Source organism: Xiphophorus couchianus, chromosome 24 (genome assembly GCF_001444195.1).
Source record: "Xiphophorus couchianus chromosome 24, X_couchianus-1.0, whole genome shotgun sequence".
In the NCBI taxonomy this organism is placed as follows: Eukaryota; Metazoa; Chordata; class Actinopteri; order Cyprinodontiformes; family Poeciliidae; genus Xiphophorus; species Xiphophorus couchianus.
The window spans coordinates 7,961,430-8,105,608 of NC_040251.1; the positions used below are offsets into that span (position 1 = coordinate 7,961,430).

A 144,179-nucleotide genomic window follows, 5' to 3' on the forward strand; every position below is an offset into this window, starting at 1 on the left:
ATAGACGAGCCTTTTTTGTATTTATCTGTACAGAAGAATGTATAGTCATAGTATTATATAATTATAAAAATCCTAATGAAATATTCTGCTTAAAGTGGCGTCACATGAATGAGAACTTATCTGAGTTTGCAGTCATGAATCATTATTTAATGCACACTATAAGAAGAATCACAGTGCATCATTTGAAATGTTTTTGTTGGAGCTGTCTTTAGTTCCTAAACACTTAAGAAATATAACTTTATTTTCCCAGTTGCAATCATGTATTTTTGGATTTTGAATCATGTATTTTTTGGAATCATCAGAACTGCGCAGAAAGATTTGATTTTTATAGTTCCAGTGTACAATAAAACAACATGCATAACACGTTGCTCATGAGAGTGGTTATTGTTCTGATGAGGATGAAGGAGTTTGGGTGATGTCACAGCGACCAGGTCGGAGGTCGCTGCGTTGTATCACTGGAGGGTCACTAAGTCTGTTGCCACGGCAGCTTGTGGTGTCCAGGATGTACTGCTGGCGATAAATCCTCCCAGGAAATAAATCACCACCAGGTTTACCAGAAAGTACATGATGGATTAAGACACACTTCTGTTTTTGTTTTTGTTTGTTAGTCTTAATAACTGCGGTTCATCACCTCTAGAAACTTTAAAGAGATTAAAGTAGAAGCAGCAACTGAAATATGAGACCCTTAATGGTCTCATATTGCATTAAGGGTGTTTTTCACACCCTTTATGGTGTAAAAATAATCTTTTATTTGATTAGAATAATCTTTTTTATATTTCAGTAAAATCCAACCTTTAATTTAAGTGCATTTACTCAGAATGGGGAATGTGAATCACTGCATTTCCACTATGTAAAACTTAGTTGATATTCCGTGAATGTCAAAAACCCCAACAATTTTCCGATTGTGATGTGTACATTAAATAAGAAACACAATTAAAATTACAGCAGTATGTTGCTAATAAACATTAGACCTTCATCTTCCTACCACTTCCTGTCATCTTCTTTGTAGTTTCCACCAGTAGTAACATCCAGTTGTTGATCATGTGACTCGTGATGCAAAAAAAAATGATTCCATTGCAATTGTGGAAAATACGCTAATTTGGATGCAGCCATAAAACCACTTCATCCTGGTGATTCGATTTGGCAGGAAGTACTAGAGAAATTCACATAATCATGTTGTTTCAGTTCACCTTTTCACTGAACTTTCAAAAGCAGTTACAATGAAACACTACAGAAAGTATAACATTTTCTTTTCCATAGTAAGCAAACATCACCAGAGTTTAGCTGCAAGTGAAGCAAAAATCCTGTTTTCAGGAAGTCCTGGTCCATTCAGATCATCTCTTTTCATTTCTATAAGGTCTGACAGAGATGAGATGAGAGTAGAAGAAGAAAATGCTAAAGAATTTCTGTCTTTATCTGGACATTCATTTTGGATCATTTTGCTACTGAAAGACCCACTTATGACACCAGTTCAGTTTTCAGCTGACGACCTCCAGATGTTTATTAAAAATGTCCTCCTGGTTCACAGAGTTCATGATGCCATGGACTCTGACTGGATTCCCAGGGTTGCCCACAGCATCACAGAACATCCATCACACCGAACTGTGACCTTGTAATGCATTTCTATATCCAGCCTTCATTTCACGTTAATTCCACCTAGACCGTTCCCCTGGCAACTGCCAAACCCAGATTCTTCCATTGAACCGTAAGATAAGAGAGTGATTCATCACTCCAAAAGGTGCCACTGCTGTTGTGTCTGCAGTCAGCATGCCGCATCACAGAGCAGCTGCTCTGTCATAGAGACCAGTGAAGCATTTTAAGTGCTGAGCTGACCTGAAGGCTGCAAGAAGTTTGGAGATTCGACACGATGCAGGAGTTTACTGAGATCCAGTGAGGGAGCCAATCTTTCTGAAAGGGTTTGAAGAGACACTCAGCCTCCGTTTGTGGTGGATTTCACTCACCTGTGGTCATGGTTATTATAGGAACCCGGGAATTCAACGCCTTGGTTACAGGACATCAGACAACACTTTGCTTGGTGGTTTTTACTAATACACTGTTATGTAAAATTAACTTTTTGTGTAGCTTCACATCATGTTATAATATTATTACCTAATAAAAACCTACCTAGAGTGTTGCCTTGACTCTTTCATGCATGTTTGAAAATCCTTTAATCTCCGTGGCAACCATTCAACTGTTCAAAGTGCTTTGGTGGACGTAGCTCTGCCTTCGAGGATGAAGCTCCTCCTTCAAGCTGTAGTTTCAGAGCTTCCACCTCACAGAGCAGCTCTGCCCTACAACTCTCCCACTCAGCTCCTTCAGACTAGTCAGCAGCAATTAGCAAACACCTGGTGGATCTGCACATCTGCTGAGCTCATTATAGGAGATATTCCTCATTTAAACGGTCATAAAAACATTGTCAATGGGTTAATAGAGGAGCCATGTTGTGATTACTTCCTGCTCAGAAAGAGCAGGAGTTTGTTTTTTTTAAAGAGACAGAGGCCCAATTTCAAGGCGTTAAATCATGAAGTCAAATTTCTTTTAAGTCATATTTGATATATACAAAAAAATATAAACTTTATATTTCAAGTACATCACTTAATAGAGATAAAGAAAGATTCTACAACAGAATGTACTCCCACATGGAACAAGAAAAAAATGTTTGTTTTCATAAATTAGCTTTTTTATCTCTTGTTCTCCTAAACGTCTGTGCTGTCTTCCTCCCTTTTACTCCATTTCTTACATTTGAAATTTATACATATGATGTTTTAAATTTAGTTCCATATATTGGATAACATGACCAGCGTCATGATCCATTTCCTTTTCACCTGTTCATACCAATTCCTGCACTTCTTATTCCAGGCATGCAGCACGTTTTCCCGGCTTACACACGCATGAGCTCATTCAGGCTTCTGCAGGCTGTAGCATCTTCACCCAAGAACATCATCATCCACGGTCAGTGCAGGAGACTGAAGCACGATGCTTTCCTCTAATGGATGACTGCTCTGACAGCTAAGCTCTTGGTGGCCCAAGAAATCCACCTTTAATCTGCCTCACAGGGGAAACCAGCACCAGTCAGGAATGTAGCTCATTTTTCTTGATTCAAATCAATTTAACCTCTAAATCATTCAGCATTTTTATCTAAGTTCTCTCTGCAGATATATGAGTCTTTACCTTCTGTTTTAGTTATTGATAGATTTTTCTTTCTGCAAATTCAATGAACGCATCAGTATTTTTATTCAAAAATAAATAAATACAACAATGGTATTTTATACAGCAGGAGTTATAAAGTAAATGAAATCAGGATAGATGCTCTGTGAATTTTGTGTTGAAAGCCGAATTGTTCCTTTTTTCTTGTTTTATGTTTCTCTATTAATGCAGTCGAACAGTTCCCAATGTGACATGGATTAGAGTAGCCACAAAATGGAGCCTCTACTTCTGTAATTATAACTCTTTACCGCTAGAGGGTAGCGTTGATCTTAGTAAAGCCACTTCGCAGGGATTACATGACTGTAACCTTCAGTAGGTTACTAATACTTTTACATGTTTAACTGGAGACAAACACAGCATATGGGGACAATATAATGTCTCTGCGCAATTATATTTATATGTGTGTATGTGTGTGTGTGTGTGTGTGTGGGGGGGGTAGTTTGCTAGAAGATATTTCCCATGAGGGCTGTTTGCATGTTCAGGTGCACCATGGGAAAGATCTCAGCTATGTGTGGCAAGACAAGATGACACGACTCTTCCCTTCACGTTCAGTGAATGTAACAAACAACAACAGCATTAGCTTAGCATTCTATTTCAATGTGAAGTTAGTTGCCATGTTTGTCAGGTAAACAGCAAATTGATTCAGAGTCAATAACTTGAAATAACTTATATATTCACTGACTACTGTAACACTCGTTAAATTGCTTGTAAACACAAATAGGGAAACAACCAATCACATTGCAGCAGGTCAATTCAGCATTTGTTGAGGTTCAAAATGAGAATCAAATATGGTAGAAAGTGACATTGATCACAAAGCCAAAGTGGCTAATGTGAACATTTCAGAGACTGCTGATCTAATTGGATTTTTATTTAACTCGGTCTGCGATTATTTCTATGGCAAAATAGAAATATTTTGTATAACAACAGTGTTATAACAACAGTGCTGTTATACCTCAGTATAACAACACTGAAATCACATAATGTAATGGTGTGAGGGATGTTTCCTTCTTTCTACAAACTGGGCATCATTTAAATGTCCAGTTTGAGTGTTGTTGTTAACAATGTCCTTCAGGTTGTGGAATGAGATATTTCAATCATCATCAATCTGCAGCAACTGGAAGATGGTTTTATGGAAATAAGGAGCCTAAATGTTCTATTAAAGTTACATCTAACAGCCACAGATTTAAAAATGAGAAAATCCTCTCTTAGGGTCATTGGGGGAAATTAACAAACCTGACATTAGCTCGTATTTAATCTCTCCCTCCCTTTTCTCGCTAACATTCTCCTACCTGATTGCTGTGAAGAAAGCTAGTGTCACAAAACAATGCAGCTGAATGGTGTATTGTTTTTGATGTATAGATGAACCATCTGCAAATCAAACCACATACCTTATCATTAAGATGCCAAAATGCCCCTTCTTATTTTCAATGATAAAGAAACAAACATTTTCTCGACAGGTTAGCAAACTATTTTCATTCGCTCACCAGGAACAGTGAGACTTGTTTGCAGTGTATCTACAGGGAGGAACAGGCTGCCGCGTTACTACTGGAACCAGTCTGGCACAGACAGCACTTTCTTCACAGAAAGTTAGAAATTAGAGTCTAAGGGTCTTTTGGTCTCATCCTGCTCTGCTAGTGGAAATCTGGCATTTTAACTGCTATGTGAATAATATACCAGGAGGTGGCAGTGTTGCACTGTGTGCTTACAGGGGTAAGGCAGCACTGTCCTTAAACTGGCAGTCATACCATACTTCTAAATGTATTCTGTTCTATTTATAGCAGGTAATTTATAAAATTGTGGCACTAATTACCTTCTATATAGTTATCTGTCAGGCATCCAACTAATGCCTACCAGAAAACTCGTCTTTCATGCTCTGTGATGGTCATAAAAACACGTGTTTAACCCGCTGGCTGTTCCAGAAGGTCAGTTCTGGTTCCTGAAACATTTCTACAGTCTTTCCTACATTAGAGACCAAATCGCACATCTCCTGTAACCCAAGCAGGTGGGGGAATTGCCTAAGAAGTCAGCGCGACTCTGTGGTCAGAAATCTGTCAACTGCCCTACTTCAGTCTCCATGGTAACCAACCACTGCACTAGCTAATGATTCATTAGCTAGTGCAGTGGTTGTCTCCAGTGGCAGTCACATTTCCACAAACCTGCTAATGGGCAAAAAGTGTACAGTTAACTTTTAGTTTCCTTTAGCGCTTTTGCTAAATTTGAAGATGTTTGGCGCAGTTAGCTTTTTCGAAAAACGCCAGTTTACTGGACTGTTCTGTAAACTTTAAGTTAAATAAACTTTTATATCTGTGTTAAAGTTTAGGTTATCAGCTGTTCATAATTTTTTGAGTAGTTAGACATTTATATTTATATTTTGAAGCAGGTAAAGACTTTATGCAGTGGCTGTGTTTTCCTCTCTCACATTTGCTTCACTCAAACACTTTATTGCATTAGGATGCAGGTTTCACAGCAGACCCAACTGTTTGTTACATGGAGGCATGCCAGGTGCCAGTCACGACATTCCTGTGGAGACCATCAAAAACACAACATGTGGACATCAGTTGTTTCCTGTAAGTCGGCTCTGAGCCAGCCTGCATCTTGAAGCACACCGTCTTCCTAATTCAGTCGTTTGGCGTCTCCTCAGGAGTTAGTCATGCAGCTTCTCCTCCATGAAAAGCACTCCACTGTTTTACCCTCCAACATCGAAGGCTATGCTTATCTCCACTGAAAACTGATAAAACATTCATTGTTAATACATGGAACCAAAAATAAACCAAATTCTCCTTGAACAAGAGAGGCTAAAACTGAAGTGCATAAGGCCAATTCTTGAAAGAGATAAATGAAGGAACAGATGGAGATAAAGTCTGATGCACCTTTACAGGCTGATTAGATGATCATGTGTTTCCTAGTAACAAGTAAGAAAAAATAAGCTATTCATCCAAAAGCAATAAAAAAAGCTTTCGGAAATGGATCCACCAGCTTTTCCAATCCTGAAAAACACCACGAGTTTCGACCTAAACTGTTTTGACAACAGTAAAGAAATTGGTACAATGAAGGCAATAAAAATACTTTCATAATTTGATATTCACTTTCAGATAAAGACTCCAAAGTTAAAACTTTTTTTTCTTTTACAAACACACACGTTTCCACATATGTAATAAAAATCTATGATGGTAAGGTCAAAATGTTGATACAACAACAGCAGATCTGTAATATTAAAAAAAACCATGAGAACGTATGAAATAAATGAATATGAGTGAAATATTTATGAAGTTCTCCTGGTTTAGTTAGATTTGGTTTCCTTGAGTCACACCAGATTTCATTCTTAGATCCAACAGTATCAGATTTAACTTTTGGTTTTGTTGAATTTAAAACTTTACTTGCTTTTGTTGTACTCTTACGTTTAGTGAAATCAAATCTGTTTCTGATTCTATATAAGTTTCCTGAACACTGCTGTCCTGCCAGTGACAAAGCAGGGGAACACTCCCACCTGTCTCCTAATGCATGAACCATTCTGTTTCATAAATTCACAAGAAGTTGTTTTCCTGTTGCAGCGTTATGAAGCCCAAATGTCACAAGTATCAGATAAATGACACAATATGTAAAGGGTGGGAGTCATGTGGGGCTTAGAGTGGCGTGGAGTAAAATCTGCACTGAAATCAAAGCGACGCATCACAGTCACCATGATTCGCTTTGTCCTTGCTCGTTCTTTCACTCTTTCTTTCTCTTTGTGGCTTCCTGCTTCTCTTCCCTGCTTGCTCTTATCATTAGCTGATTACTCATCCATCAACATGAATTACGGAGAAGCTGAAGCCAAAGGATAAACTCCCATTTGATCCACTCATAATTCACCATGGGTGTCTGCATTTCTGCTGTGATCCTCCTCATGCAATATTCATGTTGTTGACATCTCAGGGGGGCCAATAAAACAAGCGCACACATAAAGATACGGAGATTCAACCTCCATATACCTTTGGCTTCATTATGTGATGGAAGATGATGCATGTAAGTTAGCCGTAAAAGCTAAATCTGTAATAAAGCTGTAATAGCTAAAAATAAAAACAAAAAAAATAAAACATATAGCATGCACAGAAATATATTTGGTGTTTATCTCAGTAAAAAGGTTGGAGAAAAACATACATTTCACATTCCTGCTCCTGTCAGAACATTACATGGCAGTACACATGGGTTTCTTTTGCAAAATATTTTACAGTTCATGGCAAAAAAAATATGAGCCACTCTATAGAAAAGTGTTTTAATATCATATTTTTTTATTTTATTTTCCTCTGTCATCCATGTCCCTGTTTGGTACCAATGTTGAAGTCTTTGTTCCTTTTTACTTCCTTTCAGAACTCCATATAAACAAACCACTTATTATCCTTTTAACTGATCCAAACCATGTTCAGTTGGGAGTTTAGGAACTTTAGTAAGTTATAATGAAAAATCTTATGTGTATTTCAAATGTATATTTTTTTTTCTTGAATTGTATTTACCATACTTTGATCTGCATTTTGAGGGACAAGAACTTCAGTCCCACAAATCAAACAATAACACTTCAAAGTCCATATTGTAGCCATACAACTACATATCCATATAGTAGACTATGAGTATATTACAGGGCAGATCAACCTTCACAACCCAAAGAGTCGTTTTATCCTGCAGTCCAGAGAAATGAAGCTCACTTTGTTGCAAATCTTTTCTGTCCTTCTTCCTTTTTAAACCTGATGCAGAATCTTTTCACCGTTTTTATCCTCTGACTCTTGTCAGTTCAGAAAAACACAGCAGAAGATGTAAGGATTGTCATCATGTTACTTCAGCTCGGAGCAAACAAAGTTATTCACCGGGTCGCTGGATTAATCTGTGTGGGGATTATTAGTGCTCCTAATAAACTAACACTAATGAATATGACTTTCACAACTCCCAGTGTTCACACCTAATTAGCTTCTGTTTATTCCTCAGTGTCACAACCTTTAACCTGAACACACACTTAAAAATTTTTATATATATATATTTATATATTCTCACTCAATGACAAGAATATTTGCTGATAAAGAAAGAACAGATGCACAAAGATCTTTTTGAACAGTCAGCTGTGGATCGACTGCACAGCTAAGGTCAGACCTGTTAGTCAGGGAGGATAAATCTTTGTTTCAGAGCCATTCGTCTTTCTTTGTCCTTTACGTCTCTTTCCTGCGGTGCCTCCCTCTCTTCCATTTCCCTAATGCTTTCAGTAACAGACAGCAAAAAGGCTTACTCAGTATGTAAGAAACCCTGTGAGGTAACACACAGGAAGTTACAACCTTAGAAGAATTACAAATAATCCACACCCATGATTATTAATTTATAAGACGCAGGATATGTGAGAAGTTTACTGTGTCCATAACAACAACTTCAATCATTCCTAAAAACATCAAACTGGCTTCAAATTCAAATTGACTTATTATTATAATATACTGACTTTGAACATGCCATATTGAAAATGTTTGAACATTTCTGAACAATTTTGCATTAATTTCTATGTGAGGCTTTGTGTAGACCAGGGGGGCCCGAAGACCTTACACATGCAAATGATATAAAACTGTGAATATGTTTTTTATTGGATTTATTGTTCAGAATCTTCTGTTCTGATTAAGTCCCAGGAGGCTGAAATCTTTGACTTTGTGTCTTTATTAAAACTAATAAAGTCGGAGCTCTTCAGCCTGGCCGTCTCGCCAACGTAAGATGATGCAAAGCATAGAAAATTGTTGGAAGTTATTATGAATATCGCTAAAGTTTCCCTTTGATGTCTGCAACACCTCTTTCAAAATTTCAAAAGACCAGTGTTCAGTTTTCTAAAATTATTTTGTGGCAGCAGGAGGAAGGTAATTGTTACCCCAAGTTCAGTCTTTGCTTTAGAAGACTTTTAATCTAAATTTGTTGTTGACTCTAGTGACTTTTATTTGGTAGTGAAACCACAGGGAAGTCGGTAGTGAGAAGGTTAAGACAATCGGCAAAGTTCAAGGGAATGGAACCCATGACGACCGCGTAGAGGACGGACGCCTCCGTACATGGGCATCTATACCCCGGCACCCAAAGACAACTTTTAAAAGAGCTGTAACAACATGGATAAAAATAAGAACATGTTTCAGAGATAAAACACAGACTTTGAACCTTGATTTCCATAAATCTTGTAAAAAAACTGTAAGGCATTTTGTCAGATAAATATGCAGCACCTGCGAACCAATGTGTGGTTTGGAGATTGGACTTGGCTTCCCTTTGGTTTATGGAGGTTAAACAATATACAGTTTTTATACATTTAGGCAGATAATTGGAATACTTGATTAAATCAATAAAAGGTTATAATGCTTGAGTTTGCTTAAATCTAGACTTAAACCCTAACATGTCCTAACATTCAGATCTTACTTTTATACCTTAAAACAACATTAAATGAGTTAAACCTTGTGTGTTAGTTCAATAGATATGTCAACTATCTCTGAATCCATATTATGAAATAATTGGAGTGTGTTCTAGATAAATATCTCATTAATTGACTGATGATTATTGCTTTTTGTTTGTGAAGAGATGCCTCAAAATAATTTTTCTTTCTGAATTTTGTTAAAGAACAGCATTAGATTACTCACTAGCATTTCTTTAAAATACATATAACAAACTATCCTAAATGTAGGACTTAAAATGAAATCTATTCCATTCTGTGCTTCCAGTTTGTATTTTTCAAGTGTCCTCTGAATCCTTTTCAACCCTAAAACTTCTCTTTGTTCACTCATCTCTCCTGGTACTAACCAATTCCTCTCTGCTCCTGCATGTGATCAGTCTCTAGCTAATCCATTTCCGATGGATTAAGGCCGTTTTCAAGTCGCCTGAGGAGTTCAGCATCACATGGACCGAGTTTCTTAGAAAGAATCTCAGTGTGTGGTGGAGATGATGATCGGTTCAGACAAAGCGAGGTAATATCCATTTGAACCAAAGTTAATGAACATTTTCTTGTTTGTTCCAAGAAAGGAGTAAATCATAACTTTTTTCAATGGAATATATGGCTGGACAAATTGACATTTTCAGAAAGCTGGAAATAATTGAGTTATTTATTTTCTGATGTGAACCTTTTCAGGTTTTTTCCTTTGAAAGGAGAGAGAATATTTCTGCATTTCTAAACCAAAAATACTCCAGATTAACATTACTAAACCCTCATGTTCACATATTTATACAGAAGCAACATTAAGAAGTTGTGAAACAGAATAAAAGGTTTCCTGTTCTTATTTTCAAGTTAATGAAAGAAGTTTAGGTCTAAGCCAGAGACAACCTAAAATACAAAAATTTGCTACTCCTGTAAGGCTAAACACTACAGCCATAATAACACTGGAACAATGTAAGCTAATAATAAATCAAGCTAATGATAAAAGGCATGTTACACACATAGAGTAGCTTAGGAATGATGACGCATTTGGTGTTGACATGTTGGTATGGGGCCCCAAATGAAAATCTCCCCAGGGCCACAAAAATGCTTTGGCCAGCCCTGGTCTGAATGCATCAAAGTCTGAACCCAAAAAACAATCACATTTTCCCCTGAGCCCTGATATTTTTTAAAACATTAATAATAAAGGTTAAGAGTAACAACTACTGCAATCCTACAATTAAGATCCTGAATTAGCGCTTTTGTGCTTTAAACACTTAAACGTCTTAGACTAAAAAGTCTGTTAGGAGGTCCGATAAATTTTACAGAAACTAAATAAAACATTAAATGGAAGATTGGGGTTTTATGAAATTCATTGTGAGAAATAAAATGCCTGGCAATAAAAGCATAGAGATTAAGCTTCAGAGATGAAAAGAACAACAAATTCTTCTATAAATCAACAAAAGTAGCTTTTGCTGTTTTGGGAATAAAAGAGACTTTCTTCGTAGCTCTATGAAATGAAACTCCTGATAAAGCTCAAAGCTTCAGGATCTGAAGGTCTGTGGGGGTGAATAAATAAGTTTTTCCTTCAGAAACCTAAATCTGTGTCAACCTTTTCTATAAATTACATCCATAACCTTTTCATTTGAAGCAATCAACCTGTCATACTTGCTGCAGAGAGCAATCCCAGAGGAAGTCGACCATAAACACGGAAAGTCTTGAATGATTTTTAGATGACGTTGGAAATCACCATGTCAACATAAAACCCCACCATAAGAAATCATGTCCAGTCTGAAACCTTAGACTTTACCAAAAACACGAGCATGTAAATGATATGGATGTTTTAACCTAAATACAGTAGGTAATACTTTCAATTAGTTTTATTTTTTTCCTGATGATGGCTCTGCTCTCAATGTTTCTGTTTAAAATGACATCAGTTTTATCAAAGAACCAACTGGCAGAGACAGGATTAATCATGTGGACCAAATGAAAGATGTTAAATAGCACACATTTTCTTAAAATTCTGTATTTAAACTAAACCTCCTGATCAGCTCCATTCTCATGGTGCATCATCAGAGTGAAGTCAAACTGAGTCCATCAGAGTCACGTAATTCAGTTCACTGCTTGAAACGAGAATCGCTCCAAGGTTTCCAGTGTTCACATGTAGCTAAAATCACTGCAGCTGCAAACATCCTAACCTGAGGAAACGTCGCATCAGGATGTAAAACAAAATCAATTCTGGATCTTTTCGTTTGATCTTCAAATCATTATTCACACGCTTTCTCCTCATGTGACTAAATTGTAAAGTTACTTGGAGCATTTTGCAAACAAAAAAAAAAAGAAAAAAGTATATATATAATTTCTTTCTTTTGTTCACAAACCAGAACTAAATGTAAAAGCTATGATGATATCTGTCTGGTCTTCTAGGTTTTTCTGAACTTTTGAAACAAAATATATCCTCTGTGAAATAAGCTTTGAAATAAAATATTTTCAAAGCGTCAAGCTTCAGTTTTTCTCAAGTCCTTGTCATATAATTTGATCATTTCCAAACTTTATCCCTTTTGCTGCTGCCAAAGTTTAATGCTGTTTATGTTTTACTTTAAATTTGACAGATTTTGTAAACTTTGGATTATGAATTTGAATTATTCATCTCTCAAAATCCTGTTCTACTTGATTATATATATATATATATATATATATATATATATATATATATATATCAACCTGTCATACTTGCTGCTGAGAGCAATCCCAGAGGAAGTCAACCATAAACACGGAAAGTCTTGATATATATATATATATATATATATATATATATATATATATATATATATATATATATATATATATATATACATATATATTCACCAGCCAGCTGCGTTGTAAGTTTGTGAGCCTGCATGCACACGGTGCTTGACTGGATTTTTCTTCAGGTGGTGCCTTTCATCTTGTGCCTCCCTCAGATGTCTTTGTTGCAGTTGCAGCGTTTTTGTTTGTACAGTTTGTTACAGCACTGCTCCTATGAAACCATAAAGATGTTATCAAGACATGTTCACTAAATTCAGATTTTCTCCCTGACTCTCCTACTCCTACTCTCTCTCTCTGTCTCACACACACACACCCCCAGCCCCACACACGTCAAATGTTCTCCAATTAGATTCCAGTGTTTCGCTTAGAGGAAATTAAAAAGAAAATTTCCGTTAAAGAGAAGGCAACTTGTTTAACATGAAATGAAAAAGACATTATTGATCATAACAGTTTAGCTAATTCCATAAAAAAGTTTAAGCCATATTTAGTTTCCTTCCCTGCGGCTCGGTCGTCTCCAAATGTCTTTGAACAACGATGAGACGTTTTTAGAACTAAATGGTCTGAACTTACATTTTCCATGAAGAGCAACAAAATGGATAAAGAAGCAACATTTTCACAGCTTATTGGTGGCTGATGTAAGACAGAGGAAATGGAAAAAAAAACAACTATTACTTAAGTCTGTGTGACTGTATTCAAAGGTTTTAAAAATTATTCTTGTCAGTTCACAAATAACCGAATTCAACAATAGTCGCTGAATGACAGTTTGTTGTAAAGGTTGCTAATAAAAAGAAAGGTGCAATAAAAGCCCGCTGGGCTGTCAGTTAGTCTCTCCTGACTGTTTGCTGAAGTTTTGTCCCATGTCTCCCTGCAGGCTGAGCAGAAACGTCTCCCAGCCGTCTGACAGTTTTATACCAGAGCCTCTAAATTTAGACGTCACTGACAGCAGAGGTGCAGCCGGGTGTTCAGATAGACTGATGACATTCCTCAATGAATAGCACATAATTTCCATCAGCTGTTGGTGTCTTCATCTTTGTTGTGAATTTATAGTGTCCTTAAAAATGTGTCAACATGTGCTGCTCTGTCTCTTTCTAGAAGCGGCTCGGTTTATTTTCAGGCCGTCTTTTTCCCTCCTGAAGATCCAGACAGCAGAAACCCGACAGGGTGTGTGTGTGTGTGTGTGTGGGTGTGTGTGTGTCAGAGAGCAGTTAAATATAGTATGTCTCTTTTCCACTGTATTCTTTGATTGTGACAGAATTGTTGTCCACGTTTATTGGGATGAAACGCTGGTTGTCCGTTAACCTTCTTGTTTATTTGTCTCACTTGAAATTCTCAGGACTTTGTTTCTCTCTGTAGCTCTGTTTCCATTGACCATATACTGTAACTGTGCAGTTTGACATTTCGACAATGAAGGTGCTTGATGAATATAAGGCAAATTAGAAAAAAAAGTCATTTTTTGATAAAAAAGTTTTGGTGCTAGGGTTCACCAAACGTAGAAAAGTGTTTTTTTTTTTTTTGGCCATATCGAATTTGGTTTTTTTCAGAAACCTGCAGTGGAAAAGCTTTTTTCACATCACCTGAGTCACATGATCAACAACCGGATGTTGCTACTGGGCAAAACCACAAAGAAGATGACAGAAAGTAGTTGGAGGATCGAGGAGTGGCATGTTTTTTTAGTGACTTATTACATAAACAAACTTATTAATGTGTGATTTTAATTGCATTTCTTATTTCACTTAGATTCTTAAAAATAAATGCAGCACAATTTTGATTTCATATTGTATGTTTGCTGAATTCAGTTGCCGATGAAATGTTGCTAGCAGTTTGTTCACGGTCTTGAAAAGTTAATGAAACCACAGTGTAACCTTTGTAATTCTCATGGGGTTTCCATGAAATAAAAACAAGTAATATACACTGAAAAATGACAGTCATTATATTTTACTGGCTGACTCATAATTGTGGTGCATGAAGGGATGAAGAAATGAAATGATAAGGGTTGAAGGGATGAATGATCTTGATTTGGTTATCTGGGGAGGTTGATGGAGGGTTTGGGAGGTGAAGACTCTGTGTTCGGGAAGCGGATCTTCTTATTTTCCCGAGCCCACATAGAACCCCAAAATAGTCTGATTTAAATAGAACAGATGAGAGAACAAGGTTGTCATGAATCACTGAGATTATTGTGGATGCATGAACCGTACACTGGGGATAACCAGCATCTTAAACTTGAATCATCTCATCAGAGATGAAGGGATGAAGGGATGAGTGATGATCTGACTGGATGCTGAAGAGGCGGCTCCTATGCAAAAGAGAATGTGTGGAATAAAGTTCTAGAGAGATGCCTGATCTTAACAGGACTATACTGAGATGGCTGGAGATCCAGACTCAAGTGGCTGGATTTCAGGATTCTGAGATCTGGTGTGGACCTTCAGATGAAACGTTGAGGATGGAGTTAGGATGGAAGAGATGAAATGTATGAGATGGGAAACTGATCAGTTGACTTGTCTGAAGGAAAATATCTGAATGTTATTACTGTGAATGATGCAGTCACAATGCACCTTAACCTAAAACCTTGGCACTTATACTTGGTCTTTAAAATCAATAATATAACAAATTTTGACATTTTATCTGGTTTTTCTCTCATTCTCTTAAAAAAACACCTCTTGTAATTCACGCTGCTTTGCAAAACAGCCATTAGAGTTTGAGATGTTCACCTGCTTTATGAGGTCTCTTGGTGCAGCATGTTTCCTGGTGGAGGAGGTGCCTTGACTAAGGCAATAGTTGGAAAATCATTGGGGAGGAAATGGATTTTAGTTATTACACAATAAAACACTAGTGAAAGGGTCAACACAGGTGCAATAGCCAGTAACCATGAACAGGACCTGTGAGATGTCCATGCTGCTGTGTGAACATCGCTGTAAGCACTTTCTGCTAGCGCCACTAATTGTTTAGAGCTGTGTGATTTCATTACGAAGCCACCCACATTTTAAGCACCAAGCGTTCATTAGTTTATGGGATTAGTATTATGGGATTTCAGCTTTATTAGACAGAGCACACACCAGTGGGAGGGGTGGAGGAAGGAGTGAGGCGAATAACGGCATGGCATGCAGTTCATTTAAAGTTCACTGCTGTCATTCTCAACTTGTTGGCAAACAAAGACAAAACAAAAATCATTTAATTTTTTTTTACTAAAATACAAAAAAATTGGAAGATATTCTGGTCTGGGTTTTTTTAAAAGTATTATTGAAATTTAAAAAAAAGTATTTGAATAATTAAAGAAAATAAATGTTGCCTTCTGAAATATAGAATTAATTCACTGCCTGTAACTTGATAAATGCTTTAGTTGGATCAAAAGCTGAAATAAAAACTTCCTGAAGAAAAATCCAGTTTCTGATGCTTATAAGATTTGCTAAATTAGACCATTAAAAGTTTTACTGCCATAATTTTGACACATTTTTTTTTGTTACCCCTCCAGGGGGTCTTTTTGTGGGGGAAGACATGCGGCAAATGTCGTCGGGTCCGGGAGTCGAACCCGCGATGGCCACGTCGAGGACTCAAGGCCTCCAAATATGGGTCGTGCCAACCACTACGTCACCACAGCACGCCAGTTTGACACATTTTATTGTTTCTATTTATTTTGGTTTGGTTAATGACATTTATTTATTATGTATTTAGTCCCATAATAAATGTCAGTAAGGAAATTGTCAGGTAGGAACTATTTTATGCCATGTTGGTTCCTCTGGAGCACCTAAAAGAGATGCACACCATGGTGAAGCAGGAGCATGGCTAGCTGCAGCAGGAAAGGCTGATTTAAGCTAACAAAGTGCTTCAGATTATCTGTAAAGTCTCACTAATACCTCTAAGAGTGTGCTACCCAGCAAGGTATGTTTTGAATGTTTGATATCTTTATCTTACCATTTATCTCTTTAATTAATTTTATGTTGTATTTAAGTTTGATGGTGCAATAGTGTTGTGATTGAAGTGATGCTGTAGCAATACCAACTTCAATACTGTACCTCCCATTTTAAAAATAACATCATGTTATCAGTAAAAACAACTTTTTACTGACCTTAAAGAGTCAGTAAAGACTGACTGTGACCTTGATCGTATTGTCTGCTGGGAACACCTCCCTGTTCTCCATCGGTCCATTTATATACCTCCTGCTGATACATAGCACTAGGTCAACTGCAGAACTCTTGCATTTAATCAGATCTGTTAGACAATTTTATCTTTTGACTTTATGGAAATTGTTTCAGTTTTTCAGACAGTACCTGAGACGAGTACTACAGGAAACTTCACACCTTCTCAGGTCTGGTTCATTTATTTCATGGAAGATTACGTTCTGCAGATTTTTTGTAAAATGTTACCTCTACATGTTTTCATTAATGCACACATGTTCAGAGTCAGAAACCCTGATTGGATCGAGCTACTTTTGATCTCAGGGTTAGTTAACCCTAACTTGCAAAGAAACCCTGGGTTTTATGAATTTATTTTGTTACATTGGTGAGTATGGGTAATGCACAACATGTCATACAAAAAGCTACATTTTTCATGACTGTTTTCTGTTTTATCTTAAGCTTTATGTTTAAATTTCGGTAAGCTTCTTGTGTACTCAGACCACAGATTGCAAATAGTTACACCTGTGAATACCTGAGACCCTTTCTAAACACACTTTCTATTTTAATAGTTGAATTTTAGCAAATATACCTTAATATGAACTAATACACACAGTGCACACCATGTTAGCACTACCACAGAAGCTAACAACCGCAGTCTTTCCAATCAGCACCAGGGAAAATAAATGGTGCTTTTCAAATGCCAGCTAATATTATGTCAAGTAGCATTGTACCTAAGCATTCCAGTTTCACAAGCTGCATTTTCTTTAGTTTATATGTTCAACAAAAAAAATCTGCAAATAGTCAAATCCAAAAATATTGAACGCTGCTTGTACTTTGGATGAACTGTGTGAGAGAGAAATGGTCACTGAATATTTCCAGTAAAGCAAAAGAGCAAATGGCAAGTTTGTATGTCATTAAGTTTGCTTACTTCACTTCAATCTACAAAGAATAGGGAGTTATCTCAGTGTTGATAAGAATTTGTTGTTAATAAAGTCAACCTTGCGAACTACAATGACTAAAACATTCTAATTTCTTAGATAACTAAATGTTGTGGTGTAATACACACTAAAACAAAACTTTGAGAGAAGGCTCCTCATCCTGGGAAGGTGGTCAGTCAAGGTCACAGTCGTATTGCCTGCTGGGAACACCTCCCTGTTATCCATCGCTCCATTTATATACCTCCTGCTGATCGGCATTCATACAACAGTGCCTCCACTCTGACAGCAGAGATCAGCTGGATCCAGCAGCCGAAAAGGTCAAGAGAACGGAATTCATTTTGAAGCGTGATTGGACAGGTGAGTGAAGGATGGAAGGAGAAAATGGGATTATAGAAAGAAAGGAAGCAAGTGAGAAGAAATGCAAAAAAATAAAACAAGAACAACAGTGAAAGGAGAAGACACTTTGATTAGATGTTTAAACATCTTCTGTTGGGTTTTAGGTGAGGAAGGGGAGGAGCGGCTCCCCTTCACTCTGACATACCTGATAGAATGTCATTAAACCACCAAGGAGAAGGCTGGATGTAACCGGCACTCATTGTGTTGAAGCACAGGAGATCAATTCAGAGTAATGGCAAAATAAATAGAGGAACTGTAAAAGCGCCAGAGCTCCTGTCACAGGAGATGTTAATAACAGTGGCACCCAGTTCATTGCTCTCATCCTCTGTCCATTTATGTCTGCTCAATACTGGGCTTTGGTGGCAAGTGCAAATCACCGTTGGCCTCTCTGATTGACCCCAATTACAATCAAGAGGAGCTCAGTGAAAACAAAAGGAAACAACAATAACAGATGCAAATAATGCTTAGTGCTTCGAAGGGAATTAACCTGCTTAACCTATAATTAACAGAAATGATTTATATATGTCTGGGATGATTTCATGTATAAATAATCTAAATAAGCAAATGGTTCAAAGGCAGTATATAATTGGGAGTCTTTTGCTTTGGTCCCTAGATGGTAGGGAACCAATATACTGCTGTTTGCATGGAAAGCTGCCCGTTAGGTTTTGCTTTTCCCATGTCCTCTTGGACATGTTGTGTTGGACTGTCCAGTCACTGTCTCTGCACAGTCGCTCTGCTGATGTGGACTTGTTATTCAATAGTTGGTTCTGCTTGCTTCATTTTTGGATAGTTGGGTTTAGAACTCAGTAGATGTTGAGCGATTTGGAGGTTCTTTCAGGAAGTCCAAATTTAAAATACATCAAGTTTGTTGTACATCAAGGTTTCAGAACATTGGTAATGTTGAAATGAAGAAACTCATGTTGGACCTCAGAAATGTTGGGATTCTTCCAAATGTGAAGCCCCAAATCCAATTTGGCACCATATCTCTGCCAAAATATTTTTTCCTCCACTGGATCAATCATCAAACAAAATGAACTGGATAAGGCTATAAGACTATGTAGAGTGATCAGTATTTACAAGTATTGTCATGATTCCAGCCCTTCAGCTCTGCCTTGGCTGTGCTGATTGCTAATTGCCCTCACCTGCACTGAGCTGGTCCCTACTTAAACAGCTGCTCGTCACCAGCTCAGTGCGAGATCGTCTGTTGCCACTGTCACAGCTTTCAAGCCTTGTCTCATGTTTCAAAGCGTTTTCTGGTTTCTGATCCTGCCTGTTTTTGACCACAGATTTTTGCCTAATCCTTTTGCTGTTGAAAGTCCTGTTGCTGAACCCTGCCTGTTTCTGACCCTGCCTCCTGCCTTCTGGATTCTGGATTTTCACTGCCTGAGACCCTCCCGTGCATGACCCTGGACCCTGGACCCAGCCTCTGGTTGGTGGATTTTGTCCCCGTCGTCTGTTTGTCCCCTGAGACCCCCACAGATCTCCCCTTGTCCATTCACCCTCTCCTCCCCCGGCTGGACTCCTGACCCCTGAGGATTCCTCGTCCCTGACCCACTAGTGTGACCACACCCTTCTACACCATTTACTTTAGTAATAAAACGTTTTGGTTAACCATCCTCTTGTGGCTGCATTTTGGGTTCTGGCTGATTCTGCTTTTACCATTACAAGTATTCAAATAAGATCTTATGATTTCTCAAGTAAAATCTCTCTCTTTGTGTTTCCAAAGAAGAAACTTAATCAACAAAAATTCATAATCTGAGAGCGGTGTGTGCAATAAGCAGTAAATATCTAACAATGTATTGAGTTGACCTTGATGGCAGTTTGGGGACTAAATACGGGAAGTGAATGCAAGCAACCTAAAAGTACAGATGATCAAAGCAACAACAGAGAATCTGTCTTTTTTTTATTAAAACAACAGCTGAGTTCTTATTAAAATGATCCTTCATATGTATCATATGGCTGCTGTCTTCCCATGAATCAGTCTTCATGTGTGGAGGTGATTATTAAAGATGGTTCAGACATTAATGTGCAACACTTCAAGGCTTCCAGAAAAGCTTGAAGCTTAGTACCATTTTACATTTCCTCACCAGATTTACCTGTAAACGTAGCTCAGATAATTTCCTTGTTAAGATGTTGAATAATCATTTCAAACCAGGTTTCTCTTGCAACATCAGTCAAGAGCTGAGATTTGTTCTGCCAGGACTTATAGAATGGTATTGTCACTGCATAAAGTTAGCATATGATTTTATAGCATATGAAGGTATAACACTTTTAAACAATCTTTATCAACTTGATCGCTGATCGAATGATGTTCTGCGTCCGTTACCCAAAGGCCAGTGGAGACAGGCAGCAGCCAAGGACACGATGCTACAGGCAACAGATGATTGGATGGATCTTCGACCAACAGTATTTAGAGCTGATTAAAAGTAATCAAGGTTCCTCAAAAGCAAAGATGTAACCTACATGGAGCAGACTGTAGCTCGTAAATGCAGTCTAAGTAAGTTTTAAGGATGTCATTAGTGGCAAACATTCAGAAACTTTGAACAGGAATTGTAACCAGAGCACACGATCTGCTTGATCTTATTAATATGTTAACGTAATTAGAGGAAGAAATCTCATAGATTTTGTGAAAATGATTTAAAATTAATGTACATATCTGAATGAGTCTGCCATTGAATATCAAATGTCTGAAAAGGTTTAATATCAACACCTCATAACACGACTAGCATCTTATGCTAAAGTGCCCTGTGGGAGACTGGCGACCTGCATACTGCATGCATTAATGTTGTGTCCAGCATAAAACTGTATTTGCAATAAGAACGTGTAATTCAATAGTCACACATTTTCATGTTATCACAATTAAGTATGTTTTTCTGAGAAAATGTTTTGTTGTTTTACTCCTAAAAAATGACATTTCACAAAGCATTAAATGTCTGCAGTTTTTCAGTTCTGTAAGGGTTTGTAATTTCATGTTGCTGTAGTAAACTACAGTAGTAACTACAATCCCCACCTGCAACATTTTAAGGATAAACAGGTTTACAAAATTTATGGATGGATTTGAGATTGACTCTGACCACAGCAAAAATACAAAATCTCACCAAGACATTCTCCCTACGTTATGAATCATAATTATTAGTACCATTAGCTCTTATCGTTTGCTAGAAAGTTTTTTGTAAGTTAGTTTTGTCTTATTTCAAGTGTACTAAGCTATTTGCACTAGAGACCAAAATTACTTGGGAAAACTTTGTGCTTTTGCTGTGAATTAATTGTATTATTCTATCTTTGGGTTTGGAGAAAAAAATGTTATTTCCCTGTAGTTACTTTATATTAGTGAGCTGTCATTGTGTACAGATGTTTCTCAAGAAAAAACATCTTAGAAAAACATAGCAGGCTGTGAATCTTGAGTTTTTAATTTTGTTTAAAGTATGCTTAAAAGTTATAGGCTTATGATTCTTGTCTCGGTAATACTGGTTTAATATGAGAAGAATGAGATTATGTTTTCATGACTTGCTTACCTTCTGGCTCCTTAGAGATTTTCCACAAACACAAGAGCTTTTTGTGTTTGACCTTAATATATGCTGCACAGGAACAATAAGGCACAGTGGGAGCAGCGATTAAAGAATAATATACAGGTCCACAGAGGACACTGTGCTGCAACATTCCCAAATTCTGATGGCAGAACAGGACTCACCATCACTCAGACTTAACTGCTTGAAGGAGAGACAGTCATTTTATTCTGGTTCTTTAAATTTCAGTTCTTAAATATTTTATTTCACCTCAAAACGACAGATTCTTGACACCACTGATAGCATATGAAGAAGCATCGCTCCTTGATATTTTTGCTTCCCAACCTGCATTTAAAAAAAACAAAACATAATTCTAGGTATGATCTACGTGAAAATCTATTAATAACCAAACTTTCTGCAAACAATTTAAAGTTACATCCACAACAAAATGTGGGGCATGTTGTCTCCCTAAATATCTTCATATTTATCTACAATGCAAAAAATAATACTTCCAACTTACTCAATAAAATTCAGGCAATACAACCAATATTATTCATTCTAAGATTGTACTTAATTAATTAATATATTAATTAGTAAGTTTTTACTTACTAATAAATTACATTTAGTAATTTAAGTTAAGTACATTCAAATAGAAAACATAATTTAATCAAACAATAATTTAAGGTGGAAAAAGTCAAATCCTTTAAATTGACATAAATTATTAGAAAACTTTCACCCTAAAATTTGAAGACTCTTTATGAATGCTTGATGATCAAAATCCTCATTAATACAGTATAAACTGAATGTTTAAATTATTTAATATTAACCAGAAACAAGCATCATAAAACTATAAAAACAAACATCAAACAAAACCAATATGACCACTTAGAAATGCGAGTCAAATTTTCAGTCAATAATGTCAAACACAAACTGATGAATGAAAAACTAACAGGCAACCAAAAACAAATCTGAAGTGTTTTATTGAAACTTCTCATTTTTAATAATGTAAAATAATTCATTGAACATGGCACCAGACGCACCATTCAGATGGTCCACTGCTTGCTAATGTCATCCGACTGCAACAGAAAAGGCAGAGAGCTTTTCACGAAAAAAGGCCTAAAGTTAAATTCACTGACAAAAATGATTTAATTTTATTGAAATAAAATAAGTATATTTTACTCCAATCAGTTTTATTTCAGATTTTAACTTCTGCAAAGTTAATTATGTTAGCTCAGGCTCACTCCTGGCATCATTCTGGCATTATTTGTTCTCTGTAAAATTTGAGTCTTGTTTCATAATCACCATTATAATTCCTCAGAACAGTTGCAGCTTTATCAACTGCTCTTACAATTCAACAGTTCTGCTCTTGTCCAAAGTTACTCATTTTTCATCTCATTCCTCTTTGTTTGCTATTCTTAGTAAAATAAGCCAATTATACCCAGCTGGGATATGCATAAATTAACACTGGCATCTGCTTAATAACACAATGTTCTATGCAGAGCCTAATTTATGAAATTCCTGTAATTATGTTGTTAAAAAGAAAATTATCACAAAAAGAAATGGGCACCAAACCAGTTCAGTAAGAAACTGGATGGAAAGAAAGAAAATGTTGTGAAAGTTTTTCTCTCAGAGTGAAACTAAAACGTGCCTTCAAACAGAAAGATGATAAAACCCTGTTCATCCATCCATCCATCCATTGTCTGTTCACCCTTGTCCCTAATGGGGTCGGGAGGGTTGCTGGTGCCTATCTCCAGCTACGCTCCAGGCGGGAGGCGGGGTACACCCTGGACAGGTCGCCAGTCTGTCGCAGGGCAAACCCTGTTCAAGATTCACATTCTTTTTCTGTTTTCATCAGTATTTCTTCTAGATTTAATAAGTTGGTGTTCAATTGAAATCATACCTTTTTGCAGCGCAGCAAGTTTTCTCCTAAATATCGACTCATTTTAGAAAAGCACAAACCTGACCTCGGCTCTGATGTAAGATATTTACCATTTCCTGTTGTGAGTCCAGCCAGAATGTGGATGCTGTTCTGTTTAGAGCCGTTCTGTCTAATTTTTGTCAGTACGAAATGAACAGAAGGATTTAAAGGTTTTATTATGACAGGGGAAACGTGGGAGTTCTTTTCATCAACGCAGTGAAAAACACAACCTGCCTATGCGAGCTTCAATCAAAAGTAAGCGTTCTGTGCTCCTGCCGGTATTCATCCGCGCAATCTTCCCCTGTGGAACTTTATTACCTGCTAAAAGAACACATACGACACTGATCACAATGAAGAGGGCACAGAAACCCCAACATGGGCAGCAACAGACCTGCTGGAGGTTTTAGTGTGACAGTGATATAAAAATGTTTAGCTGAATTGCTCCTTTGAACCTCACTGTGGAGCTACAAGAGAAACAAAGTAAAATGGAAGAGTAAAGAACAAAAGCAGAGAAGCAGCCGTTCTTTCTTTACAGATAATTGCATCATCCAGCCATCCATCCATCCATTTTCTGTTCACCCTTGTCCCTAATGGGGTCGGGAGGGTTGCTGGTGCCCATCTCCAGCTACGTTCCGGGCGAGAGGCGGGGTACACCCTGGACAGGTCGCCAGTCTGTCGCAGGGCAACACAAAGACATACAGGACAAACAACCATGCACACACACACTCACACCTAGGGAGAATTCAGAGAAACCAATTGACCTGACAGTCATGTTTTTGGACTATGGGAGGAAGCCGGAGTACCCGGAGAGAACCCACGCATGCACAGGGAGAACATGCAAACTCCATGCAGAAAGACCCCGGCCGGGAATCGAACCCAGGACCTTCTTGCTGCAAGGCAACAGTGCTACCAACTGCGCCACTGTGCAGCCTAATTGCATCATCCCAAAAAAAAAAAAAAAAGCAGCCGCTTGCTGCAGAGGCTCATTGTGGATGACAGATGCTGGTAAGAATCGCACCATCTTCATTTTGTCTGTACTGTTGTCGTCTGTAATGGGTTCCCTTCAAGAGAAGGATGGTGTTAACCCAGGAGGCGAATTTCAAGAACCAAGTATGAGCTCAAAGCTCCGATCCAGCTGATGCAACAAAACACAAATCTCCCCGGGGAAGTGGAGGAGATAAGAAAGGTATCAATGAAAACACAGAGGTTGTACGACAACAACCAGAACAGTACAGCAGAAAGTACGTCGTCATCTCCCAAGTATTATTCTGATCAGGATTTTTTGTACCTGATGCTGATCGCAGTCTTTTAAGAATAGGTATTTACCAACAGTCAGTTCAATATTTAAAGCGACAATATTTTGTGTTTTCCAGTCATATATTGCCTTTTTTTGCAGTCAACTAACTGTTACCTTCAGTTGTTAAAAAATGCTATTTATATCGAACATGACTTAAAGAAATGTAACTTTGTAATTTAATGGCTCTGTCTTTTTAATTCTCTTTCTAAAACTCCGCCTTCAGGAAGTCATCACAACATGGCTCCTCTAATAACCCTTTAACAAGAGTTTGCCATGGTTACACTGGGAAGCAGCTCCTGTACTGAGCTCAGTTCCACCAGGTGTTTGCTAATTGCTGCTGGCTAGTCTGAAGGAGCTGAATGGAGGAGCTGCAGTGGAGGGCTGCTCTGGGAGGGGGAAACCTGGAATCAAGAGCTGGGAGGAGGAGCTTCATCCTTGAAGGTGGAGTTAGGCCCACCCAGGCTGAATGGTTGCCATGGAGATTGAAGGATTTCTCAAACATGCTTAAAGGAATCAAGGTAGTTTCAACAGATAAGTTACTTCTATATGTTAATGGTCTTACGTTTCCCTCAGTTACCTGCTGCTTGAGATCCGTTTCTCCGTGGCTCAGAAGGGCATGCTGTGTTGTTGCCATAGTAACTACAATTTAGTTCAACTAATAACGTATAATTCATAACAAAATTAAGCTAGATTAATTCCACAACCAGTTAATTAAACTTCAGATGTGTCCTAGTTAAAGCCAATAAAATTTTAGCATGTCCAGTTTCATATTTAGAATACTTCTTAGAAAAAACGTCTTAACTCTGCTTCCATAACCATCATCTGAACATGCCTCTAAAAAACAAGAAAGAGTAGTCGAGATGTGTTTGTAATTTGGTTTTTAGATGTTGAGTGTACGGTGGCCCAGAAGGCGTCTTATGTTGTTGCTTTTGCATTTTGTTGACGACTCTGAGCCACCGTATGAGTATTTTGTCAAAACTAAGGCTCAAATAAATGATTCAAAACAAACAAACAAAAAGAAGAATACATAAATAAAACAGGAGACCTAAACATAAATTCTGATCTTGTTGGATTAGAGTCAGTGGTTTGGTGCAAACATGTCAGCAGTGAAGTCGTGCTTCCTGCGCCGCTAAGTAAACAACCCGGCAGCTCTGATCAATATGTATGACCCACCATATTTATCCAGCTGCAGCTTCACTTGCAGCTCAGCAGCAGCAAAACAAATAATACCGCTAACTTCAGTCTACAAGATTCATTCTTAGAGAATATGTTTGTTTTAGAGTTATGTATCATGTAACGGCATCAGGCCATTAAATCTGATGCTTTTTTCTCCAGACCTACAAATGTTCTGTCATCTCAGGGAGATTAAAGGTTTCTGACTCCCTGAAAGCCGTTTTGGAGCTTCGTGGAGCTCCTGACAGCATCCGAGCCCCGTAATGACTACTTTCACTGTGAAGCTTTGATTATGCTGCGAGTGCAAAAGAACGCTGCAGCCGCAGACCCAGACTCAGAGTTGCTGTAAAATTCCAACACAACGCCATTGATTCTGTTTAAATATCATTTTACTACTGACTCGTGATTTGCTTTTGTTTCAGAGAGAAAACAGAGCGTTATATCAAACAGTCATTTTTCCCTTTCATAAGAAGCTGGAAATGTGAAAAGATTACATGCTTTATTGAAACTGGACTCAAAACTATTGGGTCATTACAGAAAGATGACAGCTGAGTAAAAATTACCACAATGAACCAGACATGTGGCTCTTATCTGAATCAAGAGGAACAAGTAGTTCCAAAGAAAAGCTGGTGAATACACAGAGTACCTCCATGCTCCTGCTGCCTCCTTATTCTCTTCATCCTCTTCTTCTCTTCAGGCTGCGAGCAATAAAGCAAATAGTACACTGTGTGCACAATCATGAGGCAAGTCTTATTTTTGGGGATTATTGTTAATAATCACAGACTACAGTTCTCCTGGTTAATCAAAAATGGTAATGGACTTCAAACATGAATGTTGCAGGAAGTAAAGGGGATGTTTTTGCTTTCTTGTGATCCATTAATGTGCAGAATTATTAGGAAGCTATTATTGCACAGAACTAATCTGGAACTAAATTAAAAACTACAGTGGTGTATTGGTGGCATTGTAAATGGAACAAAAGAAGATGGAGACAAATTTTCAGTTTGTCTCCATAATAAATATGTCAGTTATGCTGCGAGAATATGAAACAGAAGCAAACAGAGAGGAAAGGATTTGTTTGCTGCTATTTAAGCGTCAACTTGTTTCACGAGAGGATTATTTCAGACATCAGTCTGAGCCATATATTATGGTACAAATGGTTTTGCAATGTAAACATTGAAACACTAGCAGGATAAATTAGGGAAATGTGCAGTAAATGAGCCAATAAAAGATCATTTATAAAAGCTGAAACATAAAAACCCATCTGGTCTTAATTTGCTGTGATAAACATAGCAGTGTTGTTCATTATGTTGAGCACCTTGGACGTAATTTACCTGTCTTTTAACAAAAACAGTTTCATCAAAAACATTTTCAAAGATGGCTGAAAGAAAGCACCAGTCACCACCACTTCGAACCCTCCGTGGTGAGCAGTGAGTGGGCTCTCAGTGAGGACACAGCGAGGTCTAAAGAGGCTCCAGGACACAGATTTTATAAAACTGCAGCTTCCTGTCCACTTTCTGAGAAAAAGATGAAAACAGGTTTATGTTCAGACTGGAACAGGTCAGCCTTTTGGACACACAGCTTCACTTTTTGACACCCGTCTTCAGTATTTCATTTACAATTTGGGAACATGCAACCACAAAGGCAACAAAGCGTAGATAAATGGCTTCTTTATTGAGTTTCTGAATTTTAAAAATAAAATATTTGCAAGAGAAAATTAGAAAAAACAAAGACATTTTTAAAATGTGGGTAAAAGAAATTTCAGAGCTTTTGAGATTAATCACAGAAATTTTCTAGAAAAAACTTGGAAACTTTGAGTTTCAAATTTTCAAAAGTCCAAAAATATCAACCTCTTAAACTCAGAAATTTCCCAGTTTTTTTGTAAAATATTTCTGGGCTTAATCTCAATTTCAAATTAAATTTTTTTTTCTAACAAATTTGTGACTTAAAAGTCAAAACTTTTAAACTTTTGGAAATTTTCTGAATTTAAAACTTTGAAAAATGTTTAACTTAAGTTTTTTGGTTTTTTTTTCTTTTTAGTTTTCTCTAGAACATTTTCTGAGCTTACTCTCAGCATTTTTGTTGAGTTCCTGCAGATGCTTCTTGGTTGGCTGCTCTAAATTTGGTTTTAATGAAATGACACACACATCAAAGTGAAGCTGCTGCCTCTGACCTGGTCAGGTCGGCGGACGTATCCACGTCCCTTTGGGGCTCATTAATCTGCCGCAGCAACTCGTCCTTCTGACTGCTGCTCTGTCATCTGGACGTCAGACCAATTAGTTGGCTTTTCTGTTTGCTTAAACCGCAGCAGCTCATTGTTCTGCGTGCCTTTAACAGAGATGCCTACCTGGATTATTGTGCTGCTGAACCATTTTACACCAGAGCTTCCTCATCCTGTTTGAAATGCTCCTCTGTTAGATCACCTGGATGAACTCGGCACGGCTTTTTGTCTAACATCAAAAGAGAGCTCACTAGGCACACAGCAGCATCTATCAGGAAGGTAATCCTGTAATTGGACTTTTATTTTAACTACCATGCTTTTGCATTCAGATATTTTAAAAAAGATCATAGATGTTATTAATTCTGATTGTCAGATCAAAGCTCCCTAATGGCCACTTTAAATACAAAGACTTAATTTAGAAATTCGTATTTAAATCTGAAACCAGAACACATGAAGAATTGGTTTTAATTTGGCAGAACAAAACTGGGAAAAGAAATGAATTAGTTGGCACATCATTTCATCCCCGTTTGACAAACTCTGCTGACTTGAATCTGCAGTTATTAATACCTTAGAACGGATATTAGGAGAGGTTTGATTTGGAAAATGATATCTTTAGATATCTTTAAGTTGAACTTTGTTTCAATAAACATTAAAGAAACACTGCCTTGATTAAACTCCCATCTGTTTTTTATGTAATCAACATCACTGTGATTGGAAACCCCAGATCACAGAAAGAATGACAGTGTAAGCACTACCTGGTAAAACCCCAAACAATAATTTGAGTGACATGATGCTCCAGAAAAGATGAGTCTTTGGTTTGTGAGTGACAAATATGAGCGTTGCTTTATAATTGTACGGCTGTCTGAGCTGTCACAGAGAAGTCGAAGCAGAATGACACACAATGTGGTTTCAGTCCTGCAAAAACTACTCTTTACTTTCATCTTTTTTTATCTCTAGCTCACAAAACATGAAATTCTCTCATGTCTTGATTTTCAGTAGCCACGTTTTATGCTTCTGTGCTTTCTCCCTTTTGTTTTTTCCTAATTATTTTCAACTGGACTTGCTTTTAGGTATAAAAGCCAGGAGCATTTTCAGTGATCCGCCCAGCAGGTGTGCAGGTGAACATGTCATGTTTTTAGCTTGTTTGTCAGAAATCATTAGGCAGGACAAATTCACACAGGTCTCTATCTGTTGAATTTTTGCCATTTTCTTTTCATTCTCTCAACAATAAAAGGAAAATTACAACAGCTCAATCAACAATGATTACCAATAACTTAGATGTCAAAAGTTGGACTTTTAATGCTTTAATGATTTTCTTATTATGCTAATGTATGTCAGGGTTTTTATTTTGTTTTTATTTTTATGCTTCCAGTATAAGGAGGATACTAATTGATTTTCTACTTTTCTATATACTGCTGAGGTTGTAGCAAATATGCTGAAATCTATTTAAAAAGACAACAAAAACGGTCACAGGAAGTAAACACCTGTGTTATAAGTGCCATTATTAAAATATATTGTGTAAAAATGGTAGCTAAAGCAAACCACACCAAGCAACGCAAGAACTGTAATTTACCTGGTTACTTCTATTGAGGTGTGAAACGTTTTACTTCCTGGTGATTTACAGTAAAGCAGGAGTAAATAGAAGGACATGATAGAAGTGAAAGTTGACACTCAGAGAAGTTTATCTCCATTAACATTCAATTTCCCACCATCATTTTCTTTCATAACCTCTTCATTTCTTTCCTCTTTATTCTTTAATTGACTGTATTCCTGTATTCCTCCTTAATCCTCACATTGGCAGAAAAAACAGCAATTAAAATTAACTTCACAGACCAGAACAAGTATGAGTGTGTGTCTGTTCTATATTTGGGCGTATGTGACTGTTTCTATGCAAACTAAATATATTTCCTGTGTGTGTTGGTGTGTTGGTAGGTTTGTGTATTTAATTGCACTTATCTTTTCCTGGTGGTTTGTCTCAGGGGAGTCACGCTACCCCTCCACTGAAACCATCAACACAGCAGCAGCACTTTCCCTCTGTGCTACTTGCTACTTTTAACTGCAGATTTAAAAAGTTCCACTGCAACACAAACAATCTAACACAGACGTCCACTGAGGGATTCCTAAACAGAAAAATAACTGTGTAACATAAATCACGTCTCTCTCATAGGTACACAGAGTATCTTTTCCCAGGCGGATCATTTCCAGTTTGTATTCACAGCAGAATTATTTCTAGGTGAAACCTGTCATTGTTGTCATTTTAGATTTGATTCATAACATGAAGGAGTAAATACTGTACACCCTGGACAGACATGACTTGTTCACTGCTGTTTTTCGTTATTTAAAACATTATTTCAGGTCAATGAGAATTTTAGATATTGATGTTTGCAGAGCTTTGGTTCCTTTTCATTGAAAATTTGCCATTTGAACAGACGTGGACTTTGACTGAGCCTTTGGAACACATTTTTGGTCACTTTGCTGCAGAATGTGTTTGGCCTGTTGGTCCAGACTTTAACTCATGGACAGAAGACTGACTAGAAATGCTCTGGAAAGGAGAAAACTTTAACTCAATATCTCCAATGTGCCAGGGCCCTGAAGCTGCCAAACATATCAAAACCATTCCTCTCTCTGTTGTGTTCAGTGGAAGATATGAGGTTTTTGTGCTGATTTGCTGTGCTTCGTTTTCTGCTCTCTTTTTTTTTTCTTGAACGGATCCAATGAGGAGCTTAAACCATTTCAGGTGTGTGGAAGAAGGGATGATTAAACTTGTGCTTTTCTAATCTAAGTACTGTTTGATTAAAACATCCTTTAGCTTAGTGTCAAACTGGAAGTTTTGAATTGGATACCAAGAGTCATTATCTGGTCATGGTGTCATGTAAATGTTATTACTGAAACTTCAACAGTATTCCTCACCAAATGAGCAATAACTGTTTATTTACAACAATCTTTTATACCACATGTATCTGTAATGAATTCATTTAGAAAAAGGCGAAATCATTGCTGGAAAAAACCATTTAAGATATTGCATTTTCATTGATTTAAAGACTGTTGTTAATGCAGAGACGGTAAGCCTTTCCTGACACTGCATCTCAATTACCGCGCTGGAAAATAAAAGAGCAAAAGAGATTAATGAGCATTCAAAATAAAAAAAAGTATTATCTGCTTTAAATAATAACCCTATTACTGCTGCTTGTGCACTGATCTAATAGAGGCCGTTTATATACCGTGGAGTATTTATGAAGCTGTTTCCAGTGTGCTGGTTAGAGCCGGAAAATGAATAAGTTTTTCTCTCATTACCATCCAGCAAATTATTTCAAACTAAACTAAAGTGCAATTAATTGAAAAAGCTTTTAGATAGCTTAAATGTGACAGTGTGGAGTCAAACAAACTGTTTAAAGGCAACTACATTAAATTCAATTACACAGTTATTTCATTCCTAAGCTGAGTGTAGGCTTCAGCATTTCATGGTAAAAAAGACTGAAAAGGCAAAGTTCATAAAATTAAAACAATTTCCTGGAAAACACTAAAGCTGATTGCCAAATATATTTTATTCCAATACTTTCTCAACAAGGTACATAGCAAACTAAATTGTAAGTCGTGATTTTTCAAGTATCTAAGATAAAACTGTCAATTATACTCCAGGAAAAGCTGGTTCAGCGACTCCTGATGATGCCAGATTACCTGTATTCCAGTGAAACTTTCTGTGGAGAAAAGCAAAGACAGAAATATATGTTTCATAGATCAGAGCTGCTTTTTAATATGTATTAATATGATTTAATACACCACACAGGTGTGTCAAACAGGAACGTTCTTTCTGCAAACTTTGTACACGACAAGTAAAACTTCAAAATAACATTATAAATAGGAGACGTCGTGGAGATCTTGAATGTAATAGCCAATAAGCCTCTGCATACACTTAGAGATAATTATTTAAGCTATTAATGAATTCTGAACAATTTCAGCTCTGGCACAGAGAGGAAATGACATCTGCAATTCAGATTATATCAGTCTTCAAATGAATCATAATCATAGTAATATATTTGCTTTAAAATTAGATTGAATTGTTTTAGTTTAGCACTTTTTGCTTATGAAGATCCTCCAATGAAAACAGTTTAATCAGGAAACCTCTGCAGTTATCTGTTTTCTTTACATAGAAAACTTCATAGTAACTTTATTATTGTATTTACTGCAACTGACTATTGGATGGATTTAGGCAGGAATTTATTGGACTAGTAGGAAGAGTTGGATATAATTTTATTAGCTGGAGATGCACTGGTCTGTTCTTTATAAAGTGTCTTGAGATGACGTGTTAAAAAGAAAACGGCCAGGCTGATCATCTCTGGGTACTTGGGGAAATGATCTCACCAGGAAGGGCCGTGGGAGCCAGGCACATAAAAGGAAAGATGTGAGATGAATGTGATGCTTTTGGCTATTTCTGGATGCACACTGCATCAAAGTACAAAACATTAAAGACTCTGATGTTGCACAGTTCCAATCAAAAAGTCACTAAAAATGAAGAAATTACCATTTTTACAAGACCATCTTCCAGAAAACAGTTATAGCAATCACAAATTATAAACGTGCATTTACCTCTTTGACATCAATTTTTTAATGTAAAAATAATAAAACAGGTTACCAGAGATATATACTATTCCCTGAATTTCATATTTTTTGTTGTTTTTTATCTACTTAATTTAAATTTGTTAAGCTATGTGAGAAAACTTGACAGGTTATGATTTTTTGACGATAAACTGTCAAAAACAGAAACATTGCTAAATAGACAACATCTATATGTTGTCTGTCTATTGTTATGTTTCCAAACAACCACTTGAAATGTTCCTTTGAAAAACTTTTTTGTCAAAAAACAACAAAACCTTTTTCTGTTCACAGCTTCAAGTTACAGACAGGAAGTCTGCATCCATATATGGAAGTGTTTGTGCAGCGTTTTTGTTTTATCCGTTGTTTTATTTTTATCCTAAAATTGCATGTTGAACTGAACAGGTTGATTTTTGAGTTACTTGCAGATTATGTTTTAAAATACAATGTTTTGCCTTTAACATTTAAGGTTGATGGTGAGTTTGTCACTTTTTCTGTTCCCCAAGACTCCAAGTTACTTTGTGTTATATGCTTGTGCCCTATAAATACAGAGTTTCGTGGTTCTCCTAGACTTTCAGTTTTTGTAATAAGCACAGAAGTAGAAACGATCGCAGTACATGTGTCTGATGTACTGCAATTATTTGCATGTTTTGCTGTTAATGCATGTGCATCAAATGCTGCATTTCTCTAATGGATTTGGACAGGTTGGCCAGTGATGCGACGCTGTCACTCTAAAAACGTGGACCTCAGGGATCCATCTTTTATTGGGGACACAGCTGCCATCTGCTTCACCCAGATTGCTTCATGCCTGTCCACTCCTTATCACGACAAATCTCGTTCTTTGGAAGAACATCTAGCACGGCAAAAGTTTAATTATTTCAGTAATAGTCATAACTCCAGCTGCTACCCTTTATTCACCATAGTCTAATTGGTTTAAATGTTGAGGCATTCAGGACATACAGAGCAGGAAAATGAAGCAAATGTCTCCAGGAAGTGTCGCTTTTATCAGTCAGCATGTCCTAACTAAAGTAGCACTCATTCAGTCCATTTACATGCTACCTGAATATAAAATCTTTAGCCTTCATGTTTATTTTTATGGGGGTTTTTTTAGGCATTTGTCACCAAACGCACTTTACCAGCTCCTCTACCTTAACCAATTGGAGCTCCAGCTGTTTCTGTCTAAAATAAGAGGGGAAACATTTTTACACACTAAGGATGGAAAATCAGGCCGAACTAATCAGAACGTCAAGATGACAGTCAGTGAGGAGACAGAAAAGACAACCACAGCAGTCAGAGGATAATGACTCAAAAACACATTTCTACTCTAAATAAACATGATCTGGTTGAAAACTTTAGTTATATTTTAAGCCTAACTTTCTCAGTGGACTATTGATTAATACTGAGATTTGTTTCTGCTCTCATTAATATTTTACCCATAGAAACACATATTATAGTGTAATGCATTAACTTCAGTGAGTTTCTTGTTGCAGTTCTCCATCAGCTGAACGAACTCATAAATTATTCTGCTGTTGAAGCGGGCTGTTGTCTTGCTAATGAGAAGACACCAGGAAAATTTATAACGTTCCCAAAGCGACTTGCAATGTTAGCACTCAGCTTTTGTTAGATCTAACACTGATTTTATGGATTTACAAGTGAATATCTTTAGAAGTGGGAAGGGAGCATGCATTTGTAACAAAGTTTGGATCAATGACTCCTAAATAAATGCGGTGCTGTTTTGAATAAAAACACTGAATGCTATTGAATTCTGTGAATTACAAATCAGGAAAACAACACAGAACACAAAACAACATCAATAATTAGTTAATGTGTTAAGACTTGACTTTATGAAATTACAAAAAGACTTGGGACTTTACTTGGACTTGAACATTGTGACTTGGAAAATACTTGGCATCCTACAAATTTCTTCCAAACTGATTTAAAACAGAAATCATTCATTTTTCATGTTTCACATCAAGGGAAAATGTCTGTTAAACGCTGTTAAATGGCTGTTACTTTGTAACACCAACCAACAAAATGTAAGCTCTTCAGATTGATTCCTCTGAGGTCCATGTGGCGCCACACGATCACATTTCGTCATTTCAGCAACCACACACCGTTCGCGCTGCGTTTTCTGGAAAAAATATGGCGGACAAGCAGGAGCTCCTCCTGGCAGAGGTTTGTAAAGACAGACAGTTTAGTGACGTCACCACCCTGTTGCTACTGCTTTTTACTTCTATCCATGTTGCGTAGTGTTGAAGGCTTCCCATAGGTGCTCTTCACTGCCACCTGGTGGTTAGATAAATATCGGTTACATAAATGCTGCAAAGGTTGTCAACCTGATTTTGCGTGTCTGTTTTCCGTGCAGAATGTAAATCCGTCAAGCGAGCACTGAGCTTTACTATGAGCTCAGTCAGAGGTGAGATCTTTAAGCTTGACTCTAAAGGCTTTGACCCAGGTATTTTCTTTTTCCACAAAACTAATATAAGATCAGAAAATAAATAAAATGAACACAAATGTAAACATTTTGATGAATCTGAAGAAAGATAAATGTATCGGAAACACTTTATGATGAAACATGTTGTTTGGCATGTACCGTAGTTTTCATTATAAATAAGTTTTTTTCTTGTTTGACATCAAACTGCAGTGTGAATATTCACAAACCGATCCGTATCCATGTCACACAGGAGAGGCAGGAAGAGTACAGAGATGTTTGTGCGCTGCAGACTGGAGAAGCGAATGAAAGCAGCGTTTCCTGGCTGTTTTGTCGCCAGTAAAGCCTGTTGAGCCCACAGACTGAGACTGACAGATGAGGTCTCCCTCCTCTGAGCGGCCCTGTGGCTGATGAAACCAAACATTTCCTGAGCCAGAGTAATGGAGTGGAAACAGATCAGACAGATTGTGTTGTTTTGCAGACCATGATCTATTCAACACAGCATTCAGCTTTGGGATGAGGTGATTTTGTTTTGATTCTTCATTTCTTAATAAACATACAGAATCCTTCCTATTTGTTGGTCCTGCTGATGAAGATGTGCATTAAGCTTTAAAATAAATATATATTTTATTACAGAAGAAAAATCTTCATGAAAGATCGAGCCTTTAATTTAATTTAATGGTTATCCCATGTTTTTTTTTGTTTGTTTTTTTTGCAAAATTTATCACTGTGCTCATGAGCCTTTGATTTTCATGCTTTCTGTTTCACTGGATTATGAATATCTCATGACACAGAGCTCTGTTAGCCACTATAAACTCAAGATTATCTCGCTCCTCTGTACACTGACCTGGATAAACCGCTCCAAAAACAGTTTGTTTGGTAAATACAGCCAAAACAATCGCTCGTGACTAGCGCTAGCAGGAAAATGTTGCTAGCGGTTTTACGCTAAAACAAATCCTACAATCACTAAAATCTGACACTACTCCCTTTTTGTTTACATTTCTTTAGGGAGGAAGTTGAACTCAGTGTCTTCTTAAGAGGTTTTAATGTTGTTTCCTTTGGTAGTTCTTGGTACAGCGCCCCCACAGGCTAGGAGGGGAACAAGTTGCTCAACAAGTTTGACAGTGCAGTGTGAAAGCAAAGTGCATCATGTGAAAATGTAACTAATGTCCCAGTTTTGTCCCAGTTGAACTGAGTCTATTGGACTATCTGGTCCGGTAAACTCAGTATCAACTAGTCTGTGCCTCTCAAATCTTCCTCCAGGCTCTGGGCTCTTGATGACATTTATTTATCTTTTTTTTCTGAAAAGACAATTCACTACTGAGCAACAATCTAGTCTATTTTCTGCTTAACTTAGGCAACATTATCTCTGCTTCATGACAGGCTTTAGAACAGGAAATCTGAAGCATCTGAAACAGACGTTGACTTTCACTTTGAATGCTGCAGTTCTACCAGCTGCCCAGGTTTTTCTACTGCACTTTTTCCTTTAACTCAACTTTCATTGAATATGCTTGGAAACAGCAGCTTGTGATCAAAAAATTGTTAGGTCAACTATGATGATCGGTTACTCAATAAAAATCATCATACCATAACTTTACCAAAAATCTTTTTATTGCTTTCCAGAATTAATAAAATGTTATCAGAGAATTTTTATCAGTTTTATGTTTTATTTGCTAAAAGCTATAATAATCAAAACCTATAAATACTTTGTGTATATCTCTGTACCTCTTTCACATTTTGTAAGGAATTATTGAAATAAATCTATCTTTTCAATAATTTATTCTGTAGATACTCTGCTTTTAACATATGAAGTTTGTTTGGTGATTTAATAATACATACCAGAGGATGGGGGAGGCTGTGAAATGAAAGGCTGGTTGCCATGGATATAGTAATCATTGGCAAATATGAGTTAGAGGAGTTGATACAGCTGGATTTGAAACAGTTTCTGCAACAACCACCATCCAAACTGAGATTGCCATGCCTGACTGTTGGGTTGTGCTCGTTAGCGAAACAATAAAATGTCTTTACCTTCAACTAGCCTGTTTAGAGTGAAGCTGATGAATTGTATTGTAAAATGATGAGGAGCTTAGTCATACTTATGTCACTATCTTCTTTAGAAGCTTCTACAATCTTCTTTTGTCAGGTTTTTTATGTATACTGTAGGCAGCCCAGAAAGCTGCCGGTTAGGTGTAATTTTCTGGCAGAGCAGTGATGTAGACAGGACATAGGAAAACTCTTATTACAGTGGCCAATCACGGCTGGGAGCTGGGACCTATCTTCCAGCCTGTCTCTGTACCTGTTGCAGGTATCATGCAGCCTGTTGAGTCCAGGAGAGTGACAGCTGAAACGATGAGGAGCTTATCCTGGGAGCAGCCCTGTGGCTGACTCAGAAACGGCTCCGCAGCCTGCTTAACGAGGCAGAATGAGGCGCAAACGCTGCTGCATCCTGGTGGCTCAAACACTTGGAGAAGCTATTTTTACCTTCCCATAGCAGCATTGATTCACATTTATCAGGTTACAAACACAGGGTTCTCACTGTGTCATGAAATGGGAAGGATTCAAACCAAAATATAGATTACAACATGATATTGCAAAAGTTTAGATCTAATAGCTTATCTTTCATTTCCACACAGAATGCTCCAACTAAATGTTAGCTTGGTTCTGAAACACAAACAGGATGGAAAAGCACAAATCTATGAGGTCTATGATTCCTTTCACTCTGACGCACCAACGCTCCAGATTTCACTGCCTTTATAAAACTGATCCCAAACAGAAAGGCAATACTCTGAAGGATACGTTTTATTAGACAAGTAATTTAAAATATGTGAGCAGTTTTCAATGTTTTAATATAATTATTGGAAAAAAGTCAACACATATCCATCATGATTAGGCCTGTCATAATGCTAGATGATAAATTGATAAATAATATTATTTTGAGATGATATACAAATAATCTAGTAGCATTATAATGCAAGAACACATTCTCAAAGATCAATAAACTTTCAAATTTAATGAACGTTAAATACTGAAACTGGAAGACATTTTAAATATCCAAAATAAATAAGCAAAACAACAGAAAGAAGAAATAAAATGAATTATGAAGTCTATGTAAGCAAAACGTTTAAAAAGGGGGCTAGTTGAGACCAAAGCACCAAACTGAAGAATTTTATCATCCAGATTTTGCTAGAAAAACGACAAATTATTAGATTATTGAAATAACCGCCAATATTTAGTAATTGATTTCTAGCTACAATCTAGAGACTCAATAGCCATTTACTAAAAAAACTATTCAGAGCAAAAATAAAGCCAAAACTGTACAAAATATGTATACATTTTGCATTTGAAATAAGAATGTCTTTATCTGTATTGCATAGTTTATCTTCACTCGATTCACATATATTAAACAAATACTATGTCATTGCATTTTAGGCAATACAATGTTTATTTTATTGTAAAAGAAGAAATTGAAATTTTGCATCTTTTAATGTATTTCTGATATTCTATAAAACAGTTTGAGTGGTTTAATGAAAAATCTGGAGAAAATCCCTTTTTTTTTTTATCCGATTAAATGCTCTTAAGTTGCTTTTTATATTAACAGCATTTTATATTCTTTACAATTTATAGCATTTTATATTTTATTTTTTATTTTTTATTTTATCTACAACTACTACTCAGTGGTAGTTGTTATTGTGTCTTGTCTCTATGCTGTAACTGCGAAGTAATTTCCCCGCTGGGATGAATAAAGTACTTCTATTCTATTCTATTCTATTTATTTGTCATCAGAATAACTGATTACTAAAACAGTCATTAATTGCAGCCCTACAGGCTCCCTATTAACCGTGCTTTCTCCTTTTTTCAGGCGTACATTTCACATGTGGTGCACATTGTGAATAAGCCTTACTTAACTGTTTCTCTGGACCGGAAAGACTGTTAAGAAGCCTCTCTGTAAGTGTGTGTTCTGACTCCTGGGACTGTTAATAGACCGGCGCCGGAGGACCTCAGGGTCCGCAGGGGTTTGGAAGTTAATAGCGGCTCTGCAAGATGGGATCGTGCAAGACCATTAAGACCTTTAAACCCACAAAAAGAACTTTAAAATCAATCCTGAGACTTGTGGCGAGCCAATGCAACGATTTTAAAACGGGTGTAAAGTGAGCCCACTTCCTGTTGGTTAACACACAAGCTGCAGAGTTTTGTAGCAGCTGAAGGCTGGGCAGACCAGAGAGCAGGGCTGTATTAATGCAATCTAAATGATTAAAAACAAAAACATGCATCAAAATGTCAGCGATGGCCAGAGAGAGAAGAGGGGTCACTCTGGTTACATTTCTTTGATGATAAACTCTTGTTTTGACTACAAGTTTATTAAAAGTGAGCTCAGAGTCACAAAGAACCCCCAGGCTATTGATTTGTTTGAGAAGATTACAAGACAACATTTGTAATATTTTATCTCTCATCCTCAAGCTCAATCATTAAAGGGGCAGCGTTATGTAAAATCCACATTTTGAGCCTAACATCATGTTATAATGTTATTGCCTCATTAAAAATCATACCTGGAGTTTTGCTTTTATTCTTTCATGTTTGAGAAATCCTCTAATCTCCATGACAACCATTCAGCTGTGCAAACGCCTGGGTGGACCTAGCTCTGCCTTCAAGGACGAAGCTCCTCCTCTGAGCTGCAGATTACAAGCTTCTGCTTTACATGACTCCCACACTGGGCTCCTTCAGACTAGCCAACAGCAATTAGCAAACACCTGGTGTAACTGCACATCTAATGGGCTCATTATATGAGCTACTTCTCAGTGCAACGCTGGTAAAAACATTGTTAAAGGTTCATAGAGGAGTCATGTTGTGATGAGAGTTTCAGAAAGAGCAGGAGGTTTTAAAGAGACAGAGGCCCAGTTCAAGGCATGAAATATTAAAATGGTTCATATCCAAACTGCCAAAGAAGAGAACAGCTGAGTACTGAAGCCTGACTTGAAAGATCTGGGTAGTTTGTGTCTACACAACATACATACATATATATATATACATACTGTATATCCACTGAGATCAACTTTAAAGATAAAATCCCTCAAATCAGCTGCAGACTAAAAACAAAGTGCTTTGCTACTATATCCATGCCGTATTTCATTGCTGCAGTTCTGACAATTTCTGAGAAGCTCAAATCACGAGAAAGGGGAATAATACGTCTTCTTAATATCATATATATATAAAAAAACAATTCTAAAACTGAGTGTTTAACAATTAATGCTTCTTTTTCTCATGTTTTCTCTCATCAATTTAAATTCCAACTCAGGGTTTCGGTCTGCAGGTATCACTGAAAGTCATTAGTTCCCGATGCAATTATAATGTGCTTAATTCATTCACAAAGAGACGCAACATCCATCTGCGACAGAAGGAATAAAGATTAATCCATAGTTTGACTCTGCCTGGAAGTGAGAGCCTAATTATGTTCTGCATATGGCTTCGACGCATGCGACTCGGTTTCCTTTAAGTAAAGTCTAAAAGATATATAACTGAACATTAGGCACTTTAGTCTTTAGTGAGGGATCGTTTCACTTGTTTTGAACTTTTTCCACTTCTTTGTTTGGAAAAAAAAATGAAAAGATTAACACAATCAATCTAATAAACACAGACTGATGTTTATGGAAGAATGTATATTTTATTATTGATGTGACTGCTCAACAGACTGAAAGTTTTAACAAAGCCATTTACAAACTAAATTAGTTCTGCACTGGACTGATATAACATGTTCATTTAGTGATGGAAGAAAAGCACAATTAAGGAGAAATATCTCAAGAGACCCCAATTACCTCAAATGACAAGTACATGAACACAGAAACAACATAACCTCTCTGTATCTCTGCTTTTAGAAACAACAATGCTTGTGCCTTCTCTTCCTCCTCCTCTCTTGTTGCAGCAATGATTTTTCCTGTCTGTTCTCTAAATGATTCATGTAAGACCCATAAATCCCTCTCCCTCCCCCTGTCCAACGTTTGGCTAAAGCTAACCTTTACTGCCACCTACGTCCAAAGCAGGAAAACACCAGGACACGCTTCGGTTTCTTCTATGAGATTTCTGCTTACAAGAACTTGGGACTGTTTTTTGTATCAGAGGACAACTTAGCTGTGAAACAGCATGAATATTTTAGACAGAGCTGTGGTTCATTTCACTGTGCCCTGAAGAAAGGCAGTGAGATAATAACTTTCTTTCAAAAATCTAATAAAAGCAATGACAGCAAATCATATTTAAAAATGCTCTGGGTCTTTAATACTTAAATAATGTATGACCCTCCATTCACCGATCCATCCATCCATCCATCCATCCATCCATCCATCCATCCATACAAATGAAAATGCTTAGTGAAAACTACTCAATTTTAAAAAAGAAACTTAAACTTTGGTTAAAGTAAACCAGTTATAAACCCTTTCATGACTTCCACTGCCTGTTGCTGAGGGTCTTATGTCCTGATTTTAGGTTCTTTCTGTCTGTTTGTTGGTTACTTCTTGTACAAAATAAGATTTTTTTTTTTTATCCCATAACATGCTCTGAGATTCTGTCAATGAACATTAAAAACAATATTGGTGACAGTGGGAAATTTTGGGTAAAGTCAAAGTCAAACACACTGATTTCTGGTTTGTTCAAATGACAGTTTGGAGTTATAAATTGTGCTGCAGACTGAAGCGTTTTCTTGTAGAGAGAAGAGTCGAGCAGTTCACAAAGATACTGTTCAAACAACCATGACCTTGCTGGAAGTCTTCAAGGGAAGATTTGCTGATTGATGAAAAGTATTTCACATTTTATAGAAACCATTTTTAAAAGCTTAGTGATTAACTGAACTGCAAGAAATCTTTTGTTTCTTTACGGTCCTTTCAGATATTTTTCCTCCTTGACATTTTGACACTTGCTATAAAATAATGAGGTAGGTACATTAACTGGCATATTTTTTATGGTTTCAGGGCAGATATTTTACATAGCTTTAACAACAACATTGGTTGGTGCAACACCTGTAGTGAGACGTCCACCTGCCAGGATGGCTGCATGACCCAGAGGGCTGGCCAGGGCGACTGGTGATGACATCATGTGTTTACAGATCTCCAATTCCATTACGTCTTGACTTGTTTACGACTGATGGCAAGACGGAGCAGGAGATAGACAGACAGATTGGGGCTTCAGCTGCTGTAATGGAGGCGCTGCTCCGGCTAATTTACTGGTCCATCTACGTTCTGACTCTCAGCTATGAGACATTGATCATGTCCAACAGAACAAGAATCAGTTTACTGGTCCGCTTACGTTCTGATTTTGGCTAGTGGGAGGTTGAGGTTGGGGCTTTGGCTTGTACAGCTTATCTAAATCCATACCACATTATCTTAAAGACGTTTGAACCCAAACTTTGACTAGACCTCTCCAAAACCTTCATTTTGTCCTTTTTAAGGCCATTGAGAGGAAGACTTGCTGGAGTTCTTTGGACCATTGTACCGCTGCACAACCCAAGTTTGGTTGAACTGACGCTTGCCGACTGATGACTGAAAAATTCTTCTTCTGGATTTTTTGCAGAAACAATTTTTTCTGCAAAACATTCCACTTAATGTGGAGAAGCAGCACTGAGAGCAGCTCATATAATGATGCAAAGCTCTAACAGGTGTTTGCTAATTACTGCTGGCTAGTCTGAAGGAGCTGAGTGGGAGAGTCACAGGGAAGGGCTGCTCTGTGAGATCGAAGCTTGTAAACTGCAGCTCAGAGGAGGAGCTTTGTCCTCGAAGGCGGAGCTAGGTCCACCCAGGCGTTTTTCACAGCTGAATGGTTGCCATGGAGATAAAAGGATTTCTCAAACATGCATCAACGAATCAAGGAATCACTCCAGGTATGTTTTTGAAGAGGGAATAACAATATAGCATGTGAACTAAAAAAGGTTTTAAGCTTCTTCTTGGTTAAAGTCATTGACTTTGTGTATAGTTATTTCTTGTGTCCTACCCTGTCAGACCTTTTGTCCCACAGCCACAGGTTCTTCATGAAGTCTGAATCTACAGACCCCTTTTACCAAAAATGTATAAATATACATACATATATATATGTGTGTGTGTGTGTGTGTAGGCGTGTGTGTGTAAACAACAGTTGGAACACAAAACAGAGCACACAGGTTATGCTACAGCAGGGATGGGGGAGACGGAGAGGAGGGAGTGGTTGAGCAAACCTCCATCGATCAGAGAGAAGGAGAGAGAGGCAGGACAAGCAGCTCCACTCTGCGTGTTCAGCCCTCCGGACTCCTTCTTCCTCCTCCTCCTCCTCCTTCTCCTCCTCCTCCCGTGGCTTTCTGCCTGCTGATGCTTACTGGAGGTGAAGCTGCGTTTCTCTTGCTTTCATCCCGGTAAATTCAGCCCGGATCGACCTCAGTTTTTCCTCCTTTTTAAAAATTTTTATTTGCATTTTTGACCTGCCATCTCTGATGACAGCTCAGGTGATCAGTTGGTTACCAGACAAACCCTGAGTGAGACGGAGCGATTCAGACCCAGAAGAGTCCACGGGAACACGGAGAGGGAAGCTGCAACTTCTCGGGATCGTGTCCGCCGCTCGGAACTCAGATTCTATCGGAACCGGTAAGGGCGGATTGTGCGCAGCCTGCCGCAACAAAGCAATTTGTTTCCCATCTCTCTCTCTCTCTCTCTCTCTCTCTCTCTCTCTCATATTATGGTGTGTGTGTGTCCCGGACCACCGCAGCGCGCGCTGCAGGAGAACACGCGCCCCTGCCCGGGTGTATTCCTGTCGTGTTTACGTCGCGTGCTGCTTTAGGTGAAAGGTTGTCACGAGCGACATCCACAGCGCGTGACACGCCAGTAAAGTGTTGCATCCGCGTGCTCGTGGAGCAAATGGTGTTTGTTTCCAGAGAGCTCGGTGTGTGTAAGAGCTCGTCTAATTGTCCTGCTGTTATGTTTTAGAGCCCCGTTGAAAGGCAGACGAAGCTGGAAGTTTGGAAAGTAAATTTACTTTGAACACCTGTCGGGACTGACGTGCACCTTCTGTTTTCTGATTGGACAGAAGGCTATTGTTACTGTGGCGTGTACACAATTGGTGTTTTAATTATGATCAGATTGATGTTTATGTTTCCCAAAACGTCATAAAATACCACAAATCACCGCTGTTGTGAAAGAAGTCACAAATCTAATTGATTCATTTGAACTAAATCTTAAACTTAAATAATTCAGGGTCAGAGGTCGCGACAAGGTCTGCAGGGAGTTTGTTCCAGATTTAATCTAAATAAATCTGATCCAGCCCTAATGAATTCACTTTATTTATATGACACCTTTTCAAAACAGAATTATAACATCACAGGAATACAATTTTAAAAATCTAATTTTATAGACAGATTCTCTGCAATCCCTCACACCAAGCAAGCATGTGGTGACAGTAGAAAGGATCATCTCTATTTTAGCAGGAAGAATAATCCAAAAACTTACTGTTTCTGCAGGGGAACAACTACTTTCTATCCTTTTTTTGTTTCTTCACCTAGAGAAATGCTGTCAAAAGATAAGATCTGTACAGTACAATCAAATCTATAGATTTAAAACAAGACAAGGAGAAACAACAAGAAGTCAGTGATTCTCAAACTGTCACAGCTTTTACTCTTTTACAATTTATTCATCACTGAGACATTCCTAATTAAATCAAAGCTTAAGGTGTTAATTTGCAATCATTTGTAAATGAGTCATGCTGATTGAACCTTTATGACATATCAGGGGACAATTTGCTTACTATTAAATACTTTGCAGTGAACTTTAATTTAAAACATAAATGTGAATCATTGATTTTTTTAACTGAATTATTCTGTGTATGAGCAGTCATGTTCTATAAAATTTAAGAGTTTACAATACTTTATTGATGTAGCTTTAAATAAATCCCAAAAAAACAACTGATAATTGATTTCATATTTAATGACTATTTTAAAAAATCACATGACTTGTCTAAGCCAATCAAAACAGGGACAGACCTACGAAGCTGTTGGTCATTTGGCAACATAACATCAGTTTAGTTTTCAATTTTCACAAACTATGTAAATAAACTGTCATAAAAAAGGTGAAGTATGAGTCATTTATTTAACTGAATATTAAATAAAAAAAAATGTATTACAGCCCTTTTCCTTTAATTTTAGCGCTGACCTCTATGAAAGCAAATTGACTCTTTTGAAGAATTATCGACACAAATAAGTATTTTAATGGTGATTTCTTAGAGCAGACAATATAGAGATTATAGAAAGTTATTTTGAATCCTCTTTTATTAAACTTGGTGCAAAATGCTCCCTGCTGGGTTATGAATTCAGATCCCATAGTAGACAGCGCTATTTTGCATAAAAAAAAACTGGTTATTACGAAATTAATTATAAAACTCGTAAGGGTAAGAAATAGCAATGGGGCGAAATCATCAGCACTTTACATAAAAAAAACAACAACAAAGGAAAAAGCTTTAGTTTGCTAGTTAAAATTCAGATTAACATCAAAACTTTTACCTTCAGCTTTTTAAGAGATTTCTAATTTCAAGTGACCAAAACTGTAGAGCTTTTCATACAAGAAATGAGATGAGAAATAAAATAGAAAATCTTTGTGAAAACTGAAACATTTTTATAGGATTAGTTAGCTAAAGAATAACAATTCTAACTTCAGAACAACCTTTCTATTTTCTGCCAAATGTAATTTAATTATTATAAAAAAAATGAAATTCATAATTGACCTCCTTCCCTCACATATTAACGAGCAGCATGTATTGTTGTTTTATTTTTCTTGTGGATAATTAAGTTAAATATGTCAGAAATACAATATTGCACATCTCTGCTCTAAAAGAAAATAATGAATATCTTTAAAATATATATTTTTGCAGGAATTAAATTCCCTGGATTCTCTGCATACCTTAAATTTATCTGAACGTGTGCCTGCCTCATGCTGCTCGTCAACCTGCAGTAAGGGTCCTTCAAAGAGAAGAAGCTTGCTGGGTAATTGCTACTATTTCACTGCATGATTACATTTTGCATCTTTAAGCATTTTAAGTCTCTGTGAGGTGGGAAAATATTTTGAATGTGGAGAAAACTCAAGTGCTGGTCTCCTCATTTTTTCTTTTTCAGTTTTTAAGAATTCCTGATGACATGAGCAGCTTTAGTTTTAATTTCACCTTTTCTAAACGATTTTCCTTCAATTACATTCAGGGTGGCAGCAGCAACAGTTGAATTGCAGTTTTCAGAAGTCATCAATCATTACTGTTTTTATTTTAAGCATAATGCTCATGTAACCTAGGTTATTTGGGGCAACCAGATATTACTAATAACTGACGTTTTGTCTTTGACGGTTTGTCTCCTGCCATCCACTCTAGTACTAAGGTTGAAATCCTGTGAGATTTTGTGGGATTTGAGTTTTTAAAAGTGGGGCAGTGCCTGTTGTTTAACAGGGAAGTTAAGGGCTGGCTGCTGCAGGCGCTCTTTAAATTGTTTTAAATGATTTGTTTTTCTTTTTTGACTATGGTATTCTCACTGATATGCCTACAGTTTCTAGATGCCTCTAATCTTCAGTAGAAATAATTTTCTTGGACTTAGAAACTGGAAGAAATGAACTGGTGAGTGTTTGTCCTGTTGTTAGGATTATGCTAATGCTAACATTAGCATGCTATGTTAAAGCTGATGCTATGTTTTGGTGTTGAATTGTGGCCATTGAGCAAATTTGTTCAGTACTGTTTGATGAAAGAGTTGTATATTGTCTGATGGTTGAACATTTAACATTCAGTTCTATTATTAATGAAGATGAATAATCTGTTTGAATTAATGCCATGATGCTGGGTTATGATAAACAGTTAAGGGAATCAGGTATATGTTTGTATATTTCCACTTACTTGTAAGAAGGAAGTGTTTATGGCATTAATAATGATTTGATATTGACTAATATTAAGGAAATGGACTTACTGTTGGTCCAGTGTGTTCAGGCCCGGTCCATTTGATGGTCAGCCACCAGTAGCCTTGTGGCAGAAGGAACCTGGAGGTTAAACTGCTGGATCTCCAGCCGGTCCAACACTGTTTCTGAACTGATTCTGTTCAACATCTAAACCTGCTAAAGACTCATTCAGTCTTTTGACTCACATGGACACTTTTGAAAGAATTCAGTAATTTACTTCTTTGGAAATATTTGTGGTTAATGGAAAATTTAACCAGTTATTTGTTGATGAAAGTTTAACCTGTAAATATTGTAAATATTTTTCTAACTAAAGTATAAATCACCTTTTTTCTTTTTTTATGTTGTGTTGAAGATGACACTGATCCTCCCTGAGTCGTGTCTTTAAGTCTTCTGATAAATTGCCTCTCACTTTAATTACTTATCACCTTATTTTAAATTGATTGCTGCAGCATAAATGCTGCACTTACAACCACATTTAATGCTAAAATGCACAACAGGGTTTTATAAATCTGAGCAATTAGATGTTGAATTTTGCTATTTCATCCATTTCCAATGCAGTTGATACGCAATTGGCTGCCACCATCCTAAGAAAGGATTTCACTCTAAAGACCTTTTCTTAAGGGGCTTGAATTACACCAATCAGTTCTTGTTCCAGTTCTGTTTGGGAATTCAATTGATTTCATTAACAGAGACTGCAGGTTTGAGTTCTCCTGGCTCCTGCTTGACATTTTATGATTTATGGATTTGATTGTGTGGCTTGTGTTTGTATTGAACTGGATGGTATGCAACTGGTTTTGAGTCTGAAGCTGATTGCATTAGCTCCACTTGTAACTGGATTGTTCTGGAATGAATTTAACTGGACTAATTAGATTGGATGTAACTGGATTTCAATTTGACCTGTATGATTTTTTTTGTTTGTTTTTGTAAAGTGTCTTGGAGGACTCTTGATGGTAATTGGTTTTCTTCTAAATAAACTCAGCTGAAGTGAATGGTTTCCCCGGTCTGATAAGCCTGTGAAGTTGCAGAACCAGCCTGCTTTGTTGTTGCTAGCTAAGGGTTGATGCAACAAACCGCTGCCTCTCTGAAAGCTCCAGTATCAGCCTTAGACACAACAAAAAGAAACACTGCATAACATATTTACTGCTTTAGAGACGTGAAGCAGGAACAATATTCTTGTTTCTACTTGACCTTAGGCATTAAAACATCTGTAAACACATGGACAGGTTGAAAATAAGCAGAGACTGTGACTTCCTCTGGTTTACCTGAACTGTTTGGGCTTATTAACAACTGTTTGTATTAGATGTTTCCTCTGAGGAGGCAGTGAGCTGATCCAGTGTTTGGTGCCATGTACCTGCAGTCTCCTTTTCCTGATAACATTGGTGTAGCTATATTTAGTTAGCAATATTTATTCCTTGCCTGTCTGTGTTTAATTTTCATCCCAGTTTTCTTCAGTTATTTCTCTAAAATGCAACTGTTTGGGCTTCTTGACATCTCCTTTACAAATGTGGCAAACGTTTTATTGCTGGTCTTAGTAGTGTGCTGCGGTATGTGTAGTTGCTTCTTCTTTTTTCTCTCCAAATAATACAATCAAGCACATGTCCTTTAAAACTTAAATTGTTCATTGTTTACTGAATATCTGATGAATTTCAAAGACTCGTAGGCACAGCAGCAAAAACCATTTCTTCATTTTCTATATCTAGAAAGAATAGTGTCCCCTAGTGGCTCAATTGGAGTGTTGCACAAAACAATGAAATCATAGGAGTCATTTCTGGCTCTTGCAAACTGGTTGTGTATACATGCATGTAAACTGACATTTTTAGTACATGGAAATCAGGAACTCTTCTTGAGAATAATAAAAAACAAATGAAGTCATGCATTGTTTTATTTAACAGAAAATGTTGGTGTCTACACACTCAAAATGTTATTTTCCACTTTATTTACTATTACTAATTACACTTTCTGAGCCATTTGAAACAAGGTTTGTTGCAATAGGTTGTCAATTTGTTTCTTCATTTATTTGTTTCACTTTGGCTGTTATGCTGCTAATTGCGCTTCATCTGAAGTTTAGTTATTTTAGAGAAAATCACTTCAAGTACTGGGCGCATTTTAATTTTTTTTCAGATATCTGAACGAAAATTCAAAGGTAAGGAAAATATGTACTGACACCAATAAGTCCTGAAAGAATGGAAAACGCAACATCACTCGCTGGGAGTAATTCCTGGCTTGTCAGCCATGATTACATTCTTCACTGTTGGTGATAGAAATTTTACATGACACAGTGAAAAATGGTTTATTAAAATACAACAAGTGTTGAGAGCAAGCAACCCTTAGTACTAAGAGTTGAGAGCATTAATGAGTTGGCACATTAAATGTGTTGTCAAGTGCAAGATGTCACGTTGTTGCATCATCAAAACCAAAGCATGAACAAATGGTCTTTAATTTGATGTTTTCAGTTTTAGTCGAAATTATTCATACGCTCATCAACAGGAATATCATTTGATTTCATGGATTCCAATCATGATGCTGCAGCTGCACGGCTGCCTTGCAGGAAGAAGGTTCTGGGTTTGAATCCCAGCCTGGGGTGTTTCTGCATGGAGTTAGCATGTTCTCCCTGTGCATGCCTGGTTCTGCAGGTGTTCTCCTCTCACAGCCCAAATCTGTTAGGTTAATTAGTCTATCCAAATTGGTTGTCAGTCCATGTGTGTCTGTGTGATGGACTGATGTATGACCCCGCCTCTCCTATTGACTGGTGGAGGTATTCACTGTGATGGATGGATTTTAATCACTTATTTGAACTGTTTTATCTGGGTAACTGTTTTATTCTGGGTAAAAAGATGATGCAACAGATTATTTTAGTGACAGAGTTTGGTGTGCAAGTTTGCTTTTGTTGTGATTTTGTTTGTGATCCACACAAGGGATCTTACAGGCTCAAATACTGTATATACACACACCCCACTGATATTTGACTAAACATACTTTAACAAACTGCACAGAAATCAACACTTGGAATAATCCTAGTTAATTTTCTGCCTTCCTTCAGAATTGGTAGAGCTCATTTAAAGTGACTTCTTGTCACAGACCAAGCTTTGAAATAATACATTTTCAAAAGTTTTCCAAAGTCATCTTTGATGCGCTTTTGATTATTATGCTGTTTTAACGCCCAACAGTGTCTCTGTTTCAATTGTTGATTTTAGTTCAGTTAAACTGTTTATTCTGAAGCTACATATAGATTGGCCAGGTTAAAGCTGCAGTATGTAACTTTTATAAAAAAATATTTTTTACATATTTGTTGAAACGGTCACTATGTCGTGACAGTGTGGTAGAAGAAGAAATGCAGCTTCTCTTCTTTCCCTCAGTGCTAATGACAACAGTTGATCAGTGGATGTAAATTTTTGACCTTTTTTGTTGTTGTGAAAACATGACATGAACAGTGCTGAACACAACAGAGTAGGGTTAAAACAATTAATCGGATTAATCACGATGAATCATTTACTGAAGTAATCGTCAATTAATTTAGTAATTGATTAATCGTTAACTGGATTAAACAAACTCTAGAAAAAGGCTTTTCACATGTTAGAAGTTTTTTTGTGGTAAATGGTAAATTAATTTTTTTAATTCAATCGATTAATTGTCTGAATAATCGATTAATAGATGACTATCTAACAGTTAGTTGCAGCCCTTCAAAAGCTTCCACTGCATTGATTTGAAGTGATTTAAAGTGAAGTCCAGATATCCGTCACCATGTGCTGAGACCTGCACTCATGCTCACCCAAACATGAGAGTCATTAATGTTGCTTTGTCCTCTCACACGTACCTAAAGTGTTATACAGCAGCCCACCCAGCGCGGCGTTGCAGCCTTACATGGAAACACACTAAAGGCTCTAACTTTAACTCCTTATTCATCAAAGCTCAGGCAGCCAAAACACACAAATTCACACACACTGCTGCTGCAGCAGAGCCTGCAAAAACAAAACCTGCCGTGTGTTTTTAAAAACTCTGGACAACAAGAGAGCAGGCAGGAGTGGAAAACGATGTGGACAGATTTGGAGAGAAAAGTGAAGAAAGAGTGTAGGAATGGAGGCATACTGGAGTGTATTTAGTGCCTGAACCTGGAGCTGAGCAGTAACCCAGCGAAATTCAGCTGCACAGTGAAATTACTTTGCTGTTTTTTGATGTGATGAATATTCATGACTCGCAGGAAGATGGTGGCTGGTGGTTCATGGAGTCCTTTTGATGTATTGCTGATGCAGGCTGCATGCAGCGGTGTTGCAGTGTTTCCCATAGAATTAGATTGTTCTTGTGGCAGCAGCTGATGTCGGCGGTGGGAGGCGCGTGTGTGATCAGACAGAGCCTCACACACACCTGAATATGTGGCTCCTACTGTTTATAAAGTCTCCACGGTGAGAGCTTTATTTACCTTAACAATATGTTCAGCTGCCTCCTGTTTACTACATAAATACAGATCCCACACAACCTGCAAATAGTCTTAGTTATTTAGAGTAACATTAACTAGAACAGTTGGTTTAAGCTAGTGGACCACCAGCCTGCCTGTTAATTTTTCTATAGCATATAACTCCAGATTATTGCAGAGAAATATGCCAATTCATGGAGTATATCTAAAATAATCAGAAAAAATGACTGCTTGGAGCTGAAATACGTTGGCACTATGCTACATGTTGTTCTTGGTGCTGATTGGCTGTACCCCAACCAGAAAAGGTTGACTGTAGATATTAGCTTCCATGACATCATGACATAAATATATGTTAATATGCTTTCATACACAGCTTCAATACATGCTCACACAGCAAAAACCAAACGGTTGACAGTTGTGAATGTTCAGAGTGAAAAATGTCTCAAATTTGCTGCTTGGAAATTTGAACATCAACCAAAATTAAAAATATTGACCTGGCATTTAACAGAAACTGTTCAGTTATCAGTCAGTGAGGTAAGGAAAATGTGAAATACACATAGTATGTAAACATCTGGCCTCAATCATTGTTGTCAGAAGTTCTCAAAATTGGCGTTGAAAAGCAGATCATCATAATTAAATCTTTCTTTGTGGCTTGCAGCATGCTAGCTGGGCCTTGACGTGTTTTTCCTGTCTCTCTTGTCCAGGAGCGCCGTCTTCATTTCATCCAGACATGGATTTCCTGGACCTGCGGTTCTTCAACAGCTCCTTTTTCAACGATAATTTCACCGATGACTTCAACAGGACAGAGACAGACGCCCTGCTGCCAGCGGGCTTCAGGGTCACCATCGTGGTGGTCTACATGATTGTCTGCGTCTTCGGCCTGGTGGGGAATTTCCTGGTCATGTACGTCATCATCAGGTGAGCCGAGAACGCTTTCTTCATTTTAGCAGTTTTTTTTTTTACAGTGATGCATGTCTAGCAGCTAAACCAAGCATGAAATGCAAACAGGCCACTTTTTTACCATTTCATTTCATGCTGGTAAGTATGTATCAGAAGCAGGTTAATTTCATTTTATAAATAATAAATCTGAAATTAAATTGAAAAATCTTATTTAGCTTTTATTTTGTAGTGTGAGACTGAAACAACTGTAACAAAGCAAAACACTTTTTTTGTGACACTTTTGTGTTTTGTTATTTGGTGCCCAGAGGTAGAAACTTTTACTTGAGTAACTTTTTGAAAAATGTAATTTCACAAGACTGTCGTCTTTACTTTTTCTAATGTTAATATGAAGATATTGCTACTTTCACTTAAGCATAATTTCTGCATAATCTACCAAATGTGAACAACTTCTCTAAATAAAGAACCATCATATTTAACCAGAAGCACAAACACAACTACTGATATGTTAAAGTGAGACTTTAATCTATCTATCTATCTGTCCGTCTATTTTTTTATTTCGAAAAACATATTGTTACTTTTTATTTGAGTAAAAAGATACAGAAGTAATGTTTTTCTCACTGGAGTATAATTTTTGCTGCCTTGCTTTATCGACCCACTCTAACATGTCAGGTGTTTCCTCCAGGATTTCAGACAAACATTGTGGATTTGTTGTAAGTTCAGTTTTCTGCAGCTTCTGTTTGTGTATGTCTATGATTATAATATTCTTCAGAAAAAGACTCACGTCAATACAATAGTTTGTAGAACTTTAGAAAAGGCAAATATTTGGTAGCTGGAGGCTTCTATGTTACGCAGCCAAAGCAAACCAACGGGAAGCTCTGACCATGCTTTAGAGCAGGATGCTTTAGTTTGGCAGTAAAGTTCAGAAAAATGTGAGTTTTTGTCATATTCAGCCTTATACTTGTGAAATGTTCTATCAGGTTCAAACCAGGACTCAGGCTGGATACAATTATGTTTATTTTAAAGCTAAATGTTCTCTGTGAACTGTGAAAAACCACCCATAGCTTGTGGTGACCAAAATGTCAGTCAAAGTGTGTCACTCTGAAAGATTTTGAGCTGTTTCCACATGACAACAAGCCTCATCACACAATGTCACCATCTGAGGATCCTACACTTATCTTTCAATTCCTGCAAAGAGTCATTGAGAAATATCTGAGTTCTCCGAACGGCTTGTACAATGTTTCTTCACAAACTCGTTCAGCAGGCTACTTCTTTGTTCCCCATCCTGGTGTGCAGGATGCAGGATGTCTGGTGCATTTGCCCTAAAGGTGAATGCAGTTGTGTCAGCTGGGAATCGCCTCCGCTCCCTCGTGACGCTCTGAAAGGATAAATAGGCATCGCTAATGGATGGATTGAAGAGATTTCTTCTCAGAGAAATGTCTCTCACTTTCTGTTGCTTCTTTCATATAAACGTGTAATTGCTCAATCTGATTAAGAATCTGTATCTAATTCGCTGGTTCCAGCTCTGTCAGGCAATAACATCACAATGTCCAGACAACAGTTTGGAAAAAGGACAAGAAGCATTTTTTATTTCTACCGACGCAAAGATTTCCAATTTTACCTGTCTTTTTTGAAGGTACCATTTATTAGTGATTAATATTCAATTGAATTTGATTCCACACAGTATTTCTGAATTATATTGAATCCAAAATTAGTATTGCTGTTAGGGCTGATAACAGCAATACTTTGTTCCCCATTTTTCTATGCTTTCTTCTTACCTTTTCATCAACATGGAAAAAACGACCATACCACTGCATTGATCACCGCTTCTCTGCTTCAATTACACTACCCACAATCCTTTGCTGCATCACTGTCACATGACCTACCTCTTCCATTTCCCCTCCAGAAACAAACAGCGACAAGATGGAAGTAAATATTGGTTGTCAATATTGGCCCAGTTTCAGTTTCATTTATTGAGTCGACACCGATATGTTAAAATATGACTAATGTACTGATACCGATGTTAGATAAACGGTCAAAAAAAAAATTATATCAGTTCATTCATTTAAGCTTGATTTGAAGGCTAAACTATTAACTATGTGACTCATAAACAGCTTCTTCCTTAGTGAAATTTTGAGTTTACTTGCTGGTTGAGTTAATGAATTTAGCCTTTTTTTAAAGCGTCCTCATTGAAGAAAGTCAAAGAAAAGACTAAAGGAAACTATACAAACAAATAAAGAACAACATTCAGTTAAGATAAATTGGATTCATCCTTTTTAAGCACATTGAAAGAAGCAACACTTAACCTACAATCTCACGTTCTTTGAAAGCAGAAATGCGTTCTTACTGACACAATGCTCTTCCTTTTTGAGAGAATTTGGTTAAATAACCTGCCAGTTACATCGCTGTGGAAGAAAAACTCTCTTTTGCATACCAAGTGCAACTGAAATTTTCTTACCCCGATACATACTTAAAGTTTTGTCTCTGTTGGTGTGCCTACATGAGGTAGAGAGAAAAACGAGCAAACAAAAGTCAGGGACAGAGCTGCGACGGTCACGTGTCGAATGTGAAACATTCACCGACTGTGGGAGGCCAGAACGGTCGCAGGAGAGGAGAGCGCCACGAAGGCAGGAAGTCTTAGCAGTAGTTGAGAAATGGCTCATGCTGCTGCTTAAACACAAACTGAGAGGGAGATTTACCAAAACTAAAAAGCCAGAAACACGCCAGGTGGAGCTCCATGTCACAGGTACAGGCGATGGAGAGTCAAAGGAAAAGGAAAACAGGAGCAGTAAACGTCAGGGCAACACAAACAAACTGGGATAAAACATTTCAGACAGAATATTGCAGCAAAATAAATAACTAGTCAGTTTTGGTTCACAGTTGTAACTAAAGTGGAGATGCTGATCTTTAACTGATGGTGCATCGTCTGGGGAAAAAAGCAAACAGTACAGCATGTAAACATTAGATACTGTCTGTCAAACACGGGGGAGGACGGCTGATGCTGTGGGGTGGGACTGCAGCCTCAGCAGCAGGACATTTTGGAGTCAATCAGTCGACTCAAACATTGAACCAAATCCACAGCAGAATGGCTGGATGAGTAAAGAATGGCCCAGTCAAAGTCAAAATACTCATACATAGAAAATACCTGATTGTAATTTCTGGTGACAATCAGTTGAATTTAGAACGCAGTCCTTCTTTTTACAGGTTGGCTTGGACTGCTTTTTTCATCCTGAAATCTCTACTTTAAAACTGCCTTTTGTGTGTACTCCGGTTTCATTGCCTGATAATAAAATCAGGCTTAATATATACTCTTTTAAAAACATGTAAAGGCTAGAGATCATCTGATGTCGTCCTCTTTATAAACAAAAATCAATAAAAGTCACAGAGACGCAGCGGCGCTGGGAAGCCCCTGAGTGTGTGTTGTTTTGATTTCCCCAGCCTTCCATTGGCTCTTCCCCAGACAGCACTTTGCATGTTTCCACCGCTCAGTGGTGTCAGAATGAAAACAGAGGGAAAACAAGAGAGTGGTAACTTTCAGCGGGAGCATACCGCAGTGCAGATGTGTGTTTGAGTCAAATCAGGAGCCATAAGCAGGGATTCCAGAGCATCTGTTCATTGCTGCTTATACAAAAGTGAACACAGAAAATATAACAGCCTGGAAGGAGACGGTGGACAGCTGGGGCTTCAAGTTGTCTTCCAAACATGGCTTTTTCTTCTTCTTCTTAAGGGGGGAAAACGGCTGCCTGCTGGGGATCCTGTGAGAAAAATGGGCTCTGTTTCCATAACAACAGACAGGTTTTACAGTATAGAACATAGCCAGCCCAAAGAATCGCAATAACATTCCCCTCAGAGGGAAAACAACAGAGGAAGGAGGAAAGTGAAAGAAAGAAAGAAATCTCGCATGGTTTCACAGAAACATGCCTTGAAGGAACCGGCTCAAGTGGAAATCATGTTTCAAAATAAGTATGTTCAGAATCTCAAAGCTACACTCTGATTGGAGGAGATGTCTAATAAAAAAACATCAATACATATAGGAGAGAAAAAGTAATGATGAACCTTTATAAAGTTGAATTCTATTCTATTCTATTCTATTTATTGATCTCAATATGTGGGTTCAGGGTGAAATGGTGTACTAGGAAAATCAGCATCAAAATGTTCACAAATATATAAAGAGTTTGTTTAAAAAAAGTAATTTATTCACAAAATCTTTAACATGGTTGATAAATGGAGAGATCACTTTATTTATCCCAAGGATTCAAGTATCCAGTAACCGATAAAAACATAAAAAAACATGAGTGCATGAGTAGGTTGAAAATATATTACAACTAAGACATTATCAAAGTAAGAGTTTGCCATTAAAATAACTGACTATAGTAGCTAACATTTAAATGTGATAATTATTGGAGATGAAAACTAGCATAAGCAGTTTTCACCTGCTCACTTATATACCATATGAATTTTTTTTAAATATTATTTTTATTAATAATATGTGTCTGACTAATATTCATGATGATGGTTGAATCATGTCCATTTTTTGTCTTCTGAACCTGTTAAAATAGTAAATCATGGTATGAATGTTGGGCTAAACATTAGCCTTCAGATATATAAGCAACCGTTGTCAACTGTTGCAGCTAAGACTGTAATGGAGGAAACAAAATGGCGAGGCACATTTTTAAAGTTTAAATCAATTAAAATCATCGACAGAAAACAAAATCTGAGCTCACAAAGGCTGTGTAACATGTTGATTTATGACTAATTCTGACTAATGTTTGTGAGTGAAGGAGTGAAGAAAGAATGAACATGAAGACAAAAGTGACAAGTGAACAGAAAACATGTGAGTCAGTTAGAAGTTTTCCATCAGGGGTTACAGTAAATTTCCTTCATGCAGATCTGTTCTCTCATCTACCGCTGTTGTAATCTTTGGAAAACATAAAAACCAAACAAGAAAAAACGAGTGAAAGTGAAGATTTGATTTATTTGAGGTATTTCTGTAACTTGGAGGACATGCGGTACATTTAGCTGGGAGGCTTTAGATTCCTGTAGAGCAAAGTTTGAACCTGCTGAAGAAATGATTCGGTTTTCTTAAACAGACTGACATCTTTTTCCACAACAACAAGCATCGAATTCTGATGCGAACCAAAACTAAAGCAGGAGGTGGACTACAGCACAGGGCATTCTGGGTAGTTATAACCAAAACAAAAGCAGGAGTCTAGCATTAGCAGGAGAAATGGCGCGTGGTGTTTAACTAAAGACAAAACAGAAATCCTGCAACTGGTAAAACCTGACACTTGCAGCTTTGTTTACATTTCATGACTTCTTCAGAGATTTTTGTGTCGTTTTGTTCAACGATTCTTGGTGCAGCGCCTCCACAGGCGAGGAGGGTAACAGGCTTTTCTAAAGGACTTCTTGGGTTTGACTCAGAGCAGACCTTTGGTCCCAAATCAAACTGAATCTACTGGGCTATCATTCAGCTGGAGGTTGTTACCTAATTGCTTAGTTAAATCCAGGTGGCAACTTCTTTTTTGGCCAGGCAGAACATATTTAAATTAGTCTCCATTTTATGGATGGAGCAAAGATTAAATTATTTGTCGAGCATTAAGGATTTGTGCAGTAAATTTAAAGCACCGCCTAACATCTCAGAAAGATGATGTCAGGCAGTCCAAATGTTTCAAAGGAAACAAACAAGAAGATTTACTTGTGGGTTGAGGAGCCTTTTAAGAAACTAATGGAAGGAGACGCAAACAAGCTAAGTGAAAAGATTCATCTCAGTAGCATGAAAACGTTTGGTGCTGTTTGACTTTAGCTTGTCAAACAGCAACAGAAATGGATTCCGTTTCTTTGGAGTCGTAGCTGTGAGCATATGATTAAATTACCAGGATAAAACATTTTATAGTCAGGAACCGGGTTCATCTGATGTTGGAACATGTTGGAACAGGCTATCACCGTCAAACTAAAGGCGCGTGTCTTCCATTAGTTACAGCTTAAATACTGTTTTATAGTACAGTTTTACAGTTTAGACAAAATAAATAACAATAACTGTAAACTTTAGGGTTCCAGTATACACATGTTCTGGTTTTTACCAAAATAATTTAAATCTGACTTTGTTCAAAAACTCACCACAGACCTAATCTGATATGTTTAATTCTCCCTCCTCTTTTCTCACATAAACTCTATTTTATTTCAGCCAATTTCTCAACAAAGCCAACCTCATTTACATATTTTCTTACTTTCACTGTCACAGAGAAAACTGTCATAGTTTTAAAATGAAAATTGGCCCATTAAGACTGTTAGTAATTGTGACCACTTTTAGACCATTAGACTTGAGTTGCAATTTACTACTAAAAATAATAAAAATCCTGATCCTGTTTTAGCATGTCAACCCACAAAATACTCCATCATTTTAATGGACTACAAACTAGACCAAAACCATGTGGTAAGATTTAGATTTCTTTCAGCTTCATTCCTCTGGTCGTCTCTCCTGTTCACCTGCAGACTGCAGCTGGATTCTAACGGAGCAGAAACTCACCTTTAGAAATCTACCTTAATGTGCATCAGTGCACACAATGAAAACCTTCTTTGCACTATCACAGAAGCCAACATCTAGTCTTCCTTATTTCCAATCAGCTCTATGGAGAAAAAATGATGCTACTGGATTGGCTGCTTTGGCAACGCCAGCCAATAGCATCCCAAGCTGCATTCTCCTTAAATATTAGATATGCTTCACAAAAAGACCCATAAATAGGCAAATTTTCTGAAAATAATTTGGACTTGTGTTAAACAGAAAAATCTGTGAATGTTGATCCAAAAATAGGTGGAGGTCTACTGTATTGTGACAATCAGATATTCCCTAAAATCTTACAAATGTGTTGAACTTTTTCATACTTGACACTGAAGAAGTCCAAATGGAAATGTTTAAAAGCACTCTGTAATTTAACATTCAGATTCCTGCTTACACAACAAATGCTTCCTTTTCTGGAATATTACTTATTGATTTTTTAAAATCAAAATTACCCAGAAATCCACCTTTAGCAGTGTTGTGTATGATGTCGTTTACTGTTGGAGAGGAGATGAAAGGCCAGCTTCAGCTACCAGCAGGACCAGATTTTGCATGATGATTTTCCAGGCTCTTAATAACTGATGCAATTAAAGCCAGCCTCTTTTATAGCCTGGTGCGGCCGCGTGTGCAGCCATTGCAGCCGGTATTTTTGGGATTATTCCTCGCTCAGCCCTTTCTGTTGTTTCGTGTCTGAATACAAAGAAGACATTTCTAGTTTGGCTTAGAGCCGAGGAAACAACTGGAAAGGTAATCAGGCACAGATGGTTTGACAAAAAGCTGCAACAGTTACAAAAAAGATTTAAAACCGTGTTCATGTCTGCTTTGACCTTTCGTTAGCCTGCTCTTCAGAGGTCCATGTGTTCTTCATTCATGTTGATTAGCAGATGTTGTTCCTTTTAATTAGGAAAAAAAGTTGGTTTAATATCTTATAATACGATTTATTGTCCTGAATCTGCAGCTCTTTCTTTTTAATGGCACACAGGAGTGTCATTATCGCTCCTTTGATGGAATCTGTTTACTCATCAGTTGCTCCTTCATGCATATCAAAGCTTAATCCTAATGCGAGCCGCATCTCACTCCTGATATCCTGCCTGACTAGTGATGCACTAGTCAAGAAAGGGAACATGGAGATGTTTTATCTGCTGAGTTATACCTGAGTTTTGGAAAAAATGGGGATTGACTGCAGGTGACACTTTGAAACTTCTGACACCATATAGGGTTAAAGGTTAGGTAACTCTAACCCTATTGTAGATAAAAAAAAGAGAAGAAAATAATGGTGTGCATTTTTGTACTCTGTCAGACAAACTTCTCCTATGGGAGAGCAGAAGAGGTCAGTGGTTGATCTTTAGGGCTTTGCTCAGGTAGATATGATTGGCGGATAAGATTGGCATCATATTTAAGTATAGGCTGATCCCAAATTAAGGAAATTATTTTTGTTTTAAGATGATGAATAAATGGTGGATTTTTCTTCTAACTCCCAGGACTCAGTAGAGGGTCCTGACAAAACCACACAGGAGGAGTCACAGAGACAGAAGGGTTAATGTGATTTTGTGTTGATTTTGTTTAATTTAGTTTGATGTTGTGTGTGATTTTGTGTCCCCCTTCTTGTTTTATTAGTAATCTGATAAGTATAACAAACACTGATTACTGCATTTGTTCCATGACTATTATGATTATGTGAAAATCTAAACTGAAAAGCAAATCGTTTCATCTCATTTGTGACCATTAAAACTGTAGAGGATGCATGTTTCTGCAGACGATTCTATCTGCACCTGCTCATAAGCTAACCACATCATGCATGTGCGTGTGTGTGTGTGTGTCTGCACATACATGCTACAGGGTAATGACTGCGTCTTCCTCCTTGCTAATGACCACGGTGAATTATGGGGCCATTTGCTATGAACTGCAAATGAATCCTTCCCTACTGAGAGCAGAGGATCAGACTGTGTGTGTGTGTGTGTGTGTGTGGGGACACCAATTATAGCTGGTTGTCACATGACTTCCCTATTTCTATAAAACAGACACATAGACTAATTTGCATACATTAAGGGGATGCATGCTCTTCATCCCTGCAGCTCTCTGCTCTGAGTCTGACTTTTCTAAAAATAGTCTAGAATCAGTCCTAATATTAACAGTCAAAAATAAAAATATCAAAAATGTTTGAACACAACTGAGTAAAATGTTTATGTCAAAGGAAGGGCTAAAATGTATACTTTTTAATCCTTAGAAAGTCCATCCTCCTTGGATGAACAACATGACTTTGTTTGGTTAAATTGGCACAGAAGGATTCCTCCACCATTTTGTAAGAATGGAAATATTTTGGGTTCCCAGCAGTCAAACACAGAAACGGAGAGACAACCTGTTATGATGCGTCTGTTGACAGAAGAGACTAACTGATGGCTGCCTTACTCACCTGACAGATGCTTTGGATGCAGAACTTTCAACATGACTAAACAGCCAATATGTGTCCAAAGCGAAAGTAACGCTCCAGAACAGCAGCAGCAAACGCACCATCTGTGAACCTCCACAGGAGGCCTTAGTGTTCACTCTTCAGCTCCTACAACTGGAGCGTTACACACAAGCACCATGGCCAGGCATGTTAAACCAAGCTGGTTTCATTCCAGGCATTAAAAATAAAAATGTTTCTGTGAAGTCAGTACAAGACGTAGCAGTAATGGTGAATAAGTTCTGCTGGAAGGCATTGTTTTCAGACATCGCCTGTGGCCTTTATGTTTCGCTGTTCAGCTGCAGGGGTTTGCTGCTCTGTGCTTACAGGTTGCTGATTGGCTGGTCCAGCTGTGTGGTTGTCATCACAACCGTGTGCATATGTTAGAATTTGCAGTAGAGTCCCTAAAGACCGAGAGTCGGGAGTTTTGCCGGAGACCAAACACAGCATGTGGATTTGTTTTTGTTTTGTTTTTCTTTTCTGAGGCCTAATTATGTTAAACAGAGTTCAACACACTTCTGCTTCCAGGGATAGAGCGGAGATAGATTAACATTTCTACTTTTGTTTTTGTGAAGCTAATGGCTTCCACAGAAAATGCAGCTTAGGAAGCTGAGGTCCAATCCAGGAGCACCATTCATTTTCCTTGTTGCTGATTGGCTGTAAGTCCAGAACCGTGTTCGTCTTTGCAGTAGTTCTAAGGCAGTTTGCACTGTGTGGATTAATGCTCCTCAAAGGGGCGGTGTGATGTAAAATGGATGTTTTTATTTTTATTTTGTTTTTTTAAGCTTTGCATCATGTTATAATGTAATTCCCTCATCAGAAACATACCTGGAGTGTTGCCTTGATTCCTTCATAGATGTTTGAGAAATCCTTTAATCTCCATGGCAACCATTCAGCTGTGTAAAACACATGGGTGGACATAGCTCCGCCTTCCAGAATAAAGGTGGACCTAAGAGCAACCAGGCCTGGCGGCATGGGTGGGCATTGGGGGACTTTAGGGGGCATTGCCCGGCCACAGAGTCAGCCGTTCCTGGACTGGAAGCTGTTTGTTGTTTTTACCTTAGAATGACCAACTTTCTGTTATTCCTATATCAATTTGATACAGTAGGGGCTTTCGCACTTCCCATATCTGTGTCCTCTGTCACTGTTTTTAGCAGTTAAAACTGTTGTTAACACGTTGTAACCTGTTTTTCCGAGCCGCCTTTAAACGCAACATGAGCGCTACGACGGAGACCTGCTGCTGCTGGGCAGAGCTGCTCAGGTGTGTTAGAATCATGGCAGCAAACCAGCAAAACGCAAAGAGCTTGGCACAGTTTTCCCCCAAACTAACCGACTGAGTCGAGTGATGCGGTTGGATGCAGGTAATGTTACCTAAAAGATGACTAGCTAATAACAATACAGCACCTTAAGCTTGTTAACAAGTAGCCTGTAGACTACTGATGATGTTGTCTACGTTCAGCTACATAGATTAATTTTGCCCCCCCAAAATAAGCCTATACCCCCCCTGTTAAACTCATGTGGAGCTGGCGTTGAGAGCAGCCCTACCCTACTCAGCTCCTTCAGACTAGCCAGCAGCAATTAGCAAACGCGTGGTAGAACTGCACATCATTAAATGAGCTTCTCCTCAGCATAGCGCTGGTATAAACGTTGTTAAAGGGTTAACAGAGGAGCGATGTGACGACTTCCTGAAGGCGGAGTTTCAGAAAGAGCAGAAGTTTTTAAAGCGACAGAGGCGCTTTCATGGTGTTAAATTACAAAGTCAAATTTTTTTCAAGTCCTATTTGATATGACAACTGAAGTTAACGTAGTTACTTGATTGTGCTGTAAAATAACTCCCCATTGAGGTATATTTGATGTTTGAACTATTAAAATAGGACGTTATTAGCATTTTAAGGAGATGATCAAGTATTAGCAGAACCACAGCCACAGTGGTGTAATTGTACCGCAGTCCAGTTGGACTCAACTAAAGGAGCATTCCACATTTATTAGCCAGTCGCCATTAAAAGACAAACTGAAAAAGTTGCCTTATAGTATTATTTTTCTGTTGACTGCATAGGACTTGAAACTGACATAGTATTACTATGTGAAAAATGTGCTTTGAAAAAACTAAAGGATCATAATGGAGGAGGCCACTTCTGAGTTACTAACACTACACACACTTGACAACATGCAGAGCGTCATTAGTTTAGCTGAAGGAAACACCAATCTGACAGAAAGCATAAAAATCCAACTGTAAGCCTAATATACTCTACCAGATTTATTAGATGAAAGTTTCCAGCCATAACTTAAATAATTTTGTTGTGATCATCTTCTACCGCTCCAGATCTTCCCTGAAATTATTCAGACGCAAACGTAGGGGCCATAAAATCGTCTCTTTAAAGTGAATTACTAAAGAGTGCTGCAAAAGTCCAAATTTTATAAAAGGTGATACAAGAGGGGAATAATAAGCTTTCATGGTTTCAATGACATGGCTGGAGCCCTTTACTTGTTTTGCTCCTTTAGGTCATCTGCTGTAATTTCTGTAGATTCTTGGAGAAGAGTCCCTGCGGACGTTTAAAGCCACAGAATCGGTTTTCCCTCCACAGCAGAGCACCAGTGCCTCAGCCGCCCTGCAGTTTCAGCTTGATAGTGATTGATTGATGGTCTTTCTCTTTCATGATTGCAGTTTTTCTTTTCTTTAAGGGTCATGAAGCTGCGTGAGTCAAAACTGTTACCCTCAAGGGACAAGCAGGAAATAGATGGGGGATTTTTCAGGAGCGCGGCGATGAAACTGACACAGCTTTAGTTGTTCTTTGATCCCTTCTGTCAGTGTGTGTCATTTACAGGTTGATATATTTATAATCTTTAAAGATTTTTACATATATGGTTCTTAATGGTGGACTGTACAGTGGTACAGCAGGTAACACTGTTGCCTTGGTCTTTCTGCACGGAGTTTGTCCCTGTGCAAAGTGGGTTCTCTCTGGTTACTCTTGCTTCCTCCCACAGTCCAAAAACATGACTGTCAGGTTAATTGGTCTCTCTAAATTCTCTCCCTAGGTGTGAGTGTGTGTGTGCATGGTTGTTTGTCTTGCCTGTCTCTGTGTTGCCCTGCAACAGACTGGCGACCTGTCCAGGGTGACCCTGTTTCCTACCCCAAATGTCTTGCTGGAGATGGGCACCAGCACCCCTCCTGACCCCACTAGGGACAAGGATGTAAAGAAAATGGATGGATGGATGGATGGATCTTAATGGTGAGACAGACAGGCCAAAAAGAAACGTTGAGAAAAAATCTGAGCAGCAATCTACGACACAGATTTAAAAGTTTCTCTCACCTGTTTTACAAAGTTAAAAGGGCAACAATTAAAGTCTCTGTCTGTAAGTCTGTGAGTCATTCTTCCTAAAAAAGACTCCAAGTTGTAATTTCAGTAAGTGATGTTTCTGCTAAGTGTAAAGCTGGGGTAACTAAAAGCATGCAACCCTTTTAAAAAATTGTTTTTATAAAACTGAAGAGATGTGAGACTTCCTGAGCTACCGGCTTTCTCCTCTGGAATTTGCTAACATTTAGGTTCATCCTGCATCATCCATCATCGTGAGTCATTCTCCCGACAGGCTGAGGCTCCTACAGTTTTTAGTCTTACAGTTTTAGTTTTACTTTAAAGTTTATAGAAGTAATGTTTTTAAATAAGCTAGTGATGGGACTCCTATCACTGATTGATGCTATTTTATCCGTTCAGCTTTCAAGTGCTTCAGTGTTTTTCTGAACAAATCTTTCAGAAATGTGGACTGTGAACTCAGTGACCAGTCCCCAACTGGTTACCCGTCTGTGTTTCCCAGTGGTCTGATGAGGCTGATGGGTGAATATTGAGGGTTCTGCATTGTCTCTGCTGCATATCCTTTTTCTATTCTGTATGGATTCTCTCCTTTTGTCCAACATTGAAGGAGACTGAATTATTCTGATTACAACTGCACCAGTGTAGTGAACCTGCATCAATGTCAACCAGCTAACAGAAAGCAGAAGAAAGGGAAGGAGAGATCAGAAGAAGGGGAGGAAAATGAGCAGGACAAGCTAATTTCTTTTTTGTCCCTCATTATCTGCTGCAGCTTTGATCTTTGCTGTCATTTTTTCTCGGCATGTCGGCGCTTCCTCTTTGTTTTGCTCCATCCAGTCTCACTCTTTGTAAATAAGTTAATGAGTTCTCTGGATCTTCTGATCTGCACACAAATTTGTGTTGACTTTCATTAAATGTGAAATGCATATGACTGTGGAACGCCAAGCGAATGAAATACAAGGTAAAACAATAATTTATCACAATATTAAAGTGCAGCACTAAAAAAGCAAAGATTGAATACATGTTAATTACATTGGTGTCATGCATTCATTTTATCTCTCTATCTATATACATACTGTGGCTGAAATGATTTTCCAGATTAATTGTGATGACTCTATTTTAGTAATCTAGTAACTCTTGACTGGAGTATACTCTAAACTAAAAAAAAAAGCCATTTTCTGAAAGAATAACACAGTCTGAGCAGTAATTAAGCCAAACCTGTGAAAAAAACATATACAATTTGCATAAAAAACCTTTTTTCTCTGTAAATATTTATACCTAGAATTCCTTGAGTCACATTTTTAGCTTCTTCTGGTTCAAATTCTGTAAAAAAAATCCTATTAAGCATCTTTTACTATAAAAATTACTATTAAAATCTGAAGAATATGAGTTATTTTATCAGAATAATTGATTAATCATCTAAAGAATCGATAGAATAACATGCTACAAACATGAAGTGCTGTGAGTACTTTCTGGTTGGACTGTAGTTTCTAATTTTACATGGTCAGCGACACCATAATATGAATAATTTTTAATAATATTGTCAAGAAAAACCCAGATGAAAACCCAACGGTGGTAGCTGTGTCGGTGCATTTCATTAACAAGCAGCTTGAAAATAGTCGCGGTGAAAACCCAGTCAGGCTTGTTTCAGCTGGATCTTGAGAGACACAAAGAGAGGACTTCAATGACAAGTGTGAGGTGAAACAAATCGAAACTGGAGAAGAGCAGAAAGACACCATCAGATTTAATAAGACAGAAGTGTTTGAAGAACTGGAGCCAATAGCAGATCTGAGAGGGGGGAGGAGATTGAGGAAGATAAGTGGATTTTGAACTACTTACATAATTGGGTACTTGTTGGTGTTAGCAGGCGGGAGACGGGTTAAACTCTGCAACAGCTTCTGCTTCAGAAATCTGTTATCTTCTGATTCAGAGAGAGACTGATGGCAAATCAACAGAGAAGGACAGTGGAGCAAGAGCGAAATGTAGTGAAGATATTTTTTCCAAGCTAGCTGTTAGCCATTTCCCATGGCTGTATAACCAGAGTAACCCAGAATAATTAAATCAAAGATTCTCTTTAAAGGAGCGTTTCTTAAGTTTTTCCGTAATGTCCTCCCTGGGGATATATATATATATATATATATATATATTTTTTTTTTCTGTACCTCCATGCCCCTGTGAATTGAAATGCTATTGAGAATTTGATATTTAATAATTTATCTGCACCACTCACTGGCAGCAGACTAATAAAATGAGCTGCAACAACTTAAATTTGTTGTTGCAGCTCATTTTAGTGTTTTAAGTCCTGAAACAATGCTGCCGGACTTTAACTGACTGTTAAAACAACCATAAATTTGCTGACTTAATATTGAAAAAACAAAACTGAATCACTATATGTAGCAAGCATGCAAATCATTCTGAATTAAACATAAACCTCTATAGATTTATGCAACATGAAGCCTGATGAGGACTCACTTCACTGCAAGAGAATTTGAATTTGCTTAAGAATATTAAGACTGTCAACCAGCAATTAAAGTACAGTTGGAGTCATCTGAAGAATGCAGCATATTTATTGTCATTCAACATAACATGTGCACTGTTTTTGTATTTAAGGTGTTGTGCTGCAAGGATTATTCAATATGCTGCAAATTCTTTAATATGGAGGAATATATAAGCAGACAAACCAGTGAATTAACTCTGTTCTACAAATATTTCATTGTTTTATTCATTTGAAAATGTATTGCTTTGAGGTAACAAGTGAGTCAGTAAAGGAGTCAGAGTTGGTCCTGAGTGCTTTAGCAGAAGACAGCTGGGCTGTAACTCTTGTTTTTTGAAGACATTTGTCCTTTAACAGGCTAATGAACTGCAGTCAGAACAATCACACCAGCTGAAGTCAGAACTGGGACACTTGGACATGTGAGCTGATGTGACCCAACACATCAGCTCCATGTTTCTGTTATTGTTGAGGATACAAACGGCCACAACGATGGTGGGACAGTTGGTTTGGTCTCATGCTCCAAAGTGCTGAAAACCCACCTGAGGAGATGGATCGAGGCTGCAGAGCAGGTGTTAGAAAAATGAAATCAGATGTCATCTCCTCTGTTTGGTGTTGGGTTTTTATGCTTTATATAGATGAGTTATTTTACTGGCATCTCTAACCCCCAGTCCAAAATGAGTATAATACTCTCTTAATGTCATTGGATTAACCATTGCACAGAAATAAAGTTAAAAACTGTTGAACAATAATATTATATAAAATCAACTTTTTGAGCTTTACATTATGTTTTGTTATTTCCTCATAAGAAACACACCTGGACTTTTTCTTTGATTCTTTCATGCATGTTTGAGAAATCCTTTAATCTCCATGGCAACCATTCATCTTTGCAAAATGTCCGAGTGGACCTAGCTCCACCTTTGAGTCGCGGCTCCTGCTCCAAGCTTTTGCCTCACACAGGAGCTCTCTCCCAACTCAGCTCCTTCAGACTAGCCAGCAGTAAAATTAATTCATTAATTTTAGCAAACACCTGGTGGAACTGCACACCTGGTGAGCTCAATATGCAGCTGCTTCTCAGTGAAACGCTGGTAAAAACTTTATTAAAAGGTTAATAGAAGAGCCATGTTGTGATGACTTCCTGAAGGCAAAGTTTTACTGAAATAGAGGAGCTTTTAGAGACACATAGGCCCAATTTCAAGGCATTATTATCAATGTCAAGTGTTTTTAAGTCATATTTGATATTTACGGCAGTTTTATAACAACTGAACACAACATAGTTACTTGATTGTGCTATTAAATGGGACTATGTGGCTGAAAAATACATATTACTGCTCCTTTAAGACACAATCCAAACAAGGATTAAGAAAATGACCAAAAAAAAACTATAAATAAAAAGAACTTCCCAGTTTTTTATGTTTACGCTGTTTCATGTTTGCATAGACACAGAGGTAATACTATAAGAACAGTGGCAAAGTTTCTGGAAAAAGGTTAACGGGGTGAAGAAGTAAACAAGAAGTTGAACTAGAACGGCAGATTGAGCAGCAAAGAGAGATTAAATTGGAGAAGACAGGAGGCAGGGGAGGGGAAACATCAGGCAGAAAGAGGGGAGGGGCGAACTGAGCCAAGAAGATAAAAATGTGAGGATAGAGGGGCGATAAACGGATCAGAGCATGACCTCTCGATCTACGTGGAAACCCTCAGGAGGGTGAAGTGATGATTCACAGCCTCACAGGGAAACTGCAACAGGATTTAGTTGGAGGAGCAGAAATATGACGTGGTTGAAAATCTGAAAGACCAACAAGCAGGTTTTCTTTAGCACATCCTGTCCTCACCAGATAAAGGACTGGGTTGGCATTGCTGTATTTTTAAAGCTAACATTTAACTCTCAGTTGGGTAAATTAGAAATGTTGCCGTAACATTTCACATAATTTCCATTGCTAACCATTAAACCCTGAAATGGTTTGCAGTTTATCACAAAATGGACCTGAAACTGTTGACAGTTTTTAGCTCCCAGATGATCCTGATTAGCGGCAGAGCCACAGGTCGCTGATCTGTTCCTGTCCTGCACCGGATTGTAATTAGATGGGCTTTGAATTTACCCATCGAGACATGGAGCACCATCAAAACCCTATCAAAACTAATTTCATGCATGATTACACCCATGCCCTGAGAACAATGGGTTGATGATGGGTATATGATGACTTGCAGGGGTTGTGAACTGAGCCAGGAGGTAGATGGTGACGCTGTGCTTTAGATGCAACGCAAGGGTGAAACGGCAAATGAAGAAAAAAAATAAATCACATGTCGAATATGTAATTTAATAATAGACATATTATTGAAATTTATTAAGGCAAAATCAATAACTTGCTTCACATGTAAATATTTAGGATTTGCACAATATTGCTATGAATGTGTGATCAAGTCACAGTTTTCAAACATCATTCATGTTTTAAAAATTCTATATTTATGAAGGAAGTATGTTTTTTCTTGAATTTAGTTTGTGAAACTTCAGGACAAAATAATCCTCAAGGACAAGTAAAAAAAAAAAAAGATTGCAGTTGCCACTTTAACTAAGCAAACTAAAAAGACACAACTTTTGTCTCAGTTCTGATATTAAACTTTTTCACTTTTTACTGTTTTAGGAATCTGGAAATTGTGACTGAATACCAACAAACATGTTGAGGTCCACAAGGCTCTTCCCAAAATCTAATCTGATTTTATTTTATTAAAGATTACACACAGAAGCGGTGTGTTTGAAGGTGTTACCTTACAGAAACATTGATAAACACCTCAATGCCGTTCAAAATTGCAAAGCAACATCAGAATCAGCTGGGCTTTCTAAAGTTGTTGTAAGGGGCATCAATCTAACTGTGTGTAAATTTCCGAATGTGAAGAAAGTGGTAAAAAACAAATGGAAATATTATTGGTTGTCTGAAACTGAACAGAATTGCTCTGATTTATCATCTATTTGTTATTTTTAGTGCATTAATATTTAATTTCCAATTTTTGGGGGGGGATTGAGTGTTGCTCTTCATAAGTCACTGAATGATGTCAAGCTACCTCAATTTGCTCATATCTACAATACAGCAGGATGGTTTCCATAACAACAAGTGAATTTAAGACTCCAAAAACATCTGTACCAGGGCATCAATAATTGACCGCTGTAACAAACAGAAAGCTGTTGTTGGAGTTTTCTATTCAGTTTAAAAATTCATTGTATAAACTAAAAATCTGCATGCAGCAGCAACACAAGGCATCAACAAACAAACATTTTCACATTCCTGAGAAGGAAAATTGATAACATGAAGGTAAATATTCAATATTTGTATCTGAGATAAGACAATACAGATATGAAACCTAATTTATTACATTCACCTTGATTTGAACTACTAGACTGTATAAAATAGTAACAATGATTAATTGTTTCACGTTCCAGGAACATTTTATTATCATTATTGTGTTCTTTTTTTAGAGGACATAAACATCTCAGTCATGAGCCATAAAGAATGACTCAAAATGTTGCAACAGTATTCCCTGAGGGGGCAAGGACTTAAGCAGTCAGAGTACACTGTGTCTATATCAACAGCCTTGATGGAAAGCAAGGACCTTCTGCTTGCCCCTGGCTCACAAACATCCTGGCTGCAAGCACAAGTTGAAAGGTTTTGTATTAATGCACAATATTTGCCAGCAGACGTAAGTCAGCAATCACAAGGCCAGAGCGCTAATATTTCTGCAGTAGCTTTAAGTGAAGCTAGTCAGGGCATGAAAAAGCCATCAAATAAGGAGATGCAAGCAAGCCAAGCACACTTGCTGCCTTCGCACGCTCTTGTCTAGATTTATAGAACAATCATTCATTATTTACGGGCAGCTGAGGGATGTTGTTGTACGCATTACTGCACCAACGTGTGGAAGAGAAGTGTAGCTGTGCAAGTAGAGTGTGTGTAGAGTGTGTGTGCTCAGCTGCAGAGGCAGGAGCTGTGACAGAATGGCAGGTGAGGCTCTAATGAACACCTCATCCCACGGCGCGGTCTCCGTCTCTATAATGTCCTCAGATCTCACTTCAAGGTGCTCTTTTCCGGGTAATGAGGGTCGTATTCCACCCACTCCTCGTGACAGAGAGTGCATATGTGAACCAGAGGGGACAGGAAGCCTTCATGCAGATGTCTACGCAGCAACACCAGATTTGTAATCAAGCAGTTAAAGTCATTATTGCTCCTTTTGCTGCAGGTCTGTGTGTGTCAATGTGTTTTGAAGGTGAGGAGTCTACAGCGGTTTAGACTTTACCACTTATTAGGTGTGGGCCATTATGAGAGACGGTACGATAACCTTGGGAAAAAATATCACCATGTCATGTTTTTTTTTATTTCAAAACACAAACCACAAATATAATTATAATCTAATTATATACAGATAATTACTGTATGCCCAGAAAGGCGCTGGCTTGTATTTTTTGTTGTGCTTCTGTGCAATGACAAAAAGACATTTTGATTCTGAAAGAAAATGCAACTAATATTGGAAAATTTAAATACATAACCATTATTAGAATGAATGCAGTTTTTAGTGTTTCCAATCAATCAGGTTTATTTGTATGACACATTTCAGCAACAATTTATGAAGTGCTTTACATCATAAAAACACAAAAACAAAAAGTCATTAAAACAACATACAGTGGACAGTTGAGAAACCAGTGACATTACATTTTGTCAAATCATTAAAATTATCAGTACAAAATGTTGCTGAACTAATTTTCTTTTGTCATTTTTAGACACAAGTCTTTGGTGCACAAGTTTGAATTCGTCACCAGATTTCTCTTCTCCATCGTTTGCATCAGTTGCTGAGAAATCAAACGTTTTGGAGTTCTGAACAAATTCCTGGCGTAATTCTGACTCCATACTGGCCCAGTGTTGGTCTTGGTGATGTTTTTGGGGCGATGGTGGAAACGGTGGTAGGAGTTCACCCTGTAATCGGTGGGTTGCTGAATAAATGTAGTTTGAGGCGTTCTGGGATCCTCTGGACTTGAAAAAGAGCTACACAGGTACAAGCCGCTTGCTATTTATCATGAACAGCGCTACCAATTGTTTACTGTCGCTACCTGCTTGAAAGAGAGAAGTAAATGCTGCAATCAATGACTCAGTGCAAAACTTCGTCAAATTAATTTGAATAATGGTCTGAACTTAGTTAATGCACTGTTTGATAAGCAGGATCAATTGGAATTTGAGTATGACTGAATTGAAATTACAGGTTTTTTTTGTTTTTTTTAGCACGGTACCTTGAGATGACGTGTCATTAAATGACGATAAACATGTAAACTGAACTGAATTTTATTATTTCCACATTTCTTCTTATTATGATACCTTGACTTTGTAGGATTCATGTGTTAGTTCACAATATTTGTTGAAACCTTCCCAACTGTGAAGTACAAAAATTGAATTACAATTACAAATTACATGAAAAACTTGGGCAACTTTGAGGAAAGTAATAAAACAATTCTTTAATAAATAATTTTGTGATTAAAGTAATTTTGTTATTGCAAAATTTGGCAATTTTTCTAAGTATTTAGACTGGTGTCACACATCAAGTGTCTTCTTATATATTGTATATAAACTTCTGATTTCAACTGAACCACCAACCTCACAATTCTGATCATTCAGATCTACTTTTAATTCCTAAACCGTGTAAAATCATCAAATCATTTATTAACAGTTAAAACTGTTACATGGATCAAGCCAAAGTTGGACTCAGTGTTCCTTCTAACTGCATCTCCAGAAGTCTGTTCTGTTCTGGCTCTGGTTCCAGCTACTCTGGCACCAGCAGTAAAACAATCACTGGCAACTGATTGTATTGTTGCAACCTGCAGCTACTTCAAGAATCAGACGATTTGCAATTTGAGATTCCCATTAAGACAATGTGTAGAAAAATATTTTATAAAACATACCATAATGATATTGCACAGAGCTGAAACGAAGCAAGTCTGCATAAATCAGACTAAAAAGGTGCTAAAGCATTTCCCCCTTGGTTTTGGATGGCTTCCAAATGCAGCTGATGTGGATATTGATTTCCTGTTGGCTTCTAAAAGAATTACTTGTCTACTTTTCTGTCTTACAGCCTGCTAGGCCAGCACATCTGTAGGAGGAGCGGTGCAATCCAATAACGTCTACTCAGTGAAATAAAAGGGACAGAGCGATTAGAGTTCAACAAGTTGTGAAGATTAAAAGAGGATATCACATAAAATTTACTACTGTTTTCATTTAATGAAAACGAGTTACAAGGACAAGGAATGGTTCTGGTTACTGTGTTCAGACTGCAATCACTGAAATCTGTTTTCACAGATTGGTTGTGTATTATGAAGACATAAAAGACATCTTCTGGAAGTGGTTATTTGATCAAACAGAGGCAACTTACTCAACATCAGTCTGTGGTCTGAGAACGTATCATGGCATCTCTCGCAATTTTGTCTCCTGAGTGCATCACCTGCTGAGCTTTGGTGCTCTGGTGTGTGTAGAGTCAACAACACAACATCAGTGATGCAGACCCTGAAAAGCATAGTGACCCTCCCCACAGCCTCTGTGCCTCTGCAGAGGGAGAGAGGAGTCTCTCGTGGCCTGCAAGGCCTCATTGATCTCATTCGCCTCTCTGGAAATCACACAGAGCTTTCCTCTCATTTCTGCCATTAGCAGAAACAACGTGAACATGTAACTCCTCTTTTTCCCAGCAATTCCCTCTTTTAGAAACTCTGCTTTAAAAGCGCCACAGCACTGCTGGGCCTGCAGTCCCACACACTTTCCATTAAATGACAAATCAATTCAGTGAGCAGTTAGACTAAGTATAGTGACACTGGACATTAGAAGTTCAGACGTCTTTGGTAAAGTCGATAGTGTTTGCTTCACATAAACTTTTGGTTGATCTCAGATCTTTCTGAGTCAGCCATTGTGTGATGCCAATGAGAGGTTAGGCTGACTTTACCTGATCTCATCTGTTGATGTCGGATTTTAGGAACTGAATTTATTAAGCTGTAAATGGCAATATCTGGTGAATGTGAATTTTTATGTTGCCTTTTGTTGGTTCATTGTCCTTCCTTGAAAGCAAATCAAAATTTATCGAAAACTAGAAATTGAGGGGAAACAAATCAATTAAGTGGACCTAAGAGGATTCACTTATTCTAAAAAAAGTGAACTTCCTCTCTGCGAGTAAACAAGTGAAGAATGAAATGTTTCATCCGTCCATATATTCCACACTTGCAGAGTCACTGCAGGGTAAATTCAAGGTTCAGTGAATTAGTTGTGGTTCTTCCGGGACTGGTCTAGCTTCTGGTCTCAAATAGCTTAAGCTCAGTATTAGGAACATAAATACCTTTTAGAACTGAGAGAACAGGGTCGATGTTTTTAACTAAAGACATCAACTTTGCTGATTCACTTCTGTTGACTCTTGGATTAAATAAAGGACTGGAACCCCTGTGGACTGTTGTAGTGGTTAACATCTCTGAGACTGAAGAGTTTACTCTAGTCTGTTGGAAAGGACGTTCCTGCCTCAGATTAAGCCAGTGGTTCCCAAAGATTTTCTGTGCCTCCCAATGGATTATAATAAAATCCCCCCCCAAAAAGAAACAAAAATCAACTGGGCACACACATCGTTCAACCAGACACAAACCTATAGACATATTTTGTTTTTAAACTCCACTGAAGTTTATTTCACACTTCAGGTTGCAACAAAACACACTACAAACCATCTTTACAGTGAAACAATTTTGTGTGACTCCTTTTCTTTTTTCATTCATCCATACCGCTTACCGCGACACCCTAGGGGGCGCGCCCCACACTTTGGGAACCACTGGTTTAAGGACTTGTGTGCCTGTCAAAGATCATTATTAAAGTCATTATTCTCCCACAGTTTGGGAGCCCAGGATCTAGAGAATGTATCCCCCAAAGCCTGTTGTGGTATGGCTTGCAGAAGAGTTGCCTTTAAGGGCTAATCATACCTTGTACAAATAAATCAAAGCTCTCTCTGCATTTCTGTCAAGGTTGTTTTCAGTGTGGGTTTGATTCCAGAAGGAAACCCCCTTTGTTAGCGATCATGTTTGTGCTGGTAATGTCCAAGATCTCAAGGCATAGTAGTAGTGTTTCACATCAAGCACCCTCCTAATTTTATTCTTGCATTTAGCTAATGATGTGGGTCTGTTGGTGTCTTCAAACCATGATCCTTCGCATGAACTGGACTGACAGAAGTAGATTTAGATCTGCTGTATCTGACACTGCAATTCTCAACCTTCAAATCCCGGTGAGTCTGCTTCAAACAAAAGTATTCATGTATCTAGGAGTCTTGTTCACAAGTAGAAGAAAGAGTTAAATGATAAAATATGGTAACTGTTGTAGTAAAGAAAGAGTGGAGGCAAAAAGCAAAGTTCAAAATGTGTCTGTTTACCTTTGCCCTGACAAGAACAAGATTCTGGATAGAAATGACTGAAATGAACTTTCTGTTCTGGATGTGATGAAGAGCTTTGTATTCAGGACTAACTCTGCCTTGAGATATGGGCCTCCACAGTGAAGGGGTCAGTTCAGGATGTCTAGTGGGTTCAACCTGTTGGAGTTTTCTGGGCAAATTACAGACCCTTCAGATGGAAGTAGCGGTATTAGAGATCTCTTGTCTGAGACTGAATCTCAGACAAGTGAAAGACAGTGGATGGATTTTAGCAGAGAAATCAAGCAATTGGTTTATGAAGAAAATTCAGTAGTCTAATTTCGCCTTAGCTTGAAAAATCTTCCTCTGTATTTGGATAAATGAACGCCATGGTTATTAATGTTGGTGCTTTAACAGAAAGCAGGATGTTCGACTTCTTGTGCTTTGCTGGCTGGAACTTGAATTTGAGTGTCTCCATTAATCATTCTCACCTTGCAAATCATCATGTTCTGTTGTGTGGCTCTGACCCACTGCATGACTCTAACGTGTCTTTTTGGGATATCGATTGAAGGTGCAAATGGTTGTTATATGAAAAGGAGACAGTGCTGCATCTTTAGTGTAATTGGCCAAAACCCCCCTTTTACAATCTGAAACATGTAAAAATCCAATATTCCTAGAACCTCTCATGTATCAGACAAGAAGAGACTCTTTTCCATTTATTGAGTTTTTTAAAGTAGTTTTGTTAAGTAGTTCTAAGAAGCTTTAAACACAGCAAATCTAATGAGTTTTCCTGATCAACATGGGCTTGGTTGCAGCTAGAAATGAAACCGTTTCATCTCCATGTGTCACAGCGGTGGTGCAGGGGGTGGAGCCATCATGGCATCACAGGTTCAATCCTGGCCAGTTGACCCTTGCTGCATGTCTTCTCCCTCTCTCACAACCCACTTTCCTTTCAGTCCACTGGAAAATGAAGGTCACTAGAGCCCCCAAAAACCTTTTCATCTCCTGCCCTATTTTTATTTTAATTTTTCACCAGTTTATTGAAGCAGTGATGGAAGAGTAAGGGGAGACAGGAGAGTAGTTTGGTTTTTCTTTTTTTCTACTTTTGCAAGAATCAAAAAATGCCATGATGGAGGATCTTGATGGTTAGTTGCCAAACTGTGTTCAATACAATTATTTGGTTAAAAATGTGACATTATGAAAAAGGAAAATTATTTAAAACTAAATATGTAGGAAAATAAGTCCAGTTACTTCAGCAGTTTTATTTATAGACTTGTATTTTTCAACTTTCTGTAGTTGTGTCTGCAGTAACAGAGAGGGAATGAGAGTTATCATTGTAATGTTGCATCAGTGTAACTGTGCAGAACATTGTTGTCATCTAACAGTTAACATGGAGGCTTTTTTCTTTCTGACTGCAGTGGATCCCTGCCTATCCACAGTTCAGATTTCCCAAACTCACCTATTATTGGATTTTTCTGTGGAATGAAATTCTATTTGCAGAAAATGATATTTTTCTGAAAAGCACTATTACTAGGTAGGACAATAAGTCCAGGTTGTTTAAAATATTCAGGGAAAATATGTGCAGTTTAGGAAGCTAAAACAACCAGATGTCATCTATTGGCTGGCGTTTGCTAAGCAGCCAATCCAGGAGCACTACTGATTTTCTTTGCCTCTGATTGGCTGGACCCTGAAGTGCTGAGATAAGGAAGACTGTGGATGTTGGCTTTCATGATATTATCAGGACATTTTCAGCTGTGTGTGTCAGTGCAGATTAAGGGAAATTTTATGTTGGAATTCTTGATTTTTGTCCCTAAATTGCAGTTGGACTCCACTTTATTTCTAATTCCTCGTAATTCTTTGGAGCAACATGTATAGCCAAATCTGCTATCTACTTTTGTAATGCTTTCATTTACATGACTATTACATTTAATTTACATAAAACTATCAAACACACACACACCCTGCAGGATGCATTGGTTTGTTTGTGTTTAATGTCCTCTCAGATGTTGCTCAACAGTTCACAGAACAAATTTCAAAAAGCAAACAGCAGAGCACAGAAGTATTGATTAGACTTTCTCGTTTTAAATTGTGTGAATCCAAATGCATCCCTAATTTTAAGAAATGTCATTGTGTGGATTCATAAATCAGCAGAGGAGCCATTAGAAAATGGTGAGCTCTGGTCTAAGCTTTTAATAAATCAAGGCTGCTGACAGAAAACTACCATCACCAACATTAATTATAATTTATTTAATTTTCAGGGGCAGTTTGTTGCTTTAAATTAGATTTTTTTTCCCAGTGAGAACTGGAGAGTTGAACGAAAGCAGAAGATTTAATTCATATTGGGAGTAAATGGATTATTTAAAAGTTGTTTATGCTTGCTGCTTGCAATATTTTCTGAGATGAGGTCAACAAGATTTTATTTTGGGTTAATTAAATTTCTTATTTTCAGCAATACTGTGACTTCTACCCCAGTTTATTCAATTCTTCCCTTGAAAGAGTTTTAGCTTTTTTCTCTGGAGTACCGATTTAATGGTAATAAGGTGAAACATAGTTTCCTTTTTGTTGTGCTGTAAAATATATCCACTGTAGCTCTAGTAGGAGTTTCACTTACAAGCAGACCATAGTTCCCTGTAGTGGAAGGACATAAGAGTTTAGCAGCTTTCTGTGGATCATTCAAATGATGCCTGGGAGCAAATACATCTACAGACAGATTAAGAAAAGGCTTAGCAAGCGACAGAGTCTTCAACAACATGCAGAAGCTTTAGAAGCAGGAAGGAGAAGTGTGATTATTTTAGAGGTAGCAGCGCTTACACTGAGTCTGATTTGTCATGTTTACTGTTTGTGCTGTAACAAATGGGCAATTTTAACTCACATAGCAATAGTTATCGAGGCTAATTTGAAACAGATGTTCAATGATGATTTATTGTTAAATATAAAAATGTAAAGAAAGAATTAGCTTCATGTATTTAAGATAATTGAAATAATATTTATTCACAAAAATCCATCCTGACCTGGAATACATAAATACTAGTCCTGGTTCTACGTACTTATGTACAGAAAAAGTATCACAATATTTTTTGATAATTATTATGATATTGTTTCCAGTTAAACATCTATTCTTGAGTATAATACTGGGTTTCAATTTAAGCCAAAATAAAAAATTAAAAGTAGTATAAATAACTATTGAGATACATTTCTAAATTTTGCACAATCCACATAAAACTACAATAAGCATCCCCTATTAGAAATATTCTTTTTAGATAAATTGTCACCATTGTTGTAACATGTCCAGCTCCTCTGAAAAAAAGCACTGGTCCCAGTAAAAACAACCAATCAGAGCCAAGAGGAGGGGCTTAGTGTTGTCAATCATCCTCAGATACTGTTGCAGAGGAACAACTTACTGTTAGAGGAAAACCGTTTATCTGCCATCATCAGTTTCCATGCCAACTTAGCATTCATGACAGGCTATGCTGGCTGCAGGGCAGCAGAGAGCAAGAGAGGGAGGAAACGGGCAGATGAGCATCACCCCATGGAGGGTGATGGACAGCGCTAAGGCCCTCCTCCTGACTCTGGTTGTTTCTGGTTAGCATTGGCAGAAGGAACTTGATTTTTTTCACAGATTATCTGCCTCATATGAAATTCTCATCAACTCCAGAGTCTTTTGTTGAAGCTCTTTTGCAGCCAGGCTACGACCTTTGATATGGAAATGCTTTTTGTTGAAGCCTAAAACAATCAGAGTTCAGCCTGACTTATGGTTGATGGGAGAAGAAAGATGAAAACTAATGAGCAGGTTTACCTTAAGATCCGCCACAGTGGAGGAGTCAAAGTTGTTAAAAAAGATATTATGTAGAGTCTGCAGAATTCAGACTGTGTTGGTACTTTTTAACATACTATTAAAAAGTATGTTTTTAATAGTTTGGTACATTGTTATATAATTAAGTTTTGGATAATTACTGCGTACTTGGGAAACCAGATGATGTGTGTCTGCTGTAAGTTAATGTGTGGCTGGCTGCACTGTCAGAAAATAATATAACATTGTGTGATTTGGGGCTGAATATACAATAGCATTAATAAACAATAGTAATATTAAACTTTTTATGAACTGAACTCAAAGATGAGATTAAGATGATCATTTACTGGGGCTTTGGGGATCGCCTCACATCGTTAGGTTAAGTAATAGAAGTTGCACTTTATGGTTTTGGTTTAACAACCCGAAGCGTCTTTTGAACATGTGGTGGTTAGTAAAGCACAATACTAGGAAAAGCAGGATTTAGTATCATCATAATGAAAAGCAGTGGTAAAGAAAACCGCAAACATTACATGGGAAAGCTCTGTTGTGTTCTGAAAAGGCTTTTTTCTGCTGCTGCTTGAGGTGTCAAAATTGTGTTAAAATCAGGAGATTACAAAGTCATCCTCCAGATAAATGTGCTTGTGAAAGGCCTTTTGGCAAAAAATGGCCTATAAAAGAGATTCTGAACAAGTCTGAAATGAATCCTGCACCACATCTCATTGAAAACCATTAAAGGAGCTTCAATTGGTCGTGGCACAAATTACTTTTGCCCTGAAGAGCTTTAGCCTGTAGCAGTAAATAGGTGTAAAGAAAAAATATAGAGCAGAAGCAACTTGCTACACTTAAACATTGGGAGGATTTGAGTTTCCAGCAACCAATATTCTAGTAGCTATTAGACTTTACCCAAATGCCTCAACAATAAGGCAATATAATTAGATTTAGCTATATCTTAAATATCTAAATTTGACATTTCTTGCAAGAGAGCAATGAATATATAATTGTAAATCACATTGTAAATATAGTTTATAATGTTTACATTTTTATTTAGTGTATTTGGCACTAATAAAATGTTTAATTTCAGAGATGAACTACATGTCTTCTTGTAGTTTACTGAAAAATCCCATCCTGTACCGAACAGATCAATTATCGGTACACATTAATATATACACATATTAATGTGTATATATTAATATACACATTAATATGATGTGTATATTAACTTAAGATTAAAGCAGATTAGAGTTCCAGATGAATAAAAAAGGTTCATTCCAGCTGTTATGGATATGATTTTAAAAATAATTTCTAACTTTTGATGACTTATTTAACCATAATTTTTGCAGGGTGGAATGATTATTTGACAAACAGAATTATGTCCACAACTTTGAGCTTATTTTTGATTTTGTTCAGGTTTTTCATAAAAGGTCAGTTACACCCACACTAATATTTGGTTAAATGCCTTGTACCAATTTCCATATGGTTTTTGCAACCATCCTGCTTACTTGTGGCATAATTTGGGTAGAATTTTGACAACTGTTTCTACCCAGAAAATGAAGTATTTATAAAATATTTGTTTGATTCCCGCCGTTAATCTGATCTCTAAGCATAATCCTCACATTTTCAGGAGATTGGAGCTTTGAGGTTGGATGTGTTTATCAGTCTGGCTGTTGATTTGAAGGCAAGTAAAAAAAAAAAATTAAAAATGTATATATATTTTGGAAACGGTCACTCAGCATGATGCTACCCCCTTGTTCGACAGCTGGTACGGTTATTGTTGGTGAAACCATTGTGATGTATTGGCATATATTATTGAAACATATGGATCATTTTTGACATGCCATGTTTAAAAAATAAAATGTGACTAAAATCAAAAGAAACCTTATTTTTTCAGCTTTTGAGAGTTGTCTATTATTTCTGCTTTTATAAACATTTCTAGGTGGAATGAAATTCAAAACCTATTTCTCTGTATCGAGTCATTTTTATCATATCCTGCATATACTTAATGAGTAATATGCGTCGTGTCTCCGTACCGAAGTGGAAAACGCCAGCGAAGGCAGAAGAACTAATCCTCCGTATCTCAGTGAGTTGGAATGAAGGACAGTTCCTCACTTAACCAGCGTCCTTGGTGAATTACGCTGATTAGATCAAAAACTATGCGCAGCTGTGGCTTCCTCTGAACATAACTCTGAAAAAGACGCACTTGGGGGAAAAAAGCGACTTTGATTTGAAACACTGATTATACGGATAGTCCGGGTTTGAAGCAGATGGGGCTTGTATTCTGAAAGTAGCAAGAGGCTGTAGCATTTATTTGGAGCTGTACAAAATTTATTGAATTTGTTTTCATGACAGTTCGATGTATCAATGGTTAGAAAAACTTAGACTAACACCCAACTCTCTTCAACGCCATGTTAGCAATAATAACTTCCTAAAGTCGTTTTGCAGGTACAATGCAGGAACCATGTGTGTTTTTATTTATTATCTTTAGACAAGTTTGAAAAAAAAGATACAGTATAACATAAATTTGTTAATCTAATAGTTGCATATTTTCTTCAGCAGGTTTACCAGCATGCAATGATTGTGAAATGATTTATGAAGAATCCACTTCACCTCATTTTATTCAGGATCAGATTGCAATTAAAATGTGATTGCATTAGTCACGAGGAGTGAAAGAGAAGCTATTACCAGGTTTGTTTGCATTTGTGAAATTGTTTCAGTTATTTTTCTGTTGCAAAAAAATAGATTTTTCTCAGACAAAATTAGTCCCCCAACTCTCCATATCCCCATCTTTTTCATATCATCTTGTATTAGCATCGGGGGAAATTACTTTCAACCAATCTCTGTAAAGAATGAGCACACAAAAGGAAAACAAATGCCACCCACTGACAGTTTATTGCCTTTGATCATGCAAAGTGGAATTGTATGAGTGCGTCTGACGCCGGGTTTATACTCTGAGAAGAACGCGTGGGAAATATGAGATCGCGTGATGGAGCCAGTGATAAAAAGGATGAGTGATGTCATTTAAAATACTCAACTCCCAAAATGTTGTCTTTCTACATCCATCCCTCTCTCACTTTTCTGCCTTGACTCTTACTACGACTTGAGCAAGGGGACAAGACTTGATAGGTGGTCCTCGCCAAAATGGTGCCCTGGGCAAGCCTCTCCTTCTGTCTCCCCCCAAAGGTCGTTTTAAAGGTAAAGGTAACAAGGCAATACAAAGTGTTTTACAGGATTTAAAAGAAAATACTAACAAAATAACAAACCAAAGGAAAGAGCAAAAGAAGAAAAAGCTAATAATGTTGATCCAAAGTCAATAAACTAGATACTCCTATTCAGGGTTACTAAGAAAGTAGAAGTAAGTATCCTCTGGTCTAATTCTTTTTCTGGGTTGGAAGGAGTTTAAAAAGTAGTTGCTAAGTTAGATTTTCTGGATTCCAAGTTCTAATCGCTGCTCTGAGTTGCTAAATCAATGTAAGTAAGTAAGTATCTTCTGGACTTCTGGGATGCTGGATAACTATAATTATTCTCTGGACTTTCTAAGTGTTCTCTACATTTTGTCAAAGTAATGAGGACTCCACAGTTTCTACATAATAATAAAGACTAAAAGTTTCTGTTCTGGAAGAATTTATTCTGGATTCTAACTTCGTTCTAATTCCTCTTCTGGGTTGAAATAATAGGAGTCTCTGCATCTAAATAGTGAGTACCCTACAGTTTCTAAAAAATAAGCTGAAGAGTGACTAATAAATTAATAAACTAGAGTCTCTGGATTCCAAGTTTGTTCTAATTCCTTTTCTGGGTTAAAAGTGAGTACTCCACAGTTTCTAACAAAATAAAATAAAAGGAGGAAAGGACACATTAGGGCAAATGGCTACATTCAGACAAAACAAAGACATGAGTGAAGGCGGTGACATCACAGGGCCATGAAACCACGTTACTCAGCCTCCCGGCAGAAGTCAAACAAGATGTTATCAAGGAAAGTCCTTGAGAGTGCTCGGCTCCCAAGGACTTTTAAAATGGAAATAATTATCTGCCTTTTTTTCTATCAGCAGAAAACAGGCGACCTGGTCACCCAGTACTCGCTAGCAAATATCGGAAACTTACTTCAGTGCAAACGTGTTCAAGGAAAACATACAGATAAAATATAAATATTTTTTTCAAGTTCTTGGGTGCCCCGCTCCTTTCTAATGTCGCCCCGGGCAACTGTCCATACAGCAGATATCAAGAACTAAATTTCAAAATAAAATTCACATTTTGTTGGCATTGTGTTTTATTTAATGTTGCTATTTTAGAAAACATGGATGTTGTGCTCTTTCATTTCTTGCTGGTCCAAAGTCTGATAAATTGGGGGTTAGTATCAAAAACAATATGGAGAAAATTATCTGGTATTCCAGCTCTATTACTAGATAATTTTGGGTTTTCCATGATCTAAAATCCAGTGTTTTATTTTTGCGGTTTGTTTGATAAAATTAATTGAATCAGCTTCCAAAGATAAATTTTTGCCACTAGTTTCTCTTAATTTAGTCGGATAGAGAAATGACATAAAAGGGTCTGAAAGCAGAATGAGAAAGATAATAAAATGGACGAATGTAAATCCAGAGTCAGGCGCTGTTGCTGTGGCAATGAATTTGTGCTGCAGCAGTCCACCGACTGTTTCACTGTTTTTCCTAACTGACTTGTAGGACATGTGTCATCTTTGACTATTTTATGTCAATAATCTCAGTTCTACATCTTTAGGGCAGGAAAACACTCCAGTATTGTCTCCTCTGCTCCCCTTCTGTGTGTTTAGCTTCTAAAACCTTCAAAATGAAATCCGCTGCTAAAGCACAGCTTTTTTTTTTTTAAGTCCTGGCACAACACTGATGAGAAAAGTCACTTCCTGCAGAGAAACGACCGGTGCTTCCTGTGGGGAAGGGATCATAGAGCAGCAGTAATAAAAAAATGGCGAGCCAGGGAAGTTAGAAGGATATAAAGATGAAGGGCCATCCACAACAATCAGGAACGAAACACCAGGAGGTGACGCTTTTTTTCACAACTTGGTGAAGGTTTGGTTTGCCTTCAGCTTTGAGAAGTGAAGGCCGGTTCCTCGAGGACTGAGGTGGTTTGTTTCAGCTGAATCTTTTTAACTCACCAGTTTCTCCTCTTGCAGTTACTTTGCCTGTTGTTAACTCTTCATTCCTGGACATTTACGGCTGATTCTGCTGCAGAGAACAAATTCATTGAGTTCAGTGTGTGTCAGTAGCTGATAATAACTTCTAATTGAGTATTTCATGCTGTTAGCGTTGGTGTACCAACGTCACAGGTTTGTGTGATTCACTTGTACTAATTATTGCCACTCCACTCTCTTATGGCCTCAATTGAGTTGTGATTGACTTAATGAAGAGAGTTTCATGTTCTGGATTGTGACAGTGTGAGTGAGGATCATGTTCCTGAACTGTGTGAGTGTGTGTGTGTGATTTAGATCAGTGTGAGGGAACTGAGGGACCTTTACGTTTAATGAGCCAGAATAAAGTGGAGCCCCTCCTATTCACGGTTCTGTATTTGTATTTACCTGTTCTATGGAACATAACGCCAAATTATCTGTGGAAAGATGTGCTAAGATGCTTTCCATTGTTCATATTATTGCATATTATGATGTATTTGAACTATTAAAAATCGGCAGTTTTAAGTGTTTTAGAGGGATTTGCAAGTGTTATTGGACTTAAGTTATTTTACCATAACATAGCTTATGAGCAACTGAAACTAAAATAATAATAATTTAAAAGAACTGAATTGTTTTTGTTAGATTTGTCAGAAATTTAAAGGTTTTGAAGGAGAGCTATTAGTGAAGATGAAAAAAAAAGCAAAAATAAAAATGTTTTCAAATCTTTAAAGATTACTAGTTGCATTTTTTGTGAAATATCTGGAAAAAATGAATAAATCAATGTAATTTCCTGGTCTTCCTTGTTCAAAGTTACAGTTTGATGTTTCTTGCTGGATAAAAAAAACATTTTCCAGCTTTGACAAAATATGTAACTCATTGAATTCAGAAAGAAGAAGGGAGGTTCTTGGCTCATGAAGGGTTGCAAATTCAGAACCAGCTGTAACAAATCAGAGAATGTTGCTGTGGAATAGGATGGATGGATGGATGGATGGATGGATGGATGGATGTTTGCCTGTTTCCATTGGTTATATAATGAAAGTAAATAAAGTGTTTTCTCAACGGAAACTTAATTCTGTAATAGTTTTTTTCTTCCTCTAACAAATTCTCAGTTTTATCATAAAGAACAAATAAATTGTATTTGGTAACAAAACTTTCTGTGATTAAATGTAAAATGAAAAGTTTGGGAGAGACACACCTTCCATAACCCAAAATTCAAAATCTGGGAATTGTTTCATTTCTGCTTTTGCAGATAAAAAGGTATTATATCAAGTCATAAACATATCCTTCTGAAATCCATCGCCCAGTTTTTAGTATAGCTTATGTTACGCTCAGGTTAAAGGTTGAATTATTAGTGCTTAAAGGTTTATTTAATTTCCCATCTCCAGTCAGCTCTATACAAAAAGCTTTGCTTAAGTAAAATAAACCATTATAAAAATAAAAAAAGGCAGCTCTGTATAAAAATCCTGGCTCTGCTGTTTGACGTTAGCATAGCGCTGTAAGTTTTATTAGTGCTGACTTCCCAGCGGCGCTCTCCCAGTGAGGCGGATTTAATCCTGCAGACTGCGTTCACAGACAACTGAAGACCTTCATTAAAGGGTCCGGAATGTCATCCAGGGAGAGCTGAGATAATACTCTATCGCGCTACCTTTTCAATACCCGGCCACTATGAGTCAGTTTATGTGATTGCCATCAAAAAAAGGCTTACATTCAAGAGCTCTTCCCCACAGAGATATACAGGAATATAAAAGGACTTGCAGTGTAGCAGGAGACAGATGAAAAGGACTTTAAGAGATTGAGTGATTAAACCACAGAAGGTTGGTGGATGATAGACAAAGCAGACAGAATAGGATTTATTTTTAAAACTTCTGTTTCTAAAGGATTTGTCAGAACTGAAAACTGCCTGTGGAGATCACTGCCTTCCCAAGACTCCTTCCTTCTAGTTTTTACACAGCTGAACTTCCTTGAGAAATTGTCTAGGAAAGTTTGAATGTTTGATGGGTTAGAGAGAACATTTTGACCCTGAAGTTAATTCACAAAAGTGCAGATGTAAAGCGACTGAATCCCTGATACTTACGTGTCCAGAGTAGTTTGATGTCCTGTGGGTAGAGTCCTGTGGGTGAAGGCTTTACCTCGCAAACCAAGCTGAGTTCTGCTGTTTTTGCACCGTACAATGGCTGCTGGAAAAGGCAAGTGCTTTGTTGTTGACTTACAATCCAGAAACCACTTGTTGTTTCTTATTTTTTGTGCAGGAGGTTCCACTTCTGCTTTTCAAAAGTGTAAGATTGAATGATTGCACATCTGTTTGCAGTCATTTTGACGTGTGAGTGTAAATGTTGAGTTGGGGGCGTGGCCAGCAGCAGCTTATTTGGATTTAAAGTGACAGAGGCCCTAAAACTGCTCCTACTGAAAGGAGTCAAAATACTGTAGGTGGAACTGAGCAGACAACAATCTCATTATTTGTGCAAAAAAATGTAATGGACTTGTTTTGTATAAACAATAGACCTATCAAGTAGGTCACCTTTAAGAAGCGAATTAAGTTTTCCTAATATTTGTTTACCAATCAATATCCTGTCTTTTTGAACAGCATTCACCTTTCTATAATATTTACATGGATTTCAATAATTAAAGTGACAGAAGTGCAAAGAATCAAAAACATACGGTGATGAAAAATATTAACACCTACAAGTGCTCCAGCTTTTTAAATCCATAAATAAAATCAACTTCATTTCATTTCTCATTTCTTTTTGGCACTAAGCTTTCTCAGTACTAAGCAAAGTTCACAGTTCCAACTGCAGCTGAATCATTAGCTGAAATTTCTAATCACCCTCAATAAAGAGAAAATGAATTAAAGGGATAAAGTCGCAAAGCACGAATATTCGTAAAATTAAAATTAGAAATGTGCTTTTATTGACAAGTCTGTTTTCAATTTGAGTGGGTGTGATACACACAAACATATACACGCAGCACACACACACACACACACACACACATTTGTGCTGGCATGTGACGGCTCATTTAAGTTGATACAGTGAAGACCGGCAACGTGTGAATTATTCAAAACAATATTAATATTTGAATCTGAACGGCTCGGATGATTAAAGAGGCATCAGATGGACCCTTTTCATCTTTCCTGCTCCCTCCCTATGCTAACGCAGAGAAGAAGCAACCTGAGAAAAAGAAGGAGAAGGCTGGCAGGGTTACATTTGGAAAGAGAAAAAGCAGGGAGAGATGGAAGTGTGATGAAGGGCGGTTAAACAGCCAGTGAGCTGTGGATGGCAGTGGAGCTGGAAAAGTAAAAAAGATCACCAGCTGAGACAAGAATATCCCACACCAGGCAAGAACTGGCTGCCTGTCTGGACTAGATTCTACAATTCAGTTTCAAAACACTTAAAGCATTATGAGCATCAACGAAAAAAATCTTTATAAGATTTGAGAATCTTTATAAGACTTTAGGAAGGCAGTTCCTAGTGAGTCATGCAACAAAAGAAATCAAAAGTTTACATGTATTTATGATTTGATTGGCCAAAACTTATAAATGGTTTAATGTTTGTTCAGTATGCTAACAACAAATGAGTCAAAACATTAGGCAAAGCAACTTAGTAAAAATAGACAAACATATAAATTTTTTCTGCTTACATTCTCTGAAGCTGTATTGATATTAGTGTGGATGAACTGATGCAGCTGGAAAGAGGGAGAAGACGGAGAGCGAGAGGCTTAAAGAAGAAAAGCCTTAATGGCTCGATAAATATTTCATGCTTCTTTTGGAAATTCCTCAACTGCAAACAGGCAGAAAATGCTGTCAGGTCTGAGTGGGGAGGAGCGGCACACTGCCGCCGTTTATCAGGAGTGTAAGTAATCTGTAATGTGTGTGAAAGGATTTGAACAGAGAGAAACATACAGTGAGCTGATATGTTAGCTGATATTCAGATTTAAATTAAATAAGCTCAGTCGAGTTATAACAAACTGCATAACTCAGTCAAACTGACTATTGTATAAACATTTAATCACTTTTAGATGCAGTAATCAGTTCACTAAGGAGTATCAGAGACATTGATTTAAGGATTTTTCTCTCTGGATTTCACTGGAGATTAAATTAATAATTTATTATCTGGACATATAAACATGTAAGGAAATTTAAGGAAAATGTTTAAAGCAGAATGATGTCAGAGAATGACATGCTTAAACCTTTACCTCACTGCTTCTGAAGTGTCTGCCTCCATAGTTTAAATTTTTTGCCTCCGTTTACCGAAAATATGCAGCTCCTGTTTGCATTTCATTTGAAATGGAAACACAGCTACAGAAGACCTGCAGAGGATAGTGAGGGGAACTGAGAAGGTTTTAGGAGGATCAGGGAGCAGAACCAGCAAACTACAAACCGTTCTGCCGAAAGCCGTTAAAATACTACCTGCTTTTATTTGTGAAATAATTTTTCATTTAATAAAAAAAAATATTTTTTTTTTATTTTTCAGTCTGTTCCATTAGTAATGTGATGTGATGCAACAACAAGATATTGACTGGAGGTATTAAAACAGTAATGGTGATGAATCTTCTTTCATACTGAGCAATGAATGTCTGCATGTTTGTCAATTCAAAAACAAAAATTTAAGCAAACAATACATAAAGAATACAGAAAATATGGGCCCAGTACCTGAAGAGAGAAAAACAAACGATTTCTGAACCAAAAAACAAGAAGAACTGTAAGTAGACAAGGAAGTCAGGATGATGGGGAGAAAGAACAGATATGGAAGTTTTGGTTGAGTAAACTCGGTCCCTTATGTTTAAAAAAGGGAGGGTGTCTGAGAAATTCTCTTAAGGAGACACAGCGTACGCTTGCAAGTCCTCAACCCGCAGAAAGAAGCAGGGAGAAATGTGCAGCTGCAGAGAAAACAAGAAAAAGAGCTGGAAGCATGGAGAGGGATGAAAAAATGCTGAAAAGGGATTATAGGAAGAGAGTGGAGAGAATGAAAAGAAGGGTATGAGCTTACATGGATTAATGAATATTAATAATACAAAAAGAGGAGAAATGAATTCAAGAAGAAGGAAAGTGAGGAATTCAAACCTTAAAAAACTGGATGGCAAAAAGAGGGAATGAGGAAATGAAGGAGGGATGGATGTAAGAGAAAAAATATTAAAAAGGACAAACAGAGTCAAAGGTGAATATAAAGAAATAGAAAAGGTTGATGATGAGAACACTTTGCTTTAACAGATCTCTATCTGTGTCACAAAGAGAAGAAATTCAAAAGTAATAAGTAAAGTCTGTCTTTGGGTAGACATAGAAAACCAAGAATAGATCCTGAGCCAAAGTCAGTGTGAGAGATATAGTAAGAGGGAAACGGGTGTGAAGAACAGCTGGAGGCCAAACTGAACAGAACTGAAGACGGTTGATGTGTTTTTTTTGTGTCAGGCTTTTTTAGAGCAGATGTTGGATCTCAGCAGATTTCTGCTGAAGGCAGTTATTGCATAATAGATTTAATGTTTCTTCACGTCAATATCTTTGTGCTGGTGAGTCATTCGGACACCGTCTCCAAGAGACACATTATTGGTGGAAAATTGTAACCACAAAGGTAATTTCCGAGACTTTGTGAGGCATTAGTAGAGCCCATTTAACCGCTGGGATGTTTCCTGACTGAGAGGTGCTGACATTAAATACAGTTTTTGTTGTGCTGCGTCGTGGCTCCAAAACGTGAAGGAAGCTTTTGGGGACCATGATGACCCACACAACCAGGCGTTCAGCCACATTTACAAATATTCTTCAGTTACTGAAGATGCATGAACGTTTTCTGGAAAATCTAGTCTTTAGTTGCAGGAAACATTTTTCTTTCATCTCCTTTTCCCAGCAGGACTCTCTCAGAGGAACGCACATTGGCAGCGCCGCAGTGCGCCTCATCAGTTGGTACATTGACACACATTAGACAAATCGTACAGAAGAGTGACAAAACTGGACTGTCCTATTCCTTCAACTTCTGATCAGGTTATGAGAAAGAGGGAGCTTTAGATAATATTAGATAATATTCACCTTTGCACTATCTGTCTAGTTTGTCCAAAGTCCTGCTTTCTTCTGCTTTGCTCTCCTCTCTTAAGCTCCGCCCACATGGGGACTGAAATGGTGATGGAGGAAAGTTGATTGTTTTCCTGCTGAAAGACCCAGTGAGGATTTATTTTCCGATTTTAGACTAAAGTATTCATGAAACTACCAAACAAGGTCACAGAACTGTTGGAAGAGCAACAGACCAGCAGCAAGACAGTTTATCCATCACAGCCAACAGCGAGTCACATGTTTATCCTTTGTTTTACAGCAGACTGTCCTGTAAAAGCCAATTCCTCACATTTACATTGGTGACATTAAAAATGAGCGATTTCAACCTGGTGTGAATCACAAGCAGGTGGTTGGCTTGTGGATGGCTGCTAGTGGTTGTTATGGTGACTAAGATGCAACTGAGCTTTAGTGGGGTTTTTTTTAATCTTTGTGGAAACATAAATGCGGGTCATGTTGATCCAAAAGTAAAGGGTCAAAGTCAGGATAATCTGACAAACACACATGGCTCCATTAAAAGTCCCGGTTATGTTGAACCAACTCCACACATTCACGTTTGTGACGTCGGAACATGACGTTAGGTTTTCCAGATGAGTGAGACATATGTTGATCCAACCTGACAGTCTGTTGGTTTTTTATGTGTGTTTCTTGTGTGTTTGTGTGTGTCGTCTTTCCTCAGATACACAAAGATGAAAACAGCCACTAACATCTACATCTTTAACCTGGCCCTGGCCGACTCCCTGGCCCTGGCCACTATGCCGTTTCAGGTAAATCAAATGATAAATAAGATTAATTATCATCCCTGGACCAAAGTTTATTGTAAACTTTGCATATACATGTGAATTTGCAAACTTTAAAATTCAGTAATATTTCAATGTTTAAAACCACCCAAGGAATGAACTTGTTTTGCAAGTTCATCCCTAACAAGAACTAGTTCTCAGTTCAGCTTAAAAAGTTCAAAACTGAATTAATTTCATCTTAATTGGAAGCTTCCTGTAATATTCTAAATTGCAAAATATATTTTGAAAATGTGAGATTTTTTGGTCATGAATAAAATCAAAACCATGACTTAGCATAATGCAGCATATAGCATTAGCATCCTGGCCTTTTCCACCTTATCTACATCTGTTTGATTCTCTCCGCTTCTCTATTGACATAAACTCCATGTTAATTTGGCCGAATTCTAAATAAAACTCGTCCCATTTACATAATTTGCTGCTTCACCTGTCAGAAAGGTTTATTCAGTCTGACTGAATAACGGCCCATTAAATTTCAGCCACTTTATGCACCATGAGGTCAGCGTTCCTCTGATAAAATACTTCATTTTATTTAAGCACCAACTGAAATAAATGTTTCTTTTGACTAATTTCAGCTTAGAAAAATATTTAGAACTCCTGCTGCCTTACTGGTATTTAACCAGTCTGTCCATTCAGGCTGTTTGGCTTTAAAGCATGCTGCTGCTAAATGTGCAGCTTGTGGTTTGGCATCGTTTTGAACTTCCATACCACACTGTTGCTTTTATAATCAAACTTCAAAACCATCCAGATTTAAAGTCTGCTCTCTTTGAGTTCTCTTTATTTTTAAATATGATGCATTTGCAAATATATTTTTGAATTACTCCACAACAGGGATGTCCAAAGTGTGGCCTGGGGGCCCTTTGCGTCCCTCCGCATGATTCAGTTTGCAGAGGTTCACGTTTCAAGAAGAGATTCATTTGAGATTTTCACAGACAAATACAGTCTTCCATCCATCCATTTGTCCCTTGTCCCTAATGGGGTCGGGAGGGTTGCTGGTGCCCATCTCCAGCTACGTTCCGGGCGAGAGGCGGGGTACACCCTGGACAGGTCGCCAGTCTGTCACAGGGCAGCACAGAGACATACAGGACAAACAACCATGCACACACACACTCACACCTAGGGAGAATTTAGAGAAACCAATTGACCTGACAGTCATGTTTTTGGACTATGGGAGGAAGCCGGAGTACCCGGAGAGAACCCACGCATGCACAGGGAGAACATGCAAACTCCATGCAGAAAGACCCCGGCCGGGAATCGAACCCAGGACCTTCTTGCTGCAAGGCAACAGTGCTACCAACTGCGCCACTGTGCAGCCCTCAAATACAGTCTTCTTAAACATTTATTCATTTATGTACAAGACAATTTTTTTATTTACTAGCAATGTTTCTGATTTTATTGATTAACCCAGCAACCATCATCAAAGCTTTGTTGCCAAAAAAGATAAGAATAAACCCAAAAACATTTAACACATTAATACCCTGTTTATATTTTGGATCACAATAATTTACTGATTATTTTTCTACAATAATTTGATTACTCTGCTATATTAAAATATTGTCTAAGAGATAAAACAACAACAAATATCTTGAGAAATAAATCTTTTCAGTTTTAATTTAAAAAAATGTAACTTGATAATTTTGGACCTAATGGCAAAAAGTTTTGACAGCACTGCTAACTCATAAAGCGCCTCAGAGTTGTCCACTTTTTCTAACTTACTTCTGAACAATTTGTCAAACTTCTTCTAATTTTACCAAAAGCGTGCAAAGCAGTGACGACCTGTGATTCATTACAAATTTCAAATAAAATTTAAAAGATTAATTTATCTTTCTTGGTGCTTTTTAAATTCAAAAACTGAATTTTATGTGCTATGTTATTTGTCTCCAGGGCACCGATGTTTTCCTGGGCTTTTGGCCTTTTGGAAACGCTCTCTGTAAGACTGTGGTGTCTTTCGACTACTACAACATGTTCATCAGCACCTTCACTCTGACGGTAATGAGTATGGACAGGTATGTGGCCGTCTGCCACCCCGTCAAGGCGCTGGACATGAGGACGCCCCACAAGGCCAAGGTAAGACCGATGGATCCCAAAGCGAGATATTTACCCTTTCAAACACTTCACACCTCATTCCACATCTGTGAAAAGACAACATACTGTACATCAGGTCAGATGTTAAGAGTTGACTGAGTTCGATGAATGAGGATGTGCTTATAAAGAAACTGACTTGGCTTGCTGAAGTCCTACTGAACAAAATGTCAGGATGTGAATGAACCCAGGAAATCTAATGCACTCAGAACTCATATTAAAAACATTTCATGCGTTTCAGATGTTATCTTTAACTTTGAAGAAACTCTGAACCCAGAATTCACTGTGTTCTGTGTTGTTCTGTCTCTAGGTGGTGAATGTCTGCGTGTGGGTGTTGGCCTCTGCCGTTGGTGTCCCAGTAATGGTGATGGGAAATGTGGAGGTGGTGGGGGAGGACAACAGTAAGTACACGATAAACACCAGAATCCATAATCAGGCTTCCTGGTCATCAGAGGTTTGTTGCATAAAGTTTTTTAAGCCTCCGGTCGGTTGGTTGATCAAGGTTTAAAATCTGATCAAAATAAAGAGATGCATGGTGTAAATGTTGCTCTTCTTCTAATCGAGGATGCACTGTGTGTGCGAACACTGAAGGTTTAACAAATGGATAAAGCTAAGATCAATCAAACTTTAGGATGGGAAATTGTGCAAGGTTGCATTGTTCACCAGCATTTCCTGAACATGCATAAAACACAAGAGTCTTGTTTCTTGTTTTCTCATTCTTATTTCATACTCGTCATAGTTTCCTTTGCAATGGAATGAATCTGGGAACATCCATGCAATTTTCCCCATTTTTATATTTCACACTTTAAGAAATTACATAAATTACTTTCTTATATCGAAAGAACTTTGGTTACTGCTGTAATGCAGCAAAACAGAGGTTTCATGTTAGTGTGATCAGAATAACTGTAATGGCTGAACAAGAGGACCTGAAGTGACTACCAGACAGGGAATAAATGGAAAGATTTTATTTGGTTGTTCTTCTGCATTGCAAGGGAGAGCTTAGTGTTAGTGAAGATGCCAACAGAGGATCACTAACTCAGGGAAACTCTAATCCAGTGTGAGATGGAGAGACCTCCATCTTTAAGCAACCCTCTTCTGCTGTTTGGTGTCACTGTGCCATAGAGTAATTCAGGACAGTTGAATTACACTCAACTCCCAAAGGTCCCACAAAGCGACAAGTCTACCACAGGTTTACAGAGGTTGGTCCAGCGTCAGGTGAGCGTCGCTGTCTGAAATCAGTCCATAAAGGACGGGTCCATGCAGACTCTCAAGCCTGCAAGTCGATGCACACATGGAATGTAGAAGGGGAGAAAATCTAAAAGGTAAAAACAAACAGTAGCATTGTAAGGAATGCTGGATGTGTGGACTCATACTGTGGACGTCAGTAGCTGGAAACAGTTTTAAAAGCAGGAAGTGGTGGTGATTGGCAGGTGGACTGGATAAGCTTGATTTACTTGGAGAGCGTGAGTGAACGGCGAGATGGAAACAAAATGGCAGATCATTACACCAACAACTCTTTTGAGCCAAATTAAAACTATTCCACTGTCTTCACAACCATCCAAACGTTGGTGGATTGTATCAAATTTGGGAAATTTTATTGTTATGTTGCTGCAGTTAGTAACCCCCATGTGGTGGTTTCTGCTCCTCCACCATCAGTTTCGGTCCTGCAGAGGAGGAGAACACAACATCAGGATCTCAATCAGCAGCATTCAGGAAAGGACTTTTCTTTGTGGATTTCTCAATGTGCAGTCAGAAGCAATCATTCGCAAAATCCCTAAATTCTGTTTTTAGATCTTCATAAAACTTTCATACAGTCACACAAACCTGCAGTTTTTTTTTTTTACAAGCTGAGCTGTGACTGTTGTGTTACACCTTACTGCCTGGATATATTTAGAATTAAAATAAACATTCATGTTTTGCTGCCAAACTGATTCTAAATTCAGAAGATATTCATCATTTCAAAATTGTACCTAAAACAGATTTGAATTTGTGTATTTAGGATACAAACCGGCTAAATTAGGCATCTTAACTCCAACCAAAACATTACTGCAAAGAGCTTTCAGTGTGAAACTTGATATGTTGAGTCTGCAACAGACATTAGCAACATGGACACCAGAAATGTCACAAAACTTGTCTTGGTTTGGAGGCAGATTCTTTGCCTCTCCATGAGATCATCTGGGTCTGGCTGATTTGCCTGTTTTGTTTTGGTGAGGTCTTGGTCGGGTGTGTCGGGTCGTAGTGACCAGCTGTCAGACTGCGTGTCCAAACGTTCCTTCAGAATCAGTCTGCCTTCGTCAGGTTTCACTCCATACTGCTCCGTTTCACATGCGCTGCTCTTCTGAGTGAGCTGGTTTGAATTTATTATGCCTGATCAAGATGCAAAGCGTTGCACAGATCTGTCCAATGTTTTATGTATGTGCTGCTGGAGAAGGTGGTTGTGGAACAAGTTCATTTCGCAGAGTGCTTCAGGATGTGTCAGCTGAGTGATCTTGTGTTGTCACTTTTGCAGCTCAGAGCAGGTTCACCATAAGTTCACCATTAAAACCGTCTTAGCGTTTGGTTCAGAAAATACAGTCCACTTCTGGATGCTTCTTTTATTCATTTTGCTGCTCTCCATATTTTGTAAAGCAGCAACTCAAACTTTTTGCTTTTATTGTCTTTTTTTCAGCTGTGTTTTACTTGCTGCTGCAACCCTTCACACTTTTATCCAGATGCTGATGCATACTGCAGCAGCTGCTGCGGGCTGTCAGGTCCCTGTATGACCGGTGTCAGAGTCTGGTCCGCATTGCCGGCAGTAAGTCGGGCTTCTTTCCGTTGAGGGTTGGACTTCGCCAGGGCTGCCCTTTGTCACCGATTCTGTTCATCACTTTCATGGACAGAATTTCTAGGCGCAGCCAAGGTGTTGAGGGCATCCAGTTTGGTGGCCTTAGGATCTCATCTCTGCTTTTTGCAGACGATGTGGTCCTTTTGGCTTCATCAGGTTGTGATCTGCAGCTCTCGCTGGAGCGGTTCGCAGCCGAGTGTGAAGCAGCTGGGATGGGGATCAGTGCCTCCAAATCCGAGGCCATCATGGTCTTGAGCCGGAAAAGGGTAGAGTGCCTTCTCCGGGTCAGGGGGGGTGTCCTGCCCCAAGTGGAGGAGTTCAAGTATCTCGGGATCTTGTTCACGAATGGGGGAAGAAGGGAGCGGGAGATCGACAGACGGACTGGCGCAGCGTCTGCCGTCAAGCAGTACTGGTCCGTCGTGGTGAAGAGAGAGCTGAGCCAAAAAAGCAAAGCTCTCGATTTACTGGTCGATCTACGTTCCCACCCTCATCTATGGTCATGAGCTTTGGGTCATGACCGAAAGAACGAGATCGAGGATACAAGCGGCCGAAATGGGTTTTCTTCGTAGGGTGGGTGGGCTCTCCTTTAGAGATAGGGTGAGAAGCTCAGTCATCCGGGAGGGACTCAGAGTAGAGCTGCTGCTCCTTCACATCGAGAGGAGCCAGTTGAGGCTCGGGCATCTGGTCAGGATGCCTCCTGGACGCCTCCCTGGTGAGGTGTTCATGTCCCACCGGGAGGAGGCCCCGAGGAAGACCCAGGACACGCTGGAGGGACTATGTCTCTCGGCTGGCCTGGGAACGCCTCGGGATTCCCCCGGAGGAGCTGGAAGAAGAGGCTGGGGAGGGAAGTCTGGGCCTCCCTTCTGAAGCTGCTACCCCCATAACCCGACCCCGGATAAAGCGGAAGAAAATGAATGGATGAAGGAGGTATGAAAAGCTAAATTTAACACAAATGCATAGTTAGTGTTTCTCATCAAAATAAAAAAAAACTACATGATGCAAAAATTTGGTAAAGACAATCAGTCAATCAATTTTTTAACCATAATCGTTTCCACTAAGTTTTTGGTTCCAAACACTCAGGCAGATGAGCCCAACTGATCAGAACTCTGAATATGAAGTAAGTCCTTTCGTTTCGTTTTTGATTGTTTGCTGGCGCTGGTTTGTTTTGCTGAATGAAAGTCTTTGGAAAGCGATAGAGAAGACCCACATCTGTGTCAAACCGGCAGGCAGCTGTAACTTCCTCCAGGCTGCAGGCAGTCAGACGATGTTGAGCTCGTCTGTTTGGGTGGGAATCCAAATTTTAATTTAGACATTTCATGCCTTTCCACATACAAACAAATGTTTAAATCTGAAATAAAGTTTCTCTCTCAGGGTAATTTCAGCTCCCGTCATCCAGCGCAGGCTAAAGATCCAGCCAGCAGCCGATTTTTAAACACATCACCAGAAGTTCAGTGTTCAGATTGAATTTGGTTTGAATTCATGCCGAATCTTTTCTAAAGACGTTAGCCTGCTGATCAGAAGCATTGTGCGTGTGAAGCTCTTCTGTGCCTCTCTATTACCACGCTGTGAATGATCAGAGGCTTTAATTTGCATCTTTCAGCTTGTTTCATCTCAGATGGAAAAGCAGTGACCTAATTTATGCTCTAATCACTGATGGTTGGATTTCATTATGTCAAGAAGCTAATAGTGTTTTTCATGGGTCTGAAATCTTAATAAAGTCTGAATGAGGCGTTTTTTTCTTTCAGAGATGTGATGTTGAAGAACATTCCCTGAAAAGTCTTATGTAAATGTGGAAATATGGGACAGAGTCATTAAACATATATATTTCAATATATATCCATTATAAAAACTTTGTTCTAATTTCTAAAGGACCAATACTTCATTTCCATTTTAGCTTTTAAATAAAGAAAAACATAAAACTTGGGATGTTGATTTTTGTGGACGAGCCAAAAACCACCAAATGTAAAAACTGAGGAAGTTACTTTAAATGAGCAGTTTCCATCAACCTGTTCTAATGCAATACTTTAAAATGTGCATTAAAACATGATGAGTAACCAAAGGTTAATGCTACCAGCACAAACTGTTTACTTTTCACTATTTGGTTAAAAGCAAAAGTTGCTTTTTTAGTTTCTGGCTCTCCTGTCAGTTGAAAAAAATCCACTATGGGTCACCAATAGAGAAAGAGCTGAAGCAACTAGTGTTTCTTTTTTTAAACTTTTTTATTGTTACTCTTGTTTTTTCTCAAAGAAAATCATTTTAAGTATAATGAACTTCTGCGAGCTGTGCCTAAACCAAATTTTGTCAAATGAAGCAATTCATCATCGGTGATGAGTTGAAAACTCGTGACTTTTCTGCTAGATGACAGGCAGGGAAGTAATTCCTCGACATTAATCGAACAGCTCTCCCTGAATGTTCCTCCATCTTTCATTAACACCAATCAAGCCGTGTGAGGGACGAGGAATGGAATAAAGTCCCCGCTTAACGCCCGAAGGCTTCACACAGACTGAAATGAATCAGGAGATCCAGTGAGGGATCAACAGCACAGAGACGAGGCGAATGTGACTTTCATTTACTCTGGGCCATTACTTAAGGCTTAAACAGTAAAATGAGTCTGAAAGGCCATCAGTGATGTGGTGTGTGAGAGAATCCAGAACATTAAGCATTCATTTGATTACCTCTCAGCTGACTGCTCTCTGCAGCCACTCCGGCTTCTCTGGACGTCTTTTCACGTCTAAATAAAACCCCAGAATTACGCCTTTGTTACCGGCAGCTGTGCTCAAACATTCAAGAGACATTAATATACAAAAGAAGTGTCAGCTTTTACATCAGAGCATCAGAAAATCAGAAACTAAAACAGGAATGCTGAAGTATCAAACGGCGGCCATGTTTGATCCGTTGCCATGACCTTTCTCTATGTCTGCGTCGGTTCATTTCAGCCTCCATTGAAATCTGAACCTTTGCTCCCACATGGCCTCTTTTCTCTTCTCTTCTTTCAGCTGCTCTGAACAACTTCCAATGCGTAGACGCACCTGGGTCGTTCTCTCCACCTCCTGCTCTGTCTGTTGCAATGCATCGCCCCACTCAAGCACTGAAATATTTTGGTAGAGGTCATAAATATTAATGGCAAAGTCTAGCAGTGGAACCGATTCGTCTTCACACTTAATAAGCAGGGAGTGTGTGTGTGTGTTTGAGAGCTGTGTGTTTGCCTTATAGGGCTGTGTGAGTGCAGTGATGAGTATTTATGCGTTTGTGATCTGATTGTGCTGGCAGGCTTAGGAATCATCACAAACTTGCTCTTTCAGCTCGCAGATGGCGACGTTCCTCCTAAAGAGGCCCGAGCGTTCAAAGAATTCTGCTCAGTTTCCATGGCAACGGGCCGCCGAAGCCTTTCAAATGACCTTAAATGGGCAATATGCGAGATTAATCCAAAGACAAAGATGAGGACTGAGATATGTCAACAGTAGACGTGTAAACAGGGCCGTTAATCAGCTGCAGAGCTTTAAACAAAGCTGCTGCTGCTGCGCCTGCAATACGGCGGCATAAATCGACTAGCTGGCACAGAAAAAATTATCCAATTTCATTGTTCTTCTTACGCCATCTTACAAACTTTCATGGACACACGACATGTGTTCACAGCTTGACAACTCTTAAAGTGACAGCGTTCCATTATTCACGTTTTCAGTCCTTTAGTTAGGCACATTTGCGTTAAAGTTTGTTCACACCGTGAGCAACGAGGAGACAATGTGATGCAGCTGAAAAATAAGAGGGAAAATAACGTCCATAAATACAGGAGATAATTAAACGGGGATCATGTTGGAGCAGCTTTGAGTTCATGCTGGCGGGATTTCCGGTACATTTTCTCGATCCTGCAAGTCCAGTGGTCAGTAGAGGAACTGTCTTGTTGGATCCTGTGTTCATGTGAAGATCAAATCTCAGCTTGAAAGATGCGGGCGCGCTTTGGGTGTTAGACTCACATGTTTCTTTTTTCAATCTGTTGCAATGCAGCTCATCTCAAGCACAAGCAAACATACCTGAACTTTTCTCCTGACTGAAAAACAGTAAGATTTCCTCCTCCATGGCCATTGTTTTACATTTTCTCATTAATGACCCAAATATGGACTCCTGCTGGTCTATGTCTGAACTGCAGTTGTACTGAGAAATGTCGACTAATGCTTTTTACTCAGACGACTTGCTGCTTCTTTTTGTCGGCCAGAATTGGGTAAAAAAGCTTTTGTAAACTTTACTCTCTTATCCTTAGAACAGAAAACTTTGAAACTGGCTCTGTGTTTTTACCTCCAAACTCAAAGTTCCCAAAGGCAGCTAGCAGGGCATGCTAGCTGCAGCTAGCAAAGCATGCTAGCAGAGCATGCTAGCTGTCTTTAGCTTAACATCCTCTTGCTTTATCTTTTTTTTATTGTCAACATTTTATTGAACTGATCATTTTTTCAGAAGGCATCATTAAGTGAAAGTGTTGCTGCAGGCTGTGTGTAGCTCCAGCAGTGCTAAGGGGCCCTCACACACACTGATTATGTCCTGAGAGCCGCTCTCATCTCCTCTTCTGGTTCCCACATCTCTCAATTACCTCTTTCCTCATCCAGGTCTAAAAGCCCGTTTTTCTCCAGCCTGGATAATTTTTTTAATTAATTCTCAGTTATCCTTCTCTTTCTTTGAATGTGGAAATGTTTTCATTGTTTTTTAAGTGAGATAAAGTCAATACTTGTAACGTTTGGAAAGTCATGGGGAAACAAAGCTCGGACTATTTTTGCGGTTAAATTAAGAAAGATGTTGGCGCTGGCTGGGAAAGGAGAGGTCCAGTAGTTAGATATTGATCCAGCTTCAGCCCGGAGCTGCAGCATAATCCCATCATCACTTTTATTAGTCTACTCTACAGCGGAGCTGGATCTGCAATAAGAACTCAGTTTCCCCTCCAGCATCGGCTTTCTTTATCTCATTTGCTCCGTCTTCTCTGCTTGTTCTGTTTTCTGCTCAGCTGTCTGCTCCCTTCGCCTTCATTCTGCTTTTTCTTTCTTTATATTCAGCTTTATCTTCTTGCTGTCATTTCTACATCCCCTCTCACAGACTTAATCTCATCTTTTTATTACTTCCTTATAATGCGCTTATTGTCAAATGTCTCATTTTGTCCATTTCATTCTTATGTGTAATGTTTTTTTTTTAGATTTCTCTATGACTAATTTGAATTCCTGCTAAATAATCAGACATTTGAATCAAATTTTGCCTTTGGCTTCCATTTAAACATAGCTTATTTTTTAAATTTCTTCCTCGATGCTGTTTTTCATATTTTTGCCATTTAATTTTTATAAAATTTCTATGGATTGGTTCTCTGGCTGCCACTGTGTCTGATACAGCAGGTTGATCTTAAAGCATAATGCCGCCTCATTCTCCTCCTCCTCCCGTCGTTGGTAAACAAACAAAGAGGCGGTCCAAACAGCCGGAGGGAAAGGCACTGCAGGATGCTCAGTGTAATTGGGGTCAAAAGCTTTGCCCAAGGACGCTGTGACAGTAAAGAGGTTGTAATCAACAGCCACCCTGCTGTCACTAGAAGATGATCTGACTAATCCAGCCAGGAAATTTGCAGAACATGAGTGGAAGTGTGGGGTTTGCTGAGTAGCACATCTGAGTCAGTCCTGCTGTCTGGAAATATGCTGAAAGACTGATCTTCAATAAAGTAAACCATTCTCAATTGTATTTTAAACATTTTGATCTGTATGTCATATCGGTGTGATCCAGCTGCAGGGGAATATCACTCCAAATCATCCTGTCTGGAGAGCAGGGGCCTGCAGGTGCATGGGTGTTCACCAAACCAGTGAAGTCCCATGCAGAACATTTTCAAGTTATGTTGACTTGGAAAAGGCATTCAAATGTGTCACTATGAGAGTCCTGTGTGTGATACTTTGACAGTAAGCAGTGTCAGACCCCTTCGTATCGGCCGTTACGACTGGCACCTCAGTTTGTTCTGCGTTGCCTGCAGAAAGTCCGACTTCTTTCAGGTGAGATTTTGACTCCGCCAAAGTTTTCCCCTTTGTCAGCGATTCTGTTGGTAACCTTCAGGGAAGCAATTTCCACGTGAAACAAAGGTGCTTAGCAAGGTTACTATAGTGAACTAAAATAAACAAAATAACAAAAAACTGAAAAAGGACAATTAATGGGGAAAACCTAAAACTAACTGGAACTATATTAAGTTTCAACCAGTCGTTTCTTCTGTGGTCCTCAGACCTCAATGCAGCCGTTATGGGTTCGAGTCCCGGCCCGTCGACTTGTCTTCCTCCTCTCTCACAACCTGCTTTCCTTTCAATTCACTGTCAAATAAAAACCACTAGAGCTGAAAAAAATAGGTAAATAAAAAGAAGAATGTTGTGTGCTGCAATAAATCCCCCTGAGAATCTGTGGCAAAACTCGAAAATTGATATTCCCAGATAATCTTCATCCGATCTGACAGAGCTGGAGCATTTTTTGCAGAAGTCTCTGGATGTGCAAAGCTTGTAACTGATTGCAGCCGTGATTGCAGAAAATGTTGCTTTTACTGAGGGACCTGAATCACACTTTCAGATTTTATTTGAAGCTCTTCTGGAGAACCACACATTTCTTCATGGTTCTAAGGTGACAAACAGGAAAAGGGCCAAAGCATTTGAATACTTTTACATCACACAGTAATATATCATAGAGGAAAAGAACAAATGTTGAAAAAATGTTGGAGACTCTCCAGAGGAAGAGTGATGAAGGTTTGAATGGGAGAAGCTTCATGTTCATGCAGGAATCTGAAGCAGTTTTGGTCAGCGGCCATGATAGCAGCAGAAACATCCCTGACATGCTGCTAATGGCATATTTCTGCAAAGCTGCGCTCTGAAGACGGCCTGTTGAAGTGGGCCGCAGTGTTAGGACTTACTGAGCCAAATGTGTGACCTCTGGCTTTAGTGCTGGAGCCCCAGCATGCGTTCGTTCTTCCAGTTTCACCATGGAATCAAGGCCCAAGCATGGAAACTCTACTGAGCAAAGGAAACACCTTCACCAGTAATATCTTAGTTATGAGAAGTTACTGGTTTTCTCAACAATCATAATAAAAAAATAAAATGTTAATTTCATTTTAAGCACCATGCCATCAGCAAAACTTTGAAGCTTTTAGGCATTTGGCATTTACATAAAAAAAAAAAAACAGCCTCTGGAAATTGCATTTAAAACTAAATTGTCCTTCCAGGTTTCTGCTTTTTATCTGAGTATAATTCTAAGAAATGTAGAAAAGGAAGATTACACCGCCTTTACAAATGTCACCTTTTTAATCCTGCTTTGGAAAATGTTTTTCTCTCACTTTGCTGGGCGTCATTTCTCTGAAAACATTTTCTCTGGAGTGTCAGACAAAGTGTTTTTGGTAATGTGCAATCTGTGAAGCACCTTGTGTGTCAGCCGGTGATTGTGCCGGTCATAACGAAGCGTCCTTGTTGTGGTCAAACATAACTTTACCTCCTGCTGGGTGTAAAGGTGTTTGGCAGCTGCAGGTGTTTGATAAATTTCTACTTTTGTTTCTGCTCTGACGGCTAAGCATTGAAAAAAAAAGTAAAATCATTGAACAATTAAGTCATTTTCTGCTTGTGGGAATCATCCACTTTTCTTTTAAACACTTTAGTAGCTTCCTGATGTGGTTTGTTGTCTTTTTTCTTTTACTGCCATTCTGGCTGTAATTTGAAGACAAGCTAGTCTCTGCTAATCTCCTTCCAAATTTGCTATAATTCCAAAAGCAAGGTGTCAGTTCTTGTATTCTGTGCTTTGGATCCTGGCAGGTAATCACTGTTACCTTCTCTTGGCCATCCTTTGAATTCTTTTGTTCTTTTTCGTTTTTGTCTGCATGATAACCGTGAGCCTGCGGCAGGATTCTCCCACAGTTTCAGAATCACAGCCCACCTTTTTGGAAATTGTTTGAAGCCATTTTTGAAACGACTGATTCGCCAAAGGGAGATTGCCTCCTTGTTGCCAAATGAGGCAGAGAAAGTGCCATAACAGTCGACAAGGGAATGGGTTTGTCAGCTTTAATGTTGGGGTTGTGAAGTAGCGATCACTGATGTCACTGGAAACATCCAGAGAACCAAACAGTCATCTAATGCTTGGCAGCTGTCACCATCAAAGCATGTTGAAGACAGTTCGGTTAGTTCACATAGTAACATTTGACCACAAACGCCATTTCAAGACACTTTGGAAGAAAAAAAAAAGTGTGCAGAAAAATGTAGTCAAATCAAGTAAAGTAGGAAGCTATTTTCCTGCAACATTTAGAAGAATTGCTGCTCAGTTCACCTGAAATGAATGTCTGAATTACCTCTGAATGTCATCAGGTTCTGCAGAGGGCTGGTGATCTGCTTTTTACTGGATTCAGGTGTGTTGGAGTGCAGTGGCGTATAAGCAGGAGCTCGTGGATACCGAAGTTAAGATCTGTGGGACATAACTCCAAATTATTCATGGAAAATTTGTGGCTGTTTTTCTAAAACATTCACATGAAACTGCAGCTTGGAAAGCTGAAATATCTTGACGCACCACTGACTAGTGTTTGCAAATCAGCCAATCCTGGTGCGCCCTTCACTTCTTTGGCGCCAATTGGCTGAACACCCAAGAGCATTGATAAGGTAGACTGTAGATGCTAGCTTCTACGGTAGTGATAAGACAGTTTCTCCTGTGTCTATTAATGCATATTGAGATATATTTTGGTGTTTGAATTACTAAAATAGGTCCAAGTGTTTTAGGGGGGTCTTAAGCATTTGCAGATTTTAGCTGTTCGCTGTTACATAAATATATACATTTAATTTCAATCCAATTTCAATACAAGACAGTTAAATTAGGTTTATACCACCATTTGTAAGAAGCCCTGATCCATCAAAATCTGTGACTTTGCAAAATCCTTCCTCATAACCGAACATCTAGTTTAGCCACGGGTATTTTCTTTAGTCATGATGGACCCTGTTATAGGAATCACACACTAAGGAATGTCCAGAGCATTTCAGTCAGCCTATCAGATTCTGAGCAGTTAATTATGTCTTGTGAATGGTTGACAGATAGTTGTTTTAGATTTCTTGTTAACCTGTCTTAAAGAGTAAGAGATACTGGACCTCGGTTGGGTTGGTGGGAAAACTTCCCTTGTTTTTAAACCCAAAACCTGACAGGTGTGATATAAAACTGAATGAAATGGTTGTCAGTGTGGCCAGATCCTCTGTTGATGATCAGAAGCCCAGAATAGTAACTAGGTTCTATTTCAGGCAAAAATCCCAAATGACCATCAAGCCTGTGAAAACCTTCATAGTTATTAATAATTATAATTAACTTTTCTCTGAATGACATTATTACTGTCACAGTGTTTCTCTTCCTTTCTCCTCTTTTCCTTTCTTTTCTTTCATTTTCCTTTCCAGTCTTCTCTTTTTTTTGTCTGTTTAATGAATTAAAAAGGTTTGGAAAATGTAGCATGCTGCAGAGCTATGTAGCAATGACAGCAAGTGGAAATATCTGAGATATTAAAAAATTATGATTCATAATAACCTTGATACTGTGATAGGTTTAATAATAATGGATTTTCTTTTTCAATCTAAAGGTAATGCACACCTTAATGTGTGTGATGCCATGCAAACAGGCACTTTGTGCAGCTTTCTAAGCGTTTAGCAGGTTCCAGAGAGTCAGGGTGAATCATTTTCAGAATCTTGTTTACAGTGAATTATTGCTGTAGGACACATACAACACTTCCACCAGAACTAATGGATCATTTCTGTCATCTTCTGTTTTAACTTTGTTTCCCAGCAGCACATTGTCCTTCAGCTTCACCAAAAGTCCCAAAAACAAAACTGGTTCTTAGTAACAAAACTCATTTTCACCCCGTCTAGTCAAAGCAGATTTTCAGTATTTTTTCTTATTTTGCTGTTTTTATCAGGTTTTGATTGTGATTCTGAGGCTGTCTGAGCTTTTTGGAATCTGCCATGTTTCTTGTTTCATATTTTCATTCGTCCTTGTTACTGATTTTTTTTTTATTTTGGCAATGAAGGGTGAGCCATAATAAGTTAAACATAAAAAATCATTTCAAATCAAATTGAAATCGTTTAGTCTTAGTTGCACAAAATGTTTTGATCTACAGTACAATGGGCAACCCCGATTTTTATTTGATTTGATTATGTATTGATTACTGATTAAGTACATTTTTTATTTTTTTTTTACTTTTCTAATGGAAGCACATGACTAAGTAGCCCTGGATACTTTATTAGTACGACTTCAATATTACTATCAACCATAAGAAGCCCAACAAGTTATTGAAGTTACTAAACGCATGGCAACAAAACAGCTGCTGAAATGAATCCCTTTCTATTTCAGTGAACATTATCTCTTGTGATTTTGAAAACACTTCATTTTTTAAACTTTTTAAATGACAAATCCTGATTTGTCACAATCAGAAGTACAGAAGTAACATATTCTCAGGTGTTCAGGTGGACAGAGTGTTGCCTGGAGAAAATGTGTAGGCCGACACAGCAGGGAGAAAGGCTAAAAAGGTGGAAATGAGAAGTAAAAAGGTAAGTGAATGTGAAAGCAAGAGTAAATAGGCTGAACAGAATGTTGCTGTGCTCTGATTAAATGTGAAAGAAAGGAGTGAGAAAGGAAACTTCCATGTCAAAGATAGAAAAATGCCTTAATATGAAGAAGAGTTCAGAAAGATATCAACAAAATGTGTTGAAGCTACAAATCGCTCAAACTATAAAAAAAAAAGCAAAAAGAAAAAACTAAAATGAAAAGAAAGAAGAATAGTGAAGGAAGAATGTTCAGGAAAGACTACCAGGAAGTGAAAAAAGGAAAAAAATAGGAGGGTGATAAGACACAGACAATGTCACCACAAATGCTAAAAATCACATTAACCTGAAGGGGTGAAAGAGGCAGCAGGACAGAGATGTAAATGTGAGGGACAGAAAAAGAAACTGATAGGTCTGATCCACGGGTGAGTAGAGTAGGAGGGAGCACAATCAACCAAGTGAAAAGAAAATGAAGTGGAGAGCAGCAAAAAATCAGAGGGAAAGAAATAATCCTGGTCGGTGGAAAATCAAAAAACGGAAAAATACAATAAACGGAACAGAAAAAAGGAAAGAAAGAAAGAAAGAAGTGACGAGAGGTTGAGAATCACCTGCTGTGAAACGGAAACCAGAAACAATATATATATATATATATATATATATATATATATATATATATATATATATTGAGTGATGCTGGAAAATCTCTGATTACTTGAACTAGGCAGCGTGTGTAACTACTTCCATAAATCCATTATGTTTTGCTGCTGAAAGACTCTTGATGACTCTGTGTAGCACCATCTGCATGATTTCAGATTTACACATCTTTGCTGACAACTTTCTAGGCTGGTCTGAGATGTATCTATACCAGCAAATATCAGTTTAAAGAGCCCATGATGAATGTTGCCTTCTGCCTTCAAACGTAAAGTGTTTACTCACTGACAGCAGATCAAATATATCCCTGCGTCGGTGGCAGCAGCAGAAATTGTTTTTGCTGCAGGTGAAATGGGGGAGCGTGCCGTTTTGTTGTTGTTGTGGTGCAATAAAGTGATCATGGTGATGTTTGGGCCTTGAGGGCCGGGCCGAGATGCAGACGAGAACTTGGGATGAGCCTGGCGAAGGTTTAATAAAGATAAGTCCCAGAATAAACCCAGAGGGAGCTGAACTATAAACTCTATGTTTCCTTTCAATTCTCTCATCACTTTTGAAAGAACTTTTAATAATATTGCAAAAAAATTAAAAAATGTTTCCATTTACTGGATTTTAGTGAATCAATCTAGTATAATTTCGTCAGTTGTTGATGCTGTAATAAACGAGATGTAAAGGACAGAAACTAGAAGGAAATATGGAGTCTGACCCTCTGACCTGGAGGTCTGGACATTGTGCCTCTGGTAAGGCACAGACCCTCCAGTGGATGGTCCATTACATCAGAACCGTCTCTCCTTTAGCACATTATTATTATTATTGTTCTTTTCTTTGGAAAAGCCAAAAACCACTTTAAATGTGCATGAATTTTTTTGGGGGGGGAAATTGAAGAAGTTATATTGGATTTTACTTTTTCCAATTTGACACTTTCAAAATCTGAACAAAAAACATTGAATGGAGCACCAGTACAGATCTGAGATTATAAACTAAGAGAATAAAAGACAAAACTAAACCAAAGTAACTTAATTAACAGCAACAGAAGAAAAATAAACACGAAAGAAATGATTGGAAGACCAAAACCCAAACAGCAAAGCATCATGACCTCTACATCTCTACCTTTAACATACTTTCACCAACTATATGCCTAACAAATGATTGGACAAACTCTGGTTTGGTAATAAAACCGTAGAACCGGTTATATAGAAACAACCTTGGCCTACAATGATCAGTAGCAGAGAGAAATTTCTTTCACTTAATATCAGATGTTTTTATAAGTGAACAATGTGCCTGTTGCTGCGACAGAGAGCAAAGGCGTTAATAATTCAGCCTGCACATTTTTTTACCATGTCATTGGTTCAACCGTCTCTGTTCCTCCAACAAGACAAACTAGAGGAACTGGACTCACAACATGAAGCCTCAAAGATACACATATCAATGTTTGGAGGTCCAGAAATGACTCTATAATCCTCGTACAATGTGGGAACTCTGTGTTGTCAATGGTGCATCCATTTCCTCTGCAGCATCTGGTAAACCTGCTGGAGCTCTGCATAGTTCTCCTCCTTGCTGCTTTATTTGTCAAATCTTTGCAGAAAATTCTCTGGAGAACTTTTTATCAAAATTTGTTCTCGTGTGAATGACCCAGTCAAAGTAGAGACATATTTATAGCATGCTATGTTTTGCGGTTGTAACATAAAACATGGAAAAATGTTTCAAAGAAAGACATCTGCAGCTCTCTACCTCGTCAAGTTCACCGTTCCTTATTAAGAGTTTTTATGCAGCTGAAGCGAATGTGAGGACAGTTTCCTGTCTGAAGTATCGATATGCTGACAAGCTGTCAGCGAGAATCTGAGGAAAACCAGGACCAAATTGCTGACCATTAACCGAGCTCCTTCTGGAGGCAGAATTTTGAAAAACGTCAGCAGCGTTTCAGAGGAAATCATTCACAGACAAGTGAGATTGAAAAGATGAAACCAAGACAGAAATTAAAACTGACATCTCCACTCAACATCATACATTTCACTGGCGTCGTTCCAGATTTACTTCATTTCTGCAGATTACGCCTCTGCATTAGGAAACTGCAGCAATGCTTTCTCTCATATCTGACTTGACCTTTATAAATATGGATTATTAGCCCACATGCATCAATACTGCCATTGTATCTGCCGGTGCTGGTAAAGTTTAATTTTTAAAGCCTGCATTGTGCTCCTCGGAGGACGTGGTGATAGCATCTATAGCTATTTTTTCCCCCCTTTTTTAATAAAACGGACGCCACAGCTCCATGGAGGTGGTTATCACCGTCCTTTCACACAGACTTTAACTGTGCTTTTGATCAATGGTTGGAACGTGGCAATAATGGAGCCTGGGCTTCCATTTTTAACAGGAACACCCACACACTATAAATCCTGAGCACTTGTGGCCCGGTGAAATGCAACACATAAAAACATCCAGCAAATGGAATAATAGATCATGGTTTCTTTTTTTTCTACCAGTTCCTATTTCCGATTGATTTGATTTTATCTCGACTGCTTTGCAGCCAAATGATTTATTTCACAATAAAAATAATGCTTCAAAAATGATATGTGCAACATACATGCAAAAGCTTAAAACTTTATTTGGAGAAATTCAGCCTACTTTAACATACAATATTCATTCATGCTTGATTTCCTAAAGGATTTGGGGAAACACTTATTACAGGATGAATATTCTATTAAGAGGATCAGAGATGTTAAAAATCTGTCTGCTAATGAGCTCTACGACCAAAAATAATGTCTCTCTTGCTTTTCTTAAGGCTTATGGTTAAGACATGAAATGCAGGCTAAAGCAGAACTTAAAGCAAATCTTCTCATTGATTGTCTGAAGATGAGTATGTGTGGGAGGTTTTCCCTCCTCATTTATCTTAAGCTGGCGATGCAAGAAAATTATAAACTTTTGCTCTAGGCAGCTTTAACTTTTACTTTGCCTGTGTGGAGCACTGTGTGTGTTTGTTAGCAAATGTAACTTTTACTGTTGTTTATGGTAAGCAAAAATGTAATTCTCCAGATCTTTATTTACATGTAAAAGACAAAAACTTGGTTTTTATGTGTTCAGCATGTTTAAGAGTCAACATGTAGGCGTTAACTACCAGAAGTAGGATTTAAATCTCATGTAATGAGATTGTTTGTTTTTTTGTTTACAGAGATATAAAAATTGTTATAGTGAGTTTTATATCTGATTAAAACCAAAATATATTCTCCCTTAAATGAGGAAGTCGTAACAGTAAAATAGGAACAGCTGGCAGGACGTTTGAGTGTTCGTCCTCCCTTTTTAAGAAGTCACAATCTGTCAGAGGAATTTATTTTCACAGTAGCTACAGAAAGTATTCACTCCCATGGATGTTTTACACTTTTTATTGATTTACAAATCCATCATGATCAACAAAATGTTGCTTTTTCCACCAAAGTATTTACAAAATTCTTAATGTCAAAGTAGAAACTTGTCCACAAAGTGACAGATAGAAAAAAAAAAAAAAAAACATGCTCAATCATAGCATATTTCCAAAAACAAATCCTTCAAGGTTGAAATATTTTCATTGAATATTTTCACTGGAACATTTCATCACTTCCTTTACAGCAGTCAGTTTCATCACAATCTGTTTTGCTTTCCGTCGCTCCTCCCTGCTCTGCTTTCCAACGCCGACATCCCCACTTCACCTGAGCGGTGTTCATCATCACAGTGTGTGTGACACTGCCTTGACAAACGCAGCTTCTGGCTGTGTGTTTGTGAGATTAAATTGATTTACCTGGCACTTTTATGCAAAGTGACTTACAAACCAGGAGCACTCTGGTGTATGCAGTGCTTCATTGCATTAAATGAGTTTGGGACCACCTGCTGGTGGAGAAAAGGTCTGGATATGTTTTTGGGTGGGATCTTAAATACTGGATGTAGTACAGGCAGAACTCAAACTATGATTCATGTTTATGTGTCAATAGTTATGTATAACATGTTTAGTTAAGATCTGCTCCTTCATGGCAACAAGTGATGGTTTCTCCAGCAATCAGTGGTTATGAGAGGAAAGTTTACAGTATACTCCCTTCTTTGGAAAACAGAGAAAAGCTGAGACCTGAGACCTTTCAGAACCATGAAAAACATTTTAAATATCCTAAATAATTCCATAAAGTAGCATGATGGTGTTCCATATTTCAACACATTAGAAACACGTCTGCAGTATTGCAGGAAGCAAATAGCTACCTGTTCTTTTGGTGCCTGAGAAATGTAACAGAGGAGAAACTTTAACACTGAAGCAGCAGCAACAATATTGTCAAAAAAGAAGTAGCAAACAGAAATGTTGTTAAACTTACTGCTAAAGGGCAGCAATAATGACCAAAGTTAAAAATAAACTCAGTGTTAGCATAGGAGCTAGCATTAGCGCAGAGTCCTGGGTGGAGAGCTGAAGTGCAAAACTAAATGTCATCCTCATGTTGTACTTTCCACTTTGACTAGTCACATTCCTTAGACTGCTAAATATTGTAGAGTGTCTTTTAGTTGACATATTGAGTCAGCAGGTAAAATGTAAGTATGAAAGTTGTTTTAGTATACTGCCAGAGTACAGAACTCACTAAACAAAGTCAGCAAATGACGATATGATGTATTTTTGGTTGTCTCTGAGTTTATGCCCTCCCCACCCAGAAAATGTCATAATGAATCTCCTACAAAGTCAGATATAAAAAGTTTGATTATGTACCAATGTACACAAGATATGAGGCCTTACAAATGTTTTGGCACAGCGATTTGAACGAGTTACCCCCGCATTGTCTCACCTGAGTGGACAGGACTTATTGATAGTCGCCAACCTTTCTTTAACATTATGCAGCTGTTTGATGTGCAACACAACACCTGGTCACAGCTGTGATGCGGTCATACTTTCATTGGATGCTGAAAAAACGTTTGACCTCTTTAGGGCCCTTACAAGTGTTTAACTTTGGTCCTAAATTATGACTTTCCCGACAATATATATATTTTCATATGTATGTTTCAGCAGATTCTTATGAAAACTTACCTGAATCTGAAGAATCCACCAAAATAATAATAAAAAGTACACAAAAGTTATAGTTCTTGAATCTGTGTCGAACTTTTGCATAACTCAAAGAGGCAGCACAGCAAAGAAAATACGATGGATCATTTTATAACGGCACAAAACATACAGAATTATTGCTAGTGTCTTATTTTACACAATTTCAGCTTTTTTCTTGCTCTATCATTACTTTCTTTAATCAGAGGATTCTGTTAGCAAAATTTCCATACCACATTTAAAATTTGTCTTTCTTTCTCCTCATCCATAATGTTCTTTGGCTTTTTGTGTTTAATCTTAATTCTTCACTGATTCAGACAAATTTCTTTCCTTGACTTCCTTCCTCAGGCATTTACTCTTCATTCTTTACAGCAAAGTGTTTTTGATTAAGCTGATTAAACCGACTCCAGTGAATATCGACTCCTGTCTGTGTTCGTTCTTCCATAACCTTTTTCCACATTATCTCAATCATTATGTCCTTTAGCTGGTGATTCTTTCCTGTTATCAGAATTCTGGCAATAATGGACACATTATGATTCAGAAAATTCAAGACTCTTCTTTAAAATACATTGTGAGTTGATGTTCTGCTGTAGAAAGGCAGCACAGTCTGAACTGGAGGAATTACACCTGCAATACCCAAGCAGAGCTGTTTTTTCAGTCAGACATTTGACACCCTGGACGGATTTTCTATTATGGGAATCGTCCTCTAAATTTATGCTAAACATCTTAATTTTAGTGAAATAAAAAAATCAGAAATGCTGAAACTTTTTGCAATTTCTTCCATTAAAGGACAAAATTTGATCTATTGCTTTCTGTGGGTTGACAGATATTTGAAGCATCTTTGTTTGTTGGGTCTTTATGAATTAAACTCATGACACGCTCTAGTTTGGGACTATTTTAGTTAATCAGGTTCACTGTGTAGATGATTTTGTCAGTAACTGTTTAGTGATAATATTTATTTGAAAAAGACTATCTTAATTTAAAAAAGGTCTTAAACTGTGTTCCATAAATGCATTAGATTAAAAAAAAAACCTTTTAATTTAACATATCAGTTAATCTGCTTATATACAAACGTTTACAAATAAGAGTAATTCTGGTTGAATAACCCAAACAACAGATTAAAAACTTGAAATATATTTGTTATTGAGCTAATGTGTTTATTTATTCAATAATTTAGCAGCAAAAAAGATTTTAGACTTAAAAATGTTGCTTATTTTTTATTTATATGTTTTTTTTATTAAAATGTGAATTCATAAATTAACTACAGACCCTGCAATTAACTTGATTAAAAATGGTAATCGAGTCCCAGCACTAAGTAGAATAGATTAGAATTGAAAGTAATAGAAAATCGAGTGTTTGAAAACTGGATAATTGTTCTGAACAGTTTAAATATTGGTTCTTCTTCAGAGTTGTCTACTTTTAAAACAAGATTATTTTGTAAAAAGAAGTCATTGTCTTGCATATGTAACCGTGTTTCTCTTCCTTCATGTTTATGTTCGCTTGCAGGTACTGAGTGCATTTTGGTTTTCAATGAACCAAAGGATCAGTGGGAACCTATTTTTGGCACCTGCGTCTTCCTCTTCTCCTTCCTCATCCCCATGGCCATCATCAGCATCTGCTACAGCCTGATGGTAAAACGCCTTCGAAATGTTCGCATCCTGTCCGGCTCCAAGGAAAAGGATCGCAACCTGCGGCGCATCACCAGGATGGTCCTGGTGGTGGTGGCGGCGTTTGTCGTCTGCTGGACGCCCATCCACATCTTGGTCCTGGCTCAGTCCCTGGGCTTCATTCTGAGGAGCATGTACGCCGTGGTCATGTTTCATTTCTGCATCGCTCTGGGCTACATCAACAGTGGTCTGAATCCCGTGCTCTACGCTTTTCTGGACGAAAACTTCAAGCGCTGCTTCCGTGAGTTCTGTCAGCCGTCTCCGTTCCGCCTTGACACCCAGCAGTCAGGCAGAATGAGGAGCATCGCCAGGGAGGTGGCAGCGGCCTACAGCTACAAGGGCGGGGACGGCGGGAGGCCCGGTGCGGGAACGGCGAATCCAGCATGACTAGGCGTGGAGCTTCCTTTGGTGGGGGTCGTCCCCACGCAGAGGGGAGAGACTCATGGGACAGGGAACTCCAACACAGAGCTAACTCAGATCACGGCTCTCTAGCGGCACGAGCCCTCCCGCCCCCCAACTCGCAGACTGGCATGGGGCGGGGGGGAGGGGGACGAGGAAGATGAGTTTGAAAGGAAAAGAATTTAGGAAAGATGTTACGAACACAACATCTACAGGCTCAGAGAGCCTAAAAATACCAACTGCTTCGATGGGACAACTGCTGGATGTTGTTGGTTTGAGGTGCTTGAGATGGACGGAGCTCGGCTGTTGCCCAAACTGAGCAAAGTTACACCTGGTGGTGCATTTTAAACAAACCTTAAGACGTTCTGCTTAAGGAGTCAACTTTGATCACAAAACCAGTGTCAGTATCTTAAGATTTTGGTTCTTAGCTCAAACCTTCATGGGCACACACTAAAGGAGTCTGCTGCTCCTCCACATAACTGCCAAACCTACTGGTTATAAACTCACATTTTGAGAAAGCATTTGAACAGCAGCATTGGTAGCAGCTACGGACACCAAATCTGTGAAACTATCCAAGCACTGCTTTGGTTATAGAGGAAAGTGAAACAGCGGCGGTTGATGTGCAGATCGGTTCTCGAGCAGTGAGAACCACAAACTGAAGGCTGCTAAAGAAAACTCTGGTCAAAATGTGAAACGGAGTATTCATCACTACTGTGTGCTACAGCCTTCCAAGTTCATGTTTGGTCTGAAGTACTTTCCATCGTTAGTGTTGGATGAAAGGCCTGCAGTGCTCTGCTGTCATCAGCAGAAGGCCGTTGCTGTTAAGGTCTTACTAAGAGATGTTTACGTTTTGTTGGGTCGTCCTGAGCTTTTATCACACAGATTTATGACATTGGAGTAAATTAGAGGTTGGATTATAAATGTGTTTTCCAGTGAATTGGGTTAATATTAGAACAAAGTGAGGCTACTTATTCTTGAACTGTTAGGTCACATGATTGCCATTAGTTTTATAAACCAAATCTTTCAAGGTATTTAGAAAAACAAAAGCCTTAGGAATGTTGTTGTTTACCGAGTTTGAGAGTTTCTTTCTTTTTATGACACAGCAGAGAATATAAAGTGCTTTGGGTGAAGGTTGGGTGGCCAGGTGTTGATCTTACTGTGGACCTGCATAGCTTTTAGAAAACTTAAGTTCTAAGGTTTACCTTGTGCTATATAGCAATTGATTTGGAACTGATCCATTGAAGTGGACAAAATTTAGAGAAACAGCAACAATCTGAAAATTTGATTTGCTAACCATCCCAAAAACGTCCAACCAGTTGATCCCCAAATGACCCTGAAAACATTTCAGCCAGAAAGATAAAAATGAGATAGACGCTACGGCTGCAATTTGGAAAAAAATTCACAGTGTATTATTTTGTGTTTTCAATGTTAAAGACATAAATTTTGATATCTAACATTGCAAACATTACCTGCTATACTTCAGTCCATGGAGACTGATGTGGCCCTGGTCACCCTGAGGCAGAAAATAATCAACTAAAAGCAAAGACTGAGACTCAACTACAGATTTGGGGTTGGAGCAAGGTTATAAATAGTTTTATATATTTATGTTATTATCCTCTATGAATCAGAGTAACTGACTGAGATGATTTTGCTGGGTCAAATCTGAATGGACTCAGATTATTACAGTGTCACAGGCATGTGCTTTGCAAATTAGAGCTGCAATTGTGCAACAAACAAATTATATTGTATTCTGTTACCTGGATTAAAAACATGCTATTTTTGTGGGGGATTTTATTTGACTAACCTGTTTTGTAAATTAGATTTAACATTGGATTCAGAAATATGGCGACTTATTTGGAATCGGCATAAAATAGGAATGGTCAGAATCTACAAGCCAAAACCTTTAAGAAAATTGTTTATATTAGTTTTTAAGAAAATCCAGAAATTTACAGCACAAGGATTTTTTTTATTATGTTCATCTTCAACTTTATGACTAGATAAGACAAACAATTTTAAAAAAAGTTACACAAAGAGGATACTGGAAATGCTTGGATAAAGGAATGTGTGGGAATACAAAGGCTCAGGAAATCCTGTTTCAACACCACTAGCAGGTTTAGATCTCGTCCAGATTCGCTCTGCGGCTGACGTGAGGCCGAGGCATTTTAGACACACCAGGCCCACACATGACACAGAAAATACAATCACAGATTTGTTGAAACTAATCAGTTCTGATGATCTGAGTTGCTTTATTTTATTTATTTTTAATTTTTTGAAGTGTAAAGCTGCTCAGGTCTGGGGTCGGGTTCTCGGAGTGTTTAATGTGAACCCCAATGCTGGAGTAGCATTGACCCCAGGCATCATGAAGGGGTCGCAGGGTTCTGACCCCATATCAAGGGACAAAGGGGCTCTCTCTCTTTATCTATCTCTATCTATCTTCTTGGTGTAATAAAGTGGAAATCAGCCCTGAAACATTGATTTTAGAAGATATTCTCATAATTTTTGATAGTTGCAGAATGTTGTGACTGGATGTTACTTTCTTAACTTATATCACTCATCTATGACAACAGGGAAGAGTCACAGCAGACCCGGGACGGATCAGAAGCTGCATTTCCATTAATCATGAAATTGCACAAATTGAAGTTATAAAAATAAATTTGCTTCTTACATGGAAACACACCAATTTAGCAAAAACTCATTTTTTTCGATCAAAAGCTTTGGCGCTAGGATGAAAACAGATTTATTTTGCAAAACATCACATGAGCCACGTGATCAAAGTTGTGTGTCATTCGAACGTGTTGAATCCATAGATCTGTAAAATTGATTGCAATTTTCCCAAAACACTGCATAGGTAGCCACCAGGAAGTAATTTGTCGCTCCATTTCCTGAATAAGATGCAGACATCTCCTCTGATTGGCTGATGATGATGATGAGCGTTAGCATCATGACTGAATTCTGAAAATATTTACTGTTTACATCTGTCACTGCCATGACTTTTAATGACTTATCGTGTGAACAAACTTATTCACATTTGATCTTAATCTCATTTCTTATTTAATAGAAACACAGCAATTGTGAATTTGTGTTTTTTTAACATAATAGACAAAGATTTGCGCTCATCTGTAATGGAAACGCAGCTACTATTGCAGGGAAACACAGAGACAAAACAGCCATGCACACCAGACCATAAGTAAGAGTTGAATGCTTACATGCATCTTCATTTGGGAATGATCTGCTGTTTGCATGGAAAAGCCACACAGAGAACATGCTGACTCTGCACAAAAAAGGCCATTCTGAGACTGGAACTAGCAACTCGCTTGCTAAAGGCCGGAGCCACCATGCTGTCTGAATAACAAGCTTAATGTGAACATTGCTTTTGTTCCTGTGTTGCCTTTCCTCTTTTAAAATAAATTTAGCTTAACTTTCCTACAGAGTTTTAAGAGATACACTCTTAATTTGTGAGAAACTGCCTGTGGGTTATTGCTGGATCTGTATTTGTAGTTTTGTTGACTTTTTTTTTTGGATATTTCTAACAACTTTGTACCCCTTTGTTGCTCTGTGTTTGAGGATTTACCCAAATAGATGGATGAAGACTGTTTCCTAATTTTCATCCTTTCTTTTACTGCAGTTTTACTGAAGTGGTTAATGGTAGCTGTGGACTGTCCGAGCTTTAACATGCTACATGTGCTTTGTACGTCTTAGGGCTGGTATCCCCTTTAAAATCTTTGTCACTTCATGTAATTTCTGTAAGAGTGAATTTCTGCAAGATGTCTTTTTTTCTTTCATTTTCCTTGACTGGCCTGTTGTCATTAGAATCAGAGGACTGCAAGCTGAGCTATTTTCCTGTTGCACACAGTGAGATTATGGTTTGCGAGCAATTCGGCTGTTTGTTAAAAAAAAAAGTTCTGCTCTTTGCTGCAGACGATTACCTTTTATTTGATTCCATAAACGTACATTGCCTTAAATATCAAGTGAGGTCTGTTATTGAAGCTTGCTCTTTGGCTGGATACAATTTGTTCTAGTATTTAATGGTGCTTTGCAGCTACTTTATAGCGGTCCTGACCCGTATTCATAAACCCTCAGAGAGTAGCAGGAGACTGGCCCAAAAAGAAAGACTTCGGCTTTGCTAAAATCGAATCTAAAGCACGTCCCAATTTTATTAACTAAAAACGTTATCCTCATACAGGAAAACTGCAGAGTCGCCGTGTCATTGCCCTTTGTGGGTCACAGACAGTAAAATCAGCCTTTCTGTTGAATGATCATTTAAGTTATTAATGTGAAGATCAATAAAAATTGATTTTTACGTTAGACACGCTCTATGGCTCCTGATATTTACATTTGTAAAACGTTTTCTTGTTCTGCCTCCAGTTTTATTCTACTTAACATTGATTGTTTACAGTGAATATTTTAAATGCAGAAAGTTTTTGTTTTGTAAATCATATTTGCTTTTAAATAATCAGGCCTGAAGAAACACTTCAGACTTTTCCTCTGAATTGGGGTTCTACAAAGAGGTGAGGAGCAGGCAATATCCTACCCACAGTAGATCACTCTGTTAAGTTAGCTGTAAGTAAAATGTATTAATAAAAAGGACCATTTGCTGTAAAACATTAAAATACAACAAAAGAGAAACAAAATACATACTGAAAAATGCATAACAAGAAAATGTGAATATGAGTTTTCTTACTAACCGTTAGTCAGCGTGCAGTCAAGATGAAAATTAGGATTAACTTAATCTGCAAAATGTTTAGATTACAAAAAATACTGTACAAAAAAGTTCTTTGATAATAAACTACTTTTATTATTTAAATAAAAATTGTATATCAAAATAATTTTTAATCTTCTCAAAGTGTGAAATATTTATTGGCAATAAAGCGACAATTTCTGATCAGCTTCTTCCATATTTCCATTGATATTTTTTAATGATGGGTTTATGGACACCTAAACTTTTCAGTAAAAATGTATTGTTTTATGGCCACTGGCTAATTGAATAACTGGTAGAAAATCACTAAAATGTGTTTAGAAGTGTTAAAAGAGCTTCTACTATTGTAGATTGTTTTCCTGCCTATAAAATTGTTAGTGTTTGCTTACATTTGACTCAAATTTACCAAAGCTGGAGCGTCCATGATGATAAAGTCTGTCTGTTATGAGAGTTTTATGAATACCGGTCATCTTTTTTTACAACCTAGACGATTTTTTAGGAAAACTAGTCGGAGTATCAAGAGTCCCTCTTTATGAAGACGTGTCGCATCGCCGCTGTGAGGCTCTTTGTGCTTAACTGTAACTGTTAAAACTAAAGGAGCAACGATATTTTCTAAAATCGTTTGGTGTGACTTCTTTGTAGCAGGTCAGTCTGAGTCGGCGGAAATCCTCGTTTCCTGGGGAAGTAAGCATCACCTGTCTGCCTCTTGACTCTGTATAGACATTTGAAAAGAACATTCTCAATGTAAACGAACCATGACCTCATCATCCGTATAATATACATGATATTTCGCTTGTTGTTCTCGCTGTAAAACTGTCAGCATCTGTAATGATTCGACATTGTTAGCTCTTTGCGTCAGAAAGCAGGGAACTCGCTTTTGTTTGTTTACATCCTACAGACCACATGAATGTCAAAAGAAATCTTGTTTAAAATCTATTTCTAAACAAATGTTGGTGTTATTATAATAATGAGTACCAAAAAAGAGTATTTCCTAAGTGTTTCTGTTGTGTTCTTTCTTATGCTCAGAAAGTGTCTGGTATCTATCAGTGCGTTTCTTGTGGACTGCATTCTGCTCAGTGCCTGAGTCGTGAATTCCCAAAGATTGGAGAGAATGCCTCTCAAAAGTATTCACACTGCCTGAAATTTTACGGATTTTGTTACGTTACAGTCACAAATGTCTGGATTTAATTGTGAAGGTGAAAGAATTAATTTCTAATGTTTGGAGAAATAAAAATCAAGGACAAAATTGCAGATTAAAACTTTTGCAATCAAGACTGAATGTTAACGTTCTGTTATTTGTTGCATCTGAATATGTGCAGAATAAATCGGTCACAGCTTCTATTTTTTCCGAATCTCATGACTCCGGCACTGAGCTACATAAATTTACTTGTTGCTGTTTTCTGCATACAGCAGAATGAACAACTGTGCTAGCTGGCTTGTTAAACACGCAGTAAGAGTTTTTTGCTGAAGCTTGAATTTAAATTGTATATTTTTCTTCGCTTATGAAATGAATAAATAAGTAAACAAAGACAATAAGTTGGTGGTTTGCCATTTTCTGGGATGCATTTACAACAGCAGTAATCAGCCTTAACATTTCCACACCTGCAGGTTTTAGACGTCAGGACAGGATCAGTGGGTCTGCGAAGGCACAAGTTAGCACAGCATTTACTTTACTCTGCTGACACCATTTTAATTCCTTATTTTGATTTATAAGCCTCGGCCTCGAATCAGTTGATGTAAAATCTGTTTATATAAGCAAAGTCATTTTAACTTTCTCTCAAATGGGAAGAAAACCTGTCTATTTCAGCGTTTTATTTATCAACTGCGATAAACCAATTGTAGAAGCCAAACATGAAGTTCTGCCTTATTTGCATTCCAACTATTGGATTTCATGCTTTCTTTTCATTATTATTCTCCTTGATGGCTGAAAAAGATTTTTAAAAACTTCTGAAAATTTGCATGAAAAATTCAGAAAACCTTGCAGACCTGAAGAACCAACACGAAAAGCTAGAAAATAGCAAAGAAAAAATTATATAATTCAAAGCCATTAATGGCTTGGTTATAAACAAAAGAAGCTAGCATTTTCTGACATGTAAGTGCAGATTAGACATTATGTCACTCTGTCCAATGAAACACATCATCTTGATGCCTGTGAAGCATAAACAAAAGACAATTTTCATTGTCTTCTGGGGTGGATGGATGGTAATTCTGACAGTAAAATGACGCCTCTGCTTAAGAGGAAGTTCTAAATATTTGAATGTGATGTCTTGCTATGAAGTGAACAATTTCTGACATCAACTCTGGAGCAAAAATGAAAGAGCAGTAGAGTTAAAACAGAAGGAAGCAGGACAGAAGACCAACTGAATGGACTCAAGTCTTTGAAGAACAGAAGTCAAGTTTATTTGTAAAGCACATTCAGATTGTAGTTTTCATCTAAAAACTACAATAGTAGTGTAACCCCCATAAACTATGCTGATCTGTCTGTATGTTTAATGTGTTTGTTTGTTAGTTCTTAGAATGTCCTGTAGAGGGCACTAGACCCACATTTCTCCTGTTTCGGTACGTAAAGAAGAGTAAAGAGGGAAGAAGAAGAAGAAATGGCGGACTATGCAGACTAAGCACATTTCAGCAGAAGTAGAGACGTTACTACACATAAGTGCTGCTGTGATATGAAAGAAATCTGTTTATTGTGAACTGGATAATGTACATTCTGTTCTGAGATTTCTCCGGTGAGTCTGTTTTATTTTCAGCTGCTTACTTACGCAGAATGACTAGCTAGCTGGAGCTAACGTTGCTCAGTTGTTTTCGAACTGGAAAAAAAACCCAACCGGAGTATAAAGTGTCGCTCTGTGAAATGAGACTGTTTATGATGAAGTGATGTTTATTAAGTAATTTCTTTATTACTGAGCGTTTTTGGGTTATTTTAAACGCTAATTTAATTTTCACTGAGAAGTAATTGAAAGATTTCTATGATTTCCGTATAGCTGCATGATAAAGTTAAGGCTCTGCATGCAGGTTGTTTTTTTTTGGACGACCGATACCTGAACGAGCCAGTGGTTCCAGAACCAGGAGGGTCCCGCCGCCATCTTTGTGACTCGGACTGAAGCCTGGAAAGACTGAGGTGCTGGTGCTGGTGGATGTTTTGCGTGGCAACAGATAAGCTTATTGAACAAAAAGGGGGCCCCCCCAAATCTTTTTTTTTTATTCCACAAACTATTTGTTCATGAACATTTTCATAACGGACAACTTATGTGCACATTGACTGAACTGACTGACTGAACTGTTATATTGAAGGACTAACTGGAATATGTAATTTCTTTTGTTGAAATAAGCTTTAAAGCTACTGTTTAAACAAAACTACCCTCGATTTTCTAAATATTAATTTGATATTTTTATATAAGGGTGGACAATTTAAGTTTTATACCTTAATTTTATTAAGGTAATTAGTGTTACCTGGATTCTTATTTTTTTGTGGGGAAAGAAAAATAAACTTGAGTTGTTAAAACTTGTATGCTTATCATCTTCCTGTGTGACCCTAGAACAAAAGTAACTTTCCTACTGAATTTATTGCTAATTAAATTAAGTAGTGGTTACAGTAGCTTTTTATGTTCAAACATAAACATAAATCATAACACAATGAACATGACAGTGACAAAATAAAGAGAACCAATAAACAGTCTTAGTCCAGTTAGTCAAGTGCAAGTTTCATCAAATGAGTTTTTCACCTTGATTTAAAGGAAAGAAGCAAAACAAAAGTGAATTTTGCTTTTCCATCTTTGGTTCTGATTCTGGGAACGCAGAGTAGACTAGAACCGGAAGACCTGAGAGGTCTGGAGGTTTCTGCAGTGATGACGGGTCGTTAAGGGCTGAGTATTATGCAAAATCAACTTTTTTGAGATTTACATAAAGTCATGACATCATTCCCTCATCAAAAACATACCCAGAGTGTTGCTTTGATTCATTCACGCATGTATGAGAAATCCCAACTGAAGATAATATAGTTACTATAATAAATACCTAACAGCCCTCCTTCAATGTACCTAAAGTTGGCACCCACATAATAAAAAAGTAAATGAGTGAAGGGGACACATCCAGACTGGAGTTCAGACGGTACCTCGTTAAATCTGCAGGATTCATGATTCCTCAGCAGTTTGTCCTACAGAAATACTGACTTCTGGTCTTCTGGTTCCTCCATTAGTCGCAATTAAGATTTATGACTCTGACTATGGATGTCAGTAAGACTGTTCAAACAGAACCTCAGGAGGCCATGCTCCTCCTGTTCTCACTGAGGATTCTTACTCAGAAACGACGTTTTAATAACACAATGCTGCTTCTCTTCAAAGGTGCATCTCCTTTCCCTGACGATAAGGAGTTTAAGTCACTGTCTAATTCATCTCCAGCTGCTGAAAGAATAAAATTACAGATAAGTGAAGGTAGTACATGAAGTCCTTAAAAGGGGTGAATTATTGGATTGATAAGAACAAAAAGGGAAGGACAGACAGTTTTCATCTGAAGACTTCTGGATTTCCCAGCTCTAAGTATAAAGGAAGAGATCTTTATGATGACTCTCTGTTGTGGCCTGATATGACCAACAGTCTCAGTATCTTGCTTATATCCATACAACACTTTGCTGATTTGATGTGTGGCATCAAGAGAAAAGTTTCTTTGATGGTTCAAAGCATGAGTGCAGAGCTGCAAGAAGGTACGAATAAATTAGAATAGAAATATCTTTTATTGTCCCACCTTTGGGAATTTCAAGTGTACCAGCAGGAAGTTACAGGTGAACAGACAGAATAAGAAAAATAACTATACAGGAAGGGCAAATTTAAACAGGAGAAATAATGCAGTGCAATCATTAAAAATTATAGGACTGTTTGAAAAAAGGGACAATATGTGCATATTTGTTCATAAAAAGCCTTAAACTATTTACAGGAAATCAACAGCTAACATAATTTAAAGGAAATGTGCAAATAAAATACAAGAATGAACAAACTAGGAGCTTTAAATACAAGGAACAAACTGAAGAAGCAAGAAAAAGAAAATAAAAACACAAGCACATAATCAGATGTTAAAAAAAAAAACAGTGACCATGACAACAATAATAAAAAAACACCTTCATCTGCAGAGGGATCATGACTGGAGACCCTGAAAACCCCAGTGGGTTCAGACACTAAATGCTTGACTCACCAGTGGACCGCTTGTGTTTCTTTCCTTCCAAAAAGGGTTTTGATTGGGACAATTATGGCTGAATTACAGAGATGGTTCTCAAGTCCTATAGTACTGCATCATGGTGGCAATGTTTAGTAGCCAGGTGTTTCTTTTAAACGTTAATTTTATAGCCAAAACCAATAACAAAATGAATGGCCAATAAAGCCCGGTATGTTAATCAGCGCCAAGTTTCTCCCACACCACAAAACATCTCATATTTACTCTGTAAGCAATCAGAATTTAAACATAAAGTTTAACATTTTAAAACCTACAAAACTGCTGTTCCTACATGACTTCAACTAGGTCTGTAAGAAAAATCAGTTTTCTCAGAAATTGGTGTTTTTTAATCTTTTTTCATCTTTTTTGTGCTCTGAGGAATTCTTCCTGGTTTTCTCTTGGCTTGTCTCTTTCTTCATTGACAAGAAAGCAGAATCTGGAAGCAAATATCGGCAAATTTATAACAATGTTCCAACTTTTACAACCTGAGGATGAAAAAAGCATCCAAATGCTTACCAATTCCACACTTTGTTAATTAGAGTGCTCCAGTTCTTCATGCTTCTCAACAATAAAACAAAAAAGCCTTTTGCTCCTTTTCTCATTTTATTAGCTGCTCTGTTTGTGCTTTGCAATTATTTCAGATTGGGAAGTGTGAATATATGTGACCTGGCAGGGGGCTGGCTGTGGATTGCATTAACTGAACCTATCTGCACCAGCATATCATTACTGTTATCTGATTTGTGAATGAGATGTAGAAACCATACAGATGTGGATAAAACGTCGCATTGGATAGTGTTAGAAAATCAACACTAGGCCACAGAGCTTGTTATTTTGATCCTGTTGTCATTTCATTAAGGAATCAAATCAAACAAGCTTTTTATTGAATCAAGGGAGAGTAGTCACCTGATCACAGCATTAAACTACGTATTTACAGTGGAAACAATGTGCTGCATATATGCTGCAGGATTAGTTAGACGACAGTGGAAGAAAAGGAGGGCACTTAGGCAAAGCACAATTGACCTCAAACAGCAAATGTTGGATAAATGAAAAAATTTTTGAATGCGTATAATACCTGACAGGGAGCCGGATGGTTCACTGGGTTTACTTACGTAAAAGGAAGAGCCGAGCAGCAATGTATGGAATGTCAGTTCATATCACTAAATTCTGAGAATCAAGGTTCCTCGTATTGCAGAAACCTCCAGCAGGTCGACTTCAGTTTGCAGAGAGACAGAGAGAGAGGCCAGTTTGATCAAAGCAGACGGAGGCTTTTCTTGCTCGATGGGACGCTGACGGGAGGAGGAAATAAAAAAAATGCATTCCTCCCTGCCTCAAAGAGTCATTGCTTTGTTAAATTAATTAAAAGCTCATTACACATGGGCCGGTCTAACATAAAAGAACGGCTCTAACCATAAATTATATCATAACCATTAGATTAGAAGAGCTTTTTGCAGCCTACGCACTTAAAAGTGTCAAATGCCGAAAATGTATTGGATCAGTAGGAAAGCTGCTCTGCCAGCAGCAAGAACAAAGCTCTCAGCAGTTTTTGCTGAATAAACTATTTTGCTCCATTTTTCCTGAGCGTAGACAAAGTCTGTCCCTCCCAGCTGATAACTAATGTGAGGTTTATGGTGTTGAACCACTAAATGCTTATCATCTCTATCCTGCAGTGACCAGCAAAATATTACCTCCTGAAGATGTTCACATTGAACACATTATGATCATAAATTCCAACATGGTATATTACTAGGAATCCACTGTACTGTATAATTAGGAAGTGGAAGAAGAAAAATCTGTGACAAACCATCATCATCTGTCAAATGAAAGTCTGGGAAAGAAGAGCATTAATCAGACAAACAGCCAATGATTTGAGTAGCTTGATTTTTTTTAAATTGCTCAAGTTAAGTTATGTTTTTCTGTTTATTTCACTGCGTTCCAGCCAGATGATTATTTGTGTTGCCCAATGCTCTCACCTCTGCCAATGAGCTTTTCACAAAAAATGCTGTTAGCAGCTATTCAGGGAGATGGCAAGAAACAGAATGAAACACTGCAGAGACAGAAAATAATATTACTACAAGTATATATTTCATTAAAAAGTCTTTCCAGTGTTTACTTGTGCATAAATTTAATTTTGCTTTTTAGCTTTTGAAAGTTAAAGTGAAATGTTTAAATTCTTATCTGTTTTTATGCTTTGAAAAAAAATTTGGATTTCAAACTTGAGACAAAAAGTGATGTTTAAATTAACAGTTTTTAGGATCACTTTATCTTGAGAACAAGACAATTTTGTTTATTCTATTACTTGACTAATTGTCAGAATAATCGATAGATCACTCAATTCAATTACTAAAATAACGATTTACAACAGCTCTAAAACTGACTCTAATGGTGTATGCAAATGTCCTAGTCAAAGCTCGGTCCTGAATCCAAGTGACCATCTTTCTTTGACGAACGTCTTATTCTGATTTTAAAGTTGTCCAGTAAAACAAGAAAAACATTTGGTGGGTAATGAACTGGTTTTCACTTTAGTGTTTAGTTTACAACATAAAAGGTTTTTTTTTCTTAATGTTGAACTTGAACATTTCTGTTTGAGAAAAATGAATATAAAAATAAATGAAAACAGCACACTGTTATGATAGAAAAGAAGAATTTGGTCTTCAAAGATCAAAAACTAAACACACAGCAGATGCCTTTGTATCATTAATAAGACTGAGATTGAATAACACTGGTATGTGACTTACAAGTGAAGGTTTTAATTTATTCTAAGAAGAAATATCAATCTATTTGATTGATATTTATAGAACAGCATACACAAACATGGTAACAACCACTTTAGAAGTCAGAGGTAAATTTATGAATATAATTTACATGAAGATGTCAGTTAGATAAGCTGCACTGTGTTGCATTTAAACTCAGTATTTATTACAATTAAATTTTTCCAGAGCCCTTGATTTCACATTGAAGAAGCAGCCATGTTGGTATTTTTAAACCTGGACCCATGTGCAGATTGTATTTCCAATTCGCGAGGAGTGTGTTGGACAAATTAAATTGTGTTGATGACTTTCTGCTGCAAATTAGAAGTAAACATTTGACAAGCCATTTAACTGGAGTGCATCAAGTAAAGGGAGAAAATAAAGGTTATTATTGCCAGTGAATGAAACGGGGCTAAATCTACATTTGGATTGCAACTCTGGTGTTTAGACCACGTAAAGTGAAGGAGCAACCAGGACCATGACTCACAGTGTCTGAAACATTTCAGAAAATCACATTTGTATTTGTTAAACAAAAGTTGCTATCTTGATGGATGATCTTATCATTTGAAAAATGTTGACTATAGAACATTTCTGATAAAACATCACTGCTGTAAGTTGCTGCATTGGTCATGAAGGTCTGAATATTTTTGTGATTAAAATTGATCACATCTATGAAGGTGACGTGCCGACTGACTGCGTCTCTTTCGAATTATGAGCCATTTGTTAGAAATCACACTTTAACTTGGTTTATCCTTCCTCTCTTTTACCTTTTTCCTCTATTTGGAGCCTTTTCTCTGTTTCTATCCTTGGTTAATAAATAGCAGCAAACACAGTTGTGTCCTGTTAGGACATGATTTAAGCCCTTTTCCATTTACAAGCAGAAAGTCCTTGGATCTATTCATCAGCTTCTGTACTTTTATTTTCCTGGCTCTAGTCTTATTCGGTCTTCTTTATTCCCTCAGATTTAATAAAACATGTGCTCTGTCCTCACCTCCCTCCTCTGCACATTGCATCTGAACTTTTTCACTAAACTTTCAATGTCAATTTTATTCTATTTCTGTTATGACCCACCACTCTTCCCACCTATATGTGCCCTCCATCTCGTGCTCTTTTACCCAGTTACCACGTGGGTAGCTGGGTATGAACTCTTGGCTCTTTCTAGATTTCCTTCCATCTACCTTTACCTGCACAAGAGGACTTTTATCTCAAGCTCCTGCTTTTAAACGTACACATTATAAATACTGTGACGTGTTTGAATTGACTATGAATGGGAGTTTTACTTTCCCACAAAAAATTCAAAGATCCTTTGTACATCAGGACGATTGCCTCGACCAACAATAAACTGCTGAATACATGTAGGAGAACGTCACATGGAAAGAGAAAGACAAATGGCTGAAGGACGCAGGACATTGTGACAGGGGAGGGTATTAACCTTCCCCTGGTCACTTTGAGGCGCCATGACAGACGTCAGCACTGAGGGACAGGAGAACTAAACGAAGAAACTGCCATTAATTTCCCAAGTTTTTTACAAGTTAAAGTCGAGATCATTTGTCTGTTGAAGTAGCAAACCTAGTTGAGGCTCATAGACAACATTTGAAAATAGCTACTTTAGAAACCGACCCATACTTTCTCCCTCCTGACGAGTTTGTTGAGTTGATCAAACCATCAAGTTGAATTTGACTAATTTAACTTGAAGTGAACTACCGAAATAAAAGTTGGATTTTGCGGATCTTTATTTAAACTCCTTCTGCTGCTGAGACTGAATCACTTCTGTCGTCTCTCAAATTATGTTTTTTAATCGATTCTTTTCCTCTCTACATGTCCAAAGTGTTACCTGAAAACATAGAACATGCTATTTAAACAGCTATACAAACGTTTACTTGTGTTTCTATAGCAACAGTTTCTGCACTGCGGTCAAGTCAGGACACTTCTGGTTCATGTTTGATTCACTCTTAAATTGCTTTGGACCAGCTATCAAAGTTTTTACAGTAACAATTTATTTTTCTATAAATATTTTTCTCTTACAAATAAGTAAACAGGAAGTGGTAAACTTTGATTTTACAGTGCAATTTTACAAACTGCTCCCCATAAATACACACACAAGTGTGAAGCGTCACATGAATGGATGGATTAAACTGAATGCATCGACTTGAAGCACTTTATTTAAAAAATACTGTTACAGTCCAGCAACACGTTCAATTACACAAACTACTCATTTCAAATCATTTTCATCAGGAAAGGAAGTTGGAGAGCTGATTGGGGTTATCTTTAAAAACATGTTAACTCCTCTAAGGATTGCCTCTGCAGAGTTTGACCCTATAAACCTTTAATCTGCGTCGAGGCGGTAGAGGCCGGCACGGTGCGTTCCTCACCTCAGAGTCAGAGGTCATCCTACTTATTAACCTCAACTCAAGGTCATTACCAGCACGATTACACTCGCTCCATTGTGTGAGGTCTCTTCTTGTTTCAAAAAGACACAAAGGTCAAGCGTAATCACATCAGCTATTTCTGCCTTGCAGTGGAGAATTTTTTAAAGTGCAACACAAACTGCACTTTGTTCAGCTTTAATATGGAAAATCAGTTTTAAAGGCCAATATGTCAAATGTTTTAACTCTTCCCAGGTTTTTCGGTTGCAGTTTCAGCAGCACTATTCTCTTCACTGAGCTTTATTAGATCATAGTTTACTTTATAACTCTATTACCATAGCAGGAAATGGACTCTACTGGCAGAAAACCTTTTTGTAACAAGCGTATGGCAGCACTGCATTTTTAGGAAGATTAAAGCAAGGTGAATGTCATTCTATAACAATCACATCTGACATTTTATACATATTTACATAATTATAAGTTCCTCCACAAAACACTCCGCTTACTAAAGAAATACTATATTCTGAGTTATTGCACTGAAATAATAAAATATGTTCCTTCTGTCTCTCATTCAGTTTTAGCTTCTGATTAATCACTTAAATCTGTTATGTACAGTTGAAACCAGAAGTTTACATACACTGAAGAAAAGGCACATAATCTATTTTCCTCTCTAACTGCATTTCCATTGACCATAAAATTGAGCAAATTGAAATAAGGAAAATAAATTTGCTTAATAGAAGCACACCAATTAAAAAAACAAACAAAAAAAGCACGTGTTTTTTGATAAAAAAGTTTTTGAGGTATAATGAGGTGGTTTTTCAGCCGTATAGAAATAATTGAATTGAGCATGAGCTCGTATGAAGCACAAAGAAGACGATAGGAAGTAGCAGGACGATGATGGCGTAGCTTGTTTTTTTATTACTTATCACATAAACAGACTCATTCATGTGTGATTTTAATTGAGCTAAATACTTAAAAGAAACACTGCAAATTCAAAACTCTGTTTTTTCATCATTAGCAGAATATAGACAAAAGTTTGCAAACATTTGTAATAAAAACAATGTGACAGCTAACCTGTCAGAGGTTTCCATAGCCATCATCATCTTGGCTTTCCTACATTGTTTAAAGAGACAGTAAACATTTTTCATCTAAATGTCTGAATTTGAAATTCTGGTAATTCGCCCCAACTAAGACAAGAAAAGTTTAATTTGATTTAACTTCAGATAGAGAGACAGAAAACGATGGATGTGTCTTTACATTTGGTTTGTGTAAACTTCTGGTTTCAACTGTATATCAGGGTTTGTAGGCAACCACAACAAAAATATTTCTCAAACTTAAAGGTGACCTGCGTCATAAAAATATTGTAAAATGGTTAATTATTACAAATACTGGATTGAAGTTATCGTTAATTTAAACATAAAGAGTTTTGATTTGATTTTGTGAAAAGAAGCCTCCACTGTTTTGTGCCAGCTGGTGTACAGAGAAACAGAAAGAGGCAGTGCATGAAACACAACCCTGCCTCTGTTTGAGAACAATAACGGAGAACCAAGCTGAACCCATTACAGCAACACAATCACTGTAGATCCCTTCAATACAGCCTGGTGTAAGAGCCACAGCCCGGTTCCACATGCAGCAACAAACGTTTTCATCAGCGCAAATAATCAACCCTTTCATACAAAATCACTGGAAGCAAAGAGACAACAGAACCAAACCAGGTTCATGTACAATGAGCATAACCATCTAGATATTATTAATTCTCCTCATGTCAATTACAATGATTGTGGTTTGCATGGGAAGAAAAATTCAAAAAAAAATTTCTATCAGCCTCCACATCTCAACTTTTTTTCTCTGAATTGCAGTTTGTCAACTCAAGACTCCCACTCCAATCAGTGTGTGGCAAACTTGTCACGTGTTTGATGTCAAGTTTGTTAACTTCGTCAACTTCAGTCACTTTTTAATGTGTAGAAACCAAATTACAAATGTGTGATTTTAGAGTCTTTTGGTATAAAACCTGAAATCTGAGCAATCAAAGCTTAAACATGTCCTGCTCTCCACTGAGGGAAATAAGTGGATATGTGTTGAACATCTTGAAGCTGTTAAAATGTAAAGATTTGCTGAATAGTTCTACAGATTATTAGGACTGGAAGAGAGAGCAGATCATTTTGTCTCCTCAGTGAGAGCTGTGGTGAAGGAGAATGCCTGCTGACCTTTTTCAAGATGACATTTCTGTTTCCTGGTGATTATGTGTTGTGTTTTGTGTGCCAGTGTGTGTATGGAGTATGGATTTAGACAAAGGTTGTTTTCACTGTCAGTAATAGCCCTGAAAGAGTCACAGCATGAGATTTTCTTTAATACAAACACCAGCTGAAGTTATTAGGCTTTTTCAATATTTTGTTTTTTCAGACTTCAGTGGCCTTCAATAGCCCATTTCAAGATAAAGATTGAAAATAAAAATCTTACAAGTTTTACAAAAGTTCCAATTAATTTTGTTTTGCGTTGAAATATCACATATTAAATATATAAAAAATTACTGAAGTTCTTCTTATAAAATGATAACATATTAAACAGTCCATACAGTGAGAATATACAACACATTGTGTGTAAGTGATCATTGTTATCACTTTGTTTCTGACATGAATCTGCTCCCTGTGGATGCAGACTGAGCTCAGATAAGTTGTTGAGAAAACATTTCACTCCTGACCTCTCTGGCTGCACTTCCTGCTCTTTCTGCCGCTACAACCCATGGCGTGTTCACTGACCTTTGCGGAAGTCGTGTTTGTGAGTGCTGCTTCTTATCGGACAAATTCACATCAATTTTGCCTGAAGTGCAACATTGATAAGCTCAAACCCTCTTCACCAGCACTGATGATGCTGGAAAAATGCGCCACATTCCAAATACGTCGTGTTTCACTTCTGCTTACATCTTTACGCTGTTGCATCACTGTAGATGTTTTTCTGTAGTCTTAGTGAGGCAGTTTAGTTTGGATTTCAATGTACAACAACCCCCCGCCCCCAAATTTTTTCACTGTCATTCTGAAGAAAGACATTCATTTAATAGAACTTGGAATAAAATTGTAACATAAAATGTTGAAAAAGCACTGTGAATAATTTTCAGATGGACTTTTTGTAGAAATGGACCCTGTTCTGGTCCTTTGAATCAAATCACAATGTAAAACTGCCTAAAAGCAAAATGAATAGCTGTAGTCCCAAAGTAGATCTCTGAGGAATCCCCCAAATCTCTACAAATACACTCCTGTTCTTCTTCTATGAAAGCGAGAAACCTTTAATTTGAAAAACCTATCTGAGTCATGAAACAAAAAAAATTGTTATCCGCATTATTGATATGCGACAAACTATAAAATCACAAAAACAGCAGAACTCTTTCAAGCAACAAATTAAAAATATATTAAAAATATTTGGTACCGGGACATTGTGGGCCGGTGGGCAGAGTACTTCGAAGACCTCCTCAATCCCACCAACATGCCTTCCATTGAGGAAGCGGAGCCTGGGGACTCTGGGTTGGGCTCTGATCTCTGGGGACGAGGTCGCCGAGGTGGTTAAAAAGCTCCTCGGTGGCAAGGCCCCGGGGGTGGATGAGATCCGCCCGGAGTTCCTTATGGCTCTGGATGTTGTAGGGTTGTGTTGGCTGACGAGACTCTGCAATATTGCATGGACATCGGGGGCAGTTCCCCTGGATTGGCAGGCTGGGGTTGTGGTCCCCCTGTTCAAAAAGGGGGACCGGAGGGTGTGCTCCAATTATACAGGGGTCACACTCTTAAGCCTCCCTGGCAAGATCTATTCAGGGGTCCTGGAGAGGAGGGTCCGTCGCATAGTCGAACCACGGATTCAGGAAGAGCAGTGTGGTCGGGAGGACTGGGGAGGGGGCGGGGGTGATGCTGCTGTTTGTGGGCTCAATGTTGCCGCGCAAGACGTAACCGACAGAAACCGGTTAAAGGATTTTCAAAATAAAAGATCCTCCAGACTCAATACATAACACAGAAATATTTAATTATTTCTTGCGCAGCCTGGTACTGGGGGTTGGGGTTCACTGGTCCACGCCACATAAATCAATAAATTAAATTAAATGTTGAACGTTTCATCCCCATTTAAAAGGTTTGTACTCTTCTACTACTATTATGACTGCTAATTGTCCATTGTGTTAAATTATTTTCTTAAAAAACAGTTTTGCAGCACATCCACTGGGGGTCGCCTTAGTGGCCAATGCAACTAAAAATATACTTATGCCCACATTTCCACATTGATTTCGTTATATGTTTTTTATTAAAAAAGTCACTTCTGATGGAGAAAAACCTGAAGAACAGACTCATATTCTGCTGATAAGAGGCTGACTTTTTTCTAATGAATCTTGTCTGAGATAAGAAGACCAATTAGCAATCACATTGGCCTTATAAATGTGATTTTACTTGCTAATAAAAGCTTTTGAAAATTGGCATACCACATAAACATCAACAAAGAAATAAAGAAATATGTTTCAAAGATCACTTTGAGGTAACTATTGTTATCAGCAGTAGAGGCATGAATGTGATGCGATAAATGCCATGTGTTTCTGGCTGTCTGTGTTGCTTATTAAAGCGAACCACTCAGCGTTGTTTAACTGGACTGAAGACCAGAGTGACTCTCCCACTCCTTTGTGTCCTTGGGAACCTCACAGCTTTATGGTTTAATCATAAACATCTGTTTATTTACACCCCAAATGATTGCTGTAGAAAAGTAAGACGAACACACACAATGTCTCACAGAAGACTCAGAACGTCAATACACAGAATGTCTGCTGAGATTAGGTGTAAGGAAATTTAACAGACAAGGTGAAGATAATATTTAAGGAGCAGACGTTTGGATTGATTCATTTAGAAACGTCATGATTGTTGGATGGTTTTTCCAACTAAATCCATGTTTTTATCTCCAGAGTGCTGAAAACTGACATGGAAAATGAATAAAATATGTTAAAAAATATTGTTTTTATAATCCAGACATGTCCACAGTACTCAGCTTGCTCATACATTTATTAAACACCCATTCCCATTTAAGCTGTGAGCACTTTGTGAGACAAAATACAGAAGGAAGAGAAAAAAGACATTTGATTTGAGCCACAGAATTAGAATGGGTCAAGCAAAATGAAAGGTTTCATTTTTTTCATATGAAACATTTATACATGCTTTCTACTGCTGGATGCATAATATATTTAATTTATGTTTGAATAGCAAATTTATGATTTGAATGTGAAGCCAAAACTAAAAAGTGGATTTTATTTTGTGTTCAGTTCTGCAGCTGGGATCAGTAGCCATGGCAGAGACATTTATTCATTTAGTTGGTTCAGTTTAGATATTTCCCTTGAGGCTCAGATTGTTTGGCTTCTTTCCTTTGATCAATTAAACCGGGGCTCTTATACACCCACATTACACATCGACTTCTTATTGATTGTCAGGGTACAGTGACATCCCAGCAACAAACCTCATTTGTGATAACAGAGTGCTGATAACTGAGCACTGGCTGAGCAGTAAACAGAGATAAGCAGAGTAATGAGAGGGACAGAAGAGGAGACCACAGCTGTAGCTGTGGGTCTGCTCACCCAGCCTCCTCTCAGGGTGAAGAAATTCCTTAATTAGGATCTGAGCCCCCCACATACCCTCGTTACTGTTACACATACCCTCGATACAGTTACTGTCCAGACAGTAACTGTATCTGTAGCTTACAGCTCTCCCAGGGCTGCCAACAAGATATTTTTAAATGAGACTTTAAAACCTTAAGGTGCAGTAATAACCCATGTGTCAAATCATTGTGTGTAACAATTCATCCAGCATTTTTTAGAAAGAGCTAGAAACTGATTTTTTTAATATTGGCTTTTTATATACCGGTATATGTTCATGTTCTTGTCTTCATGTACTGTAAATATATATATATATATATATATATATATTCTCCAGTTATAAAGATAGTTGAAACCTGGAATACCGTCTAAAAATGCTTATGTTACTATTTCACGAGTTAAAGAACCAAATACACTTTAATATGCATTTGTTCAGCAGGTCCAACAAAAAATCAGACTGTCTTGTACAACACGCAGTCCAAAAACTACTTCCTTTATTACATTAACGGTATATTCACACCTGATAGTGCGGGAGACTCGGTACAATTGAGGACCAAAATTTCAACATCTGTTCCATTTTCAGCTGCTGCGGTTTGCTTTCCCACTGCACTGTGTCACCTGTTCACCTCCTCGCCTGCGGGGGCGCTGCACCAAGAACCACTGAAGGAAACAACATGAAAACCTCAGTAAATAAAAATGGAGTGGCATCAGATTTTAGCGGTTGTTGGATCGCTCTTTTGTTTTTTGATTATTATAAACGTTACGAGCCATTTCTCCCACTAGCATTAGACTCACACTAGACTCCCATGTTTACATTGTATTTGCCCATATTGTTCTATAGTTCGCTTGCATCCACTTATGCATTCAAACCGGCATTCACCTCAACTAAACTGAGACCTAAGTTTTATAGACCAACTAAAGTTAGCCTTATTTAGTCTGATTTAATTGAACTCTTGTTCGTTTTGGGAACTCTGATGCAGATCAAAAACCGAACACTGGTCCGCATACAAAGCTAGGTTGTATTTCAGTTCAAGTGAGCTCTGCTGCAGTAGATGGATATATTAATGCTTCAAAGCAGGAAGTGGACTAAAACACAGGGCATTCTGGGTAAGAGGTCTAAGTCTAGTGTCAGCGGGAGAAGTGACTCATGGTTTTACCAAAGACTAAAGAGAAATCATACAACCACTAAACTCTGACTCTACTCCATTTTTGTTTATATTTAGTGAAGAAGGGATTTGTTTTCATGTCTTCTTTGGAGGTTTTTGTGTCATTTCCTTCATTGGTTCTTTGTGCAGCGCCACCACAGGCGACTGGGTAAACAGCTTTGTCAAAGGGTTTGGCTTATTTGACAGTGTGAGAGCAAACAGCACCAGCTGAAAATGCAGCAAATGTTGAAATTTTGGTCCTGAACTGGATCAAGTCTACCGGACTTAAATAGAAAATAAGAGTCTGTTATCACACACCTAGCTGACTAAAGAAATAGAAAGACAAACATACATCATCCCAGAATGAGTTTGTTTGAAAGTACACCCCTTTTAATTCTGCAGCTCATGATAGTTGTAGTCATTAAATGATTGGTGGATCATTTTAAACCATTTTGTTTCTGGTTTGACAAAAGTGGGTTGTTGAAAATATTTTGAAAGTTCAGAATTGACTACGTTTAATCATTATGTGTTTCAAACCTGTCTCTGATGAGCTCGTACCCAATTCTGCCAATCAGCATCAGACAAAACACAGCCGTCATCACAGCATAATATGTGAACAAAGTTTTCATGGATGCTGAGAAGTTCGGATCGGCCCAAACTGTCAGGTCTTTTCCCAGATGCACATAGACCAGCAGACGGATGTGAGCTGCCCGACGGCCCTGAAGCCAGCAGTAATAGACTCCTGAAGGAGGAAAACAGTTCAACAATGAATGCTTTATAATATAATCCCAATCTACAAAAAGTCTAAATGAAAAGTTATAAATTATGACACTCATATGTGGCAGAAATGCTTAATATTTTTTGAGTATTAAAATGATTAGAATTTAAAAATGATTTCAACTTTGAAATCAAAAGTCAAATTACCAGTGTACTAGTTATGACCACAAAGAGAAATTCTTCCTTTTTTTATTCCTTATTTTCTTCTGCTATAAATAACATATAGTTTAATCTGTTCCTCGTTCTCTTTAAATGCTCTATGCACATACTGGACTCAACCATCCAACTATAAGAAAGCAAAATAAATAGACCTCTCTACTCAGCTGATTTAAAGTTAACCTACTCTGCAGCTCTTTAAGGTTGCATTCACATCAGTCCTGCTTAGTTCACTTTAATTAAACGCTAGTTTGTTTGCTTAGAAAGTTCGGTTTTATGTGTAATCGAACTCTGATCAGGAACAAAAACCAAACTCTTGTACAAATCTTGATTTCGGTTTGGTTAAAATTAACTCTGGTGCGGTTCTGTCGTGAGGCGGTGTGTTGAGAGTGGTGAGGCAGACGCTTGAGACCCAGGTACGATGAATAATGATGATTTTAATGACGAAGCACAGTCCAAACAACGAACAGCAGGCACATGGACACACTGACGAGGAATAGACTAGACAACGACATAGACGGCAACATAGAAGGTGACAACGACGAGGACCCGACGGGGAACAAAGAACACAGGTGGAATTAAATACACGGGAGGGTAATCAGGGAACAAGAAACACCTGGGAACTAATCAAGGGGAGGACAGGACAAGGAAAACTCTAAATAAATACACAGACAACACAGAACATGACAGGTTCAAATTAATATGTGAACATCAAGCGGACCGGAGACCGCTCCAAAAGCAGGAAGTGGACTATAGCGCAGGGCATTCCGGATAAATAAATCAAACAATGAGCAAGTCTAGCGCTAGCAGGAGAAATGGGTGATGGTATTTTATCAGAGACAAAAGAGAAATCCTACAACTGCTAGTCTGATGCTACTCCATTGTTTACATTTTAGATTTTACATATCAGTGTCTTTTTTGGGGGTTTCCTCTTGTTTTCTTCAGTGTTTCTTGCTGCGGCGCCCCCCAAAGGCGAGGGGGGAACAGGTAGCCCAAAGGGTTTGGGTTGTTTGACACAGTGCAGTGTGAAAGAGAACCTTGGCAGCTGAAAATGTAACAAATGTTCCAATTTTGTTCCTGAACCGAAATTTGTCTACCAGACTATCGGTTTCATTTTAAATATAAAATGAAAAGATTTTCTATATGACTAGCTGAGGTTGCACCAGGAGAGACCTGGGTATTAACAGGAGTACCTGAGTCCTGGCTTTTTGCTGGATTGAATACCAAATGATGGCCAGTATCTATTGTTATCCTTGGATAAAAGTTCCCCGACGATGTATTCTCAGATCTGTAGATTGGTGTAGACCCTTGATCCCAGCCCACCACCATGTTGGGACGGGCTCCAGGGCAGCGCAGGGTGACAACACCGTCTGCTGGGTGGCTCAGGTAGAACACGGGTACTGGTACCGGGACAGACGCAGAACTTTGAGACAGAAACAGAATATAAATATAAAATTTATATCAATGCATTCATTGTCATAATGGGGAAAAATAATTGTAGTTATTGTGATGAAGATTGATTATAATTGACGGTGCTTGAAAAAAACAAAAATAACAATGCAGTTGGATTTGCATTTATAGTTTTCCTCTGTTAGTTCTGCAATGGCCTCAATTAAAATCAACATATATAAATATGATTAAAAGATACTATAGTGTACTGTTTAGTATTAAAATTGAGTCGCTGGCGTATCAGAGTAGCCTATAATGGGATGTTTAATCATGACTTTAATTGTTATTGAAATAAATGCCATAGAATATTGTGATAAAAATCAAAGTCTGGATCGTCCTTCAGGCTTGGTTGTGCAGGTGGAGGAACACCATCCACCAACAGAATTTACCAACTTCCAAATGCCAAAAAATAGATTGTTTTCACTTTTTTAGGTCTCAATGTGAAACTACAATGTTTAATGCTGCACAAAAATATATCATCCACTTTCTTTATATACTGTACCAATAACTAAACCCAACATTGTTTGTTTATTTGAATTATTCCTCAGGCAGCTTAGTTAGCCTAAATCTATTTCTGATTTTCAGAATCACATCCTTACCTGTACCCAAGAAACGCCATCAAAGCTGTCACCTTTGAGGGTGGGGGAGGTTCAGGTGGGCATGTAACTTGGCAGCTTCTGATTTCTACCTTCGGCCCCTGATTTATGCGGCTGAATGACATGGGGACTCCTTCTGAGCCACAGGACGCCACCGTCTGATTGGCCAGTCTGTAGCGCACATGCAGGAAACGGGAGTGAACGTAGCAGAGTCCGATACGGACCTGCTCACCTGGAGCGCCACAGCGGTCGCACACTGACCAGGACCGGAAGCTAATGAAAACTTTGTACATCGGGTGGGAATAGACAACGAAACTGCTTCTATGTCTCGTCTTTCTACTTTCTGCAGAGACCCTGAAGGCATTAAATCAGAGAGTTGTCATTGATTATTACAATGTCATAACAAAGTTTTTAAGCCTGTCTCCTAACCTGGGGGGGAAACTGAGCGTTGGAGCTTCCTGAATGTCCAGGTCGTAACCATAGAAGAAGTCTTTATGCGCGGAGCCGCAGATGTAGAGGCCGGAGTCTTCGGGTCCCGCTTTGAATATCAGCAAACTAAACATCCGGATGGAGAATCGACTCCGCAGGTCACTGCTGTGAGGGACCTGACTTGTGTCCAGCAGCTTGTTGCCATGGTTATCGGTCAGGGCTCTGGTTTCATCAAAGCTGCTCCAGTGTTTTCTGAAGAACCAGACAACTGATTGGACCTGAAACAAAAACAATGAGGAGAATAATGAGAGACTATACCTCTTGATAAAAGAAGTGGTTCTGCTAAACCTACTGAACCTGAACCTTTTACTCTCACATTGGTTCAGCCTCCAAAACCATTTCCATGCAAGTTGATTAAGGTTTTATTCTGTTTCCAGAAAGAATAAATGGAAAATTGAATTATTACAAAAACCCTTTTAGTTAGTAACCAAGCAACCATGTTCATCCATTAAAGGACGCCACAAAATCTGCAAATTACTTATTGCCTACTTGTTGTCATTACATAATTTTGAACATCGGATAGATTCTAATACAGTCTTAACTCAAACTGCAGTCAAAGCTAACATATGATGGTGAAAACAGATATTTTTAATAAAAAGATATTTCTCTGTTGTATGACCTAACAAACTGAACACCAGATAAAAATTATATTTATTGTTATGAATAAAATCCTTGGTAACTTAATGTAAACTTCTCGCTGGACCAGTAAACGTGACATAGGGTGTGTTTGGGTTACCTCCTCTGGTTTGCAGTGACATGGCAGCTCCACGGTCACCCCGGCTATGTAAGCAGCATTTGTGAAGGTCAGGAAAGCAGGACAGGCTGTGCTGGAAAACACGTCCTTTTTCTCCTCAGGAGCCTCAAAGCTCCATACCACCGAGTACATAAGGACGACAACCAAACATCTCAAAATCATCGAAAATAGCATCAAAACTTTATGTTTTTTTGAAAATAACTCAGCAGACTTTCCAGTTGAATTACAGAATGGATCACCAATTCAAATTTTGGGCTGCCAACAAACATATTTGAATCAAAACATATGATTTAACTCTGATACAAGGCTGACTTTGAAAAATACTTTCCCTTCAAAATATTCTGTATTTTCTATTTTTTTCTAACAAATGTGTTCAATTTAGATTGCAATGAAATTTCATAATTATTGTTTGTCAGAAAAAAAAAAACTATCTTGATCACTCATTTCTATGGAAACAAAACAAACCTGGAATCCTATCACAGAGTTCAAAGATTTTATTCATTCAAACTTCTTTCAAAACAAAAAAGCAACCTTCAACCCTGCATTTAAAATCAAGTGAAATAGCTAACGATAAACTCAAAAAGTCTATATGAAGGAAATGAAGTGATTAGCAAACTTTTGCTGACGCACTAATCACAGACCTAATACTTTAAGTGTCATGAAGTGGTGAGGTAGGTGGTGAGGGAAACGCAGCAAACCCAAGGTTGAAGTGGAATGATGAGTCCAAAAAAGCCAGGCAGCACAGCTGAGTGGAAGGCTAAGGCTCAACACTGGTAGCACTGGTACACGAATGGACAGCACTGACAGACTACATACGACAATGACCCGACAGAGACACTAAATACACAAGAGGTAATCAGGAAACGAGACACACCTGGGAACAATCAAAAGGAGTCAAGACAACACGGAGACTCAGACACAGAAAACTCGAAATAAATACACAGAAAAACACAGATCCTGACAATAAGCACTTTAGCGATTTTGCTAATTTTGAACATGTTTAGCACAATTAGCTTTTCCTAAGTTATTTTTTTAACAAGTAAATTCTAAAGCACTAATTTACTTGGTAGTAATTTACTACCAAGTAAATTAGTGCTACCAAGCACTAATTTACTTGGTAGTAAATTTGGTTAAATTTACTACTAAATTTGTGCTTGGTAGTAAATGAAACTTTATCCAACTGGATAAAGTTTATCCAACTTTATCCAGTTGGATAAAGTTTGACATTTGTGATGAAGTCTTGCGGATGAAGACTGTTTACGCACCACTTCCATTTCCTCCCCATTTTCTCAATGACAATATGGTCAATGAAATTAAGGGCCATCATTTCTTAATTTGGCCCTTAATATTTTGGCATATGAATGTCAAAATTTTGGGTTGTAGTTTTTAAAGTAAAGAAACAATTTCAACTGCTGATAGCGTTTTAGTGTTAGGTTGGTATCTTATTGGTGTAGTGCTTCAGTGTTAGCGGAGATATTATTTCTGATTAGTGTTAGCACAACTAATTTTTTAGCTAGCAGTAGATTTCTTTGCAGTCAGATTTTATCTTTCTCTTTCTGAACACACATGCAGCAGCTGCACCACGCTTCCCTCACTGCCATCATAGAAACCAAGCTTGATAGAAAACTGGAACTCTTTGCTTTTCTCCAGCTTAAATATTCCAGTCTGCAATTGAGGAACCAAACATAACTCTCATTCCACACTTCAGGGTTTGGTGGCGAGAATTCAACACAAGTTAAAACAGTTAATTCATCAAGTGCAATCCCACCAGCCCTGCTGCAAGCACTTGTTGCTGCAGTATTACACAGGTCTGTGCGTCAGCAGGCCTCCAGCAAAATGAGTGAACAATGAGTAACTCAGCTTCCCGCTGAGACAAACAAGACTCCTACTGCATGATGCAAGCTGTCAGATACTGCAAAAAGCAAACTGAAAAATGATTTCCCTGCTACTATGTGTGTCCAGATGTGTGTATGTATGTATAAAAGCTAGCTGCATTAGCTACATACAAAAAGGCCTCATTTCAGTCAGAATGACAAAAAGCATGACCAGAGAATTTAATTCCAAATATGTCGTGCAAAAGCCCAGCAATCAATTACTACCAAATATGCTTTGTACCAGTTTAGCATTGTTAAACTGATTATAAGGATTCAAATATTAATTTCAAGTGACAGCAGTCATTTTGACTGTCCAGTCCACTTGTTCTGTTTACCTGCAGAAGGCTTGCAGCCATCTTGGAATTACTTTTACTCTCTGAGTCTGATCTGTAACCAAATGCTTGTCACTAATCAAACCAGACAGGAACAGGAAGTGTCTGGTCATCTGAATTAGACACTTCCTGGAGGCCTTCCAATTTTACCACACAACTGGAAGCTAAGCGTCTAGCTGTTGATGGAAACATAATATTTATGCACTATGTGTCTGTAATGTACAGCATATTATGTATACTTTAATCAATTATACACAGATTGTATTTACAGCTGATTAAAAAAAATTGTATTTGCTGTTAAACAGATGCTAATTAAAGCAAAGGTGTTACATTTGAATATAACACCATTAATATATGCAATAATGATTCAAATTATTAAGATAAAGCATTATTAGGCATGACTCAGATTGGTAGACATCAGTAACCTGCTTCTGGAATATACATTAAGCAAAATTAGTGGACACAAACATCACCTTTGCTGCAATAAAGGGTTTTATTTTGACGTTTTTTAACCTTATACCTGTTTTAGAAAGATGTCGTATAAACCTGAATGTAAGAATGAATAAGTCCTCAAACTGGTGGATGGCAAACAGTTTGTCAGATCTGCAGTGTGTCGTCTATTTCAGCTGACTTTAGCTACTTAAAATTTAAAGCAATTGGAATTCTAGTAGGCTTTAGTCAATTTAAATCTACGTAAACATCAGGCTGTTGTTACATTGGTGCTTTCTGCTCAGCTGCTGTGTTTCTATGTGAACTTGTGTTCGCTGAACCTGTCAGACTCCTTTTGGAGCAGATACAGTTTGAGAAACAGGTTCACTTTTAAGACAATATAGTCCACTTTCACTGCAAAATATGTCCCAGTCTGGCACAACACTGACAGCTGATCCATGATGTGTTCAAATTTCAATGCTTGAATTATTTTGAAGTTAGTACTTTATAAAACACGCGTCTTCTATACTGTCTGTGTTACCAGGGTAACAAGTCCCACCTTGGGCAATGGTGTTGACAGCACTACTTGGTGGAAAGGTCAGAAATTTTACATGTTCTGTGTTGGCGGGTGAGGACATGCTGCCTAGAGCGCAATCCTTTCTTAAATCTGAGTGAGGCAGTTACAGCTGCTGAAAGCAAAAACCAGTTTAGCCCTGTTCTGAATAATTAGCTCGAACAAAAGCTTTATTGTGGTGTAACGAGATCTACGTATAGACATTCATCAGAAACAATGTGATTTCTATATTTGTGATGATTGAATAAATCTACAGTTGCAGGTAATCTGGACGTTTTTGGAGAGACAACACTGCTCTGTTTCTTTCAGATATTTATAACGAACATGGTGGCGAATCTGATCTTTTTTAGAGGCAGAAAGGAGAACGAAGGTGAGCTTTGAAGAATACGTGTGGCTTGGGTGGGAAAGAGCTAGAACTTTTTGCTCATTCAGGTTTGCAAAAATATTATATTTTCCATTCAGATTTGGTTGTTGGAAGATAAACCTCCACTCCAGTCCATCAGGTTTTCCTCTACGATCACCCCGCATTAAGCTCCATCCATCTTCCCCATGGCAGTAATTACATGAGGATGATTGTCAGCGCTAAGACCCACCTCCTGCCTCTGATTGGCAGTTT

The 144,179-nt window shown here is 37.9% G+C and overlaps 3 protein-coding genes across 5 annotated transcripts in view; 2 read left to right on the forward strand and 1 right to left on the reverse strand.

Moving 5' to 3' along the window:
* Window positions 1-368, forward strand: part of npbwr2b (neuropeptides B/W receptor 2b) — a 4,295-nt gene extending 3,927 nt beyond the window's left edge. Inside the window, exon 2 of the mRNA XM_028009906.1 lies at window positions 1-368. This exon is cut by the window's left edge and continues 3,230 nt beyond it. The gene's annotated coding sequence lies outside the window, so the exon portion shown is untranslated.
* Window positions 369-43,197: 42,829 nt separating this feature from the next.
* Window positions 43,198-116,373, forward strand: oprl1 (opiate receptor-like 1). Of its 2 annotated transcripts, XM_028011658.1 has the most exons (7): window positions 43,198-43,347; window positions 43,433-43,576; window positions 52,022-52,235; window positions 91,047-91,134; window positions 93,049-93,231; window positions 93,557-93,647; window positions 113,807-116,373. In XM_028011658.1, exons 3-7 carry the CDS (start codon window positions 52,048-52,050, stop codon window positions 114,352-114,354), a joined length of 1,098 nt encoding a protein of 365 aa, XP_027867459.1. In that variant the 5' UTR covers window positions 43,198-43,347; window positions 43,433-43,576; window positions 52,022-52,047; the 3' UTR covers window positions 114,355-116,373. The 2 variants fall into 2 exon arrangements, with proteins under 2 accessions (XP_027867459.1, XP_027867460.1); XM_028011659.1 differs by lacking the exons at window positions 43,198-43,347; window positions 43,433-43,576 and adding an exon at window positions 46,443-46,574.
* A 19,107-nt stretch (window positions 116,374-135,480) lies between these two features.
* LOC114140318 (Ig-like V-type domain-containing protein FAM187A) lies at window positions 135,481-140,667 on the reverse strand. Of its 2 annotated transcripts, XM_028010091.1 has the most exons (6): window positions 140,337-140,660; window positions 139,541-139,818; window positions 139,115-139,465; window positions 138,260-138,489; window positions 136,671-136,875; window positions 135,484-135,648 (listed from the first exon to the last, which is right to left on the reverse strand). In XM_028010091.1, exons 1-6 carry the CDS (start codon window positions 140,526-140,528, stop codon window positions 135,603-135,605), a joined length of 1,302 nt encoding a protein of 433 aa, XP_027865892.1. In that variant the 5' UTR covers window positions 140,529-140,660; the 3' UTR covers window positions 135,484-135,602. The 2 variants fall into 2 exon arrangements, with proteins under 2 accessions (XP_027865893.1, XP_027865892.1); XM_028010092.1 differs by lacking the exon at window positions 139,115-139,465 and having other exon boundaries at window positions 135,481-135,648; window positions 140,337-140,667.
* Window positions 140,668-144,179: the final 3,512 nt, after the last annotated feature.

What these genes read in the sequence shown, in the direction of transcription:
- oprl1 (XM_028011658.1), top strand. Translation starts at nt 52,048, where the DNA reads ATGGATTTCCTGGACCTGCGGTTCTTCAACAGCTCCTTTTTCAACGAT. An exon ending in GGACGCCCCACAAGGCCAAG is followed by an intron (nt 93,232 to 93,556) that starts GTAAGACCGATG and finishes TTCTGTCTCTAG; the next exon opens with GTGGTGAATGTCTGCGTGTG. An exon ending in GGTGGTGGGGGAGGACAACA is followed by an intron (nt 93,648 to 113,806) that starts GTAAGTACACGA and finishes GTTCGCTTGCAG; the next exon opens with GTACTGAGTGCATTTTGGTT.
- LOC114140318 (XM_028010091.1), bottom strand. Translation starts at nt 140,528, where the DNA reads ATGCTATTTTCGATGATTTTGAGATGTTTGGTTGTCGTCCTTATGTAC. An exon ending in GTCACTGCAAACCAGAGGAG is followed by an intron (nt 139,819 to 140,336) that starts GTAACCCAAACA and finishes TTTTTGTTTCAG; the next exon opens with GTCCAATCAGTTGTCTGGTT. An exon ending in AGCAAAAAGCCAGGACTCAG is followed by an intron (nt 136,876 to 138,259) that starts GTACTCCTGTTA and finishes TTCCTCCTTCAG; the next exon opens with GAGTCTATTACTGCTGGCTT.